The 132,546-nt window shown below is 39.1% G+C and overlaps 3 protein-coding genes, 7 non-coding genes and 1 pseudogene across 11 annotated transcripts; 3 read left to right on the plus strand and 8 right to left on the minus strand.

The window, feature by feature from the left end:
- Positions 1 to 6,061: 6,061 nt before the first annotated feature.
- Positions 6,062 to 6,135, minus strand: TRNAT-UGU (transfer RNA threonine (anticodon UGU)). Its single transcript has one exon. It is a non-coding gene; the product is annotated as a tRNA-Thr (tRNA).
- A 3,255-nt stretch (positions 6,136 to 9,390) lies between these two features.
- On the minus strand, positions 9,391 to 9,472 carry TRNAL-AAG (transfer RNA leucine (anticodon AAG)). Its single transcript has one exon. It is a non-coding gene; the product is annotated as a tRNA-Leu (tRNA).
- A 995-nt stretch (positions 9,473 to 10,467) lies between these two features.
- TRNAM-CAU (transfer RNA methionine (anticodon CAU)) lies at positions 10,468 to 10,540 on the plus strand. Its single transcript has one exon. It is a non-coding gene; the product is annotated as a tRNA-Met (tRNA).
- Positions 10,541 to 18,164: 7,624 nt separating this feature from the next.
- Positions 18,165 to 18,238, minus strand: TRNAT-CGU (transfer RNA threonine (anticodon CGU)). Its single transcript has one exon. It is a non-coding gene; the product is annotated as a tRNA-Thr (tRNA).
- Positions 18,239 to 29,723: 11,485 nt separating this feature from the next.
- On the minus strand, positions 29,724 to 39,072 carry GPX6 (glutathione peroxidase 6). Its single transcript, XM_012741982.2, has 5 exons — positions 38,986 to 39,072; positions 36,000 to 36,150; positions 31,743 to 31,860; positions 31,132 to 31,231; positions 29,724 to 29,930 (listed from the first exon to the last, which is right to left on the minus strand). Exons 1-5 carry the CDS (start codon positions 39,070 to 39,072, stop codon positions 29,724 to 29,726), a joined length of 663 nt encoding a protein of 220 aa, XP_012597436.1.
- LOC142876750 (U6 spliceosomal RNA) lies at positions 35,348 to 35,454 on the minus strand. The gene has a single exon (XR_012923570.1). It is a non-coding gene; the product is annotated as a U6 spliceosomal RNA (small nuclear RNA).
- Positions 39,073 to 61,502: 22,430 nt separating the features above from the next.
- Positions 61,503 to 61,934, minus strand: LOC142876383 (enhancer of rudimentary homolog pseudogene; annotated as a pseudogene).
- Positions 61,935 to 65,987: 4,053 nt separating this feature from the next.
- On the plus strand, positions 65,988 to 74,211 carry GPX5 (glutathione peroxidase 5). 2 transcript variants are annotated; one of them, XM_012741979.3, is made up of 5 exons: positions 65,988 to 66,128; positions 69,224 to 69,377; positions 72,237 to 72,354; positions 72,746 to 72,845; positions 73,958 to 74,211. In XM_012741979.3, the coding sequence occupies exons 1-5, from the start codon at positions 65,997 to 65,999 to the stop codon at positions 74,162 to 74,164; spliced, it is 711 nt and encodes a 236-aa protein (XP_012597433.2). In that variant the 5' UTR covers positions 65,988 to 65,996; the 3' UTR covers positions 74,165 to 74,211. The 2 variants fall into 2 exon arrangements, with proteins under 2 accessions (XP_012597433.2, XP_020135866.2); XM_020280277.2 differs by lacking the exons at positions 72,237 to 72,354; positions 73,958 to 74,211 and having other exon boundaries at positions 72,746 to 72,807.
- Positions 74,212 to 86,157: 11,946 nt separating this feature from the next.
- On the minus strand, positions 86,158 to 86,230 carry TRNAR-UCG (transfer RNA arginine (anticodon UCG)). Its single transcript has one exon. It is a non-coding gene; the product is annotated as a tRNA-Arg (tRNA).
- Positions 86,231 to 98,130: 11,900 nt separating this feature from the next.
- Positions 98,131 to 124,353, minus strand: SCAND3 (SCAN domain containing 3). Its single transcript, XM_012742087.3, has 4 exons — positions 122,538 to 124,353; positions 108,184 to 108,331; positions 104,661 to 106,156; positions 98,131 to 103,496 (listed from the first exon to the last, which is right to left on the minus strand). Exons 1-4 carry the CDS (start codon positions 122,955 to 122,957, stop codon positions 101,580 to 101,582), a joined length of 3,981 nt encoding a protein of 1,326 aa, XP_012597541.1. The 5' UTR covers positions 122,958 to 124,353; the 3' UTR covers positions 98,131 to 101,579.
- Positions 124,354 to 126,725: 2,372 nt separating this feature from the next.
- Positions 126,726 to 126,797, plus strand: TRNAQ-UUG (transfer RNA glutamine (anticodon UUG)). Its single transcript has one exon. It is a non-coding gene; the product is annotated as a tRNA-Gln (tRNA).
- The last annotated feature ends 5,749 nt before the right edge of the window (positions 126,798 to 132,546 follow it).

The following is a 132,546-nucleotide window of genomic DNA, read 5'->3' on the forward strand; positions in this document are numbered from 1 at the left end:
GAAGAACCATTTTGAGGGACATAAAGCTAAGAAAACTATCTTAGCTAACTCCCTTGCTCATACATAGGAGCCATCTTATAAAAATATAGAAAAATCATGCCAGTCAAATATGAGAAATAAGAAAGATTGAGATTGGCTCCTACATAAAGTCATGAGAAAAAAGCAAAGAGTGAACATAGAATTATCATTCCAGACAATGAAATAATTCTAGAAATATATACCTACAAAATATATATAAACTGTCACATAACATTTCAAAAAGACCTAAAGAATTTAAGAAGATGATAGAAACTATGAAAGGTCAGCATAAATAAGAATTATTAAAATGCAGAAATGAGATGGTTGGACAAAATGAAGATTTAAAAATAAAATTGGCAGAGCTCAGGAGAGAATTATAAGTAAAATAAAAAAATGTTTTAGATATAAAGACTGAACTAGAAGAAACACTGGAATGATTAGCCACTACAGATAAAACCCCTATGGAAACAAATATTAGAATGGAAGAAAGAAAAGAAAATTCGACATAAATGGAGAGAGAGACAGAGAAAGACAGAGAGAGATTTTTCAAAAAAACACACATATTACAACAATATATGTGATTTTCAAATAAATACTGAAGGAATTTACCATGACCAGACCTGCCCTGTAGGAAATACTCATGGAACAGCACAATAGATACTCACCAGTGTAAAATCACCCAAAAGCTAAAGCTCACAGATCATATAAAACAATATTATAAGAGGGCAAACAAAGCAATAAGGTACTACTCAATATGATGAACAGAACAGGAGCCCACATATCAATATTATCACAAAATGTTAATGGTTTGAATGCTCCCCTCAAAAGACATAGGGTGGCTGAATGGATGAAAAAACACAACCCAAGTGTCTGCATCTCCAGGAAACATCTACTCCACAAGGACTCACACAGACTCAAGGTGAAGGGATGGGAAAAAAATATTCCATGCAAACAGAAACCAAAAGAGAGTAGATATAGCCATTCTTATGTTATTAATAGATAAAATTCACTGTAAATCAACAATGGTAAAGAAAGACAAGATAGTCATTATATAATGGTAAAGACAGCAATTCAACAAGAAGACATAATGATCCTAAATATATATGTGCCTAACACAGGAGCTCCCAGATTCATAAAGCAAATTCTATTAGATCTAAGCAAAGAGATAAATAATAGTATCATAATTGCTGGCGATGTCAACACACCACTGACAGAGCTGGACAGATCATAGAATCAGAAAATAAATAAACACTGGACTTAAATGGGATTCTAGAACAAATGGAACTAACAGACAGTTACAAAATGTTCTACCCCAAACTACTGACTATACATTTTTCTCATCAGTGTATGGGACATTCGCTAAGACTGATCATACCTTAGGCCACAAAACATATTCAAAAAAATGGAAATCGTACCATATATCTTCTCAGACCACAGTGGAATAAAACTAGAAATCAATTCCAAGAGGAACTCTTGAAACTACACAAATACATGGAAATTAAACAACCTGCTATTGAATAATCTTTGGGCCAATGACAAAATCAAGATGGAAATTAAAAAAAAATTTTAATTGAATGACAATGGCAACACAAGCTCCCAAAATCTCTGGCATAGGAAAAAAAGCAATACTCAGAGGGACGTTTATAGCACTAAATACCTACATCAAAAAGATAGAAAGTTCACAAATTAACTACCTAGTGTCACACTTCAGGGAAATAGAAAAAGAAGAACAAACCAAACAAAAAGCTAGCAGAAGGCATGAAATAACAAAGATCAAAGGAGAACTAAATTTAATTGAAACAAAAAAATACAAAGGATCAATGAAACAAATATTTGGTTCTTTGAAAGAATAAGCAAAATTAACAGACCACTGGCTAGACTAACCACAAAAAGAAGAAAGAGCATTTAAATATGTTTAATTAGGCCGGGCGCGGTGGCTCACACCTGTAATCCTAGCACTTTGGGAGGCCGAGGCAGGTGGATTGCTCGAGGTCAGGAGTCCGAAACCAGCCTGAGCAAGAGCGAGACCTGTCTCTACTATAAATAGAAAGAAATTAATTGGCCAACTAATATATATAGAAAAAATTAGCCGGGCATGGTGGCTCGTGCCTGTAGTCCCAGCTACTCAGGAGGCTAAGGCAGTAGGATCATTTGAGCCAGAAATTTGAGGTTGCTGTGAGCTAGGCTGACATCATGGCACTCACCCTAGCCTGGGCAACAAAGCGAGACTCTGTCTCAAACAAACAAACAAAAATATATAAATATGTTCAATGAGAAATGAAAAAGGAGACATTACAACTGATACCACAGAAATAAGAAAGATCGTCTAAGACTACTACAAACACCTCTATGCACAAAAACTAGCAAATCTAGAGGAAATGGATATATTTATGGAAATACACAACTTCCCAAGCTTGAATCAGGAAGAAATAGATATCCTGAAGAGACCAATAGTGAGTAGTAAGATTGAATCAGTAATAATAATAAAAAAATTCCTCCCCACCTCCAGAAAATCCCAGGACCAAATGGATTCACAGCCAAATTCTGCCAGACCTTCAAAGAAGCACTGGTACCTACCCTACTGAAACTATTCCATAACATTGAGAAGGAGAGAATCCTCAATAACTCATTTCATGAAGCCAGTATCACCCTGATACCAAAGACAGAAAAGAATACAACAACAACAACAAAAAAACCACAGGAAAATTAATTCCTCATGAAAATAGATGCAAAAATCCTTTTAAAAAAATGCTAGCAAACTGAATCCGACAGCACATCAAAAAAATAATTCACAATGATTGAGTGGGTTTCATCCCAGGGATGCAAGAATATGCAAACCAATAAATGTGATTCACTACATAGAATTAAAACAAAAAAGATATGATCGTCTCAACAGAGGCAAAAACAAAGCATTTGATAAAATCCAGTACCACTTCATGATAAAAATCCTTACAAAACTAGGCATAGAAGGAATATATCTTAAAAGCCATGCATGACAAACCCACAGACAACATCATTCTGAATAGGGTAAAGTTGACAGCATTCCCTCTAAGAATTGGAGGATGCCCACTTTGACCACTTTTATTCAACACAGTACTGGAAGTCATAGCCATAGAAATTAGGCAAGAGAAATAAAGGGCATCCAAATCAGAAAAGAGGAGATCAAACTATCCCTATTTGCCTGAGATATGATCTTATATCTGGAAAACCCTAAAATTCCTCCAAAAGACTCCTATTTTTGATAAATAAATTCAAAAAATTCTCACGTTATAAAATGTGCATCTATCAGTAACATTTCCATATGCTAATAACAACCAACTTGAGAACCAAATCAAGAACTCAATATCATCTATTTACAACAGATGCTCCCCCCAAAAAATACCTAGGAATATATTTAACTAATGAGGTGAAAGATCTCTACCAGGAGCACTACAAAATAGTAACAAAAGAAATAATTAATCACACAAATAAATGGAAAACATCCCATGCTCATGGATTGTTAGAATCAATATCGTTAAACTGTTCATACTACCCAAAGTAATTTTCAGATTCAATGCCATTCCCATCAAAAGAAAAAATAACCCTAAATTTCATATGGAATTTAAAAAGAGCCCAAACAGCCAAAATATCCTAAACAAAAAGCCCCCCAAAAAACAAAAGCAAAAAACAAAATTTGGAGGCATTACATTCCCTGACTTCAGATTATACTACAAAGCTATAGTGATCAAAACAACATGGTACTGTTATAAATGTAGACACATAGCTCACAGGAACAGAATAGAGAACCCAGAAATAAAATCGTACACCTACAACTAATTTGATCTTCAACAAAGCAGAGAAGAACATACACTGAGAAAAAGGATGCCCTATTCAATAAATGGCGCTGGGAAAATTAGAGAGGCACATGCAGAAGAATGAAACTGGATCCCTATCTCTCACCATACACAAAAATCAAGTCAAAATGGATTAAAGTCTTAAATGTAAGACCTGACACCATAAAAATTCTGGAAAAGAAAATAGGAGAAACTTTTCTGGACATTGACCTAGGGAAAGAATTTATGACTAAGACACCAAAAGCAAATACAACAAAAACAAAAATAAGTAAATGGGACTTAATTAAGCTAAAAAGTTTCTGCACAGCAAAAGAAATAACCAACAGAGTAAATAGACAATCTACAGAATGGGAGAAAATATTTGCAAGCTATACATCTGATAAAGGACTAATATCTAGAATCTACAAGGAACTCAGACAAATCAGCAAGAAAAAAAATCAAATAACCCCATTAAAAAGTGGGCAAAAGACATGAACATTTTTCAAAAGAAGATATACAAATGGACAACAAACATGAAAATATGCCCAACATCACTAATCATCAAGAAATACAAATTAAAACCACAGTGAGGTATCACTTTACCCCTGTCAGAATGGCCACTATTAAAAACTCAAGAAACAATAGATATCAGTGTGGATATGGTGAAAAATTATCTTCCATGAAACCGGTCTGGTGCTAAATAGACTAGGGACTGCTGGCATAGTAGACTTTGGAGACTCCTAAGGGGAGATGGTGGTAGAGGAGATAAAGGATAAAAAATTATTTGGTACAATGTATAGTAGTCAGGTGACAGGTACAGTTAAAAGGCCTGACTTCACCAATATATACAATTTATCCATCTATCAAAAAACCAATTGAATCCCCTAAATCTATTGCAATAAAAACAAAACAAAACAAACAAAAAAATAAATAAATACTGTTGGTCTTTTGGTAAAAACCAATGAAAAGGATTAGCTGTCTGTAATAATCATTTCAATGAGGGTTTCATTTAAAATTAGCATCTACATATTCAAAATGGCAATAAACTGACATTTACGATCATTTTTATGAAGTCTGTTTAATTCACACTCATAATTCCAAAGTAGAACATTTTCTTGAAGGACTCAAGCTTTATTAGGAAATGAAATAAATGAAATTTCTAAATGGAAATAAATGATCTAAATGGAATGAAATAACCAAAAATAAAATATTGTACTTAAAAGTTCATATTCTTGATATTATGACACAAGGAGTAGAATGATTATGTAATTAAATAATTATCATCCTGCCTTTTATTATTTTATAAATGTCTATAAACAATTTATTAGCTCAAATAGAATATGAGCCTAAAATTTTCATGAACTCTCATACACACGCTTCACATCTTCCTTCTTTGCTTTATTTGTCTCCATAGAATTTATCATAATCTGACAAACTATTTATTTTATGTTTTTATTTGTTACTTTTCTTCCTCACTCTCATAGATTGTGTGCTCCATGAGGGTAAGGATTTTTAAGGGGTAGGGGGTTGGCTTTTGTTAAACTGCTCAACCCCCTGGCACTTGGAACAATACCTTGCACATAGAAAGCAGTCAATAAATCTGTGTTGAATTAATGGTCAAAATAATGAGAGATGCAAATACATATAAAGGAAACTAATCAAGTAAGGTTGGCACTTATTAGCTTTAGACATTTGAACAATTTTCCTCAATTTGCTGTATTCCCTCAGCACCTTTGTTTCAGTCCCAAGATTCAGCAGCCTGTGGCAAACACAACTTCTGACTATCCTTATAAGGTGTCCCTAATTCATTTTGTAAGAGGATTAACAGGGGTTTCTAATTACTTTCCTTCTGTTCTCTTCAAAAGGCAAGTAGGATCCTGCAAATATCCAAATTTGTCTCCTATTTTATGGTGGATTAACTATTTGTTAATTAATACGACCCTTTTGAAATAAGTTACAGAATTGGACATTATTGGACCCTAGAGATGACGTAATCTACGTCTATATAGGTTTTGAATCTGTGCATAACACATAGAAGTTCAATAAATATATGTTGGAGAAAAAGAACTGCAAACAGCCTAATTTCCCATTGAGCATAGGAATTCCCCATTCACGCAGTTTGTAAGTGATTAGATCAGAATTCACAGTAGAGTAAATACAGTGGAGAATTTAGATGTTTAGATGTATTAATAATAGAGGTTGATGAGAACCTGGTGAGAGGGAAAAAGCTAAGGCCCCACTGGGATTCGAACCCAGGATCTCCTGTTTACAAGACAGGCGCTTTAACCAACTAAGCCATGGAGCCCACTAGCTGATTAGGCCTCGATATTTAATCTGTCCTTGCTATTAAATTAATTGCTGGCTCAAAGTTTCTAAGTTCTAGAACAGTTTACCATGAGAAAATTAACGAATTCCAATAGTACGTTTTGCTTACTTAGGTGCATCTGAATAAACAAAACAAGCTGAAAAATTCCGGGCAGCTAGGATGTTAGGATCAATAATGCTTCAATTAGTCCAAGCACAGTGACCAGTAAAAGTCGAGGGTATCTACTTTTTCCAAATGGGATAAAATCTTCTTAAAGCAAACTTTGCTGTTATTTCACCTTGTCTTTTTAAACAGATTCTTCATTTGAATGTCCTAACTGGGGATCTCTAACAAAGGAACTCCACTGAAAGACTCTTAAACCGCCGGGTTAGGGCACAAGGTGTCCTTGACGTCACTGCCACTCAGCAAGCACAGATTTGGAGGGGAGAGATCAGAAACGTCAGCCCTTTCTCAAAGTGAACATCACTCCAGCAGCTAGCGCCGTCTAGGCTTATTTCTCTTTAGACCTGATCTCAGCTCACTCTCAGAACTAGGTTTCTGTTTTATTTTATTTCATTGGGCTACAACCTGGCAAGACCTGGGGGATCTGTTGGAATGTGCCTGTGGGTTGAGAAAGGTTAGGGAATACATTTAGGGCTGATTAAAATAAACTTCTGAGAGTTCGCTGAAATCTCAACCTTGTTTCTAAAATGAACTATTTGAGCAATTAATGCTGAAGTTTCAACAAAGATTTATAACTACAGAGCTCAAGGGTGAAAATCAGAAGTCACTTTCATTTTTTTCCCACAAAATCAAGAAGGAAAATTCTGCGGGATTTAGATTGGGAGTCCGTCGGATCTATAGATAAATTTTAAGGAGAATTGATATCTTTACAATATTGAAACTTTTAAACCCTAAACATGGCATAACATTCCATTTATTCTTTTATTAAATTTATTCCCAGAAATTTGATTTTTATGTTATTATAAATTGTACTTTAAAAATTTCATTTCTATTTGTTCTCAACTGGTATGTAAAAATACAATTCATTTGTATATTTATGCTGTACATGGAGACCTTACCAAATTTAATTATTAATTTTATTAGTTTATAGATAATTTTGAATTTTCCACAGACACAAATTTAATAAAGGATTAAATTTATCTTACAGATAAAAAATAAAGTCATCTTCCATTTCTATCTGTTGCTTGAGATGGGCAGACAGTGGTCCATGTAACTAAGTTCTTTTGAAAGTAGACACAACAAAATCTGTTGTCAACAGTCAGTGCAACTAGTTTAACAATAAAAGCTTAAATTGGCTACAACTTAAGAAATTTTAAAATAAATACTTATATATTATAAAAACATTAATAGGGATTAGTAACATTTGAAGCTAATTCTGCTGCTTCAATAGAATTGTAAACTCAACAGACACACTGGATTCTCAAACTTGAATCTTATATTTATTAATACAGGCCTTGGGTAAATGATACATTCAGATATTATCATAGAGTGAACAACCCATTTTTAGGCCATCCAAATAGTATTTGTTCCAATGGAGACACCCAGAAATTGGAAAACAAATGGTTATGGTTCCATCCGTAATTGATATAGCAAAAAGAAAAGTCCAAATAAGAGGGGAAATAAATATATAAATGTGAGAATATGATAAATGTGGCAACTCAAATCAATAGAAATAGATGAATTATTCAAAACAGTGTTGGGCTTACTGGATAGCCATCTAGGAAAACAAAAGCTTAAATCAACATGCCACCAGTGATACCAAAATGAATTCCAAATAGATATAAATTGTAAAAGCAAGAAATGAAAAAAAGCCCACAAGTATAATTACTATAAATACTGAAACATATATTTTGTATACTTTGGTATTTTTTTATTTACTTTTTATTTTTTTGAGTCTCACTCTGTTTGCCCCCGCTAGAGTGCAGCGGCGTCAGCCTAGCTCACAGCAACCTCAAACTCCTGGGCTCAAGCGATCCTTCTGCCTCAGCCTCCTGAGTGGCTGGGACTACAGGCATGTGCCACCATGCCCGGCTAATTTTTTCTATATATATATTAGTTGGCCAATTAATTTCTTTCTATTTATAGTAGAGACGAGGTCTCGCTATTGCTCAGGGTGGTTTCCGACTCCTGACTTCGAGCAATGCAATCCGCCGATTAAAGGCGTGAGCCACCGAGCGGGCCAGGCATTGACATCTCTATTCTTCCACCAACAATCTCTGTGATTTAGGCAAGGGATTAACTTGTCACAACTTCAATTTCCTTTTCTGTAAAATGTGGAAAATATGAACTTCTGTATATTATTGAGAATATTTGATGACTTAATATTTCTAAAGACCTTATGATAATATCTGGGCCTTAGTAGGAGCTAGATGACTCATAATTGTCATTATTAAAGTGTTCTATGCTGGTCAGGGTGTTGAGAAAACAGGTGCTCTAGAAGGATGGGGGACATTAGTAATATTTAGGGAAGGAAACTAAGACAAGAGCTACCAATATTGCTATCACACATATGATTTGATTTGCCAATTGCACTTTTAGAAAGCTCTCTAATACCACACATTTATGAAATGTGGATATGAGTTAATTTATTCCAACATTATTTATATTGTCAAAAGTGGCTGGCGAAATAAATCAAGATATATCCATAAAATGAAATACTATGGAGAGAAAACAGAGAAGAAACTTTCTGTATTGATATGAAAATAACTTCAACATACATGAAGTGAAAAAGGCAAGGTGCAATAGAATGGGTTTGGAAAGTGTGTGTGTGCATATACACATATATACACATAAGTGTAAGAACAATAGTAAGTTTCTATTAGCTTATATATGCAAAAAATATGTCTTGAATGTAATACAGACTCTAATACGGTTGTGCAAGGGGCCAGAATGGGGTGTCTGGGCCAGAACGGGGTGGAGCTGGGGGTAGACTCTGTGTATGTACTTACATTTCCGTAAATTTGAACAGGTGAGTTGCACTTATTTCTGAATAAACTCTTTGAAAACATTTGAGTTGCACTTATTTCTGAATAAACACTTTTAAAACATTAAAGGAAAGCCACTCCCTAAGAAAGGGAGGGTTAGATTATTATTTTGCCTTTTTTTCTTTTCTTTTGTAGGGATCAGTTAGTTGCTTTAAAGTCTGTTGTTATGGAATCAAACACCTTAAGAGGTCCCGCCTGTTGTCAATATTAAGATTTAGACATATCCCAAATCGTTTTCAAATAAGCTTGGCAGCGGTGGGATTCGAACCCACGCCTCCGAAGAGACTGGAGCCTTAATCCAGCACCTTAGACCGCTCGGCCACACTACCACATGGGCTATTGCTTGGGAATTATCTTAATGGTTTCTGAATGTTTTTCTTTTTTTTCTACAGTATTTGTAGACAAATGATTCTGTAGCCATCTTAACTACTGATAAAATCTGTAAACAGTGCCTAGTTCTGGAGGTCTTACAAGGGAGAGACTCGCTTTTGCCTCCTGAACTGTTTCTGATAACCAAGAGTAAAGGAAAGAGGAAGCCAATTCTTAGCATCCATCCAACTCAAGAGAATCAGTCCTTGAGAAAATGATTACAAGTCACCAAGGCCGACGCAGCACCAGGACTCTGAGGACGCTGAGATCAACAGTCAGCAATTTGTCAGCTGCGTTTGTGGGTTCACAACGAGAAGTTGTTTTTAATATTTGCGACCAGAAAACAGAGGAGCTCCCATCCCCACCCACCTGGACCTCAAGTCTTGGTTTGTGTATCTGTGTGTGTGATTTCTTCTTGTGAAAGGCATAAAAAGAAACAACTGTGCAAAAAGACCTTATGCTTTTTTTGCTGAATGTGTTCATGGCCTTCATTCCCAAAGTTCAAGGGGGGATCAGCTTGCATTTGGTGCTGGGCATCACGTCCTCTCCGTTCCCTGAATGCACATGTCCTGCCCGCTCCAAAACCACAAACGTGATCTGGGTGAGTCTCCGGAGCTCTTCATTCCGTGGACCCAGCTCAGTCCCCTTATGTCTCTATGTTATCTTCTAGTTATCTCTTTCACATTTTGTGGTGGGGCAGTGTGTAATCTAATAAACTCATGTCTCCCAGCAGCTGTAAGTGGTGTTTAAGGCATAGTGGGAAAATCCACTGTATTGCATATTGATTTAATCAATGGTAAAATCCCGAAATGATTTTGATAAATCTTATGCTCGGAACAATGGTAAACATGTATTCATATTTCGTACCCCATTTTGAAAATCTAAATTTTTATAATGTTCACATAAATTTTTAGAGTTAGAATCAATTATTTTCCCGAAAAAAACAGCCCCAAGTGCCTTCTTAGCGCAGCAGGCAGCGCGTCAGTCTCATAATCTGAAGGTCCTGAGTTCGAACCTCAGAGAAGGCATGTAGTTTTTGCCACTTCTACATACTCCTGCTTGAGAAAGCAGCTTAGTAGCAAAGAAAAATCCAACTCATTAAGCTTTCCAATTTGAAATCTGGATTCCTGGATGACTCACAGAGGATGTAATTATAAATAAGGCTGTAGTTCTTTAAGAATTTTACCAGTTTCATTTGTCACCAACTTTTCTTTGTTAACTACACAAAGAATGTAGTATTTTTTAAATACACCAACTACAGTGCATTACATGATATCATAATCTGTTCTTAATGCTACAAATTTATATTAGTTGCCATTGCTGCTGTAGAAAATTATCACAAATTTAGTTGCTTAAAATAACACACATGCATTATCTTCAATTTCTGGATGTCAGAAGTCTAAAATAGGTCTTAGGAGGCTAAAATCAAGGTGTGGCAGAGCTGCCTTCTTTCGGGAGGTTCTAGGGAAAAATCCATTCCTTGCCTTTTCCAGCTTCTAGAGGCTGCCACATTCCTTGACTCATGGCTGCATTCCTGATCTCTGCTTCTGTTGTCACATCTGACTCTGGGGAATCTCATGCAGTCCGGTTGAGGAGTCCCCTTTGGTGATGAGATTGCAAACTCAGATATCCCCCGCTGGGTGGCGCAGTTTGAGAAAACGCACCTCAGCCCTGCTGTTGCAACCTGTTTGCCAGCATCCAAGGACAGAACCAGGAGGAGGAGACTGAGATAAACCTATGCCACTCTTACTTTGGGTTGATAGGATCATGTGAACTGTATTCCCAACTGTGGGAGACTTCTCCAAGAGGAAGACCCCCTAGAAAACTGTCCATGAGGTCATAACTGCCTTGCATGTGAAGGCAATAGACACTTGGAAGTATGATCCCGCTCCTGGACAACTAGGTCCTGTTCCAATGGGCCTTGAAGTCTTTCAAGTGACAAGGCTCTCCTCAAAGAAAGACCTTCCTACCCCTCCTACTATCTCCAGGAATGACTGTGGAGGAAGTGGTGGAGAATTCTACCACAACATCCAGCTTTGGGGTGGCCATTGCTACCCAGGCAGGCTTAGATGGTGAATATGGGGTAACAGGAAGCTGTGCCTGAAAGGCCCAAAAAGAGAACTTGAAGGACAATTCAAGGAAGAGAAGGGAGGGGCCAGAGCCCACCCTTTGAGCACTATGGCCTTGGCTAATGAAACAGGGAATAGACAAAGCAGAAGTTGATGGGATTCCCACAGATCTCTGCCAATGCTATATGGTGGAAGGAGATTTCTCGAAGTTAGAAAGTAACTGATTCTAGGTAGATTTCTGACATCCAGAAATTTAAGATACTGCATTTTGTGTTATTGCTAACACCCCTTGTGTGTATATCAACAATCCCACTCTCAGGCAGGGTGGTTATAAGCTATATACCTGAAGTCCCCCTTGGACTCATTTTTTTAACTCTTTAGTTGGGTTAGTCCAGGCACATGGCATTTCTAGTTGGAGACTCCTCCTCCAGGGATGAAGTGCTGTCTCAAAACCTCTGGGGGGATCCATAAGCAAACCACATCCATGCTGGCAGTTCAGGGGCCCCATAGAACCCAGCTGTGCTCCCATATTGGGGATGGGCAGCAGTCCTACCAGATTTGATGTGCTTTATCTGTTATTTCATCAACCTATCAAGGCTATGGGAAAAGCAGTCATGCCTTGCACAGTTGCATAAGGGCATACCTTGGGCCTGAACTTCTTGCATGGAGAAAAGCAGCTTCTTCAGCCTGTGCTGGTCTTATCCTTTGGGAATATCTTTCCCTATTCTGGGCTTGATGTGTGCTTCTCTGTTCTGCGTATGTGTGTCATATGGCACTTGGTCAAATCCACTACTGTATCTGTTCCTGGTTAGGAAGGAACTGGGTCCATTGCCTGCAGCACAAGAGAGGTGTGTGCATACTACCTCCCTGCACTGCCTTCAAGGCAAGACCTATGGCCCTTGGCGGCCCTGAGCTTACTACTGAAGCTGATCTTGCTGTGTCTCTTCTCTAGGTGAATAAAGTGTTATTTCATCCAGTGCTTATGGGAGTCTGGTCTTTACTTGGCAATCTCAACACCTGCAAACCATGCAATGGGTTGATATCCTGGTGGTAGGCTCTGTTACCCTCTTTGCTATCCTCCACACAGAGGGACTACTCCCCTTGGAGGTGGTAATAGTGTGAGTCGCTTAATTTTCACCTGTAGCTATATCTTGTAGAACTTAGGCTTCTATCAAAGCTTTAACTTCTTGGTTTCAATTGATTATATAAGAATGCTTTCAGAAAAGTTGTTTTTCTTTCAAGTGGTAAAAATATGTGTAATAGAGTAAGGAGGTGATAACACCTGCTGTGGCCCCAGTAGGACCCGAAACCCAGTGGCTGAGATAATGGAAATGAGCACACCTGTAGAGATTCATAAAAACAGCAAAAAGCTGCAATGTCCAAAGTGCTTTCAGAATCTCAGCTCTTGAGAACTCTGAAAGTCTCCTCCCAACTTTGGCAGCTGCTGTCCAGAAATATCTCTTCAAGAGGAGCAGCCACTACCCCATTGATCAGCACTAAGAAAGGCTTTCAGACCTACCTACGTTCTTCTGTCAGTGGGCTGGCCTTCTAAGTCTCCACTGTGGTTCATTAGCCCCTAATTACTATTTTTAATAATTATATTGTATTTGTTTGATTGTATGTATCAATCTTTCTCAGTAAACCCTGAATTTGAACATTGCTGATTGGCCACTTAGTCCAGGGAAAGAATCTCATTAACATAATAATTAAAATTAACATGAGAGATTTGTTTTTCTGATTCAAAGTAAAAAAGATACTGAAAGTAAATAGAATTATAATAGTTCAACAATAAAGGACACCCAGCTGGACGTGGTTTAGACGATCCCAATTTTGTTGGCAACATCCAAAGCATCGTAATTGGGAACCAGTAGAACATACGCCTTCTTCTCTCCTTCAGGCCTGATCAGGATGTTGACCTTGGCCACATCAATGTCACAGAGCTTCTTCACAACCTGTTTGATCTGGTGCTTGTTGGCTTTGACATCCACAATGAACACAAGTGTGTTGTTGTCTTCTATCTTCATGGCAGACTCAGTGGTCAGGGGGATCTTGATGATGGCATAGTGATCAAGCTTGTTTCTCCTGGGGGATGCTCTTTTGAGGATGTTTGGGCTGCCTCCGGAGCCTCTGGAAGGTGAGTGATATATGGATATTCTTTTTTCTTTCTTTCTTTTTTTGTGGCTGTGGACGCCTTAGCACTGCCTTCTTGGCCTTGAAGCCTTTGCTTTGGCTTTGGCTTTGGGAGGGGCAGGAGCTTCCTTCTTTGCCTTCAGTGCCACCTTGTGAAAAGCCCACTTTTCCTTTTTTTTTTTTTTTTTTTTTTAAAGACAACCTCTCTATTTCTCACTTAGGCTGGAGTACAGCAGCAAAATCATACCTCACTGCAGCATTGAACTCCTGGGCTCAAGTTATCTCCTAACTCAGCCTCCCAAATGGCTGGAAATATAAGCCCAAACCACTGTGTCTGGCAAAATTTTTACTTATTTTTTGTAGAGATGTGGTGGGGGTTACTATGTTGCCAGGCTGGTCTTGAACTCCTGGCCTCAAGTGATCCTCCCCCTTCAGCCTCCCAAAGTGCTGTACAGGCATGAACTGCCATTCCTGTCCCAGCCAATAATTTTTTGATACCCCTCACATTCTCCATCTTGGATTCTAAAAAGGTTTTGTTACCATAAGTTTGGTACTTGTACCCACGGCTGAATCAGGGAAAACAAAGAATGAGAACAAGTGGTTTGAGGAAAAGGAAAAAGAAGTTTATTAATATGCTGGCAAATGAGGAGGGCAGTGGACTAGCATCTCAAAGACTGTCATCCCACCTTTAAGCAGAAATACAGGGCTTTTTTAAAGGGGGTGTTTTCAGTAGATGGGCTCAAGTCTATTTGAGCAGTGTCACGTGTTGTGGCTTTAGGGCTCTTCAGAGCACCCTGTGGAGCCCCTCTTTTTCTGATTGCTTGTACGTCAAGCACAGAAATGGGAGTTTAAAAGAATTACTGGAGAGGACAATAGAAAACAAGGAGTGCTTTTAGGTATTTAAGTGAACAGTTTTAAGATTACAGTTGGAAAATGAGAGCTGGACAGTTCAAATATAGCTTACTGCATGAACTGTTGTTTGCTGGGGGCTGGCAGGTAGTACCAGTCTTCACAAATGGCTCAGACTAAATGAGCAGGGACCGTCCTAGAAAATGCAAATGCTTCTCAGGTCATTCACTGGGAACTTGCTACTGCTAACACACATGCAGGGTCTTCTGCAGCTATAACTGGTGATTTTAGCGGGCCTTATCTCCTGTGATGACAATCTTGTTACTCTTGTCTGGACGATTCTGTTTAGCCATCTCCTGTGGTTTAAGATACTAGAAAACGAATAGCAAAGAACATTTTCTGTGCCTTTGATTACTAGACTCAGGCAGGAATACAGATTTTAATTCCCAAAAAGGGTGGGAGATTTTAAAGAGACAATTTGTAAAACACTTCGTTGCTCTTTTTCAGACCTTTACCTCTATTAAAGTTTCATTATCTGAAGCACAATGTAAATGCCTTCCTCAGATCTAAAACTCTTGGGTTAAACTTTTCCATGTGAAAACCTTAATTGATTGAGTATGGAGAATTACTAAAAATACTTCCAAAGTAAGTTTTTTAGGTCCCTAAAGCATACCCTAAGACAAAGGATGTGACTTATTGAAAAAATGGTTCTCAGATGGGGAAAGAGAAGTAACAAAACAAAGACATGGTCTCCTGTAAAAGTCTTTCTTGGCCTGACCATGAGACAGAAACTCTGGAATACATATTGCAGAGGACTATGTATTGCATGACTCATCAATGGTCATTGAGTCAAGGGACTTGTACTTTTGGACCCCGTTTCCCACCAGTCAGTTATTGGCTGCTGCTAGGAATGGAATGGTGGTATAATCTACTAGGTGTCTCCAGACAGCCAAGGGCAATTCAGTGGAGAAAGTCACAGAGTTATATCATTGGGGGACAGGGAATAAACAAATATTGTTGAAACCACAGGAGGTTTCAATCTAGGTCCAGTTACTCATCCCTCAAAGATCCAATTTCTGAGACAACAAAGATTGCCAAGGAAGAAAGGACTTTTTAGAAAAGAATTTTTAGATGTATTGTTGGGAGAATGGGAGAAGCTGCCTCAAATCCTGCCTCAAATCTGTCTCTCTGACAAATGAAGATCATGGGATTTAAAGGAGGGACCAGGTGCCTTGGGGCAGGTGGTGGTAAAACAAGGGGCTATTGTGCATTGGCAACAGGTTGTGAGGGATGGTGAATGTTGGCATCAGGGTGTTTGTCCAGGGGACTTCAGAATCTCAGCTCATTTGTCTTGCATAAAATCCAACATTTCCATGGAATAACTCAAAAGTTCAAGTAGTTAGCTAAGGGACAGGATTGCAAAAAAACCATAGGGGGTTATTGAAATTTGTTCACAGAGCTGGTTACAACATGCTTGAAATTTTACCTGTAAATTTAGAATAATACCTGAGAAAAGAAATATAGCTCAGAGTAGTCTGAACTATGTGAGATATGTAAAATCAGGCCCACAGAGACTAGAGTATGGGACTTCAGTCACAGCCTTCACAAGCATGGTGGGGGGAATTGCTTAAAGACATTTTTTCTTGACTTGCTGCCTTACCCATTATCTTTAAGATCCTGGAATTTGTGGTACTAAAGAACAAGGCATAGCCAATCAGTAGCTTATGTTATTTTAATGTAAATTCTTGGTAAGCAACTCAGGAACTGCCTCTTCTTTTTCTTTAAAATCCACTTGTTGCCTGAGCAAGAGTGAGACTGTCTCTATAAAAAATAGAAAAAATTAGCTGGCCGTGGTGGCTCTTGCCTGTAGTCCCAGCTACTAGATAGGCTGAAGCAAGAGGATCCCTTGAGCCCAGGAGTTTCATGTTGCTGTGAGCTATATGAAAACACTGCCCTCTAGCTGGGGCAATAGAATGAGACGGTGTCTCAAAAAAAAAAAAAAAAAAAAAAAAAAAAAAAAAAAAAAAGCACTTGTAACTGCTGCTAATTGACTTGCCCTAAATAGGACAACTTGAATCTATGCAGTCCTCGAACTTGGCCCAAATAAACTCTACTTATATTAATTTTTCTTCACTTTCGTTTTAGGTTGACATATCACATAGCAAAACAAATAAATAGAGTAAAAGGATTAAATGCTTGGTCCCAAAAAGTTGTTCAATAAATAAGAATAATGATAAAAAATAACAATATAGTGAACTTTATTGCTTATTTATGTGCTGAATATCCTTCTAAAATATCTTATGTATATTTATTCAAGAAGTCCTCCCATCACCTATATTAGGCTTATTATGAGGTAGGTTTACTACTATTTCCATTTCACAGATGAGGAAAGTGATGCTCATGGATCTAAAGTAATTTGCCAGAGGTTTCTTAGCTGTTAAGAGGAGCACTAAAGTTTGAACACAGGCAGTGTGACCTAGTTCAACAAAGTCTCAATTAAAATGAACAGAAGTGAGGTCCAGACATAGGGGACATTTTTCAATTATTTTATCTTGCTACTTATGATGTTTAGAGTAATACAGTAGCTACATTATGAATATTTTTCATTAAAAATTTTAAAAATAATGCATTTAAAACAGTGTTGCATAAAACAAAAATTTAAGAATAATTTTAAAAACTTGTCAGTGATTTTACCCAAGAGATGACACTCTCTGGTTACCCTGCTCTCACCTACACTCACCCCATACTTTTTCCTTGCTTTATTTTTCTCCATAACTCTTAACAGTATCTGATACACTTATTTATTTTACAAGTTCATTTCGTTATTTTTTGTGTCACTCCCACCAGAATGCAAGATCCATGAGAAAGTGATTTTTGTTAGCTTTGTTCACTGCTGTATTTCTTGCTCTTAGAAAAATACCTGGCACATAAATGTTAGTGTTTGTTGAGTGAATGGATGAATGAATAGGAGACAAAAAGGCATAGAACTTCCTAGGACTGAAGCTAAGTAGCTTCAGATATTTGTCAGAATTCTCCAACCTATTTTTTTTTCCCACAGCAACTTTGTCCTAGCTTTCTTAAATCTAGAGATTTTAGCTTCCAGTTGATCATCATAAGGTTTTCCAGTTCTTTCCTTAAGAGGATTAACATGTGCATTAAACTATTCTTCCTCAGGTCCTCTTTAAAGAGGTAAGCATGCTCCTGAAAACATACTAATTTTCTTTTAATTTATCTCATTTTATGAAATCAATTATAGAGCCAGAGATTGTTGGAATCTAAAGAGACTATATATATCTATATGTCTGGGTGCTTTAGTGCTCAAAAATATTTAACCACAGTTTAACAGAAAACATGAAAATTGATTGATGTGAGTGAGGTCCCATGCTTTATTCTTTGGCAGTGTTTTGCATTTAAATTGTCATCTCCGTAAGAATTTGCTTTTCAAAAGCAAGGAACAGGTTGCAGTTGAACAACTTGTAACGTATCTAATTGTATTCTACCGCTGTAAGTTTGGTGAGAATTTGGGGGGATTAATGGGAAGACGCAGTAACTTGCCAACATAAAATAATTTTCGGCAAGACTCGATTTCCCCTGTAAAACACAGAGGCCCTACTGGGAGTCGAACCCAGGATCTCCTGTTTACGAGACAGGCGCTTTAACCAACTAAGCCATAGAGCCACGCGAAAGCAGCTTTTTGAACCGAATCTATCTCATTTTACTCCGACAAAAAATGAGTTTACACCCGAGCGTTTACATGTTTCTTTTGAAAATAAGCAACTCCGGGGATACGCTTCACTTATTTCCTCAGTCTCTTGAGGCAACCTACGCATACACAGGGAAAAGTATTAGGCAGTTGCAGAGTTAGACAAAGGATTTTCCTATTTCCAAGGAAGAGCATTACAGAAAGTCGAGGCTATGCAGTATGTGGTAAAGACCATTAAAAGAAAAAGCATATACACATATGTAAATATACATATATTATTAACATATAATTTTTGAAAATCTTTTAATCTTCAAAAATTTGTATAAAATAATGAAACAAAGTAACTCGCTTGCGGGACAGAGACTGCGGGACGTGTCAGAGGAGGAACACAGGTGTCCGGAGACGCTGGGCGTTGAGACCACCTTCGGCCGCAGGTGTCAGCCCGTCCGGCTCCGCTTCAAGCCTGTCCCGCGTGGAGCCCTCCGGAGGGGCGCGGAGGTGGCGAAGGGGCAGGGAGACAGGACCCTGCGCAGCGTCGACCTTAAAGACATTCATTTGGGACATGCTTGAAGCTCTTACTCAAGGGGGGAGGGGGGCATGGGCAATATAAGTAACCTTAACATTTGTACCCCCATAATATGCTGAAAATAATAATAATGATAAAATAAAAAATAAAGCAAAAAAAAAAAAGAAAAGAAAAGGAAGAAGAAATTCTGGAAGAGGAAAAAAGTAATGTAAACAAAGTCAGGAACAAAGTTTTTCTGAAATACAGTGACTTGTGCAGAAGTTAGAAGTAAGTTATAGTGTATGAGTTGACTTGATGAATAAACTTGTAAGTGTATATTAGAAACAGAGTATAAAGGCCTTTGAATATCATCTGAAGACTTTCAAATCACCTTGTAGGAAATTAAGCACCACTGAATTTTGATAAAGGATAATATGTCAAATATACTATTTTAGAAAGGTAAACATAAAAATAGTTGATATTTTCTGAGAGCTTGCCCTGGATCAATTATTTTGCTAAGAACTTTCCATAAATATTTCATTTTAAAAGTAATTTTTTTGAAATAAAGTGCAAAGTAAGAAAAAAAAAAGAAATTTATTTGGTGGACACTTGAAAAATTCGACCAAGAAAGAGACATTTGGTTTGGCTCGGTTTTCTCCAACACTTTGTCTTCTGTTCCTCCCCGGCTTTTTTCTTTTTCTTTAAACTCAGGCGGTGCTGAAAATCAGAAGAGATAATGCGTTCCTGTCTCCAACCCGATCCTTGCGTCCCATCCCCTCGCCCCCAACCCCAAGTCCCGCCGCTCCAAGGACGTGCAGGGAGCCCGGGCCAGCGGGCAGCGAACCTGATCGGGACTCGGCGCCCTGGAGGAGGCCCCCGGTGGGGCCGGGGAGGGGGGCACCAAGCTAGAGCATTATAGGCAGTAGATCATTTAATTTTTAGTGTCATTATCTCTCAACAGACGAAGACACTGAGAATCGGAGACTTTATATGATACACTCAAGTTACACATCTTCATGGAATAATAACCACAGAAGTAAATGAAGGGGCTGTCAAATGGCTTTCCATTGAAAAATCTTGGTGATTTGCAATCACCAAGAAAAGTCCTCATTTCCTTAGGTAAGTGCTGTCAAATCGTCAAGGATCAGATAATTCTTGTGGCTTGAGCAGTTCCAAGGTATAAGTGGAAAACTGCCCAATTCACTCATTAGCATCACCGAAACCTGATGTAAATAGCACCCAAAGTAAAAACAAAACAAATCAAATGAGAACAATTCGATTCATACATCTAAATATCAACATCTTCAATAAAATATTAATAAGTACAATCCAGTCAGTGTGCATAAAAATAATTAATTCAACAGAAACAAACAAAATTCATCCCAGGAATTCAGGGATTTTTTTTTAAGGGGCAAAACTCACCACTTAACAAGTGCTACACAGTTGTTTCATGACTTCTGTGGTTAAGTAGAGAGGGAGAACCTCTCCACAATCTCTATAAACACTTCAGACTCCTATTTGATGAGTAGTCCCTGTTTATGCTCAATAATGACAAGGCAGGCCTGGCGCGGTGGCTCCCGCCTGTAATCCTAGCACTCTGGGAGGCCGAAGGGGGAGGATTGCTTGAGGTCAGGAGTTGGAGATAACCTGAGCAAGAGGAGACCCCATCTCTACTAAAAATAGAAAGAAATTAGAGGACAACTAAAAAAATATATAGAAAAAATTAGCCAGGCATGGTGGCGCATGCCTGTAGTCCCAGCTACTCGGGAGGCTGAGGCAGCAGGATTGCTTGAGCCCAGGAGTCTGAGGTTGCTGTGAGCTAGGCTGATGCTATGGCACTCTAGCTCAGGCAACAGAGTGAGACTCTCTCTCTCTCTCTCTCAAAAAAAAAAAAAAAAAAAAAAAAAAAGTAATGGCAAGGCAGTTTTCAAAATTGTCTGGATTGAAAAAACACTCACAAGTGAAGTGAAAAGACAAATGAGTAGCTGACAAACAATAATAATAATATTCACAGCTCATTATACCCATACATTTTTAATATAGAGATAATATATATTAATGAAAAAAAATCAAACAATCCACCAGAAAAATGGAGAAAGATTACAACAGACACTTAATAGAAAGGAAAAGTAAAAAAAAAAAAAAAAAAGAAAAAAAAAAAAGAAAGGAAAAGTAAGTGGCTTTAAAAATTTCAAGATTTTTATCTCATAATATCAGGAAAATACAATACTATTTTTCATTTATGAAATTGGAAAAAATCCTTTATTATAGGCATAGGTATATAATCTTGATTGTTCTCTTTATTCTTTGTAGGCAGGCTATTTAAACTGAAAATTCAGGCCTGTTTTCTTACCCATTAAGTATGGGTAAACATGGTAATATCCTTACAGGATTTTTATGAAGATTAAATGTCATAATGAGTGTAAAGGTAGTAGATACTCAGCACCTAGTGAGCCCTACATGAATGCTAAAAGTTATTGTTTAATAAACTGCAGACTATAGTATGGCAAAGGGGTACTCAAAAGTTTCTGGTGGGCATAAAAATGCAAGATCTATCAAAATTACCATTACTTAATTTTGACTTATCCATTCCACTGACAGAAACTTTCCACAAACATACGAAATGTTCAATATATAAAGTTGTTCACATCAGTGTTGCTTGAATGGGAAAGAGTAGCTGAATGGATGAATTCAATGGAATATTAGCCACTAGAGGTAAAGGAGAAGGGGGCTCTTGATAATTTTCTATGTGAATCACTCCAGGATGTTTGAAGTAATTAAGGTGCCTAAGAGTGTATTTGGTACATTATCGTTTGAGTGAAAAGTAAGGATAATGATATACAGATGGGACCTTGATTTAAGATGGCTAAAATTGTGATGGTTCAACTTAAGAGTATGACTTATGATTTTTCAACTTTATAAAGAGTTTATCGGGGTATTAAGTGCATTTTTGACTTAAGATTTTTTTTTCTTTTTGAGACAGAGTCTCACTTTGTTGCCTGGGCTAGAGTGCCATGGCATCAGCCTAGCTCACAGCAACCTCAAACTCCTGGGCTCAAGTGATCCTCCTGCCTCAGCCTCCCAAGTAGCTGGGACTACAGGGACACACCACCACAGCAGGCTAACTTTTCTATTTTTAGTAGAGATGGGGGTGGAGTGGGTCTCCCTCTTGCTCAGGCTGGTCTCAAACTCCTGACCTCAATGTTATCATTATTATCATTGCATCAATATTGGTAATTTATATTGTCCTAAATTCTGTGTCATGCACTATGCTTAGATTAGCAGATACAGAGATATAAAATTATAATATTTGATTTTTACTTAAAATATATACCTCTCCTCCATTTGTGAATCTATCTCCTTTGAATTCTGATTTTGTATTTTACCTTGATTAGACATTCCACAGGTTTGTATTTTGGTTTTATTTACCAAGAATACTTTCTTAGCTCTCATAGTATGTAAGCAATTTTACTCTATTAATTGCTTTCTTCTACTTCCATTTGGTAGGTGTTTTTTGGTCTTTTATTTGCTTCAAAAGTGAAATACTCACCAGTAATTCAATCATTTTAAATCTGCTCATTTTCTTTTTAAAAAAAGCATCTAAAGTTATAAATTTTCTCCTCTGATGTGCTGTAGTAGCATCCCACAGTAATAATATATGTTGTCTTATTGCCATTGTATTCTACATAGCTTGTAATTTCAGTTTTTATTTTCCCTTAGAGCCAAGATATTTCAGAAGCATTTGATTTTTGTTAAGTATAAAATTTTATATTCTTTTGATTATATTTTGATTCTGATTTCTATCGTTCTTTTCTAGTACATTATTAATTTTCTAAAGGAAAGATATTTTGACATTTTTTACTGTACTGATTTATAGTCAATTCATGGAATTTATGGACAATTTAAAAATTGTATATTCTCTGTTTTTTAGGAAATAACTTGATTGTATTTATCAGATCAATTTCATTGATTATTATTTAAGTATTTTATAATATTATTTATTTCTTTGTCGACTGAGAGCAGTGAATTAAAGCCAATTATTAATTTGTATCTGTACTTATACTTGGCGTCTCTGCTGAATTTCTGCTGAATGAAGGTTGCTGCTTTATTTTATTGAGCATGAATATTTAAAAAACCTAAAATCCTTATGTACACTTAAATTGTAATTTTTAGCATTTAAAGGTGCCCTTCTTTGTCTCTTTTAATGGGTTTTGTCCTAAATTTCACTAAACATGATATTAAGTCCTTGAGTTCCTACTTTTTGTATAATTTGCCCGATTTTTTTGTCTGTCCTTTATTTTCAATTTTCCTGGTTGTTTCAAACTTGTGGGTAAGTGGCAAGCTGGGGAAAGGCTCTGTGACACAGAGTATGCAGGAAACAAAGAGCTCAGAAGACTGGTTGCTGATCTTCACAACATTTTAAAAGCCAATGACTCTTACAGATACTGTCTTCCGCTGGTTTATCTGACCAGATAACAAAATTGCAATTGAGATATTGAGTAGAACAAATGTGTGACTTCATAGAGAAATTCCTGGGGGAATGGAATCTGATTCAAGCCAAGAACTTTCCAGAGACTTGAATAAAACATGTTTCTAACCTCAAAATCTAGTACAAGTGGAAGAATCAGCCTTTTAATGTTGATCCTTTCTAGGTTCCATCTTTGGTTATCCTAATATTTGCAAAAATATTCTATAGTTTCATATGTTTGAACCCTCCAAAGTAGGCTGATGGCTTCTAAATATCTTTCTCCCATAGACCTCTTTAGAACTCCATGGTTATAAGCAACTGCCTACAAGACGTTTCTACCTTCTTATCTCACAGACACTGTGGACTCATCAAATCCCTCCTACTGTTGTTCTTCTCCTTGAATAGCATCAAATCTATTCTGTTAAACTGAAAACTGTAATTACAGTAGATGGCTGTCCTTCATTTATCCTCTCCTCCTGCATTTATTCAAGTGACTATGATGACACTGCTGCTTAGGCTAAAACAGGGATCCTTCCCTAACTAGTCATGGCAATTAGTACTGACATTCTAAGCAGAACCTACTTTTGTGAAATCATAATTTGATGGAATTGAGAGGTTTTGCTATTAATTCAGTTAACCTATTAGTGAGTCAGCTATTCCAAATAAAAAGTCCTAGTTTTACTTTTTTGTTTTGTCTCTAGAGAAACTTTTATTCTAAGTAGACCAAAACCTGAGAGATTTTGTTTGTTTGTTTGTTGGCTTGTTTGTTTTGTTTTAAGAGACAGAGTATTGCTATGTTGTCCAGGCTGGTCTCAAACTCCTGAGCTCAAGTGACCTTCTTGTCTCAGCCATACCAGTATGCCAGCCAAACCTAAGTTTTTGAATAAACAAAAAATAATCTGGATCAAGTTTGTCATAAAGGGATAGTCCAGGGCTGGGTGCTGTAGCTCACTCCTATAGTCCTAGGCCTCTGGGAGGCCAAGGCGGGAGGATTGCTTGAGCTCAGGAGTTCAAGACAAGTCTGGGCAAGAACAAGAACCCTAAAAAATAAAAAATTAGCTGGGCATCATGGCATGCACCTGTAGTCCCAGCTACTTGGAAGGCTGAGGCAGGAGGATCCCTTGAGCCCAGGAGTTTAATTAAGGTTGCAGTGAGCTACAATGATGCCCCTGCATTCTAGCCTGACCCTGTCTCAAAAAATAAAAATAAAATAAAAAATTTCAATGATCCCTATGTAATCCTGTCTCTTAATTTAGTACTTGACCTTTTTGATAACCTTTTGAGTTGTTTCTCAGAAATGGTGGATTTTTTGCAAGATAAAGGAACTGAGATACTGAAGGCTCTTCGGCAGAATTCCTAACAAGATTCCCCATTCCCCATAATCTGCCCCTATGCATCTAGTCCACCATTTGTTACACCACAGCCTGCCCCAAGTCACGTGGCCCTTCCTTTAAATGCCCGTGATCTCCATTACTCAGAGAAATGAATATGAGGCAGCTTCTCCCACAAGAGATCTAGTTTTGTCTTATGGGGGCTTGTCTGGGATGGTGTTGCTCATGGTTTGGTGGCTGTGGAGTGAGAAGAAACCAAAAACTTCCCTTAGCACCTGCCTGGCCATGTTTGCTGGTGGGCAGCTTTGGGCTCTCCTGCCTCCATGTCATTGGTGATTGCCTCCAAAAAAAGGAACTCTGGATTTGGATTTTGAAAGTTGTACTCTGGTGCGTGAGTGTTATTTGAAGGTACCACACAGTAGGGGATGTCCCTCTCGGTTTGGGGAATTCTGAGGAATTCCCATTTGTTTTGGATTGGCTAAATCCCCAATCATTTATGAGGTTGTGGGCACTCCCAGGGCTTGTTAGTTGAAACTGCAGTTTATATATTTGGAACCTCTTAAGCTTCTCTTTATGTTGAGTGTTTATCTGTATTGGTGTATGCTTATAAATGTGGAGTCTGCTAAGCTCTTTTTCTCTATTTTCTTTTTGCTGTTGATGATATTATTAGTGCAGTCCAAGGTCTTGGAGGTTGAAAGACATCTCTGATGGTAGTTTGTCTTGTGGCAGGTTCTTATGTCTCAGCAATTGGACCTAGACCAAAACTCCTTTGTGGTTTCAAGAACAGGATCTTACATTCAGGAATGGGCTGCTTGTCAAATCTGGGAATAATGTGATCAGAGAGAATCCAGACTTTCCCCAAAAGGTTTTTGTTTTTTGTTTTGTTTTGTTTTGTTTTGTTTTGTTTTGTTTGGGACAGGATCTTGTTCTGTTGCCCAGGCTGGAGTGTAGTGGTATCACCAGAGCTCGCTGCAACCTCAAACTCCTGGGCTTGAACAATTCTCCTGCCTCAGCCTCCCTCGTAGCTGGGGCTACAGGCATGTGCCACTACACTCGGCTAATCCCCCAAAGTTTTGTGATCAACAGAGCCTTAGTGATTCTAGATGCCTCGTAGAGTATTTATAGGGTAGTGGGTTTATGGATCCAATTAGCTCCAGTTTACCTGGCTTACATGACAGGTTGCGGGAACTTCTGGTTTGAAGAAAATGTTCTGTACTAGTGCCTGTGATGGTAATGATGATAATCGCCATGATAATAATAGTAAACTTCTAACTACTACAACAGACTGGAACTCTTTAGACATTCCTGGGCAGTCTGCCCTCTCCTAGAAGTTTCTCTGTGTAGCTTTTCTTGGGGACTGAGCTCTGTCATAGAGCTAGCTTGACAAGGAGAGAAGTGGACATTTTTATCTCTTGATCCTCTCTTTAAAAAGGATTTTATATTATTATCATCATCATCATCGTTATCGTCATTGTAGGAGTGAGGGGAAATTTGTCCTTTCCCCTGAAAGTTTGCTGAAAGATCAACTCACAGTTAAGGCAGATTAATAAGAGATAAGTTTATTTATCATGCTCCTGGAGAGAATCACACAGTGATTACCCAGTATCCCAATGAAGTTCACATATTTTTGTATCTGTCTTTTTGGAGGGGAGGGGAAATGAGGACTGCAAATAATTCTGTTTAGGAGTGACAAATGGTGTTAGGGAAGACAAATTGATGGGGGAAACAGATTGACTTATAAATTAACCTGAGACACTGGTATTATGTTTCAAATAATTTGGGCTAGGTCTAGTGCCTTCTTGATCTTTTTTCCTGCAATATACTGAGATAACAGGGAGAGGAAGGGAAGTCACTTGCCCACTTTGATCTTTTGATCAGGTCAGTCCAGTTTATGTAGATAGAGGGAAAGCCTCTTCCAAGGGTCTGTTAATCTCTAAGAGCCTTTAATTCAAAATACTCTATACCAAGGAGTCATATTTTTGGGTGAAATTTACTGAGCTCCTTTATCATCATCTATAACATCCTGATCTGAACTGCCGCCCCTCTGCCCCCGACACCTGCCCCTCATCTATGCTCACCACCCACTGCAAGGAAATTTGTTTCTCATTTCCCTGGTTTTGGCTCTTTCCAGAGCAACCTTTGTTTTCTCTTCAGGGACAGCCACAGGAGGGCATCAGGAGTAGAAAATCTGGATTTTTCCAAGCAGGGGCAGGTGGAGACCTCTTCCAGATACTCAGGCACAGTGCACTCAGGCTGGAGGCTGCAGTCTTTTTCCTTCATTACTTTAGGAATGTCACTCCCTTGAGTGTTCACTTCTGTACAGTGACTATAGATTCCTGGGTTAGGCAAAACCAGTACCTGGAGAGAATTTTATACATTGTGCCATCTCATCTTCCTCCACCCACTTCCTGGTCCTTGGTTATCCTTATCTAAAAATAGTGCCAGACCTGGAACCCTTCTAAGGACTGTTAAGATCCCTGGAGGGTTTTAAAAATTTTTTGTTTGTTTGTTTTGTTTTTTTGAGACAGCGTCTCACTCTGTTCCCCAGGCCAGAGTGCTGTGGCATCAGCCTAGCTCACAGCAACCTCAAACTCCTGGGCTCAAGCAATCCTTCTGCCTCAGCCTCCCGAGTAGCTGGGACTACATGCATGCGCAGCCATGCCCGACTAATTTTTTCTATATATATTAGTTGGCCAATTAATTTCTTTCTATTTAGTAGAGATGCTCAGGCTGGTTTCAAACTCCTGACCTTGAGCAATCCTCATGCCTTGGCCTCCCAGAGTGCTAGGATTACAGGCATGAGCCACCATGCCTGGCCTCCTTGGAGGTTCTTAACAACTTCAGACATTTAGAAGAAACTCAAAATGAAACACACATTTCTCAACACCACTGGTTCTGTAATCTCCTCACTGTGCTCACAACTGCCATAGTGGTTAGTAAAAGATTTGTGAAAGTCTCAGGTGGGGTGCAGTGGCTTATGCCCATAATCTCAACACTTCAGGATTCCAAGGCTGGAGGAACACTTGGTCCCAGGAGTTTGAGACCAGCCTGGCAACATAGCAAGACTCCATCCCTACAAAAAATAGAAAAATCATCTGGACGTGATGGCACTTGCCTATAGTCTCAGCTACTCAGGCGGCTGAGGCAGAGGATCACTTGAGCTTAGGGATTTGAGGTTGCAATGAGCTATGACGATGCCACTGCTCTATAGTGGGCACTGAAACATAGGCAACAGAGTGAGACCTTGTTTCAAAAAAAAAGAAGAAAGTCTCAGATCCTGTGGTTTATGGCCAAGGACAGCCAGATTTTCTTAAAGAGTGCATCCTTACTAGATTTTGAGTTCAAGACAAAGCATACAAATATTTTGAAAATATTTTCTGTTTCTCATGTGTGTCTACCATGTATGACTTTTAAGGTCTTACAGATCATTTTCCTTGTTGTTTCTGGGTTAGTTTGTCAATTTTCATGTTGCTATATAAAGACTAAGTCAGGAGCCACATTTCTATTTAGGTACACAGCAAGATCATAATCCCCATAATGTTGGACATTGTCCACTGATATGTAAATTCCCTGTACCTTTTAAGTGCAAGTACTTATGTTTCATATAATTTGTGAAAGGAAGAGAAAAACAGCTATTTTATTTCACTTCTTCATATAATCTTCACTTTCCTTAATATATGATTTTCTGTATCCATTATAAAAGACTGAATTGCAATTATGAAACAGCATGGACCAGAAAGAACTTCCCAGCAGGTCCTTTGCTCCTTTGAGTAGGAATACTTTTTGTTATATGTTTTTTGTTTTGTTATGCTTTTTTCCTTTTATGTGTTTTCAGATTTATTTTTTTTTAAGACAAGGTCTCACTCTGCCACCGAGGCTAGAGTACAGTGGCGTGATCATAGTTCATTGTAACCTCAAACCCCCAAGCTCCAGTGATCCTCTCATTGTGGCCTCCCAAAGTGCTGGGATTACAGGTATGAGCCACTACACTCAACTTGTCTTCAGATTTTAATAGTGAGGATGAATTAACTTTAAAACAGAAATATATGTCTATTCATTGTAGAGAGAGAAAGAAGATTCTTTGAGAAGCAAAGTTTCCTATCATGTAGAGGCCTGGCCAGGAGACCAGAAGGGGAGGGTGAAGAAAGACCCAACACCAAGAGAACACACAGTCCACAGCAGTTCTGAGCAGCCAGTTCCACCAAGTGCTTTTGGATACAACCAAGGAAAGTTCTAGAGTGCTTTTGAGAAAAACAAAGCACTGAAGAACCAAGTAAGAGGTCAAGGAAACAGGGACAAAGTGAGAGATGAAGAAGAGTTATGACTCCAGACATAGTATGGGACTGGGAAAATACCACACAGAGCCAGGTTTCTGCAGAGTTTTTTTAATTTGAGAGTGAAAAGAATGAGCTTAAAGTTGGGTGAGAAGAAAGCCCATCATCCAGAATAAAGGGACATCCCTGCCCAGGTGCCATGACCTGAATGCACTAAGGGCCAGGCACCAAGGAAGGCTCTGGTAGGGTCTGACCCAGAGGGGTTTGGGGACCCACCATCATAAAGATGCCCCTCTCTTCATGTGAGGTGAAGTTTCTGCTCTCACTCTATCTTCAGAGTTTCTACAAGAGAACTACTTGGTGTCAGAAATATAAAGGAGGACTAATTAGGGATAGGACAAGTTTAACAATGCATGCCTATATTAGAGGAGAGAGGAGGCTATAAGTGGACCTAGAGGGTCTTACTGACAGTTCCTGCTTTTTAAAAAACCTTCAGGATGGGGAAAGGATAGATGTCCAAACTTCTGGGGTTTGCTTTTTTAGGGGTATGGGTAGTCTTAACCATCTACCCTAAAGTATGATTTTCCTCTGGAATAGATTTGAAAAAGTCTGATATTTCAGGATCACAGAGTTGGGGAGATATGTTTTCTTTCCTTTAATTTTCAAACACACACACACATACACACAAGTACACTCCCACATATCTATTCACACACACACACAGACACACACACCTGCACAAGCAGCTGCTTGGGTAGTACTGGATGGTTTGGTGATATGGAGGTTGGATAGAAAGAAGTGTGGCGCAAAGATGGATCCTTTGTTAAACATGTCTTTCAGGTAATAAGCAGGGTGGTGATTTCTCCCCATCACTAGCCCTTCCTACTGGGTATTAGTGTGCTTTATGTACTCTAGGATGTCTGATTTGACTGTGCTGATGGGAGCCTTGTGGAACCAGCGCATGACAGGGACTCCACTGGGCCCCACTAGGAACTTCTCAAAGTTCCAACGGATGTCATGGACCTTCATGGGCTCCCAGAAGAGTTGGCTTGATGAGCCCAAAAGTTCAGAGGTTGGAGGGCAGGAGTTCTGGGCCACAGACATGAAAAATAGAAAGGTAAGTTTATTGTTACTTCCGTGGTGGTCCAGTCTTATCCCCACTCTTAGAGAATCTACTTACCATTATATATCTTAATATATTAACTACTAACATGCTTCCAATCAACCACAGACATTGCAATGTATTATCACCAATACACCAACTACCAGTCAAACCACCAAAAGTTATAGAGAGTACAATAGTGAACAGAAAGCATTCCTCCTTTCCCTCCATCCAAGATTTTATCATGGTGCTTCAATAAAATAATATCTTTTATTTCCTTGGGCAAGTCATATCATTTTTATGGGTTTCAGTTTTCCTAGCTGAAAAATAATAGGTTGACTTAGAGTAGTGGTTCTCAGAGTTTGGGGCTTCATAGGCCAGGAAAAGTTCAATAACGAAGTTTTGGAGATTAATGTAGAATAACTAACATTCATTTTGAACAATAAGAATAATTAAAAGCTTACTATAACCATAAATTCAAAAAGTTTTAGTTAGGTTGAACCACATAAGATTGATGATAACACCATTTTTGAGCAACTAAAAAGGCAATATATATGGTTAAACCTAATAGTAGTTTAATTATCAGAATAAATGCTGGTCTTATATTCAATAAGTTGAGCTTTATGAAACCTTCCCACATTTTTTTTTCCAGTTTGCTGTGGAAGGGTGAAAATTTGAGCAATGGCCAGTCTTGTTCTGCAGATCAGCATTTGGGGATGGGTGGACTAAGAAATCCTTGGGTGGGGGGCTTCCATCGTGGTATTCTGTGTTTCTAACATCATGACTCTAAAGGCACTTACCACATGGCACTCTATATTATCCATGTCTATGTATGTCTCCTGATTACATGGGAGTTCCTTCAGGGAAGAGACTGTGCTCTACTGATGTTCGTTAGGTCATTGTATATATAGCACAGTTGCCTGCACATACCAGAGACTTGAAAAATGATTGTTGAATGAATGAATCATTACTATTCATTAGGAGTGGTTAGTCCATGTCTGAGCTATCATCCATTATGTGTGTCCTCTACTTAAGGCCAAAGCATCACAAAAGATATTGCCATGATCCTTGAATTTATCTGAGCATAAATCCCTTTTCAAGGAGTCCAACCCCAATCCTAGACATGATCCCCACTGCTTTCAGGGCATCTTTATCTGACCAATCCATGCTGGATTTATGTTCACTCACCTTAAGGAAAGTAAAGACCTTCTGTTCATTTTCTCCATTCACATCCCCTTTTTCAAAGAGCAGGAAATTGGGGACAAAGCCTCCACCTGGACGCACGTACCTTCAATGAATCAGAGTATTTACAAGAGGATCCAAATTAAGACCAAGATGCACCACCAATTCACCACAACAGCTAATCAGAGATAGAGAGTGTAGACAGGGAAAGTGAGGAAAGACAGGTGTGAGGGAATCAGGACTTCATGCAATAGGCTTTATGGAGCCAATATAAAATAACAATAAAATTTAAAGGCAATATTTTGAGCTTGGGCTTCCTGGTTCATTTCCATTTCCTAAATTCCGTTCTTCCCTTGTAGCTCCTTTTCCATTATGTCTTCCCTTAGTCTTTTTTTTTTTCTTCCCTTAGTCTTATCATCAAAGAATCCAAAAGTAAAGAGGATGTTTGAGCACTGCCAACAGGACCACACTGAATTCAAAGCATCATGGTGATATTCTTCAACCCATCAATCTGTCGCCACCACCCCAGAAATTTCCACAATGGGAAGAAGGCTTTTAGGCGAATGAGGAATAGAAATCCTGACAGGGCTTCTGCAGGGTCCCACACAGGCACTCACTTGAGCCCAGAAAGGATCTCTGAGTTCGTTCCTGGTTCTTGTTTTCCAAACTGGTTGCAGGGAAAGCCCAACACAATAACACCCAAATCTCTCAGCTCCTCCTGTAGTGCATTCAATTCTGTAAGTAGAGAATGAATAGCATGGGCAGCCTGGTCAGAAGCTCTAGCTCAAGCAGTGAAAGACCATTTATCACACGAATAAACTGAGGACTATGAAGGGAAAGATTATAGAGATTGAGGAGGTAGAGCAAAAACTAGAAGACTGGTTTCCAGAAACTCATCCAAATGGCTGCTGTTTTTCGTGTGCAGTAATTCCCATAACTAGCTGCACCTTAGCACCCAGCGAGAATTCTTATTAAAACACACACACACACACACACACACACACACACACACACAGATTGGTTAGTCTTGTGTGTGAGTCCTGATTGATTCTGAAGAATCCTTCCTTAATTGGTGGATTGACTGACCAAATGTACTGTCAAGGAAAAGGCAAACAAAATGGACATACTACCTTCCCCTTCCCTCCAATGTCCCATGATGACACAACTTGACACTGTAGTCACATTCCCAGGAGCACTGTTTGGTGCTCTACCCTAGGAGTGGTAGACGAAATCAGAAAAATTCCAAGCCTAGCTCCAGAGCATTCTCTACCCTCTCATCAATTCCAGGGACCTAACTGATGCCATTTCTCTGGAACACTCCCTGGGACCTCAGGCTACAAGCTCCAGAGTGCTCTTTACCACTACCAGGAAGCCTTCTGACTTGTGTATCTAGACTCATACCGTTATTTTCATCTCTAGCTTTTTTTAGTTCAGATTTATTCAGTCCCCAAAAGCAGCATCAGCCAGTCTCAGTGAGACTTGGCTCTGCCTACTGGCGTCTCTTCCCTCTTCTCTTTGGCCATCAAGAATATTTCCTTCCTATAAGAGAAACACTTAGCAAACCTTGCTTGACTCTAGTCCTTTGGCAATTTTTTTTTTAACTCTCTAAATTTTCTTATCTGGAGTAAAATTTGAATGAGATGCTCTTTAAAATTCTCATAACCTAGTTTAATATATTATATGACAGCAACATAATGGAAAACTATGCCTTAGGAATGAATGAGGAAGCTCATCACATACTTTTACAGATTAATGTCCAAGATATTTTATTATGCAAAAAAGCAAGGTGCAGAATCATTTGTGTGTGTGTATTTGTGCTTGACAGAGAGAGAAAGAGAGAGAGAAAAATAGAGGAATATTTGCTTGTATATGCATAAAAGATTTTTGGAATTTTACACCATAAGCTGATGACATTGGTCACCTAAAGGAAAGGATACATGGAAGGTGCCACTGTTAAACCCTTTCGTATGTTTTGAATTCTGAATGTTGAAAACATATTACTTACTGAACACATAACAAATTTAACTTAAAAGCAGATCACATCTCATGGAACTGCTATTTACATATCACAACTTTTAAAATTTACTATATTTTTCAATTTTAATTTTCTGAAGGGAGGAAAATCCCTCTTTGCTAAATGATACTAAAGTGTTGTTTGGGCTATTATAATTATTAGGTTGTGAGGTTTTATAAAAATTTAGTCTATAGCTTTTCAGGTTTTCCCTAGAGTTGATTACACATAAAAATGAAAACTATAAAGTGACCCCCAAATTCTTTTAAATGTGTGGATATTACCCCAATCTGTACTTTGAAGAGTATTTTTTTTTTTATACATAAGTTCACCATTAAATTGAAAAAAATCTTTGGCTTCTCTTGGTAATCTGAACAATTTGTCTTTTGTTGTGCTTTGGAGGAGTGATTATTTTAACATAATTTTTGCCTAAATTAAGAAGCACCTTCTGAATGCTAATTTTAAAATGTCAAAATTTGGTGAACCATATATCTTAGATGCTAGCTTATGATATGCTTAAATTTAAGTGGTATTTAAAAAGGAGAAAATTCTGAGATTTGCTATTATTGAAGTTCCATTAAGATAAATGATAGGACTTTATATTTTTGATCAGTTGAATTGATAGCAATGTCAATATGTGGAAAATTTTTCTTAAAGCTTGTTTATATATTACTTTGATCTATTTTTCTGTGACATTTAGTGTAATAAACCTTTTGAATTTATCTTGAACAGTGCTTAAAAGTGTAAAATAAAGCTTTTGGCCTGTCAAAAACTACATCTACCTCTAGTATAACTGATCTAGAACTTTAGCTTTTCTGGATCAACAAGAATACCAAACTCTTCCTCAACGAGTGCACAGAAACAATGGAAAACACACCTCAGCCACCATAGAAGGTTAGGCCACGTTTGTAGAGATGGAGCATTCTCTCATATTGCCAGTCACCCTAAAAAGCCCTCACACCAATCAAACAGAAAACTCCATTTTTTCTCCTCTGTCATTTGGAGGTGCCTTTAGAACCCAAGAGCATTTTCCAAAAGATCAAAGATCAATCCTCTCTCCTGTTGTTATCAGAAGTCACCAGGGAGAAAGATAAAATCAACCCCTGAAAGCTAGGTTCTGGTCTGGGAGAGGCTAGGTTCTGGTCTGGAAGCTAGGCTTTGGCATTCTCCTGGAAACAGTTTCACAGAACAGTATCACACAACATGAGACTATGATGAATCAAGACCAAAATAAGACCGCTCCATAATTATGGCTGAACACTGACAAACCATGAACATTGTCCAAATCACAAAAATGATGAAACACCATCCTATTCTTTTTCTTTTTTGATCATTTTTAATTTCATTTATTTAAAATGTCAAATATCTATAATTTTAATATAGTCTATTTCTTATATTTAAAAATAAAGAATACAATGTTGAAAACAAATCATTTCAGTGAGCTCAATGAAGACTCAAAATCTTATAGTATCATCCAAAAACATGTAGAACAGATTTAAAAATACACACTATTGAAATTGGCAAGTTGAAAAGGCAATGCATATGAAGGGTAAACTTTGAAAAGAAGCAGCTATATAGAGTCCTTAAGAGTGAAATTTCTCATTAATACATCTGAAATATTTCTACTTTCTATTCCAAACCTTATTCTGTTTCTAGCTCTATACCAAATCTTAAGAAAGTTGGCTTGAATCAGTTTTTACAGTGTTATTTGAATCTAAAAATAACTAAAACTTGAGAGCTGGGAAAAATTTTGATATTTTTCATCATTCATGGTTTAACATTTAATGAACAAATTCTTCACTGAGTTTATGTGGTAAGGGTCTTGTGGTGAAAAGTACTTTTTCAACTGGACAGATGAAAATATGAACAGCAAAGCAAGAATCTAGGAATCGGCCAGGCTTGCTGGCTCACACCTGTAATCCTAGCACTCTGGGAGGCCAAGGTGGGAGGATCGTTCTAGCTGAGGAGTTCTATACCAGCCTGAGCAAGAGTGAGACCCCATCTCTACTATAAATAGAAAGATTAGCTGGGCATGGTGGTGTGTGCCTGTAGTCCCAGCTACTTGGGAAGCTGAGGCAGGAGGACTGCTTGAGCTCAGGAGTTTGAGATTGCAGTGAGCTACACCGCCACCATGGCATTCCACTCAGGGCAACAGAGAGAGACTCTGTCTTAAAAAAAAAAAAAAAAAAGAATCTGGTAGGGACATGTAAAAAAAATATGGAATGCTTCACAAATTTGTGTGCCATCCTTGCATAGGGGCCATGCTAATCTTCTCTGTATTGTTCCAATTTTAATATATGTGCTGCCGAAGCAAGCACCCTTATTCTTGCCAATATGAGTGACTACTGCTTCTTTACCAGTTATAGCTTTAGCTTAGCTTCTCCCACCATGTAGATATGATTTATAATATTAAGATACCCAATCACATAATTTTCTTTATTTCCTGATGGCATCTAATCCAGAACAAAGCTTCCATTTCTTAAACCCTTTCCCAAATCACTAATACAGGCTCAGATCCTATTAATACAATACATCTTTTCTAACCTTCTTATTGAGAAGCTGCAGCATATGTTCCCTACACTATCTGTTCTCCTTCAAGGCACTGAGTAACAATTCAACGAGCAACTATTGGTGTGTTGCTGCTAGTCTTTGTGACTAAATCTTTGGGAAAGTCTTAGTTCTCAAATCCAGAGATAATCTGCCTGGCATTCTAAGGAGCAGAGAAGAAGCAAGATGTAGGAAAGTAGAGTTACCTGATCCCTTCACTCCCCCCCCCCAATAATGCATTAGTAAAACCTTCTGGAATTAGAACATGGCTATCTGGTAAAGCTAATTCCATAAGAGTTGAAACATGAGTTCTTACCACGATACTGAACTGTCAAGCCTCAGTAGGTGGCCACATTGACAAAGAGGACGTGCTTGCCTGCATACTGCTTGAACTGGATGTACTCGCCATCAAGGGTGAGGGCTCCATACTCATAGATGGTGCCTGTCACCCCTTTGTTGCAATCCATCTGGAATGTAATAAAAATAACTGTAATGATATAAGATAAACAATAATTCCCAATATCTGTGGACTTTTCCAAAGCACTCAAAGACCCATCATGTAATATCTTGAAATTCTTAGAAATGGGGAGACCTTTTTAAGTATAAGTTTTTGTTAGAGCTGAGGCCACAGTGAGCATTTATATCTTCTAACTTAAAATTCATTTTGTGTGTGTATGTGTGTGTGTGGCAGGGCATGTACACTTCATAATATTCTTTCCATTAATATAATTTACCTCCATTCTCTGACATTCTACTCTCCCTATCATAATAACTCATTCCAGTCATCCCATCCTTTCCCTGATATTATTAATAGATTTTTGCAAGATTTCTCATAACATGAATAAGTGTTCCATAAATTCCTCATCTGCCCATAATTTGCTTCTCCTCTGGATCCCATCGAAGGGCCTTTCCCAGTTTGCCAATGGGGTGCTCACTGGTACCTACAAAACTCATCCTCGATAGCCACTTCTTCTTAGGCCTGTACTGTAGAGAAACAGCCTAGAGGAAAAATTTTCTATCCACAAACATGCTAAGAAAAAAAGGTAGACAAAAACCTAGAACTAAAGACCAAGATGTAATCTGGTGAGAGATGTCAGATTCCTAGCATAGAATTTTAGAGTAAATTGGACTTCAAGGAGTCTTACTCCATAAAGGCTTGCCCCAAACAGTGAAGGAGTTGCCTGTGGGTGAACTTCCATGGGGATAGCGGGGCGAGAAGCTCTTTATCATCTTATAAGTCTATAAGTTCTGTCACCAGGCAATAGCTTCTTCTTCACTATCCTGCAGAGAAGGAGGCTTGCCCTAGGGCAGGTCCTTTCCCTATGTGTCCATACATCTGTACACATCTGTGCATACACATTTGTCCAAATTATTGGGAATATTAGTCTAAGAAACACACTATGATAGGTTGTCATCTATGCACCTGCATTCTCTTTGCCTTCATGCCACCTTACCTCTGTGCAAAATAATTTCTAGCCTTTGCCTTTCTTGCTACTGTAATAAAAAGTCAGATGGAAATCATTGTGTGGACTACCATTTGTGTGCTTTCATTTTTCTTGCCTTAACTCTGGGCTCAATACCTTCCAAAGTTGGCTTCTCACATGGATATCACCCTATGAACTGGGATGCAGATGCTTTAAAAAATTGCAGACTTGAAGAGCTCAATCCTTCCTATCCGACTTTCAGTTCTGTTTCCATTTGCTTAGGTCTGTTTGAAGAGGTCAGGACACCATAGAACACAGCTTTTCATTCACAAGATAATTTTCTACATCAGGAATTCCATACCCAACCGGGAAGCATAGACCCGGATGCTGCTCAGAGGTTGTCCTTTCAAGTGAGCTGTGACTTCGAACATTTTATGTCATCTTATACTTCACATGAAGCCAGTGACAGAGGTTAAAGCACAAAGCTCAGGTTTGGGGACCTGCATGAGTGTGTACTGGGAGCATGTTAGAAATATAAATTCCTGACCTCCCCCTAAGACCTACTGAATCAGAAACTCTAGGGGTGGGGCCCAGCAATCTCTGCTCTAACAAGCTCTCCAGGTGATTCTTATGCAAGTCAAGGGAATAACTGCATTATATGATAGCCATTGCTCTCCACCTTTTATAGAAGAGAGAAAGGGACCAAGCAAAGATATATAACTGGCTTACTGCCACCACTGAGGCCGAGTTCTTGAATGAGTTTGTTGGATTTTAAAGTTAAAATTTGTTAGTGCCTCAGGTGATCTACTCAGTCCCTACCTTGCATCCTAAGACAAATCTTTTACAGGGGTGCCTAACAACATCCACTGTGGGAGCTTTTCTGAATAGCATCAGATGATTTGGAGCAGTACCAAGATCCGGGAACAAATCCTCTGATCTGAGCTTTGTCTCCATCTCACCACATCACCCTCCCTAAAATTAATCTTGGAGCACAACCAACCTGGCCTGGGGGGAAAGCTCCTCTTTCCCTGACCTTGAAAATACTAGAGCACATTCCAGCACCAGTTTCTCTACTTTCTCCCTCTGGGTTTCTGGCTGAGCAGCCTTTCCAAGAGCAACCTTCAATCCATTTGCTACATTATGCCTCATTTCCCAGGATCCACAGTGCTGCTTCAAGCTACAGACCACCATGGAGAGGACAGGCTCTGAGCCATCAAGGGGCCACCAGGGGTAAGTGGCAAAAAAGAATGCGCCAAAGCTGTCACCCCAAACACACACTCAGTTTAAGAACCACTAAGAGCAGAGGAGAAGATGGAACTGAGAGACGGTTGGCCAGGTGTGGTGGCTCACATCTATAATCCTAGAACTCTGGGTAGGCTGAGGCAGGTGGATTGTTTGAGCTCAGCAGTTTGAGACCAGCCTGAGCAAGAGTGAGACCCCATCTCTACTAAAAAAAAAAATAGAAAGAAATTATCTGGACAACTGAAAAATGTATAGAAAAACTTAGCTGGGCATGGTGGCACGTGCCTGTAGTCCCAGCTACTTGGGAGGCTGAGGCAGGAGGATTGCTTGAGCCCAGGAGTTTGAGGTTGCTGTGAGCTAGGCTGACACCATGGCATTCTAGCCCAGGCAACAGAGTGAGACTCTGTCAAGAGAGAAAGAGAGAGAGAGTGAGAGAGAGAGAGAGAGAGAGAGAGAAAGGGGGGGGCAGTTGGTTTAAGGAGAGTCTCTGCTGCAAATGACAGCAGTGTCAGAATTTCTGAAGCAGGGCAGGAACGGCAGATCTTGTCCTTTGAGAAGAGGAGAGAACTCGTGGCATCTCTGGCAGCCGGCAGTCAGGTTAGTTAAATCAGCCTGGATCCCCCTCGGGACACTCACCTTCATATTTTCTGGCTTCAGAGTCTGCTGAGTGAAGCCAACCAGGAATAGGGAGAAAAGACAAGAGGCCCAGAACTGTGGGATCATGGTTCTGCTAGGAGGTCTAGGCAAGCCTGAGGTCCTCAGTGATCTCGGTCCCTTTTGAGTCCCTGGCAGGGGCCAGTTTGAAGATGTGCCCTCCAATCGCAAAGCAGCATTCAACCACCCCATGGGCTCCCCAACCCCACCCCTGCATCCACACTTGGGACTGGCACGTGTTCTGGCAGGAAGGTGGAGACTTCCGTCTTTGGAACCTGAGGTACCCACCCTGCCCTCGCCAAGTGATTGGCAGTTCCTAGGTGCTGGCTCCATATCCAGGAAGTAAAGCCACCACCACTCAAATCAGAATCTGCTTTTTTAAAACAAAACTATCACGTGACATATATATATAAACTAAAGTTTGAGAAGCATTGCCCTAGATGACTATCCTTTGTCCTTTCCCCTCACACGTTCATCACTCAGTCAGTAGAACACTGCACTGTCTAATCAGCTGTGGGAGGTCTAGTGTCTCAGACACTTTGCCTGGCATTCTGTCCCCTGGCCTGCAAGCAGCAGTAGCACAAATGATGTATGCATATTCACAGTGGAAACTAATCAGGGATAAAACTCTAAACTGTGAGTCAGGAAACAGCCCTGGGCTTGAGTTTCATCCTCTGTAAAGGACTGTAATCGTCCTTGCCCTGATTATTCTATAATCCTATTTCTTGTGAGGCCCTAAGAAGACAAAGATAAAAACCAGAAAGATGTTGGGAAGTATTTAGATTAATAAAGAGATACACAGCTGTTTTCCCTGGCTACTGGCTCTCCCATTCTGCTACCATCCATCCAGCTTTTCATGGTCAGCTTAGCTTTCCTAAACTCCCTTGTTAATTGAAGTGAAAAATTCTTCCTCTTCAGTTCTAAGCCCCTGGTCATCCAGCCCCTTCCACCTGCCATGCCTCTTCCAGGTTCATACAAAAGGCCTTCTCTGCCTCTTGGAACTGAAGCCTGGGTGGGATAGAATTTGTGTGAACTTTCATGGAAGACAAGCTTTTTGTTATCTCAGATTTCTGAGTTCTCAGAAGCCTATAATCTGTGACCTAATCACTGATACCTGATCCAGTCATACAGGTCCCCAAGGCTTTTAGGGTAGTCATGTAGAAACTTTCCTCTTACACACATTCCTAAGCTCTTTAGCCTTTTCTTGTTCTCAGTTCACAAATGGCCGAATCTTTCACTATGAGGCTTTAGAGACCAATGCCTGTCTGTGCTGCTGACTATTCCTTGACTCTGAAAAAGTTAATGTCTATGTCCCCAGATTTCTCATCTGTGAAATCAGGGTAATATTATCTACCTTATAGGGCTGCTGTGAGAATTAAATGTGATAATAACGCTAAAGCACATACCCCAGGACCTGACTCAGGCATGCAACTAGAAGTATATTCACACAGCTTCAGGAATGAGAAAACTGTAGCTCAGGGAGAGATAATACAGCAAAAGTCACGGGGTTAGAAATAGTGAAATGAAGGTAAACTCCTGATGCCTACTCCAGAGCCCTTGCTCTGATTCCATATGGATCATAATCCTGACTAAATCTTTACTGTCTGAGACAATTTACATCTATTAACCTTGTAATAATGAGCCCTCCAGAGGTGAGGAGACACTTTATTATAGCCCGTATCAGTAGGTCAAACAGCCCCACCTTCCTAGGTTCCAGTGTTCCTATATTCCTGATAAGCTTTTGAGCACCTCAGTTCCTGGCCTCCAACGATGAGAAGTGAATGTTCGGGAGCACCTCAACATTCTTCCAGCCTCTATCCATTATCCAATTCCAAAGTTACTTTGACATTTTTACGTATTTGTTATAGTAGTATCTCATTCCCAGGTACCAAAATCTGTATTACTTTTCTGTAACTGCTGTAACAAATTACCACACATTTGGTGTCTTTAAGATAATAAACAAAAATTTATTCTCTCTGTAAGGTTGGTGGCAGGCCCTCCTCCCCTCCCTAGATAAAAAATGGAGCTCACAAGACCAGAACCTGCCACAAACAACTGCCAGGCCCTGAGAACAACCACACCCAGATGTCCACCTGGATAAGAAAGTTTCAGTTCCTGGATTCTGCAAATACCACCAGCCCTTCCCATTTCTCAATAGCCACCGAAGGCCACAGTGGAAAATCCCCAGATCTTCCCACCAAAAGTCCCCAGCCCAACTCAGGCAGCATAAAAGCCTTCATACCTTTCAAACGGGCGTGACTTCTCTGGCCCCATTCCTTTGGGACCCATGAACCTCGCCCAGGAGGACTCAATAAAGCCACGTTGCTTCCCATATTTCTCTGTCTCTCACCTTTTTTCTGCCATCGCCATCTTTACACTCTCATAGTTTGGGAGGCCAGAAATTCAAAATCACTTTTACTGGACTGAAGCAAGGTCAAGACTGTAGGGGAGAATCAATTTCTTGCCTCTTCCGACTTCTGGTGTTGCTGGATTTCCTTGGCTTATGGCTGCATCACTCTAGTCACTGCCTCCATAGTCACATTGCCTTCTCCTCTTCTGTCTTGAAGTCTAATCTCCCTTGTCAGTTCTTAAATGCTTCAGGGAGATGGAAGTATCTCTTCAGGTAGAGTCCAACTTGTGAGTTCAAAGCCTCCTATGGCTAACAGGGAGTGTGATTCTCCAACTTGATGTCCAAAATTTCAGTTTAATTCTGACACCAAATACAAGACTTAGCACAGATCACCTTAGACCTAGGTTAAAAGCTTGGTCCCAAAACACTGCCCCAAATTCAGGGTATATTTGCAAACCCAGGGGAATTGCAAATATATGCTGTCTTAGACTATAGGCATAGTTATTGATATGTGATATATCATAGTGGAAATAGCTAGGATATATCACATATCAATAACTTTATTAGTAAAAGAATTTTTACTTTATTAGTAAAACACTACATGTGAGTAAAAAGTGTGCAGTGGGAGTGATAAACTAGTGACACTTACTCACTAATGAGCTACAAAAGGGTAGCCTTTTCACCCTTCTTTCAAGAATTCTTTGTTGGAGCAGGCCCTTGTGAGAGGTGGTAAATGTGGGTCCTGTGTCAGTCCTTCATTCTAGCTGATTATCCTGAGAGATGAGAAGAGCGCATGTGCAAGACAGGTGAAAAGTGCGGATTCTGTCTCAGTTTTGGTCCCAAACTGAAACAGGATCCGCACTTGCCACCTTAGTCTTCAGACTGATTTGATGACTCAGCTCGGAATGGAAGGCCCAGTCACCTGGGTTTTTCGAGGAGTATGTAGCAGACCTTTTGAAACAATCATTATTTTAAGACTTATTTCACCATCTTTAAGGGACTGCAGCACATTTACCAGCATTTTTAGCGCATTGCTTTCATGAGCTCAGAGCCTAACATGCTTCTGGCAGACCAATCTATGCTGAGGCCCAGCTAAGTGGACATTTCCAAGAAGTCGGTCCTAGAAACTTTAAAATAACCATTCATTAAAGAATTATCTCACTATACATTCATGACTATTTAAAGAAGGGTAGTCCTTTTCAAACTTCTTACAAGAATTCTTTGTTGGAGCAGGCCCTTGTGAGAGGTGTTAAGTGTGGGTCCAATGTCAGTCCTTCATTCTAGCTGGTTATCCTCAGGGATGAGAAGAGCTTATGTGTGACACAGGTGAAAAGTGCAGATCCTGTTTCAGTCTTTAGAGATAATTTCAGTCTTTAGACTGAAACAGGATCCACATTTTTCACCCTTGTCTTCAGACTGATTTGATGACTCAGCTCGGAATGGAAAACAGTTCTGACAAAGTAATGCTCAGCCCCGGGGAACCTGGGTTTTTCGATGAGTATGTAGCAGACGTTTTGAAATATTCACTATTTTAAGACTTATTTCACCATCTTTAAAGGACTGCAGCACTTTTACCAGCATTTTTACCACATTGGTTTCATGAGCTCAGAGCCAAAGATGATTCTGGCAAACCAATCTATGTTGAGGACCAGCTAAGTGGATATTTCCAAGAAGTCGATCCTAGAGCCTTTAATTTCTTTTTCTTTCTTTCTTTCTTTCTTTCTTTCTTTCTTTCTTTCTTTCTTTCTTTCTTTCTTTCTTTCTTTCTTTCTTTCTTTCTTTCCTTCCTTCCTTCCTTCCTTCCTTCCTTCCTTCCTTCCTTCCTTCCTTCCTTCCTTCCTTCCTTCCTCCTTCCTTCCTTCCTTCCTTCCTTCCTTCCTTCCTTCCTTCCTTCCTTCCTTCCTTCCTTCCTTCCTTTCTTCCTTTCTTTCTTCCTTTCTTTCTTTCTTGACAGAGTCTCACTTTGTTGCCCAGGCTAGAGTGAGTGCTATGGCATCAGCCTAGCTCACAGCAACCTCAAACTCCTGGGCTCAAGCAATCCCTCTGCCTCTGCATCCCAAGTAGCTGGGACTACAGGCATGCACCACCATGCCCAGCTAATTTTTTCTATATATTTTAGTTGGCCAATTAATTTCTTTCTATTTATAGTAGAGACGGGGTCTCACTCTTGCTCAGGCTGGTTTTGAGCTCCTGACCTCAAGCAATCCGCCTGACTAGGCCTCCCAGAGTGCTGGGATTATAGGCATGAGGCACCACGCCTGGCCTAGAGCCTTTAAAAAAGCATTCTGTAAAGAATTTTCTCACCATCCACTCACCACTATTTCAGGAAAGGTAGCCTTTTACACCCTTCTTTAAAGAATCATTTTTTGGAGCTGGCCCTTGTGAGAAGTGTTAAGTGTGGGTCCTGTGTCACTCCTTCCTTCTAGCTGATTATCCTCAGAGGTAAGAAGTGCTTATGTGCGAGGCTGGTGAAAAGTGCAGATCAAAGACTGAAACAGGATCCCCACTTTTCACTCTCATCTTCAGACTGATTTGATGACTCAGCTTAGAAGGGAAAACGGTCCTGGCAGACAAATCTATGCACGGGCCCAGGCACCTGGGTTTTTCGAGGAGCAGCTAGCACCAGTGTTGAAAAAATCATTATTTCAAGTGTTATTGCAACATTATTTCACCATCTTCAAAGACTCCCGGCATTTCACCAGCATTTTTAAAGGAGTGGTTTCATGAGCTCACAGCCTAAGGCAATTCTCACAGAGATTTCTACGAGGAGGCCTAGCTAAGGGGATATTTCGGAGAAGTTGGTCCTAGAGCATGTAAAATAAACTTTCTTTAAATAATTATCTCCCCATTCATCAAAATCACTTCAAGAATGGTAGCAACTTTCACAATCCTTTCACGAAAATTTCTTTGGAGCTGGCCGTTGGTGAGAGGTGTAGAGTGCGGGTCCTGTGTCCGTCCTTCCCTCAGATAATGTGCCTCAGAGATGAGAAGTCTGAATGCGTGAGACAGGTGAAAAGTGCAGATGGTGTTTCAGTCTAAAGTAGAATGAAACAGGATCCCCACCTTTCACCATCCTCATCAGACTGGTTTGATGACTCGGCTTGGAAGGGAAAACGGTCCTGGCAGGCAAATCTATGCTTGGGCCTGGGCACCTGGATTTTCCGAGGAGCAGCTAGCACCAGTGTTGACAAAATCATTATTTCAAGTGTTATTTCACCATCTTCGAGGACACCGGGCATTTCACCAGCATTTGTAGAGGAGTGGTTTCATGAGCTCACAGCCTAAGACGATTCTCGCAGAGATTTCTACATCGAGGACTAGCCAAAGGGATATTTCAGAGAAGTCGGTCCTACAGCCTTTAAAATAACTATTCTTTAAAGAATTATCTCCCCTTGATCACCATTACTTCAAGTTGGTGGCCCTTTCACCATCCTTTCACGAATAATTTTTCTGGAGCTGGCCTCCGGGAGAGGTGATATTGCGGGTCCTGTGTCAGTCCTTCCCTCTACCTGATGATCCTCAGAGATAAGAAGTGTGCATGCGTGAGACAGGTGAAATTGCGGATATTGTTTCAGTCTAAAGTAGACTTACTGTAATCCTAGCACTTTGGGAGGCCAAGGCAGGCGGATTGCTCAAGGTCAGGAGTTCGAAACCAGCCTGAGCGAGACCCCGTCTCTACCAAAAATAGAAATAAATTAATTGACCAACTAAAAATATATATACAAAAAAAAAAAATTAGCCGGGCATGGTGGCACATGCCTGTAGTCCCAGCTACTTGGGAGGCTGAGGCAGGAGGATCGTTGAGCCCAGGAGTTTGAGGTTGCTGTGAGCTAGGCTGACGCCATAGCACTCACTCTAGCCTGGGCAACAAAGTGAGACTCTGTCTCAAAAAAAAAAAAAAAAAAGCTAGAATGATGAACAGATGAACAGACAGATCAGTGAAATATAACTGGAATTCAGATATAGATTCAAACACATAATGGGTACTCAGAATATGATAAACATAATATTTGAAAAATGTTCTGAGTAAAATAAAAGAACTCAGGAGCAATAAAAAATAAATAAATAAATAAATAAATAAATAAATAAATAAATAAATAAAGTAGACTTAAACAGGATCCGCACATTTCTCTCTTCTCTTCAGACTGGTTTGGTGACTCGGCTAGAAAGGCAAGAGGGTCCTGGCAGGCAAATCTTGCCTGCTTGCATTTTTTGAAGCATGGTTTCATGAGCTCACAGCCTCAGGTGATTCTCCCAGAGATTTCTATGCCGAGGCCTAGGTAAGGGATGTTTCCCAGAAGTCGGTCCTAGAGCCTTTTAAAATAACCGTTCTTTAAAGAATTATCTCCCCATCGATCACCATTATTTCAAGAATGGTAGTCCCTTTCACCACGCTTACAGGAATAATTTTTGGAGCTGGCCTCCGTGAGAGGTGTAAAGTGCGGGTCCTCTTTATACCTCTTCCCTCAGGCCGCTTATTCTCAGAGATGGGAAGAGCCCATGCGTGAACCGGGTGAAAAGTGCGGATCCTGTTTCAGTCTATTTTATTTTAGTTTAGTTAGTTTAGTGACAAAGTCTTGATATTTTAGACTGAAACAGGATCCGCACTGTTCACCCTCTTCTTCAGACTGATACCATGGCTCAGCTCAGAAGGGAAAACAGTTCCAGCACAGGAATCCATGTTTCGCCTGGTCACTTGGGTTTTTCAAGCAGTAGCTACAGCAGTGTGGAGAAAATCATTATTTTAAGTATTATTTCACAATTATTTCAACATCCTCAAGGACACCGGGCATTTCACCTGCATTTTTAGAGCCCTGGTTTCATGAGCTCACAGCCTCAGGTGATTCTCGCAGAGATTTCTATGGGGAGGCCTTGAGCATAAGTGGAATAATTGAAAACTACCCTCCCTTCATCCTCAGGATGTGGTGACGGTGACTGATATTGAAATGGAGGTGGCATCCATTTTGAATCATCAGTATAGATGAGGGCGTTAGGGTCTCCCCAAGACACTGCCTTAAAAAGGGGAGGATAGGGAACATAAGCCCAATATACATGCTGAGCATTAATAGAATCAACCTGGCCAATTACAGAGGAGTATAAGATTAGCAAAGAGGCAGGTAGGCTAAGGGGCAGCCACACTGCCAGCATTAACGTCTGCTTTCTCTTCTTTTGTTTGGGGCACCTCGGTCCCATCTTGCGTGGTTTCTTGGTGTGGATACCTGAGTCATTGTACAGGAACCCACTCACAACCTTGTCCTGTGGAAACATAAGCATATCCTCGACCCCATTGAAGAACTTCTCCCTCAATCCATCCCCTAGTAGGAATGGCAACATACACAGGATCACAGGCCTTTTGCAGAGGGGAAGAAGTGAAATGATGCTCTGCTGTCAAAGCATGTAGGTACTGCCAAAAATTAAGGGTATAGAGGGCACAGAGTAAATGTCGGTGAGGAGATTCCTTGACTCCCCCTTTTGTTTTTGTAGCTTGAGAGTATGATTTTGAAGCTTGAGAGTATGATTAGCACACTCAATGATGGCTTATCCTTGGCTATTAAAAGGAATTCTAGCAATATATTGAATGGAATATAGTGTTAAAAAGTTACCAAGTTTTTGAGAGGTATAAGCTGGAGCATTATCTGTTTTTAATGTCGCCGGAAGTCTCATGACAGCAAAACAGAAATAAAGATGAGTAATAACCACGTCAGCCTTTTTAGAGCTATGAGCCGTAGCGCACTGAAAATGAGAATAAGTGTTAATTGTATGATGAACATAAAGTTTTTTAAATGAGGTGACATGGGTAACACCTATTTGCTAAATATGATTACTACACAACCCTCGTGGGTTGCACCCAGGGGGGAGAGATGGAAAAGTGAGAGGGGCACAGGCGGAACATGAGCGAGCCTGTTTTCTGGATACCTGGGAACTCCAATAACCAGTTTTGTGAGTGCTGGAAGCATCGGTAAAACAAAGTAAAAACATAGTAGGTCAGATAATTACATTATGGCCATTTTACATAGAATAATTTTAGGTTTTATGCTAGCTTTAGGGAAGAATTTGCACAAGAGGCAGGCAAGGTCAGAAAATTTTTCTTTTGAAGCCTTTAAGTTAGTTATTTGAATCCCATCAACATAAGATCACCTGGCTGTAGACTGAAGAAAAAAAATTTTAGCACCAATTGTTAGCACCTCAAACAATGATACAAAGTGGTAACATGCTTTTTATAAGAGGATCAAGATTAAGCTGTTTTTTAAAAAAACAATCTAAATAGTATCATAACAATTTTTTAGTGTATAAACTTGAGCACAGGCCAGGTGTGGTGGCTCATGCCTGTAATCCTAGCACTCTGGAAGGCTGAGGTGGGCGAATTGCTGGAGGTCAGGAGTTCGAAACCAGCCTGAGCAAGACCCCGTCTCTACTATAAATAGAAAGAAATTAATTGGCCAACTAATATGTATAGAAAAAATTAGCCGGGCATGGTGGCACATGCCTGTAGTCCCAGCTACTCGGGAGGCTGAGGCAGGAGGATCGCTTGAGCCCAGGAGTTTGAGGTTACTGTGAGCTAGGCTAACGCCATGGCACTCACTCTAGCCTGGGCAACAAAGCGAGACTCTGTCTCAAAAAAAAAAAAAAAAAATGTGTAAACGAACACATTTATAGAGTAAGACTGTTTTGAGATTCTCATGGATTTTAACCATCATTCGCTTTTTATCTTAAAATAAATTACTATACAAAAATTAATAATTTAAATTTTTTTTTCTAGGCAAAAACTCTGTTATAGTAACATAATGTACACACCACCAGCTAGCTTGTAAAGAGTAGGACAAAAATGGGCAAGACCAAGGGAAAACTAAAGCTTCTGATTTAAGTTCTTTAACTACAACTTTTAGGACAACTTTGAATTTTTAACAGTACTGTTAATATTAGATCATAGTGAGTTAGACACACCTGTGTACCTCTCTATAGGCATTGAATCAGTGGAAGTAAACTATATCTGCAGTTAGGATTAAAAGACCAAAACCAAAATGTTTTTTATAAACCTTTGATGATTAAATTTGGTTTTTCACTCTACTTGGTGTTTTATTTATTCTAATTTGCTGACACTTAGGCACATTTGTATTACATGAGTATTTTTATTGGTAACCCAGATTTAGTGATTATCATTTGACCAAATATTAAATTTACTTTACTTATTAAAAATCACACATTACTTTGTCTTTGGCTGAGTTTACATTTTTTATAACCTTTATATCAAATCTTTACACCTCAAGAACTTAAAAATATCCAGTAAAACCCAGGCAAAAACAAATGTATGCTGACAATTTGAAAGCATTTTTACTATTACTTTACTAATAACACTATTTTTTTATTTTATTTTATTTTATAATAACACAGCTTATTTACCAAAGATTACTAAATTCACGTGAAGCATTTGGGTTTAATTTATTAGCGCTCTCTTAATTTTAAACCAGTCCGGAACTATATAAGCACAAACACATAATACATGGACAGACATAAAACATACCCAAACATATACACTCTCTCACACACATACAAACACAAAGTTTTAATAAATTTTACCCTAGAACTCTAGCCATAGTTGTAATGCAAATTCACCAGTCTGTAATGCAAATAGTAATGCAAATTCACCAGTCTGTAAAAGAAAGCTGGATCTAAATTTCTTTTGATGAGACTGGAAATTATTCACATGGCAAACTTTAGTTGTTTTCCCTGATAGGTAACCTAATTAGGCCCGTGGCTCAAAGTTTTGGGTAAAGCAGTTTCTATAGCAATTTGATTTTTTAAAAAACCTTTACCCTTTTTTTTAATATTTATTTATTTATTTTAGTTTAAAATGAGTTTTTAGTGTTAGCATTTTAGCTAGAACTGGCTGCAAGGTTTTTAGGTAGCCTTTCAATTGTAAATATCGTAAACAATGAGTTATCTTAACATCAATAGAAAAAGTTAGCAGGTTTCAGAGTAGCCAGAAAAGAAGAGACAGAAATAAGCTTGAGATATTTTAATAAGTGTAAGTGGACCATTTCAGCTCTGAATTTTCTTTGATGTAATTTTGCTTTTTTGTAAAAACTTGTGCACAAGAATTAGTTATGACCAGCTGGAGCCCTAGAAAACCTGGCATGCCTTTGAATCTGTCATTTACAAAAATACTTGCAAGTAAAGGCACTGCAAACCAACTGGGGTGCCCAACAGTCATTTTCTTTGTTTCTCCTCGTTTTTAAAGGATTTCTTATTTTTCTTACAGAAAAGCCAATTGAGATTAATTTTAGGATAAAAAAGGCAATGGAGAAGACCTTTTAGAATGCACTTTTAAACTTAAATTAGGATCCCAAACAACAATTCCTAGGAAAAGAACTAGCTCAGAATAAACCAAGACCATTAACTAAAAATGGAGGTTCGGCTCTCAGAATGACTTATCAGTTCCCGCCAAAGGAGAAGCTAGGAATTGGAGGGCCTAAAAGGGCCATGCCGGTACCTGGCGCTGAGTTCGCACTGCTCCTTAGGTGGTCCTGAGTCTTTTCTGAGATCTTGCTAACTATGCTGCACACCAAGATGCTAGAGAAGCCGCGGCAGCCATTTTTATTTATTTTTTTATTTTGTGACATGACCAAATCTTTAAATTAATAATATCCCCTTGCTGATGAACTACATGCAAGGCTTTAACAACTTGCTGCCAGCTATGTAAATTTAGCTGAACTTGCCATTGAGATTGAAACCAGTAACAATGTTTCTGCACTAAAGCAAACAACCGCTTTAGGGTTCTTTCTTTTACTTCAACTCCCACTGAATTTAATAATCCTTGAATTAACTTTCGATGTTCATGCTCAGCAGCTGAGGGGGTATTTCCATTTTTTCCAAGAGTCCCTTGTTGGATGCTTACCAATAGCCAAAAGGGGTGCCTTCTTGGTTCCCTTCCCCCCCATCCCCTGAGAGTCCCCTGTTGGATGCCACTTACTGATAGCCAAAGGGGTTGCCTGCCCAGTCCGGTCCTCTCGTCCTGAAATGATGTATGTCCTGCTGACTAAGCCAGTTGTCGTGGCCCGTTTACAGGACAGAGGATGAACACAGAACCTAAAACACAAATGCGCAGAACACAAAGAAAAACGCAGACACACGTACAAACGGTTGACTCGAGTAATAATACACTGGGTCCATTTTATTTTTATACTCTAAAAGATTAAAGTTAGTTCCTTGTCCGTAACCACCCAGGTGTGGCAGTGATAGCCATAAATTCTGGAATAGCCTTAGGGAAGCAGGTATCCCCTGACTCAGAATTTCAAGGTGGTTGTTCTAGGCACTAGGCATAGATAAAGGACCGAAATTAGCAAGGATGGGCAAGGTGAGCCACAGGGGGCATTTCTCATCCCCAGCTTCTCTTAGGGTGACCCCCTCAGATCTTCGGCTGAACCCCTGCGGCTGTGCCTGGCTTAGGTTGCCCCTCCCTTGAGGAGTCTTACCCGTCATTGACTAACCAGCCATCTTGTGGAGTGTACCAGCAATCACAGGAACAATGTTTATCATGTGGCTTCTAGACCCCCAATGCTGTGGGGCGGGGCTGTTCTTGCTAGTTGTAGCTCAGGTCCTTTCTTATGCCTCTAGGCAACACCTTTGTTTATCACAGGGAGCCTGTCCGGGACAGATTACTTTCAAACACACTGGGTGGAACATGTACATTACTCACTAACTTTAATTCTTAAACTAGGAAAATATATGTCAGTCCCCTACAAACCATTCTTTCTTTATTTATTTTTTTAAAAATTTTTTATACCATATTTATTTTTCCAATATTATTTCAATATAATTGTTTTTATTTTTTTGTAACCTGGTGTGTTTATTTTATGCATATAAAAACATTGTTCTGAGTAGGGGTCCGCAGGCTTCATGGGGTAGCCTGAAGGGTCTGTGGCACCAAACATTGTACTCGCTAGCAACCTTCCTGAGTTGCATGCATATGGGCTTCCTAGCAGCCTTGGGCCTGGTTCAGATGTTTCACTATGTGTTTCCTTCCGTGGAGGGCCTTATCCCTCCCTCATCTGAGCTGTTATAATACCTTGCCTTATGCTCATCCATGTCTGTCTACCCTACTAGTCTGTTAGCTATTATAGAGTAGGGACTCTCATTTTTTTTATTTTTGGCACCTAAGAATGTGCCTTATTTGTAGCGAGCACTTAATAACTGCTTATTTTTTATTTTTTATTTTAGCATATTATGGGGGTACAAGTGTCAAGGTTACTTATATTGCCCATACCCCCTTCTACCCTCGAGTAAGAGCCTCAAGCATGTCCATCCCCCAAACGTTGCACATCTTACTCATTGTGGTTGTATATACCCCTCCCCTCCCTCCCTCCTGACACCCGATAAATGTTACTCCTATATGTCTACTTAAGTATTGATCCATTAATACCAATTTGCTGGTGTGTACATGTGGTGCTGGTTTTTCCATTCTTGAGATACTTCACTTACTAGAAAGGGTTCCAGCTGTATCCAGGAATATACAAGAGGTGCTATATCACCATTGTTTCTTAAAGCTGAGTAGTATTCCATGGTATACATATACCACATTTTATTAATCCACTCATGAATTGATGGGCACTTGGGTTGTTTCCATAGCTTTGCAATTGTGAATTGTGCCGCTATAAACATTTAAGTGCAGGTGTCTTTTTCATAAAGTGACTTTTGATCTTTTGGGTAGATGCCCAGTAGTGGAATTGCTGGATCAAATGGTAGATCTACTCGTATCGCTTTGAGGTATCACCATATTTGTTTCCACAGAGGTTGAACTAGTTTGCAGTTCCACCAGCAGTGTAGGAGTGTTCCTCTCTCTCCCAATCCACGCCAGCATTTGTTGTTTGGGGACTTTTTAGTCCTTTTTAGTCCTTTTTATAAAGGCCATTCTCACTGGAGTAAGTGATATCTCTTTGTAAAATAACCATTCTTTAAAGAATTATCTCCCCATCCATCACCGTTACTTCAAGAAAGGTAGCCCCATTCACCATCCTTTCAGGAATAATTATTCGAGCTATCCTTTTTGAGAGGTGGAAAGTGTGAGTCCTGTGTCCCCTCTTCCCTCAGGCCACTTATTCTCAGAAAAGGGAAGTGCCCATGAGCCAGCAGGGTGAAAAGTGCAGATCCTGTTACAGTCTATTTTAGACTGAAAGAGTATCTGCACTTTTCACCCTCTTCTTCAGACAGATTCCATGACTCAGTTTGGTAGGAAAAAGGTTTCTGGCAGAGGAATCCATGTTTGGGCCCGGTCACGGGGGTTTTTCAAGTAGTAGCTAGCATCAGTGTGGAGAAAATCATTATTTTAATTGTTTTTTCACCATTATTTCACCATCTCCGAGGACATTGGGCATTTCACTTGTGTTTTTAGAGCACTGGTTTCTTTAGCAGACAGACTCAGGTGATTCTCGCAGAGTTTTCTATGCGGAGGCCTGGTTAAGGGTATTTTTCCCTGAAGTCGGTCGTAGAGCCTTTTAAAATAACTATTCTTTAAAGAATTATCTCTCCATCCATCACCCTTACTTCAGGTAAGGTAGCCCCATTCACCGTCCTTTCAGGAATAATTTTTAGGAGCTAGCCTTTGTGAGAGGTGGAAAGTGCGGGTCCTGTGTCCCCTCTTCCCTCAGGCCGCTTATTCTCAGAAAAGGGAAGTGCCCATGCACCAGCAGGGTGAAAAGTGCAGATCCTGTTTCAGGCTATTTTAGACTGAAAGAGTATCCGCACTTTTCACCCTCTTCTTCGGACAGATTCCATAGCTGGAATATACGGATGTACGGATTCGGCAGAGGAATCCATGTTTGGACCCAGTCACCTCTGTTTTTCAAGCAGTAGCTAGCAGCAGTGTGGAGAAAATCATTATTTTAAGTGTTATTTCACCATTATTTCACCATGTTCGAGGACACCGGGCATTTCTCCTGCATTTTTAGAGGCGTGGATGCATGAGCTCACAGCCTCAGGTGATTCTCGCAGAGATTTCTATGCGGAGGCCTAGTTAAGGGAATTTTTCCCAGAAGTGGGTCCTAGAGCCTTTTAAAATAACCATTCTTTAAAGAATTATCTCCCCATCCATCACTGGTACTGCAAGAAGTTAGCCCCATTCACCATCCTTTCAGGAATAGTTTTTTGGAGCTTGCCTTTGTTAGAGGTGGAAAGTGTGGGTCCTGTGTCCCCCTTTCCCTCAGGCCGCGTATTCTCAGAGATGAGAAGTTCCCATGCGCCAGCAGGGTGAAAAGTGGGGATCCTGTTTCGGTCAAAACAGGATCCCCACTTTTCACCCTCCTCTTCAGACTGATTCTATGGCTCATCTCAGAAGGGAAAATGATTCCGGCAGGTGAATCCATGCTTGGGCCCAGTCCCCTGGGTTTTTCAAGCAGTAGCTAGCCCCAGTGTTGAGAAAATCATTATTTTAAGTGTTATTTCACCATCCTGCAGGACACCGGGCATTTCTCCAGCATTTTTTGAGGCGTGGTTTCATAAACTTACAGCCACATGTCATTTTCGCAGATTTCTATGCCGAGGCCTAGCTAAGGGGATGTTTCCCAGAAGTCGGTCCTAGAGCCTTTTAAAATAACCATTCTTTAAATAATTATCTCCCCATCGGTCACTGTTACTTCAAGAACAGTAGTGCCTTTCACCATCCTTACAGGAATAATTTTTTGGAGTTGGCCTTTATGAGAGGTGGAAAGTGGGGGTCCTGTGTCCATCCTTCCCTCTAGCAGGTTATCCCCAGAGATGAGAAGTGCCCATTCTCGAGAGGGGTGAAAAGTGCGGGTCCTGTTTCAGTCTGCTTTAGACTGAAATAGGATCCACACCTTTCACCCTCCTCATCAGACTGGTTTAATGACTGGGCTTGGAAGGGAAAATGGTCCTGGCAGGCAAATCTATGAAACGGCCCAGGCACCTGGGTTTTTCCATTAGTATGTAGCAGACATTTTGAAATAATCATTATTTTAAGACTTATTTCACCATCTTTAAAGGACTGCAACACTTTTACCAGCATTTTCATCGCATTGATTTCATTAGCTCAGAGCCAAAGATAATTCTGGCAGTCCAATGTATGTTTAGGCCCAGCTAAGTGGATATTTCCAAGAAGTCGGCCCTAGAGCCTTTAAAATGACCATTCTGTAAAGAATTATCTCACCATCCATTCACCATTATTTCAAGAAGGGTAGCCCTTTTCCCCCTTCTTTCAAGAAAGCTTTGTTGGATCTTGCCCTTGTGAGATGTGTTAAGTGCAGGTCCTTTGTCATTCCTTCATTCTGGCTGATTATCCTCAGAGATGAGAAGTGCACATGGGCGAGATAAGTGAAAAATGCGGATCCTGTTTCAGTCTGTAGACTGAAATTGTCTGTTTTAATCTTTAGACTTTACAGATAATTTCAGTCTTTAGACTGAAATAGGATCCACAATTTTCACCCTTGTCTTCAGACTGATTTGATGCCTCAGCTTGGAATGGAAAATGGTTCCTGCAGACAAATCTATGCTCGGGCCTGGGCACATGGGTTTTTCAAGGAGTATATAGCAGAAGTATTGATATAATCATTATTTTAAGACTTTAATCTTTATTTCACCATCTTTTAAGGACTGCAGCACTTTTACCAGAACTTTTAGCGCAATGGTTTCATGAGCTCAGAGCCAATGATGATTCTGGCAGACCAATCTATTTTGTGGCCCAGCTAAGTGGATATTTCAGAGAAGTCCATCCTAGAGCCTTGAAAATAACCATTCATTAAAGAATTATCTCATTCTCCATTATCCATTCTCCATTATTTCAAGAAGGGTAGCCCTTTACACCCTTCTTTCAAGAAACCTTTGTTGGAACTGGCCCTTATCAGAGGTGTTAAGTGCGGGTCCAGGTCAGTCCTTCCTTCTAGCTGATTTGCCTCAGAGATGAGTAGTGCACATGTGCGAGATAGGAGAAAAGTGAAAAGTGACAGGTGAGCTCTTTCAATCTCATATAGAAGTTCCTTCTATATGAACTCAGGAAAACACTTTACTAATGTTCTTAGGTTTATTATAAAGGATACAACTTATGAACAGCCAAATGAATAAATTCAATAGAAAGATATGGCGGAAAGAGGATGCAGAGCTTCCATGCCCTGTTTGGGTACACTACTCTCTCAGCACTTTATTTACCAACTGGGAAGTTGTCCAAACTCTGCTGTTTAGTTTTTTGTGTTTTCTTTTATGGAGGTGAAAGAGCTCAGATAATTTCATGTGATAATATGATTCCTTGGTTTAAAGAGTATTTTTCATTAAAGGTCCTTAGAAACAACAGGCATTGGGAAGGGGCTTTGTCTGACAAGGAAAGGGGCTTTCCCTGTGACTGCATAAACTAGATGGGCCCATCAAAAGAACAATTGACTTCCTTTTCCTTCCTGTTATCTCACTATATTGGAGGAAAGAAGATCAAGAATGCAACCAGATCTGGCCCAAATCATTTTAAACATAATACCTGTCTCTCAGGCTAATTTACAAGTCAATCTGTTGCCACCCATCTACTCATACTTCCTAACAACCATTTATTACCCCTAAATAGAATTACCGATCTTCAGGTTGGGCATGGCAGCTCATGCCTGTAATCTTAGCACTCTGGGAGGCCGACATGGGAAGATTACTTGAGATCAGGAGTTCGAGACCAGCCTGAGCAAGAGTGAGACCCCCCCCATCTCTACTAAAAATAGAAAAAAATTAGCCAACCGTGGTGGTGTGTGCCTGTAGTCCTAGCTACTTTGGAGGCTGAGGCAGGAGGATCGCTTGAGCCCAAGAGTTTGAGGTTGCAGTGATCTATGATGACACCCCTGCACTCTACCCAGGGCAACAAAGTGGGACTTTGTCATAAAATAAAATAATGAAATCAGAGTTCAGTCCTCAATGGATTATCAGAGGAGTGGAACTGTTGCCTTTATAAGAAGAGGAAGAGAGATTGGAGTTGGCACACTCAGCCCCATTACCATGTGATGCCTCATGCCACCTTGGGACTCTGCGGAGAGTCCCCACCAACAAGAAGGCCCTCACCAGATATAACTTCTTAAGCTTGGACTTCGCAGATGCAAAACTGTAAGAAATAAATTTTGTTTCTTTATAAATTACTCAATTTCAGGCTGGCTTGGTGGCTCACACCTGTAATCCTAGCACTTTGGGAGGTCAAGGGGTGAGGATCTCTTGAGGCCAGGAGTTCCAGATCAGCCTGAGAGAGGCCCTGTCTCTACAAAAAATAGAAAAATTAGCTGGGCATGGTGGTAGACACCTGTAGTCAGCTACTCAGGAAGCTGAGGGAGAAGGATAGCTTGAGCCTAGGAGTTTAAGATTGCAGTGAGCTATGATGACACCACTGCTCTCTAGCCCAGGACAACAGAGTGAGACCCCTTCTCAAAAATAAACACATAAATAAATAAAATTAAAAAAATATAAATTTCCCAATATCAGGTACTCTATTATAAGCAACAAACATTAGCTATTTATCTATCTAGACAATGAGCTCTATTATAAGCAATTGGCTCATGTGATTATGGAGGCTGAGAAGTCCCAAGATCTGCAATCAGCAAGCTGGAAACCCAGGAGAGCCGATGGTATAGTCCCAGCCCAGGGTGGCCAAATATACATATTTAACGAGCTATAAGAGGAGTCATGAATATTTATGAAAGAGAAACATGTTCACGTGCAATGGAGCTTTATGCCCCTTTATGGGGTCTGTGTTCAGAAAACGGCAGCCCTCTGATGTAAAAGGTAAAGCAGAGGACGTGAAAACCCTCTCTGTGCATACTTCATAGACTGGTTAAAACCACTTGATGGTTGGCAGTCTCTTATCAGGAAGGAATGCTAGTTAGTTGCAGAGCTGAAACCACAAATAGGAAGCAGTAAATCACAAGATTAGTTTCCATTTACCCCTTAAGGAAAAAAGCCTGACGGCCAATGATTAGAAAAAAGAGGGTATAATGAGGTAGTGGCTGACCTCCCAATCCATCATGACAGGGAACTCAGTTTTAAGGTTCCTCTGGGATCCTCTCGGCTGAGAAGGAGTCTGTTCAGTTGGCAGGCACCTTAGAGTTTTGTTTTAATTCACACTGGTCACAGTGGAGGCACATATTTCTGGGAGATCATGCATCCTCTTGTGGAAGGCATGGACTATGCTGTGCAGCAAGCTCAGCATCCATGGCATGCAGTAGATTTTCTATTAACTTACCCTGAATGAAAGATTAATCATTCCTTAGAAGAGACAAGTTTTGAGCAATACCAGCCCTTGCTACCTGCTATTCCAGTGATAACTTTAGAAGGTTTTCTTATCAACAGAGTCTCTGATTCTGAAGTCACTGAGTCTCATTCTTTATCCTATATTTGTTCCCATTTCTGTACTTTCTACCTCTTGCTATCTCCCATTACTCTCTCCTTTTCACACACCCCACTGTGTACAAGGAAAAAAGTTTGGATTTAGAATTTAAACAGATCTGGCTTTGAGTTCTTTCTAGTTATGCAATTTTGGGCAAGTTATTTAATTTTTCTGTGTATCACTGTCTTTTTTATAAAAGAACACAATGATAATAACTTTTAAAATAAATATTAACTAAGAATTTATATCTGGAAATGCCTGGTACATAGTAAGGGGTCAATGAATGCTAACATAAGTCCCCATTTTTTCTTTTTCCTTTTTGTTCATTTCCCTTCCTGCTCCATTTATCCCTCTCTTGTTTATCCTCTAATCTGTTCTATTCCTTTTCTACTCATTGGTTTTAAGAACCCCCCACCCTTGTTATCTGCAGGTTGTTCCTTTTTATTATGGAAAATTTCAAACATATACAAAAAGTAGGAAGGCACATACATAATCAACCTCACATACCTATTACTTACTACAACAATGGTCAGCACAACTCACGGTTGATCATGAACAATTTCACTTTATCTACATTTGTGAAAGCTTCTCACCACAGATCCCACCCCTGCTCACATGCCGTACACACTGAATTACTTTGAAGTAAATTCCAAACATCTTATCACGTCACCTGTAAATATTTCCTGTCCTTTCTGATCTTAGCCGGAAAGAAATCCAACCTTGTCCCTGGAATATCCCTAGGATGTCTGCAGGGAGTTCGTAGATCATGACCTGGCATTTTTCCACTGGCTTTGATGTTTTTCATAAGTTGCAACAGGCTGAGGGGTTGCAGAGTAGGAACGAGAAGCCAAGCTGTCTCCTCCTTTAATATGTTGTTCTAAATCTGATTCTGATTGCAGCACAAATAGAGACTACCATGACGCACAGCTATGGATTTGTCTGGCTCAGGCTTTGTGACTTGGATGAGGTAGTCTCTCCACCTTACTGAGCATCTGCTTCTCATGTATATAGCTGTAGCCTAGAAAACAAGATCTATAAGATATATTTGAGCTAAAATTGGGAAACTCTTGTTTCCCAATCATCTAGGGATAACAACTAGTCAGATCGATTCCAAAGGTGATCAGGATCTCTCAGAAACTGAGAATATAAACTCTCAGCCTTAGAAGGGACTTTGGTGGTTTTCTGATACAGCTCCCTCTTTTTGTAAATGGGTAAATTGAGGTCCATAATGGAGTCATATTTTCCCCATGTTCTGCAGTTCTACTGAGTTGGTGGGGATGGCTTTGCAGTGTGTGTTGGTAATAATGAGGCATATTAAAATATTTCTACTTTCCCTGGGAGAAGTAAGGGTTTGAGTCATAGACTGAAGAGTTTCCAGGCAAGAGGGTGCCTGGTTTTGAATGGTGTGGGTTTCTCAAATTCCTGTACTTGGGCATGAATACAACTCTCTCTCCCCCACACCCTCCCCCGGACAATTCAGGCAGGAGCAGTAGACAAGAACACTGCCTAGGGGAGCTCACATTATTCCTCTCACCGCCTCGCCTCCCCAACCTCCAAGAAGCAGAGTTCTTCCTGGAGCAGGTTGGAGGAGGAAAGCTTGGCATTAGTGACAGATCCTTCAGGAAGTCTGTGTATCAGGGCCAGCTGCCTCAGTGGAGGCTCAGGTTTAGGGCCACAGCAAGCCTAGACCAGAGGCAATCCCCAAACTTCATCATGTTTGGGTAAGGAGATTGGAAAGCTAAGAGCACACAATGATGAAAATTAAATATAAAAAAAAACAGTCAGTGATATCTCTAGAACTTTCTTCTATTTCCAAACATATATATTATGGGGATTTGAGCCTAGAGGGTAGAGAGACAAGTGGATTTGAAATAAAAACTCAAGTTTATGGTCTAGGTCTGCAGTATTATGAAACTTTGGTCAAGTCACTTTCCCTTTTTGAACCCACTTTTCCATTGCAAATTCAAGCTAATGATGCCTGTCCTACCTTTGTAACTGGTGGATTACGAAGACTAAATGAAATTATTGATGTAAAAAAGGCTTGTGGCCAGGCATGGTGGGTCATACCTGTAATCCTAGTACTCTGGGAGGCTGAGGTGGGAGGATCGCTTGAGGTCAGAAATTCAAGACCAGCCTGAGCAACAGGAGACGCCCATCTCTGCTAAAAATAGAAAAATTAGCCAGTCATGGTGGCAAATGCCTGTAGTCTCAGCTACTTGAGAGGATGAGAGTCTGAGGCAGGAGGATTGCTTGAGGCCAGGAGTTTGAGGTTGCTGTGAGCTATCACAACACAACTGCACTCTAGCCTGGATGACAGAGTGAGACTCTGTCTCAAAAAAAAAAAAGCTTATAATTTTATATAAATACAAATAATATTACCTTAAAATGGCAGAGTGGGGAGTAAATCCTATGCTTCGAATTCATGACCCAGAGTAAGGAAAATCCTGGAGGCCTGACGGGGCATTCCAAATGCCCAGGGAAATTGTATAATTCAAGGAAAATAGCCAAGTGAAATCAAACGGTGGACAAAAATCTTTAAGTCAGATTTGGGTGGGTGTAGAGGCTGTGGTTTGAATCCGGGATGAGGAGGTATACTGCATGTCAGAAAGAATCAAAGTTGTTTCCTTTATAATCAAAACAACTAAAAACAAGAAATCTGGAGTTGAATTTCAGGTAGAACTAAGTCATTAACCGAGAGTAGAATAAGGAGTCTGAAAGATTTCAATCTCTGAACTGCCACTCACTAGCTACGTGACCTTGAACAAGAAATTTATTCTCCTAGGAATACTACCTCAAGGAAAGATTGGCGTCTGATTGGGAAAAATAGGCAGTGGTTGAGACATATTTTTCCCACCTAGTCTCCCACCACGTTTAAGATCATGAACTGTTTATAATAATAGGAGTTTTAAAGTCAGGAAGTGACAGATCTTATGGCCTAATTTAGGCCTGGACTGGCTCGTCAGCCTTGATCTAGCCACAAACATTTCCACCCGAAATCTTGTTTGGTAAAATTTGATAAAATTGCATTTTCTGTCTTTCAGTGGGAGTGGGAATTCCTTGTCCTTTCAAATTTTATATCTCTATATATGCATTATGCAAATTATGTGTGTGTGCACTTGAACCAGGGGAGCTGGATTCTCAAAGTTCTCACACAATTGACCTCCAAGATCAAGAATCTAAACCCAAAAAGGAGTGTTTTGAGGAATGGAAATAATTTAGCTGTCTGAGAGATTCACAGGGGGACCTATTGGTAGTAAAGACTGGGAAGGAGATTAACTTGAGCACATCAGGAGAGCCTTTTTTTAAAGGCAAGCACAAAAATAAGGTTTATTGAGGAAAGATAGCATTAGCATTACAGAGCAAGAGAAAGATATAGGTTTAGAGAGCATGATTTTTTAAAATAACTGAAGAACACTAATTTATTTTTCACTAAGACTTTATATTGAGGACATAACTGTGCTACAACCCCTCACCCCATCCTGAAGGGTTAGTACAGTGAATGTTATAAAGCAGATATGAAGTTTGAAGGATTGGAACCAACATTAACTGACAAAGAATAACTTCCATCTAAATCATCACTAAAAGGTTTAAGTAAAAAAAAGGAAAAGGGGGGCAATGGAGGTTTCAGATTGAACAAGATCCTCACATTTCATCTAATATATTCAACCTTGGCTAGAGTGTAACCAAATGGAAACAGGATTACTATATTACAAAACTTCTACTGCAGCAGGCTGTACACGCCTGTGTTCCAAGCCCACCTCCAACCCCCTGATGCTTCCAACTCAATTATTTCCTGGCCTATTAGGCCTGCCTACAAAGGTGCATGCAGATCTTCTCTTTAATCCAGTCTTTGTTACAAGGCTGGTATGTCTGGGTAGCAGCTTGGTAAACCAGGCTGCTGAGATCTGCCTGATCATCTATAAAATCAAACAACTGACTGATACCATATGTGCTCGAGGGACTGTTGGGATTCATTCTCTTCAGATGTTGTTCTTCATACATTTTACAGACACCTTCCATGCACTCATTCACAGATTCATAGTCAGTGTACGTTCCGCCTTCTGGCCTCTCAGTAGGCTGTACCAACCAGTGGTGTGAGACATCACGCCAATTCTCTTCGCTGCAGCTGCTACAGACACCGCCGCCACTGCACGTGTTTAGCCACAGCACCGTCAACAGCCAATCCCAGAGCATGATATTAATGCATATGCTACAGATGATGACCCGACCCATTGTCACAGCAAGGGGAGAGCCAAAGGAAAGGCAAAGAGGGCACCAGGAGAGCCTTGAATACCTTGCTGGAGATTCTGGATTTGATGCTATAATAAGTTGGTTAGCATCACTGGTTGTTTGGAACTGGAGAGATATTATACTATCAGATATGCATTTAGATTTTCCAGTGGCAGTAGGATAGGGGGAAAAAAGGATTGAAAAGGAAGAGTCTGGAAGAGAGGAGACAAGGAGACAATCTCGGCATTCCAGGAAAGAAACGACGGGGATCTGACATGCGGCTCTGGTGTAAGCTGTGAAGAGGATGAGGCAGCAACTGTGTGATACCTCCAGCGGGATGAGAATCTAAAGCATCCTCCATGGGCCTCCTGCTGAGCCTGAGCTCCCTGGACAGAGTTGCTGCCTTCAGGGAAACTGACAATGGAACACAGAAACTTGGGAAGGCCATTCGATCTGACCATTGAGGTGGAGCTTATGATGGAAGTTTCATTTCTACTCTAGGAGTTGGTTATTGTGCGATTGATAAGGGAAACCCCCATCTATTACTTGGCGGCGCAGCAGCCACTGAGTCCCCCACCCCTCACAGAAGACCCACATCAGCATAATACTAACCTATTACCTGGCCCAGCAACTAGTCTATTGCCTGGTGCATCAGCATAATACTAACCTGTTACCTGGCGGGCATTAGTCACCTGATATCTCAGCCCTTGGACTACCTCAACTTAATAAAAGTGTGAAAAATTGGGTAGATGGGGTTCAGAATTTGGTAGTGAGATCCCTCTAAGCTGCCGGTGAATACATTTTGATTCTCCGACTCTCTGCACGCTGCTCAGTTTGTCCTCGGGACCACTGGCTGTAACATGATGAGCAAAGATAAAGTGGTGAAGAAAGTAAGGAATGTATAATAGGAAGAAAGGAGCAGTGTGTAATAATTCTACCATCACCACACACATAACTTTGGGTAAGTCAGTTTTTCCATTGAGCATCAGTTTATTTATCTGTTGAACTAACATGGTATGTTTTCTCCCAATGTTACAGATGAGGACCTGAAGCACAGAGAGAAACTTGCCCAAAGTTATACAACCTGGGAAGAATTGATATTTTAGGCTTGATGTCTTAATTTCCACAGTTCTTTGAACTGTGATATAGGAGAGGAGGGCAGGAGATTGAGTGTCTCAGGGTAGGAGGTGCCACAAAGAGAGAAACCTGCAGAGCTTTTCAAGCTTGGGCAGCTGGCTCAGGCAGCATTGTTTGGGTTCCTCCTCCTAGATTAGAGGCCTCTGAGAAGAAGAGATTAGAAATCTGTGATAACAAAAAGCTGCTCTTTTTGCCACCAAATTCTGAACCCCATCTACCCAATTTTTCACACTTTTATTAAGTTTGGGTAGTCCAAGGGCTGAGATATCAGGTGACTAATGCCCACCAGGTAACAGGTTAGTATTATGCTGATACATAATACTCATCAATGCCCAGACTCCAACAGCAAGAATTAAACCCTATTCAGACTCCAGTTTTAAGGAGGTGTAGACAGGTATTTGTGTGAAATTGGAAGAGGTAAGGGTGGGGGTGGGGTTGGAAAGAAACTTAAAACTGGAGAGGAAGAATTTATCATTTCAATAAATAAGGAAGTTCAGCAAAACTGGGTTGACAGCACAAAGTGCAAATCATACGGAAGAAGGGAAAGGAGTGTGAGAAGAGTGGTAAAAGAAACAACTCTGAGCCTCTTTACTAATCCAACTAGTTTTCAGCATCTCTTTGTTAGTTATCTCATTAAAGCCCAGTTAGTTGCTGAATCCATCCTTTTCTTGTAGTTCCAATATACCAGGAACAACAATGCACCAACATTCACCTTCGTTTCTACCATTTTGCTGTCTCAGTCATCATAGGTAATAGTTTTACCAAATGTTTTGTTGCAGCATAACAAAGGTTGCCAACTTTCTCCTCTGTAAAATCTTTTTCCTTGTCACTCCTCCTTTCTAACAAGTAGGAAAATAGAAGTAGGTTGGGAACAAAAATTTTTTTTATTAATTAAGGGAATACTTGCATAGCTTAAGGATGACAAATGCCATAAATATAAGAGTTTAACTCAAGCCTTTGAAACTGAGGTCCAAATAGAGGGAAAATGAGCAATTAAGTTTTTGAACTTCAAGGAGCTAATAATCTGATGAGGAATAAACAAATTTTTCAAGAATACAAACAACTAACATATGCAGTGAAGGGAAGGAGAGTAGAGTTTGGGAATCAATGAGTATAAATAATAAATAAAACAAGAGAGGGGCCTTGCAAGTACAAATGATCATGTAACCACAGGACCAGCCCAAACTGGCCCTACTCCATTAGTAACAGAATATCAAGTTACCGTGTAGGTATAACAGAACCAAAACTATTAATATAAGTCATATAGCCCTGGCATGTACAACAGAAGATGCTTTGATCCCTAACAACATCTGGAACCTCTCCCACCCCTCTACCCCCAGAAGCTAAGAAAATGGGAAGACCAGTCCATTAGCAGAACCTGACTGCCAGAACTCTTTCAGAAGTGAGGGGTTGATTGGCCAGAAAGATCCAGGGCTAAAATCTACCTAGACAAACCTTACTGTAAATGGTCACATTTGAAGCCCTCCAATCAGACCCTAAATATTAGCAAACCAACATTCCTAAATCTTTCCCTTGCCCTCTGACCCCTTATAACTTGCCCCAGACCCCAAGTGGGGAGACAGGTTTGAGCTGTATCTCCTGTCTCCTTGCTAGCCAGCCTCACAATGAAGCCTTTCTTTCTGCAAAAGCTAGTGCCATGGTATTGGCTTCTATGTGCTTTGGACAGTGAGCCCATTTGCTCAGTAACAGTCATGAACTTAAGAGTATAATTAATTCACACATTAGCACTGAGTTCCAAAAAATAAAACTGTACTGTAAACAAGAGGAAAAAAGTTCTTGGTCAGCTTCCTGTGAGGTCAATAGGGATTAAATATGCTATTTGTGTGAGAAAGCCAGCAATTCCTAGGGCTCCAGTTTTCCATTCATCAATTCATCTATTCCAAAATTTTAGCCAGGACTATTGAGCAGTTGTTGGAAACTGTTGCTGAATGGATGGAGGTTTGTATGCTGGTTGAGAAGCAAAATATCTTTATTTTTAGAGGAACTTTTATCTCATTTCCATGATTCTTCTTGGGCCCTGGGGCTTCCATAAGATTAAGAGGGGCAACTTCCTTGTAAATTTATAATTATTTCAAAAAAAGTTACTTAGTTTAAAAACAAGCATTCAGAGTAGCAGATATCATCCAGAAAGTTGGCAACATTAAGTATTCCCCACCCCCCGCCTTGTGTGCAAGAGCCTCCTATACCAGCCTGCACCCAGCCTTGGTACCACCATTCCTTAAACTTTGTCGATCTGCCAATATCCAGCCTGAAAGCAGACTGCTAATCACCATTCCTTTAAACTTTTGCCAATCTTATAAAGGCACAATGTGTCTTTTCTCATTTATACTTTGATTATTGGTGAGGAAGAACATTGTAGCCTACCACAGATGCCATTTGATTTCCTGTCTGTGCGCATTTTTCTATTGGTCTGGTAGTGTCTTGTTACTGATTTATAAGCACTTGAAAGCATTTGTAAGCATTCAGATAATGAATATATTAGTGTGCTGTCCTGCACATATATTGTGAATATATCCCCCACTCGGGCCAGTTTCCTCCCAAAGATCTTTAAGAGATCTTAGGTATTCCATCCTTTGACTTTTTAAAGATTCAAATAACATTAGAAATAGTATTTGGTATGTGTAGGTCCTTTTGTGATGACTTTACTGCAAATGTCTGAGAGGCTGCATCAGTATCCATTCAGGAAAAATGGACAATAGTCTTCAAGGACCTAAGAGGGTTTGTCATCACCTTTTTATAATTCTGCCAGAATTTGTACGAGTCTCAGGTCCTCATTGCACTGGTGAGCACTGAGTGCTTATGGGGGTGTGTGTAGGCGAGGACATGGTTTGGATTCCGTGGTTCTCACGCCCCACTGATGCAGCTTATGATAGTCCTTGCCAAGGTATCAAAAGACTGCAGAGGTGCATGAGGACCTCAGGCCCGCAGACTGGTGATTTGCAAACACTAGTCATGACTGCACAGTTGAGAGTCAGCTATCTTTTCCCTCTTCTCCTAGCTAGCTTCATGCAAACAAATCCCATGGCGGAGAAGGTGAAGGTGAGTGAGCTCCAGAGAGGGCATGGTAGGGATCAACTGTTACTTCTTTTGCCCTGCATCTAGATCCTGCCCTGCAGTCTTCTTTTAAGACTCTGACCTCTGCTTTCTTCTTCTTAGCAGATTCCCCTAAACTTTTCTCTTTGAATCATCTTTACTCCCATGAATGGGTGGTGCTTGAGTTGAATACGGTTGGGGAAGAGAGTCTTCTTGCTATAGCCCTTTCTCCTCTCCTTCTCCAGGTGGAAGCCCCCTGGGAACCCCTACAGCTGCATCAGTATTTGCATCAGAGCTGGGTCTGAGGCATGGGACAGCAATAGGCATCAGAGTAGGTGGGAACTGACAGGTTTCGGAGGAGAGGCTGAGTTGAGCCATTTCAGATGCAACTCAGCAAGAACCCCATGCAGAGGAGAAAAAAATTAATGTGGAAGTTTTAGGGATGGATAAAGTCATAAAGTTATCAGAAAAACATAAAACACATGGAAAAAATAATTGGAGGCCTAAAACAACTGGATTTAGAGTCAGGTGTCTTGGATTCTGGCCTCACTTCTATTCTTAGTTCATGGCTCTGTTGTCTTATTGATAAAATATATATATGGCAATAGAAGGGGAAACTCAGGAAAGGACTGTAATGAAGGAGATGACTTGGAGGCAAAAAGGAATCATGACATTAGGGACAAGCAAACTTTCATTCACATAGTTGGTTACCACTTTTGGCCTTGGACAAGTCACTTCACTTCTGTTAGCCTCTGCTTTCTAATTATAAGTTTATGGGTGACAATATCTTCCTTATGAATGGGTGAGCAACAATTATTAGCATATAATGTGTTCTACAAAAGGCAGCTCTAGTGAGATCTCCCCTCCCCTCTCTAAAATTAACTATTTAACCTTCTGGGTGACTTTCTATTTTGAGAACTGATATGGTTTTAATGTTACCCAGTGCTGCCTAATTGGGTGTGGATACTTAGGACTGTAGAATTTGCTTAATAAAAGCTGAGTCTGAGATACATCATGCAGACTTGAATAAATTTAGAACAGCAGTCAACATCAGGAGTTAACTGGACTGAAAGGAGTCTTCAAAGTTCAGTCTGTCTGTGCTCCTGTACTCTAGTACCCCACACAATGTCACTAATTTGTAGGAACAGATGTTTTCATATAATATTCTTTATATACATGCCTTGGTTTTGCTGGTTCATGTATGTGCATATAAATTTAGGGAAAGTTGTAAAAACCTGCATAGGGAAAACATCTTTCTTTCCAAGAGTAGGGAGTGAGTAGCTATGACCTGGTATGCTAGTGATAGAATCAGTGGACTTGTAGAATTGGAAAAAGTTGGATTTTGTTTTGTTTTGAGACAGAGTCTCACTTTGTTGTCTGGACTACAGTGCCGTGGGGTCAGCCTACCTCACAGCAACCTCAAACTCCTGGGCTCAAGCAATCCTTCTGCCTCAGCCTCTCAAGTAGCTGAGACTACAGCCACTTTGCCTGGCTAATTATTTTTTCCCATATATTTTAAGTTGGCCAATTAATTTCTTTCTATTTTTAGTAGAGAGAGGGTCTTACTCTTGCTTAGGCTGGTTTCGAACTCCTGACCTTGAGCGATCCGGCCACCTTGGCTTCCCAGAGTGTTAGGATTATAGATGAGCCACTGAGCCCAGCTAGATTTTGTTTTATTTTGCATTATACCTTCTCTGGACATGGGGCAGATGGTGTTTGACCAGAATCTTCTAGGCCACTGCATTTCTAGGAGTCTAGTTTAATCCCAGTTTAAGTCTGGACCATTTTTATCAGATAATGCCCTTGTCTCCTTTCTCTAGACAGTTTCTTCTTTTTTCTCACTGGATGGTTTAGACATATAGCTTCCTTTTCACACTCCCTGCATTCCATGAGCAATTTGTAGCACCTTCCTCAAAATAGGAGAAATATAGGATCAGGATATGCCAGTGAGTACTTGTGGTACCAGTACATGTTGGGTACTGCATGGACCCTACAAGGATAGGGACAGAGGAGGAATAAGAAGAGTCCTCCCTTGCAGAGGGATTTAACATAAGAACACACAATGAAATTTTCAGGTAGGACTTATTTCTGTTATGTAGAACTTAACAAATGTTAGGTGGAAGTCTACTCAGATATGTTCAGGAGATTTGAGAAGGAATGGGAGAGAAGATGGAGCTGATGATGAAGGTGGATATTACACACCTGGAGTACAAAAGGGTGAGGTGTGGGATGTGTGATAGGTCAGATGATGCCAGACAGATTTCAGTGACCGACTTTCATCTGCACTTTAGGGCTCTCCATCTCCTTTCTTGTAAAAGGAGATCTGTTCTCTTTCTTGTAGATCTCCTTTCTACAAAACAACTGTAGTTTTACAGTATTGGTTTACGAGACCATCATATGAGTGAGTGATAGGAGAAAGAAAATTATTCAAGGTTGGGATAATATTAGATTATAGAATGTTAAACCTAGAAGGCCCCTTGATCTTCTAATAGTGACCTAGATGAATGTCTTCACTTTATTCCTGGGGAAACTGAGGGCCAGCGATAAGAATTGCCCAGTTTCACAAAGGAATTTAACAATAGAGCTCTCTTCTGATTCCCAGGTCAGAGTTCTTTCCACTCTACCATACTGATGAGTGGGGTTAAGAAGTCAGAAGACCTGGGGAAAGGAAAGTAACTAGGCCATCCTTAGATAGTTGAACAATTTAAAACCTTCCCTTATCTGAGAGAGTCTAGGCAGGATGCTTTCAATCCAGGAGCCAAGGAGTAGTCTTTCACAGAAGCATGAAAGGCAGTGTGTTTTCCTCTTTGGCCCCACTTACTTCCAGCTTCTCCCATCCCAGCTCATGAATCTCTGCTCTTTTCCATTCATCCAAGTATTTCCTGGTATCTTGCCTCTGCCAGGGTAATAGGAAAAGAGACTTAACTCTTAATTTCCAAGCCACAAGACCCAATTTCAGTCTTGTCTCTGATAGCTTAGACAACTCTTGTTTGTTTTCTGGGTCTCAGTTAACCCGTCTTATCTTTTGAGTGCTTTGAAAGATTAAACAGATGCTAGGAATTGTTATTATACTAATATTATCATTTAATAAAATCTTCCAGATGGATTGCTACAAAGATGTGAAAGGCACCATCTTTGACTATGAGGCCATTACTATTAATGGAAGTGAAAACATTCAGTTCACGCGGTATATGGGCAAGCATGTCCTATTTGTCAACGTGGCCACCTATTGTGGTCTGACAGCTCAATATCCTGGTAAGAATTCTTAGCCACATCTCCTTGGGACTCAATTTTCCATTTTATTATATTCTATATCACTTGGAATTATGTTCTAATTCTAATTATGCACCAAAATAAATGCTCATAGTTAAGTGACTTCATCCTCCAATGTTATTAATAGAAGTCCGCAAATTATGGCCCAAATAAATACTCATAATCAAGTGACTTCATCCTCCATTGTCAGACTCAGCAAACTATGTCCTACAGGCCAAATCTGGCCAGCCTGTTTTTGTAAACAGAGTTTGTTTTATTAGAATGCAACCATACCCATTCATTTACATATTATCTAGGGCTGCTTTTATGCTCCAAGGCAGAATTAAGTAATTGTAGGAATAGAGGTGACAGAGGCCACATGGCTCACTAAGTCTGAAATATTTACTATCTGGCCCTTTACAGATAAAAACTTGCTCACCCTTTTCCCATGCCTTGTTTCTGCTTTGCCCTGAGATTTTCAGGAGATCAATATATAGCTGAGAACTAGGAGCCTCTCAGAAGATTCCAAAAGTCTTCTTGGTAAATATAGGAAAGAGAATCCATGTTTTTGAGACTTTTCCAGGATTTTACAGGTAACTTACAATGACAGGGAGAAGGAGGAAAGGGGGTTTATACCCAGAGCTGCATTTGACTGGAGTGAGAGCTGGGAAAGGAGGTGATTAACAGAGGCAAATACTCCCTCTCCTACAACTCATCCTTTGGGTGTAGTTTTCTCCCTCTCTCACATTTTAGGCAGTGTAGTTTAAAAAACAATGAACAATGAACAGGATGAATTATACCAGAGACAGATGTACTTCTTATGTTTGAAGTAATAAGAACTTCATTTTTTGTTTCTATTAATAATTATATTTAGAAGAGGTAATATTTTCACAAGTTTCAAAATTCAAAAGGAACAAAAAATTTAGAATGAAAAGTCTCTATCTCCTTCCTCTCCCTACAGATGACCAACATTATCATGTTTACAAAATATATACTTTCTTTTTTCTATTTTTCATACAATTTGCTGCCTTGCTTTTTTAATTAATAAAATATACTTTTGAGTTCAGACCATTTCCTTATTTTTTTAAGACTGAATAATATTTGTTAGACCATAATTTATTTTATCAGTTTTAGGAACTTTAAAAATCAAGTTATTCACTTTGTGCTCTGCAAATAACAGATGAGGAAACCGAGGAATAGTTATTCAAGGATTGGAAAACAGGCTTCCTAATTTCTTGTCTCTTCCCTAAAGGAAGTGATTATCTGCAGTACTGAAGACAAGAGGGAAGGCTAGGGAGAGAGGTACTGAGTACCTGTGAAAACAGGAAAGCAATCTCTTTCTTTTTTTACAAAGGACTAAGAGGAGATATCAGTTGGCTGAGCTGAATCAGCAGCACTGGCTAGCGTCTGTGAAGAGACTGAAGGCAACTACCTCAGAAAGGGCTAACGAAGAAGTTGATTATAAAAGTCTGAGTAGACAAGTTGGAAAATTTCCTGGCAGTGGAAAAAGGCAATTGAAGCTTGCTTTTTGGCATATCACTGAGGGATTTTAGGTAGAATGTTTCCTTTACATCTCAAGGATTGTTGAAGAGCAGCAAGAAGCATGTCTTGATATTTCTCTGGTTCTCTTTGCCTCTGTCAGGTTTACTTCTAGTTCACTCAGGGCAAGCCAGCCCACACAGGGAAGAAAAGCTCAGTTCTCATTGTCTGTTTTTTTTTTTTTTTTTACAAAAGAAAGATTCAATCTATGAATTAACCAACCAGAGAAGGCCAACTGATGAGCAATGATCCTCAAATCTGGCTTTGTTTAAAAATCACCCTTTGAATAGTAAAGATAACGAAACCCTATCTCAGAGGAAGAGAAGAGTTTCTTGAATGGGACCTGGGCATCTCTATTTTTTTTTTTTTTTTTTTTGAGACAGAGTCTCGCTTTGTTGCCTAGGCTAGAGTGAGTGCCGTGGCGTCAGCCTATCTCACAGCAACCTCAAACTCCTGGGCTCAAGCTATCCTTCTGTCTCAGCCTCCCAAGTAGCTGGGACTACAGGCATGAGCCACCATGCCCGGCTAATTTTTTCTTTATATATTAGTTGGCCAATTAGTTTCTTTCTATTTATAGTAGAGACGGGGTCTCGCTCTTGCTCAGGCTGGTTTCGAACTCCCGACCTCGAGCAATCCGCCCGCCTCGGCCTCCCAGAGAGCTAGGATTACAGGCGTGAGCCACCACGCCCGGCCTGGGCATCTCTATTTTTTTTTTTTTTTTTTTTTTTTTTTTTTTTTTTTTGAGACAGAGTCTCGCTTTGTTGCCCAGGCTAGAGTGAGTGCCGTGGCGTCAGCCTAGCTCACAGCAACCTCAAACTCCTGGGCTCAAGTGATCCTTCTGCCTCAGCCTCCCGGGTAGCTGGGACTACAGGCATGCGCCACCATGCCCGGCTAATTTTTTATATATATCAGTTGGCCAATTAATTTCTTTCTATTTATAGTAGAGACGAGGTCTCGCTCTTGCTCAGGCTGGTTTTGAACTCCTGACCTTGAGCAATCCGCCCGCCTCGGCCTCCCAAGAGCTAGGATTACAGGCGTGAGCCACAGCGCCCGGCCTGGGCATCTCTATTTTTAAGGAAGCTTTCCGCTGCTTCTGATGTGCTGCAGGTTTGGGAAACCCTGTACTACAATAAAGGGCTTTTGAGTGCATGTCTGAAGATCTGGTGTCTAACTTCAGCCATGCCATGGACAGTCTCTCTGATCTAGAGATCAGAGAGACTGCCTCTGTTTCCTTCTCTGTAAAATGGGAAACCCCAGGGAAAGATCCCCATACAAAGCAGAATCTCTAGCCAGGCCAATATGTTGTTCCTTCTGTAACCACAGAACTAAATGCACTCCAGGAGGAGCTGAAGCCCTCTGGTCTAGTTGTGTTGGGCTTTCCCTGCAACCAGTTTGGAAAGCAAGAACCGGGAGACAACAAAGAAATTCTTCCCGGAATCAAGTAAGTGCCTACTTGAAACACAATGGGAGGCCCCCGTCCACCTTCCCTCGGTCTCCAGAGGCCCTTCCAGCTCAGGACTTTCCTGAGAAGGCAGTGGATTGATAGGCTCAGGAGCATCTGCAAGCCAATTTTAACACTGGCCTACCCTGACAAGAGCCTGGTAGTTTCCAGAGATGCTACAGAAGGGAGCACAGAAATGATGAGGGAACAGTGATGGGCTGTAGGATAAAGAGAAATAAAACGAACCAGGGAGACTAAAGTCAAAAAAATGACCTTATTTCCCAACCAACCCCCTCTTTCTGCCCTTTCTTGTGACCTCAAATCCTAGTGTCCTATCATAACCTTTTCGCCATATTCTGAAGCTTCCTGGGAACATTATGGCTTGTTGCAGGTATGTCCGCCCAGGGGGAGGATTTGTACCTAATTTCCAGCTTTTTGAGAAAGGGGATGTGAATGGCGACAAAGAACAGAGCATTTTTACCTTCTTGAAGGTGAGTGAATTCTTGGTCTAAGTCTCCTCCTATCCCCTAATATTCCTAGGATAGAAATGGTGTAGCAGAACCCAAGGGCTTATGCTTGAAGATGGATTGGTCTTTTTGGAGGAAATCTTCAGATCAGCATGGGATGGGGGTCTAATCTCTTAGTATGTATGGGTGGGCTCTGGCTTTGTGGAGAGAGTTGTGTGGAATGACAGCTTCTACTGCAATCACCCTCTTTTGCTCATTGATATTGATTGATTCATTCATTCATTCAAGGTACATGTAATGAATGTCTACTATCTATAAGACAGGCTAAATAATAAGGATATAAAGATGAATACGCCACAGTCTCTACCTTTGATGAGCTTGTACTGAAGAAGGAGTTAGAAATCAACAGATGTGATTTACGATGTAGTAGTACCTTTTATGAAACACTGATTTTTAGACACAGAGAATTGAAAGGACCCTGAAAACCACCAGAGTGATTTGTTCCTATATGCTGGACTATGGACCAAGAGTAGGCCAAATTAAGATTTTTAAATATCTTCAGTAAATTGAAGATAGTAGAACTGTGTAAGAAGGATTTTACAAACTCAACTCATCTAATTCATAAGGCTGTCCTTTGTTCAAAGATTATGACCCGTATGCAATTTATTTCTCCAATGGTCTTTTTGAATTAAGTGATGAAATGATGGTATTTAAAAATTTTTTTCTTATTTGACAAAATATTAGTAACTCAATATTGGTCCCCCAAAATAATTGTTGACATGTTACTGGCTCATGGAACCCTAAAACTTGGGAAACCACATTCTAATCCAAGTCATTTACTCTGAAGAAAAGGAAACTAAAAGCTTGAGAGGTAACATATCTTGCCTATGGCAGCGTAAGTTAGTGATGGAGTCATGAGGAGAAACTGAAAGAAGGAGTAGCCTTTTGCTACAACATCTACAACATTGTTGGTAGTTGGCATGGTGATTTAAAAAATTTATGGGATTTATTGGGAATAACAAAAAAAATTAAAATATGTAGGTATAGAAGGAAGTAGATTACCTGTGGGTAAAAATCGCCTGGATCATTCAGGAGCAGAAATAATGTTATTTCCCTTTTTTATCTCTTTGCTTCAGCAATCCTGTCCTCACCCCTCTGAGATTTTGGCCTCATTCCGATATATCTCCTGGGAACCCATAAAAGTCCATGATGTCCGCTGGAACTTTGAGAAGTTCCTGGTGGGGCCCAATGGAGTCCCCGTCATGCGCTGGTCCCACCGGGCTACAGTCAGCACAGTCAAGTCAGACATCCTGGAATACTTGAAGCAATTCAAAACTAAATAGGAAGGCAGAGTTAGGGGCAGGAGCCATCTTGCTTCTCACCTAAAGACTTGCTGCAAAAAAAAAAAAAAAAAAATCTATCTTCTTGCCATACTCTCTTCCCAAATGGCCTCCACTTCATTAAATCACCTTCATACTGCCAAATTTCCCACTCTCCACCAAGTAGATTTATATTTGGAAGGCTACTGCTATTTCTCTTTGTAAGAGTATGTGGGTGAAGAATAAAAATGGAAATCCTAAGTCTCCAGGCCTCTGCTACAAATTGAATCATTCATGTCCATCAAAGGAAAATCCTTCCACGAGAATTGTTCAGTCTGCTGTGGTATCCTGAATATCAATGTCCCTAGACAGCCCAACTGGGTTATACTCATATAATCTAGCTTCTACTTTATAACATTTTTTTGTCCCCTAGGACAAACATGTCTTGTCAGTTTCCAGCTCTTTACAGATCAGTCTTCATCCATGACATGTCCCCTCACCTGCCATTATTCTGTGGGAACCCCAAGGTAGAGTGAGAGCAGGACCATTTCCTCACAAGAAAAGAGGGCAATGCTAGTGGGACCCAGAGCCTCTCTGTGTTTGGCCATACAAAAGCTTCCCTTATTGTCTGATCTTTAGCACATTCAGGTTTGGGCACCTGAGCAGAAATGCTCTTTATCTTTCCAAGGATGGGATTTCCCCTCTCAATCCTGAGTTCTCAGCTTCAGAACCAGCCCTTCCTCTATGTCCAATAAAATGTTTTCTGCAGCATCTCTGTGGTGATTTTTTAATCTCATACTTTCCTTGAACTCATTTTATCTCTCTCCTCCTTCTCAGTCTATCACAGATGGTGTAGTACCCAGATTACCCGAGCCCCTCTGACAAAAATTTATCCTCCCAGATGTTTGTCACATGATGGTTCTCAGTTGTCATCCCTCTTCAGGAATTGCCTCAAGCCAAGTTTATCCTCTTTCCAGTTTGTATCAAATTACTGGTCTATGAGGGTTATAAAGGCCAAGTCCTGACTGCTCAACTTAGGAAAACTTTGAAGGGCCATCCCACGTCCAGAGACCCCCATGGGGTAGGCCGATGGCCATTCTTGCTTGCACTACAGCCCAATTTTTCCCTGTGACAAATTTTGCTCCTCTTCTTTGCTCCCCTCAACCCACCAGATATTGATTCTGAATGCAAATCTTTACCTCAGAGTCTGCTTTCCAGGGAACCCAAACTACATTTGTTGGTATCAAAAATGTTCTGAGAAAGAAGATGCTAAGATGAGATTTCAGAAGGGGAATCATTCACCATCTGGTTGATAAAGAAGGGATGGGTGGAGCATAAACAGCCACTGGCACAAAGTAGCAGTGCAGTTGTTAAAACTTTCACCAAAGTCGAACTGGTATGGTGTATACTTTTTGAAGGATATGTACTAGCAGATGTGATGTATCATGAGCTTGAGAAGCATGGAGGAAATGGCAATTATAAGGTAATAGAAGTGGATAATCATCCATAGAGGAAATTGATGTTTTGGAGAGAAACAATGAAAGGCTGAGAATGATATATCATTAAATAAAAGCTGACTGTAAAAATGTGCCTTTATTGGCCAAGCGCGGTGGCTCACGCCTATAATCCTAGCTCCCTGGGAGGCCAAGGCGGGCGGATTGCTCAAGGTCAGGAGTTCGAGACCAGCCTGAGCAAGAGTGAGACCCTGTCTCTACTATAAATAGAAATAAATTAATTGGTCAACTAATATATATATAGAAAAAATTAGCCAGGCATGGTGGTGCATGCCTGTAGTCCCAGCTACTTGGGAGGCTGAGGCAGGAGGATTGCTTGAGCCCAGGAGTTTGAGGTTGCTGTGAGCTAGGCTGATGCCATGGCACTCACTCTAGACTGGGCAATAAAGTGAGACTCTGTCTCAAAAAAAAAAAAAAAAAAGTGCCTTTATGGAATCGTATAAAGAACTTCTCATGCCCTACAACTTAAGGATACAAAAAGCAATGGTTCAGGCCCAAGACTTAATCATAGGAATATTATGCAGAACTCCAAAGAAAGTTAAATTCCCAACCTACATAATTTTCTATGCCAAGGTCACAGCCTTGACTGGAAAAGAATAGACCCATGAGACCTTGGATGGAGACATTAGGAGAATGTGTCAGAACATTCAATTCTCCAGATTTTCTAGGACCCTCGAAACTTTTAGAAGTAGTCTACCCCTCCTTATTAAAGGTTGGGATGTCCTTCTTGCTTGAAAACAGTACAGATGACACTGTCCTGTGAAACATTATGTGCTTCTGCCACCCACTTCTGCCCTGTACAGAACTAGATTGTAAGTGTTCCTAAACAAGGAGAGTGGAACATAAAGTTAGATAAGGAGAGTTCATTGATATGGATGCACACTCCCTGAATACAGACTTTTTACACGTTGGCAAGAACCCAACACACTGTTAGGATGGCTACTGGTTAGAAAAACAAGTGGCTCTCACTAAATGTAGTAGAAATGCCAAAACTGTTGTGACACATGGCAGAAATAAGAGATCAAAAGTTCAGAAAAGGGGGCATATTACCAGTAGTGCATTTACCAGGTAATGCTGGGAAATCCACTAGAAGACTGAGTCACAGGAGGACCATAGGACATTCTGTTTGAAAAAATAAATAGGAATATGCTAGTGAGAGGCTCCATTTTTTTCATATTGTTTAATAACTGGAAGAAAGATTTTAAAATTTTTCTCTGTAAACCTTCATAGAAAAAGCCTGAAATGAAATATAACATATGTGAACAATGGATTTCTCAAGATTTGAGACTTGAGAAGATTTTCAAATAATTGTCTTATTGTTTTTCTGCATTTACCTTAGCCTGTGTTGCATTTATACATTTAAAACAGTGATTTTTCTAAGGGAAATATTAGCTTTATGAATGTTTCAGGGTAACAAATTATTTTAACATTCTTAGATTAAAAATTAGTGAGTTCCTGGGTGAGAGTAGGAGGGTGGCACTTAATTTAAAGCAGCAGGGGTGGGGGTGGAGAAAGGCCAGCTGAATGTGGGGAGTGGAGGTTCAGGAAAATTGAATGGTGGAGGCCAGGTGCGGTGGCTCACTCCTATAATCCTAGCTCTCTCTCTGGGAGGCCGAGGCAGGCGGATTGCTCTGCTCGAGGTCAGGAGTTCGAAACCAGCCTGAGCAAGAGCGAGACCCCGTCTTTACTATAAATAGAAAGAAATTAATTGGCCAACTAATATATATAGAAAAAAATTAGCCGGGCATGGTGGTGCATGCCTGTAGTCCCAGCCACTCGGGAGGCTGAGGCAGGAGGATTGCTTGAGCCCAGGAGTTTGAGGTTGCTGTGAGCTAGGCTGACGCCATGACACTCACTCTAGCCTGGACAACAAAGTGAGACTCAGTCTCAAAAAAAAAAAAATTGAATGGTGGAGATGGAAAGCCCATGTGAATCCAAAGCATTGGAAAATGCAGTGGTTTCATAGAGGCAAAATACACACTCCTAAATGGAAATTAGACATTGTTTTACATGCAGCCAGGCATCTCTTAGCTTCCTGCCTTTGATGAGTCAATGTGACTTTCCTTCATCCAAATGCTTTTAAATAACAGTCTGATTTTAGAGAGGCATGGGAAAATCTGAGCAGAAAATCAAGGTACAGCTGACTGCAACTCTTAGCCCCTAGGGCATCTCTGCTTTGTGAGGGAGAAGGCTCCAGATTGGCTAATTCCAGGGTGCCCTTGACTGCTGCTTTTAATCCTGTTCGTGGAAGTCCCACATCAGCAGTTGCCTTTTGTTCATATTATTTAATACTGTAAACAACAATGTTTAAAAATATTTAATCTTTATCTGTATAAGCATCTTCACTTATACCTCCCCTAATCCTCACTTTGACTTGTGGCTCCAGTGGAGCAGTTGGTTAGCAAGAGGTACTTACAAGAAGTATACCTATGAACAGTGATGAGGTTGTGAGTTTGAGCCTCATCTGGAGCATTTTTACTACTTGGGCCAGTACATCAAAAAATGGGGAAAGCTTATTAAGTTTAATGTCACCTTCAGGAGATATATGTACTGTTGTGATTTACACCATATTCAGAACTTTCTTGTAATGTGTCTTAAAATTCCCTGCTCAAGATCATTTATAACAAATACCTTTCCACTGTTCTTTTTGATGCCTGCCTTTTTCCAACACTTTGCAACAAGCGTTTGACAGTTGCTAAAACAACTGTTCACAGTATGCAATTAAGTTAAGAAACTGACCATTATAGTCTCAGGCCTAGAATTCAGGTACATATAAAAATTAGTGAAAATCCTACCTCAGTTTCTTCACTTCTCTGGGCGTCCTCTGGGATTCATTCTCCCTCTCCCTCTCCCTCCTGTCTTTTGAGACAGGGTGTCACTCTGTCGCCCAGGCTGGAGTTCAGTGGCACAATCATACCTCACTGCAACTTCCAACTCCAGGGCTCAAGCAATTCTCCAGCCTCAGTCTACAGAGTAGCTAGGGGTACAAATATGAGCCACCATGCCTAGCTGTATTATCGTTCTTTTTTTTTTTTTTTTTTTTTTTTTTTTTGAGACAGAGTCTCACTTTGTTGCCCAGGCTAGAGTGAGTGCTGTGGCATCAGCCTAGCTCACAGCAACCTCAAACTCCTGGGCTCAAGTGATACTCCTGCCTCAGCCTCCCGAGTAGCTGGGACTATAGGCATGTGCCACCATGCCTGGCTAATTTTTTCTATATATATTAGTTGACCAATTAATTTGTTTCTATTTATAGTAGAGATGGGTGTCTCACTCTTGCTCAGGCTGGTTTCGAACTCCTGACCTTGAGCAATCCACCTGCCTCAGCCTCCCAGAGAGCTAGGATTACAGGCGTGAGCTATCGTGTCTGGCCTGTATTATCATTCTTAATAAGCCCATGATGCCTGTAGCTATGATAGAGACACAGGTATTGAGTCTCAAAAAAACAAACTGACGCATTATAGTCTTGGAACTGAGCAGGAAGCCTGTGTGTGGGCCACTAATCTCACCCTATGGATCTTAAACATTAACTGAGACATCTTAGAGACACATATAAAACCCTCTGGCTTTACAGAAGATTTATGATTGCCCATGTGTAAATGCTTAGCATTCCCAGTTCTTTTCCAGCTGCTGCTACATTTTGGAGTGTTTACATTATCCCTGGTCTGTGAGCTTCCCATCAAGTAAATGTGGGTTCAAATCACTCACAAACCATCTTGAATTAAGACCATCTTGGCAAAGAAGTGATAGCAGATAATTTACTTACCAAGATGTACAGTAGACATATCAATAGGGGCCATTCACACTGTTATTTGATAATAAATCATCAATTGGTCAATGGACACAAATTCTTCCCATCCCTGTATACATGCCCCTTTGTAACATGATTTTGCAGCAGCTTCCATCAAGAGGTGGCATCTATTTTCCTCCCCATTGTGTGTGAGCTGACTTTGTGATTTGCTTTGACTAATAGAATATTGTGGAATGGTAGTGTGGAAGTGACATAGGACTTCAAAGATTACGCCTCAAGAAATCTTATAATGTACCTCTTAAAACCTCAAGACCACTATGTAAGGAAACCTCATTTAGCATCTTAGAGGATGGAAGAGCACCTGGAGAATGAGTCCCAGCCATCCCAGTCATCATCCCAGCCAGTCCAGCTGACACCCCATACATGTTAGTCAGACCATCTTGAATCATCTAATCCCAGTTAAAATGCTAGGTGACCACAAAAACATATGTGACCCCAGACAAAGCCAGCGAAAGAACTGCCCAACTAAGCACAGCTCAAATTGCTGACCTGCAGAAATGTAAACAAGAGAAACAAATGTTTTAAGTTACTAAATTTGAGCCTCCCAGAGTGCTAGGATTACAGGCATGAGCCACCACACCGGGCTTATTGCTCTTTTGAATATCTTTTTCTGTGTGTGTGAAGTGCCTACTCAAAAATTTTCCCCATTTTTCACTTGGTTTGTTTGATTCTTTATTTATATGTAGGAATACTTTACATATTAGGAATATAAATCATTTGTCAGGCCGGGCGCGGTGGCTCACGCCTGTAATCCTAGCACTCTGGGAGGCCAAGGCAGGCGGATTGCTCGGGGTCAGGAGTTCGAAACCAGCCTGAGCAAGAGCGAGACCCTGTCTCTACTATAAATAGAAAGTAACTAATTGGCCAACTAATATATATATATAAAAAAAAATATTAGCCGGGCATGGTGGTGCATGCCTGTAGTCCCAGCTACTCGGGAGGCTGAGGCAGGAGGATTGCTTGAGCCCAGGAGTTTGAGGTTGCTGTGAGCTAGGCTGACGCCACGGCATTCACTCTAACCTGGGCAACAAAGCGAGACTCTGTCTCTGTCTCAAAAATAAATAAATAAATAAATCATTTGTCAAAGATTTTTTCTTTGGGGCATTATTTAAAAATAAGTGTGGCATATGATCAACTAAAACATATGAACCTTGTATTTAAAAGTTGCTGTCATTCTTCAATATTGTGCTGGGGCAATTAATTACTTCCAAGTTTAAGATTCCTCCTGGTTAATGGCAATTTAGGGAACTCAAATCTGTCATTGATCATAACCAATTTCAATCATATGCAAGTTTAATCAGAATGCATATTATATTCCCCACCAAATCAGTTCAAATGTAGTAACACTTGTCCAAATATAGAGCCTAGATCCCAGATCTAGAATTCTACTTTGGCTGCACAGTGTTTGTCTTATGAGTTGTTTTTTGTAAACTCAGGCCTTCACCTAGTAAACACCACACTACACAGACCTTCACAGTGCATTCTACTAATAACTAAGTAGTACAAAATCACAGAACCTCTATATTAAGCTTGCTTTTTAGATTTTTTTAAATTTCAGTTACCTTTTATGAATTCGGGATATTTTTTACATCTCTAGGACTTCTTGAAGATATAATTATAGAATTACAACTGATTAATGATATTTTTCATATGCTAAGATGCTATTTCTATGGCTGTATATCTTTAAATTCACTATGGTGAATACTCTCCTTTTATCTTCTTATAGTTTTAGTCTCATATTCCTTGTTAATCCTTTTCTTTTTCCACGTTAAATATTATTTTCCTTATTGGAAAGACAGAAATGAAAGGAATGTTAACTAATATTGCTTTCTTCCTGCTGAAGTGGATTGATCTTTTCCTTGTTCCTTTCTGCTGTAAACTTATTTTAAAGAGCACAAACACAAACATAGTTAGTAGTAGAGACAGTCACAGGGAATCACACCTACTAGCCAGGCCAGACATTCTCCTGTTTGCTGACATCACTGCAATTAAACTTCTCAAGGCAGAGACTACTGAAATTGTTATAAATTTCAATAACAAGAGGAATAAACAGGAGGAATGCCTGGAATTTGAATATGTCAATATTTGTTTAATTGATAAGTGATTACTTATCAATTAAATTGATTACTCAGACTCAGAAGAGTCTGAGATCTAAACAGGATCAACCCGAGCTCAACTGCCATCCCAGTAAAGGATAGTGAATACTTTATCATAAACTGGGTCCCTGCTTCTCAATTCTCTGCACCTCCTTCTTCTCTTTTCCGTCCCCTATATATTGCCTCTACTCTTCACTTTCACTCATTACTCTTTTCATTTATTCTATAACATAGCCTTTTAATTTTGGACAGAGAAAATATATTTAATTTTAGAGCATTTGAATTGATTCCCAGTTTATCTTCTTATTAGGTAAACAAATTTAGGCATGTTGTTTATTTTCTCTCTGTATTGACTTTTGTATATTTATATATATATGTATATATATATATGAGATAATAATAGCCACCCGATTATTGGTTTAAATGAAACGGATTAAATGAAACGTATTTAAAGATGCTTGGCACATCGTAGGCAGTTTGTGAATGTTAGTATTCCTCCCTTCTTTTCTTCCTTCATGCTTTTTACTCTTTTTCCCACCCTCCTTTCCTTTTCATCGTTTTGTTTCTCACCTTCTCTCCTCCTGTTTCTACCTTCCATTCCTAAACTCCTGCAATACTGCCTACACTTCTCACTCTGCTTTGACCAGGATGTGAGCTAGAATGGAAGCCTTGGCTCTGAGATGGCTGAGAGCTATAGGATCTGATGTTTCACTACTGGCCTTGATATCTTTCAGTGGTAGCTTGCAGGCTACCCTATCCCTATCCCTGCAGGGGAAGTAGGGATCCAGTGGGTAGGCAAAGCCCTATCAGTCTGTACCCTTTGCTCTTAACCTGATTGCTACATGGATATGTGATGCTTTCTTGACGGACAATATGATATTATAGATGAGAGCCCTAAAGTAGGAATATGGAAATTGAATTCCTTCTATGATTGTCAACTACATGACCTTGGTATATCACTTTACTGCCTCTAAGCTATAAATTCATAATTTAAATAATAAATCCCATTTATTGAATGCATGCCAAATGTCATGCCTCATCCTAAATATACATGTGTATTAATCACATATTATACTTTCTGTTTCAGGTGGCTCACACCTGTAATCTTAGCACTCTGGGAGGCCAAGGAAGAGGATTACTTGACATCTTGGGGCCTTGCTGAGCTTGGAGAGAACACATGCACCCCTCCACCAGAGCTAGCCAATTCCTTCAGAGAGTAAACAACTCCCCTGTGACTACATCTTTCTTATGCAAATCAACTTATCCAAAGCCCAAGTCCAACCCACTTCTATATCAAGCTCTTAGACTCCTGACCACAATTTCCCTGACCTAATCACCTAGAACAAGGTACCAACCAACCAGAGATAGCTCCTATGACCCAGAGCTTGCTGAAATTACTCAAACTAGCCAATTCTAAGCCTATGTACCCTGCATCACCTGTTCCCACAAAAACTACAATGAGGACTCTTGTCCACATTTTCCCTTCACCCCCTCTGCCTCCTGACCACCCTGGTGCTTCCCTGTGTGTCCTTGCATGATGTCCTGTGCTTCTTGTTTCTCGGGATCTGTGAGTATAAAACCTTCTTCTTTCATGACAGCCATTTCCATGTCTGTGTTTTATCATATCTAATTAAAACAAATCCCAGTACATTTTAAAATATATGTTAACTCATTTAGTCCTGTGAGGTAGTATTATTATTACCTGGTAGTGTGAGAATGAAGTCAGTAATCTCCACAGCCATGGTAGAAAAGGACTTTCACATAGTTGCCCTAAAGAGCTTTGAGTATTTTGAGTCACAATTCAGTACCCTTGCTTAGAACTATTATATGCAGATTAGAAACCCTTCAGAAGACTTCAAAAGTCTAGAGAAACAAATGGGTTTCTAGCTTCAAAAAAGTTCACAAAGCCTTATAATCCTCCAGCCCTATCTAATCCACATGGAGTTCAGTTTCAGGAAGGACCTGGAAGACAAAGGATGGATGGAAGGGAACAGGTTGGAAAGGCACTCAGAACATGGGAAGGAGAATTTCAGCAACGTGGAGCTGTGTTTGGTTTTGGATTATATTACGTTTGTCAGAACCCCTGAAGGAAGCTTGTCAGTGATTAATTAAAATTTTAAAAGAAAACTGTTTAATAGATAAAGTTTATTTGCCTGTCACATTCTTGGGCTTATATGAAGTAAAAAGTAAAATAACTCATTGTATGTAAAAATAGTGGAGAGTTTATCCTTTAATTCCTTTATTTTCTCATTGTATGTAACATATGCTATATGGTTTATCTTGTCATTTAAATCCAATATAAGATATTAGATTTTATAATCTATTAGATTATAATACATCTGTCATAATCTAATATCTTATCTTTGTATACAATCATACTATCTGAGAATAAACAGTTTTGTTTTTTCCTTTCCAATCATACTTTTTATTTCTTTTTTTAAATATGACTTCAAAACTCAATGAATGAGGCACACAGAGTTTGTAAGTAATGGTAGCTGGGATCCTTGATTTATTACTAATCTCAAACAGCATGCTTTCAATATTTTGCATATAAATAAAGATTAAATATTTTGCATTTAAGATCGACATTTACTATAATTTTTCAAAGATGTCATTTACCAGGTTAAAGAAATTATCTTCTATTGCTAGATGGCTTAGAGTTTTGGACTGAATGATAAATTTTCACAAATACTTTTCTATCTCTATTGAGGTGATCATGTAATTTTTTTCAGCCCTAATGTGCCGAATTATTTTCTCATAGTAAACTAATCTTGCATTCTTGGTATAAACTCAAGACCAAAATGACTTATAATTCATTTTAAACATGACTGTGACTTAGAATTCATTTTAAACATCCTTAACTTTCAGGATAATTTGTGTCTGTGTTCAAGAGTGAGATTGACCTATGATCTTCCTTTCTCATAATGTCCTTATTAGTTCATGTATGGGGACAGCGGCCTCAGTTTGGCAGTTTCTTTTTTAAAAATTAAATATATACCTACATGCGACCTAGCCATTTGACTCCTAGGTATTTACCCAAGAGAAATGAAAGCATATATCTATACAAAGTATTATACACAAATGTTCATAGCAGCTTTATTTATAATAGCCAAAACCAAACATTTGGAAATAATCCACATGTTCATCAATAGATGAATGGATAAACAAATTATAATATATCCATACAACCTGATACTATCCAGCAAGAAAAAGAAATGAATTTGTGATATAACCGATAACATCAATGAACCTCAAAATAATGATGAGTGAAATAATTTTTTAAAAGAGTTCATACTGTATGATCCCATTCACATAAAATTCTAAAAACTATAAACATATAATGTTTCATAAAACTACAAACATACAACAACAGAAAGCAGATCAGTGGTTGTGGGAGAAGGACAGGAATTACAAAAGGGTACGAGGAAACTTTGGGGTGTGATGTCTATGTTCATTATCTTTATTGTTGTGATGGTTTCATGATTATATATATTATATGTCAAATGTGCATACGTTAAAAGGATGCGAGTACAGAATTGTACAACAATTATTCCTCAACAAAACTGTTTAAAGGATACATTAACTGGAAAAATATTATTATGGCATTTTGCAAGAGTAGTAGTGGGTCTTCCTCACCGCCCCCCCCATACTGTGGAAGCGTTTGTGTCTCATTAGACTATTTCCTCTTTGAATCTTTGAATGTTTTGAAGAAGTCCCCGATAAGCAACGGGACATGAAATTTTCTCAGTAGGAAGATGTTTGACAACTAATTCAATTTATTTCATTATTTAAGACTATTCGTAGTTGCTATTAATTCTTGAATCTAATTTGATACGTCCTATGGTTCTATTAATAATAATTTGTCTGCTTTATCTAAATATTCAAATGTGTTTTGCCAGATTCTTTCCGCTTTTGGAGAAGCTGCTTCCTCTTCGTCCTGATCTTTGCCTGGTTCGCCTTTTCTCCTGTTTTCAAGTCTGGGTTTAGGACTTAGTTCCTCAGATACTGCGGACAGATTCATGCTCCGCGGGACCTGCGGGAGAACCGGGAGCGGCGTGGGCAGCGGCGGGGAGGAAGCCCGCGTCCCCGCAGGCGGCACCCGCCGGACTCTGGAGCGGAGTTTACGGGGTATGTTCCCCCAGCTCCTCTGAAGTGTGGGTTTTCCTTTCGAAAGGGGGCGACGTTTAAACTGACTTCAAGACAAAGCTCTCGAGATACAGACTCTCCAGTGTCTGCGAATCAAATCTTTAACCGACCGTCTTCTGTGGACCAATGGAAGAGCGAGGGTCGCCGGCTACGGGACCAGGGGAGTGGACTCGTTAGCGCGCACCCTGCCGCTCCTGCAGCCCACCCAGGCCCCTAGAAGAGGGCAAGCAAGAGCCAGGGCTCCGTTTCTCCCATCCCCTCCTCTGTGCTTGCCTGGCCGAGTCCGGATCGTGGGAGAGATCTACTGTGACGCATCATCCAGCTTCCTATGGGAAAGTACTGCAGAGAATTCAGGTTCTATTTCTGAACGAGATCCGATGCTATCGATCTGGGGTCTCGGCGACGTGCAGTGGTACTTGGTAAATGTGAGTGGGAGGGTGAAAAAGCGAAGTGCAACCACGAAGGGATTCGAACCCTCAATCTTCTGATCCGAAGTCAGACGCCTTATCCATTAGGCCACGTGGTCCCACAACTTCATCGTTGTGAAAAAATATAACAAGTGTTAAGACTCTGGGCCATTTATCCAGATTATTTAAAATGACCTGATTTTGCCTATTAAGGAATGTCTCCAATGTCACAAGGTAACTCAAAATGGGTCTTCTGATTTTCTCTAAACTCCTCCCCTTAACTTGACACCACAACTTACACAAAATTTTAAATATGTGCCTCGGTGCCTCTCTCAGCCGATAACCTTAAAGTAAAGAAAAAGAAAGAGATTGAACGTCTCTCTGTAATCACGGCTACACGTGATCAGTTTGCGGCCAGAATGAGACGCTCTCGGAGTAGATGAAAATCACCATGAGGTGGACAAGAAAGACCCCCCATGCGACCCTCTCAGCTCTGCGTCCAATTCTGCCGCAAGGGAGGATTAAATCCAGGCGTCTTCCTGGGCTGTCCCCCTAGGAAACCAAGAAGAATAGACCCCGCTAATAACGCTCCAATGAGGCGTTTGTAAAAAGCCCAAGAATGTACCACTTAGAGAGTAATTATTAATAGAAAATGTCTGTTATTTTGTGCAACCACCGGATTGTGGTGTTGAGTTGTTGGGCTGACTTAGGACCATCGTTTGAGAACCATGGGCCCATATAGCTTACAGCATATTTGTGACCCTCTCCACCCCATTCCTTGGTCTTTACCCATTTCCACATAGATGTTTGAATTCTTGTTAACATCTTGAGGACTGAACTCTGATCTTTTTCTTTTTTTTTTTTTTTTTTTTGAGACAGAGTCTCACTTTGTTGTCCAGGCTAGAGTGAGTGCCGTGGCGTTAGCCTAGCTCACAGCAACCTCAAACTCCTGGGCTCGAGCGATCCTTCTGCCTCAGCCTCCCAAGTAGCTGGGACTACAGGCATGCGCCACCATGCCCGGCTAATTTTTTTTTTTATATATATATATCAGTTGGCCAATTAATTTCTTTCTATTTATAGTAGAGACGGGGTCTCGCTCTTGCTCAGGCTGGTTTTGAACTCCTGACCTTGAGCAATCCGCCCGCCTCGGCCTCCCAAGAGCTAGGATTACAGGCGTGAGCCACCGCGCCCGGCTGATCTTTTTCTTTTGCTAAAAACTCCTTCCTAAAGAGGCCAGCTGGGTCAGGCTGACAAATTCCCACTAAGCCGGGTGGTTTACTTCCCAACCTGATTCTGGTATGGCATTAACATCACCTAAAAGATAAGAAGCCCCTGTCTTAACTCAAGCATCCTAGCAGATGCCTATCATAAATTTAAAATATCTTAAAGCATCCTAGCAGGCACCTATTGTAAATTTAAAACAGCCTTCTGTCTGGACCTCCCAGAGTGCTCACGCCCTTATCTTAAAATAAGCATATCCTTTCTGGTCTTCTAGATAAAGTCTAACTCTCTCAGCCAATTGCCAGCCAAAGAATCTCTAAACCTACCTATAACCTGTAAGCCCAGGCTTGGAGATGTCCCACCTTTTTGGGCCAAACCAATGTATGCCTCTCATGTATTGATTTGTGACTTTGCCTGTAACCCCTGTCTCTCTGAAAATGTATAAAACTGAACTGTAACCCAGCCACAGCGAGCCCACTTGCTCAAGGCCTCTTGGCAGTGGCTCTGGGTCATGGTCCTCAAATTTGGCTCAGAATAAATCTCTTTAAAATTATTTTACAGGGTTTGGCTTTTTTCCGTTGACAATTTGAATAGAAAGTTGGCAGAAAAGATAGGGATTTCTGAAAAGGGGGCACTCAATTCAATAAATATTATTTAAATTTCTGTGGAGAGCTTACTGAATGGTGTTGTTACAAAAATGAGGGAGTGGAAGGAAGTACAAGAGGCTGCTCTTACTGAGAATGTACCTTCATATGAATAAGAAAAAGGTATATTCCTTATTTTCCGTACTGGAATATTAGGAAATACTTGTTTCCTGCTCTCTCCTTTCCTTTGCATATAAGCAGGCAAGCTACATAAATAGAAGTGCTCACAGGAATGAGGACAGTTTGACTATTTCGGAAGAGGAACAGCCATTTTGTAAGACATAAAAGAAGGATTAATTCCCCCAGCAACTGTATGCAGAGAACTTGGTCTTTAAAGAGATTCCTGATGGATTCCAAATATCCCTGCTTTCCTCCTCTTTTGAAAAAATGTCCTTCTTCACCATCTAGGTAAACCTGTTCATTGCTATTTTGACTATTTTCCTAATCGCCTCCTTGAAATCTATCTCCATAAACAATCCTCACCTTTGTTTCCAATCTCTTCCTCTGTCATTCTCTCTTCCCTTCCTTTTTAAGCTACATTTTACCTATTGCATTGAAAATACCTTCTTGTTAGCTTCCTCCAAAAGGCTTAGAGTTTCCTGAATAGAAGACTATATCTTAGTCATCTTTTTATTCTGAATTCCTGGTAGTGTCATATAGTTAGCACTCAATAAACATTTATTAAGGAAATGCATGAAGGTAAAATCTGTCTACACCAGCTGTTGCCTCTTTCTCACTTCTTAATAACTCAACTCCTTGTAATGTTTTCATTTCTACCATTCCACTGAAACCACTCTAAATTGAACAAAGTAATCAATGACTTCTGTTTTTATCAAATTAAAAAATGGACTATATTAATTAGGACTTGGGGGGGCAAATGGCAGAATTTCTAATTAAACTAGCTTAAGCAAAAAAGAGAATTTACTAGCTCCCATTAATAGAAAATCCAAGGAGAATCGGAACAATTGAATTTTGGAAAGGAAAAGAATATAGTTGATTCTTGGTAACAACTGAAACTTGGAACTCTAGCATTGTCAAGGGCTATTATTGTATCAGCTTCCTTCTGTCAGTAGGCTTTATTCTCTCTATTCTGTACTCCTTACAGAATAGCTGTCTTTTAATTTAAAACATTAAATCAATTCTGGTCAGATCAGTGGATTTGTGTAATATCAAGGTATTTGCCACAGTATCCAAGTGGATATGGGTGGTGTAGGTAGGAGAGAAAAAGGGTTTCCAGGAAAAGAGCAGAAGAATTGCTACACAGACTGTCCATATGTCCACTTCAGACTCTCATTTTACCAAGACTTTATCATACCAAGGATTTTTTATGGTCGACACTCTCATGCATATCTTTCATCCCTTGCTACCATTAAATGATTATTTCCCAGTTCTCTTCCTACTTCTTACCATCTTCTTCTCCATGTCTTTTGTTGAGTCCTTTTTTTTTCTGTCTGACCCTTATATGTGGTGTTACCAAGTGTTTGGTCATAGGAATATTTCTCTTATCACTTCATACATTCTCCTTTAGGTTATTTTATTCAGTTTCATGCTATCCAAAAAATTTCATCCTAGCTCCAAACTTACGGTGTAGCCTTCTGTTGGAGACCTGAATTTCCCAACTAACACCTCAAACTAGGTAAAAAAAAAAAAAAAAAAATGTTATGTTCTTTTGCCTCTATTTCTCCCTGTGCCCTGACACCAAATCAGTAAAACGGCAACTGTAACTTCCCTGAGGTAAAATATAGATCATAATGGGGATTAGGGAAAATTTTATGCTGGTATTATGGAAGTATCCTTGTTAAAAAATCAGATATTTTGAAGATTTTTTTTTTTTTTTTTTTTTTTTGAGACAGTCTCACTCTGTTACCCTGGCTAGAGTGCCATGGTGTCAGCCTAGCTCACAGCAACCTCTAACTCCTGGGCTCAAGCAATCCTCCTGCCTTAGCCTCCCCAGTAGCTGGGATTACAGGCATGTGCCACCGTGCCCGGCTAATTTTTTCTATATATTTTTAGTTGGCCAATTAATTTCTTTCTATTTTTAGTAGAGACGGAGTCTCACTCTTGCTCAGGCTGGTTTCAAACTCCTGACCTTGAGCGATCCGCCCACCTCGGCTTCCCAGAGAGCTAGGATTACTAGCGTGAGCCACCGCGCCCAACCTATTTTGAAGTTTTTAAAAGAAACCACTGATACATGTATAATTGCAGATAGTTTCCTTGTGAAATAAGATTTCATCTCTGTGACAACTGATTCTCTTTCAACACAAAGAAAACTTTGTTCTCCTTTTAAAAAAGTAAAATCTGTATTTCTTTCAAGGGTTTGGACAATATACTTTTCCTAACTCACAAGATAATTTTGGGTTTTATTTTTTATATCAGTAAAGTTATATAACAAGATCGGTAAGTAGGTTAATTAACAAGGATTATCATGGAAAAAAACATAATTTATAACTTTAAGGAAAAATTTCAATTTTCTTTAACATATATCCTTAACAAATATAGTCTCCTATGACAAAATATTTTATTAAAAAGTCCTAAAGGCAATGATTATTAAAACTGTTAAATTTTATAGGACAGCAGCTTGCTCCTCTCAGCAAATAAACTAGCCAGAAATTCAATTTCAAGTAAACTACATATATAAAACTTAAATATTACTTTAATCTCACCTGGTAAATGCACTATACTTTTGTGGCAATTAAGACATAAACATTTTCTAATCTTTTCCTGTTTCTTTATAAGAAAACGTAATGACTTTGTTTTTTCAAAAGCACTTGAATCAATCATCGCCTTTTCAAGATTTTTAAATTAAACTCATTGTAATTATAGTTTTATAAAATAAACTTTATTTTAACGAAGTTGAATTAGAGTAATTTAGGCTTATAAATGTATTTTCATAGATCCATTATATTTGTTGACTCTTTGTACTTATTTTTCTGGAAGGGTGTGTCTATTTTTACCTGTATCAGATATTATTTTTCATGGTTTGTCTTTCTCTTTCTGTCCTTGCTATGTCTCTCTGTGGGTAAAGTATACTTCCTTACTTTACTGACATTGGTCTTAGTAATGTAAGTTGATTTGACCAATTGAATGTAGGGGGAAGGGAGAGTGTGTGAAGCTCTAAAAGTCATGACCAAGTTTTCCATCCCACCTGCCTCCTGCATTACAGAATGAGAAGAACATACCAGGCAGATGCTGGTCTGGAATGAGGAGACATATAGCGACATATAGATAACACAACAAAAGTCCAGACAATCCCAGCTGAGCCTATCTAAGCCTAACCAAACAAGGGACTTGTGAGAAAGAAACGTTTGTTACAAAAGCCACTGAGAGCCTTGGCTCATGTTTTGTTTTTTTTTTGTTTTTATGGCTATTCACAAATTTCTTATTTATTTGAAAGATCACTGCTGAATTTATATTATATACATATGATATATCAATTATGTTTATTATGTATTCAAAAATTTCCCCCAAAACCGATTTTATTCTTATATTCAATAATAATTTTTTCAACATAGAATTATAAAATTTCAATGGAGTTAATTTGCTTCTTAATGTTAACTTTCCTAGGAGTTAAGCTTTGATGTTTTTTCCCACTCTATTTATATAACTATGCATCTAAATTTATCCTAACATTTAAAAAATATATTTGAAAAATAATATCGTGTTTCCCCAAAAATAAGACAGGATCTTATATTTATTTTTCCTCAAGAAGACATCCTAGGGCTTATTTTCAGGGGATGTGTTATTTTCGCCTCAAAGCCTCAGCACGTACAGGATGGCCAGGACCTGACTGACAGGGGGAGCCAACCTTGTTGGTGGGGCTGCCCGCACCTTTCTGGTCACTTCTGGGATAGTAGCTGTCACCATGGGGCAGATGAGAAGGGCCGCTTATATTCTTTACCGCTCCACATCGAAATGCATGGGTTGTGCAGATACACTGCATAGCCACACCCACAACTAGATCTTATTTTTGGGTTAGGGTTTATATTGTGTAAATGCTTAGAAATCCTGCCAGCGCTTATTTTATGGGTAGATCTTATTTTGGGGGAAACACAGTATGTCCAAGATATATTTTGGAGAAAGTGAGATGAGGACCTTAATTTGTTCCAAACAGTTAGCCTCCTATTCTACAGGAATTTTTTACTTAGCTTTTTGAAATAATCGTCTTTATGATACAATCTTTCCTTGACTTATGAAGGCAGTTTGCACATGAAAAATATAAGGCAAATTATCATAAGTGGTATAAGTGGAATTGATGTTACCATTTGTTACAATAAAAAAATATGAATATACTCCTGAGCCCACAAATTGACACCTATTTATCCATTTATTCACCCAATATTTATTGAGCATAATCATGTGCCAGACACTTTTCTAGGCCATGGGGATACAATAAACAAAATAGATTAAAAACTCAACCTTTCATGGATACTATAGTCTGGGAAAACAGAAAATTTTGTAAGATATTTTGATGGAGAAAAAATAAAGCAGAAAAGAAGAAAAAGAAACCAGGGAAGGAAGAGATGGCTAGTATAAGCATTCTAAGCTATTGTAAGGTCTTTGGTTTTACTTGGAATGAGATGGGAAGCCACTACAGGGTTTTTTAGCAGTGGAGTATTTAGCAGAGACTTATTTTAATGTATATTTTAAGAGGGTATCTCTGGCTGCTGGGTTGTGACTACAGAGAAGGGGAGTGCCTGAGTCTGTTCCAGCTGCTATAACAAAATGCCATCGACTGTGTAGCTTATAAACAACAGAAACTTATTTCCCATAATGCTGAAGATGAGGAAGTCCAAGATCAAGGCACTGACTGGTTTGGTCTCTGGTAAGGGCCTGCCTCCTGGTTCACAGATGGCACCTTCTCATGGTTACCTCACATGGTGGAAGGGAGTTAAGGAAGCTTTCTGGGGCTAATCCCATTCATAAGAGCTATGCCCTCACGCCCTAATCATCCCCGCAAAGGCCCCAGTTCCGAATATCATCACCTTAGGGGTTAGGTTTCAACATATAATTTTGAAGGAGACACAAACATTCAGACCATAGCAGGGAGCAAGGGCAAATGTAGTGAGATCATTTAGGGGCTTGTAATGAAACAAATCTTAAAAAGAAAAGATGAGGGTCGACTCAGTGCTTTTGATAAATATAACATCATTATTCTTTGATGTGAAGAAAGGGGAGAAAATTGGAATATATATTAATGTACCAGTTACTATACATAAGTACAAAATGCGCTTACCAGATGAGATTAGTTGTGTCTATGTTAAATATATGTACAATGTACATCTTGTCATCATGAATTTGAGTTTTCGGTAGGTTTATTTGCTGAGATGAGCAAGAAACTGTCCTATCAAATCCAAAGATTTTAATAGTGATTACCATTAGAACTTGTCATAGGAAACTGTATTTGTTGGATACATGTTAAAGAAAATTGGGTTTGCTTCTTTTAGTTTAAATTATGTGGGGGTTTTTTGTTTGGTTGGTTGGTTGGGTTTTTTGGTGGTTTTTTTTTTTTTTTTTTTTTGAGGAAGGCAGAGGCGTTTTTTCCTCCCTGCCTCCCCTGTAGGAAGCCTTCACCTAGAGGCCCATGGGCCTACCACCACTGGGTGCTCAGTTCCTGCCAACATCTGCCAGCAAGTCCTCGAGGTGCCATTGGGGCAGCCTGTAGTAGACTCAGGTCTTGTCCATGGCCCTGGCTGCTAGCAACGATGCCATCACAGAGGCATAGTTGCCTCGCAGCAGGGCTGTACTCCATTATGACCGTGGCCTAGTTAGAGGGTGCCAGCAGTCTGGCCACGGTTCCAGCTGTGCTCTGGTCCAGCGGCCTGGCCTGCAGCTGGAAGGACACAGGCTGCCAGAGCCCCCGGCACAGTTCCAGAATCTCTGTAAGCAGTAAATTATGTTGTTTTAAAAAATTCTCATCACCCTATTCTGCGTAGCTTACTGATTGTTTAGTGTTTTAAGTTTCTTCTTGGTATTTTACCCCAATAATTATACATTATTATTAATATTGTTTTAAGTAAATATTTGTTTGCATTCTCTACGTTTATTGCTTTCTTTGTCTATCATTCCTTTTTAAGTTCAGTTTCTCCTTCATGGTTTAATTTTATACTTTCTTAATTATGTCCCTTAATGAATCTTTTAGAGAAAGTTTGTTGATGGTCAAGTCTGAGATTTCTGAAAATATTTTTATTCCATTGTCATTCTTGAACACTGCAGTGATTAGTGGGTGATCACCTATATTAGTTATAGTTAAAATAGCAGATAGTTATTTTTTCTTAGTGCTTTCAAAATATTTTCCCACTTCAGGCTTTTATTGTAGCTGTTGAAAAACCTGCTATAAGTCACTTTTTATTTGCTATTTCTTTTATCTCTTTAGTTGATTTCATATATTCTTTCCCACTATGACAGGTGTGTGTATAAATTTAGTTTTATTTCTCTTGCTTTGGAATGGTTTTACTGCTTGAATTTGAGGTCTCAGACTTTTGTCAATTCTCAAATATTCTTTTTTTTTTTTTTGAGACAGAGTCTCACTTTGTTGCTCAAGCTAGAGTGAGTGCCGTGGCATCAGCCTAGCTCACAGCAACCTCAATCTCCTGGGCTCAAGCGATCCTACTGCCTCAGCCTCCCGAGTAGCAGGGACTACAGGCATGTGCCACCATGCCCGGCTAATTTTTTTTTGTATATATATTTTTAGTTGGTCAATTAATTTCTTTCTATTTTTAGTAGAGACGGGGTCTCGCTCAGGCTGGTTTTGAACTCCCAACCTTGAGCAATCCGCCTGCCTCAGCCTCCCAGAGTGCTAGGATTACAGGCGTGAGCCACCACGCCCGGCCTCAAATATTCTTATATTTTATCTTGATGGTTACTTCTCCCTATTCTCTCCTTATAAATTGATATTGGAACTCCTCAGGCTCTCTTTCATAACTTCCATCTTTCATAATTTTCTTTTTATCTTTCTATTCTTCTTTCAGAATAATTTTTATCAGATTTATATTGTATTTAACTAATTCTTTTATATTTTAAACTTTGAAAACATGTAAAAGAATACTTATATCATACGTACAAGACTATTTTTTTAAAAAATAAGCTGAACACCCTTGTACCTAGCACCCATGTTACAAAATAGAATACCTTAGTGACTCTATAAAAATCACAATCCTGCCCTCCTTCTCTCATCCAACAAAGGTAATCCCTGTCCAGAATTCTGTATTTATATTTTGTGGGCTTTCTCTTTTCATATATTTTTACTATATAGTACCTCTAATTCATACTGTTTGGTTTTTCACACTTTAAAAATTTTTATAAAAATTTTTATATAAATGCAATAATATTTATGTATTCTTCTGCAACTTAGCTTTCTCTTTATTGTTAAATTTAACCCATGTTGATGTGTGTAACTGTAGGTCACTCATTTTTAAAGTCAACTTTATTAAGGTATAATTTACATACAATAAATGTACCCATTTTAACTATATAGTTTGATGATTTCTGACATACATATGTGTAAATTATATGTATATATACCCCCACTACCACGATCAAGATATAGAACATTTCATTCCCCCCCAAAATTATCTTGGTGATCACTCATTTTTACTACTGTATTCCAGTTGTTGAATAAATATGGTACAAATTATTCACTAACTCTTATGAATAGACATTTGAGTTGTTTCCAGTTTGGGTTTTTATAAGCATTGTTGTCATTCAAAGACAGGCTCCTCAAGATAATTGGCATGTAAATAAGAGTAGGTTTGTAAAACTGCAGAGCATGCGCATCTTCAACTTTACTAGATAATGTCATATTGTTTCCCAAAATTGTTGTACCAACATGTACATAAAATTCATAGTGTGGAAGCTCTAGTTGATCCACGTTCTTGCCAAAACTTGAAACTTTAATTTGGGCCAGTCTGGTGGATGTAAAACTGTACTTCATTATAATTTTAAAATGTATGTCTATGATTTCAAATGATTTTGAAATATCTTTTTATATGTCTGTTGGCCATTCAGATTTTTTCTTCTTTGAAGTGCCTATTTTGTTAATTTTTCTATTTAGTTGCTTATCTTTTTCTCACTGATTTAAAGTAATTCTTTATATTCTGGATAATAATCTTTTATTTAGATAATAATCCTTTGTCATGTATGTTGCAGATATATACTCCAGTTTTGCTTAGTGTTTTCATATTTTATGGTGTCTTATGGTAAACAGAAGTTAATTTAAATTAGGTAGATTTATTTCTTTTTTATGGTTTGTATTTTTGCATTGTAAGATATCATTTCCTGGGGGGAGATGGGGCATGGGCAATATACCTAACTTTAACACTTGTACCCCCATAATATGCTAAAATAAATTAAAAAAAACATATCATTTCCTTCTTCAGGTTAAAAAATGTATTCTCCCATTTTTTTCTCCAAAAAGTTGTGTAACTATGCTTTTCACATTTAAGTCTTTAAAATATTTAGAATGCAGGAATCCAATTTCATTTTCTTCCAAATGGGATAATCAGTTTTTTCTTTTCCAGCCAAGCGCGGTGGCTCACGCGCCTGTAATCCTAGCACTCTGGGAGGCCCAGGCGAGCGGATTGCTCAAGGTCAGGAGTTCGAAACCAGCCTGAGCAAGAGCGAGACCCGTCTCTACTATAAATAGAAAGAAATTAATTGGCCAACTAATATATATAGAAAAAATTAGCCGGGCATGGTGGCGCATGCCTGTAGTCACAGCTACTCGGGAGGCTGAGGCAGGAGGATCGCTTGAGCCCAAGAGTTTGCATTGCTATGAGCTAGGCTGATGCCACAGCACTCACTCTAGCCTGGGCAATAAAACGAGACTCTGTCTCAAAAAAAAATTTTTTTTTCATTTCCCCCCTGAACAGCAAATTTCTGTTATATACCAAGTTTCCTGGGCTCCCTATTGTGACCCAATGGTTTGTCTATTGCTGTCTTAACACCACTGAATCTTAAATACTGTAGCCTTATAATAAATACTGATGTCCAATACAAGTTTTCTCACCTGTTCTTTCCTTTTTTTTTTTTTTTTTTTTTTGAGACAGGATCTTACTCTGTCATCCAGAATGGAGTGCAGTAACAGGAACATAGTTCATTGCAGCCTCCAACTCCTGGGCTCAAGGAATGCTCCTGCCTCAGTCACCCAAGTAGCTGGGACAATAGGTGCATACCACCATGCCTAGCTAATTTTTTCATTTTTTGTAGACTGGATCTTGCTTTGTTGCCCAAGCTGGTTTTGAACTCTTGGCCTCAAGGAATCCTCCCACCTCAGCCTCCCAAAGTGCTGGGATTACAGGTATAAGCCAATGTGCACATTCATGTTTTTCTTTTTAAATGTCGCTTAGTAAATATTAACCCTTTGCTTTTATTTTAGACATAGATATAACAGTGTATGAAACCTCTATTAGCATTTCCAACAAAATTGCAAACTGGAACCTTTATAATATGAAGCTTTCAAAACTGTACATTCTATTTAATCTCTACTAACATTTCCCTAGTTCATACCATTACCGTTAATCTGTTTCATTACAAAATTCTTCTTGGGGTCCTTGCCACCAACACTCCAATCTATTTTTCACATTGTAGCCACAAAAATTTTGCTAAAATGTAATTCAAGCCACCTTCTACTTATCAATCCTTTAGCCAGTGCCTCCAGGATTAAGGCTGAACTGCTCAACTTGGTTTATTTTTAGGAACTACCTTCTGTTCACCTGTGATCCTCACTTCTAGCCATCTTTTCCCATCATATATCACCCTGCCTTCTTCTGTGCTCCTGTTTCTGAGTTCACTTTTGGTTCCTCAAGTTAACTGAGAGAGGTTTTTTTAAATAGGTAAATGGCAATTTGAAAAATTTGAACTCTCAGGATTTCAAACAGAAATTAATTTGCAAATTTATTTTATTTATTTATTTATTTTAAGAGACAAGGTCTCACTCTGTCTCCCAGGATGGAGTGCAGTAGCACAATCATAGCTCATTGCAGCTTCCAATTCCTGGGCTCAAGAGATCCTCTGGCCTTGGTCTCTCAAGTAGTGAGGACTATGGGCATGCACTACCACTTCTGGCTATTTTTTTAAAACATTTTTTGTAGAGACTGGGTCTCACTATGTTGCCCAGGTTGATCTTGAACTCCTAGCCTCAAGCAATCTTCCTGTCTCCACCTCCCGAAATGCTGGAATTACAAGCATGAGCCTCCACACCCAGCCTAAATTGCATTTAAATCCTTAAAAAAAAACACCCAAAATATTCTTTCAGCATAATCACAAACTCTTAAAAGTCATATAGTCCAAAACAACCTCATGCTCTTTCCCTTTTTATGTTTTTAATGCGCTCAGGGTTTGATTAATTAAAACAAGTATAACTCTATCAATCATAATAACAAATTGATTATAAACTCAATTTAATACAAACATTTCAGAATACAAAGCACATAGTACATTCTTTGAACCGGTAAATAAATGTCTCATTTCCTGATCATGATAATTTCTAGTTGTATAATGTTTGGAACTTTCACAATCTTTCTATCTTGGTGAACACTGGAAAAGAAATTCTGGAAGTTATTATGCAGGAGAGATTCACTGCAGAAAGTACACAACCACATAAGAGAAGGAGACTCTAACAGGGATCCTCTTTAGCACCTGACCCAAGATTCTTTTCAGTGTCTGAAATACCTAAGGAGCCAGCCAATCCAGAATGGGGGTCTCCAAAGGCCCAGTTTGTACCACTAACATCATTCAAGTAATCTCTATCCACCTTCCTTTGCTATAAAAGCACCACTCTGCCTTTTCTTCTCACTTTGGTTCTTTCTCAAGCTTTTCACCACCAGAGCTGAAGGAGAAAAGGTCTTCAACCCAGGTGACTTAGGCAGTATAGAGGATCTGGGTATAAAGTTGCACAGGCCACCTGGTCCCACAACTGCAACTTCTTCTATCCTGCTTCCCCCAACGCAGACATATTCATGACAATAAGCCTTGCTAGAAGGTCAAGTTTAGCCCCCAAATTTCAAAATATGTACACACACAAATTGGAAGTGTAAATTGGTAACTTGTCCTCTGACTAAGCCCTAAAATTCTACCTTTGTCAAGGGGAACGTGTGAGAATTCTTCAAGACATTTGTGGGAGCCTTACCCACAGATATATGGATAGGTAGTTTAACCTCTTTTACCTCCTTCAGCTGCCCAAAGGTATACATGCCCACATCCTTTGTTGGGCAGTTCTCCTGGATGGTGGACAGTTTTCCTACGTGACACACTAGCTAAGGGCTCAGACTTAATTACATCCCTTGGTGTCACCTACCCACAGGAACTTACATATCTTTGCCACACCAAATTGTGGGACTGCAAACTGAGCTACTGCAAGTCTAACTTCTCCCTTTCACCCCTACCTCAACGCAATCAGATAGGCAGAGAGCAGATGATTAAGTTTGTTGCCTAAATTAACACCTAATCTGAAAATAAAATTTGAGTCTCTCCTTCCTGAAGGCAACTCTAATCACTATCAGTGATTCTCTGGGTAGAAAGCACAATGTTGGGAACCAATTCTACCACTTCTTAATCATCCTTCAAGTTATGTCTGGGTGCTATGCTTGGGGGTGGTGGATGGTGGGGTTCTGGTTCTAGCCATTATCAGCTTTCTTTAGAATATGAAGTACTTAGCATTTCCTTGACCCATCTTTGACCCCTCCCTAGTTGCCATTTGGGTAATAGAAAAAGTTCAGCACAACTTCTTGTTATACATAAATACAATTTCTTAAAAAAATACACATGTACACGATAGATGGAAACAAACAGTATTGCATACAGTAGTCGTAAGTACAACAAATACACCTTTGCAGTATATTCATACACATGTTTATAGACATGTGAACTCACTGCAAAACAAGCAGAAAATAGGAAGAGAAAAATCAGTTATCTACAAAATCACTAGCATCAAATTCATGTTAAGAATATACAATGAGATTTCATGATCTCAATAAAGATCTCAATAAAGCTGTTTCATTAAAAAAAGAATGTTCAGTAAGACAATAAAACAAACAGGGAGGGAAAGGAGGAAAGACAAATATTCATACATCTTCAAAAGGTAAAGGATTTAGCCTGATGGCACTGAATCATTTGCAGAAAAAATAGGCAGGCATCCAAATCAAGTATCAGAGAAAGCTTTGAACCAACCTCAGACATCCAAGACTTTTATCTCAGATAGAAAATAAGGGAATTTAGTTCTCTTGTAAAATGCATTCTTAATTCCTTTCAGTTTATTTTCTTCCAGAGCACTTTAGGAATTTACAGAAATAAATATAGAGTCACTACATGTTATATTTTAAAATTAAAAAATTGGAAACACAATACTTTATTCAATCAATAAAATAAATGGTAAAATAAACATTTTTAAATCCCTTAGTTCCACAATATGTTCAGATAGGAGAGAGGGCACATAAGTTTTGGGTGGGAAGAATTAAACTACTTTCTACTAAATCTATCTACAACTACTAGTTTTTTTTTAAAAAAAAAAAGGTGTAAGATTTTATTAAAACAAATACACAGTAAAACATAACTGAGATTTCAGAACTAAATATGAATGTTTCTTCTACTTTAAAAGGTTTTTGGGATCTTTGGAACTTTTTTACCAATAGGCTAAATTATTAGTGCTATTTTGTGTCACTAAATATTTTTCCTTTCTTCAACTTTGAATGTTACATTTCTTTGAAAAGAAGCACTTGCTGTAATGTTGCTACCCTGTGTAGGAAAAGACTGTCCTTTTCCTCAAGGATTCTGTGTGTTTGTACCCTAAAGAACCTGCCCTGTGCTAATAGTTTGTTTTCAGTCATTCTAAGTGAGCACACAGACACAAGAAGAGGTATGTGTGGCATTTTTCTGAATCACCTCCAAACAACAATAAAGGTTGTTAAGTCTGCTTGAGATGCCAGTAATACCTGATTTTGTTCCAGAGCACCTTAAAGGCAAGCAGCTCTAGCAAGGTCTAAAAACCTTCTATCATAAACTTGTCATTATGGCCCAATCCCCAACCCTTATGACATCAGGATTTATCAATGTGAATCCAAAACACTAACACCATGACAAGATAAGTGTCACTCTCCACTTCACCCACTTACACACTCTGTCTGAACATGCATCTACCAAACAAACTTAACATCAACTTCCAATCTAACCATCCTAGATCAGCTTAACAAATTTAATATCTTACTGACCTTAGTGATTCCCTTCCCTTCCTAGATTTGCTGACCTAGTCTGCATTTCAGAGAAATTGTTCTCCCTCCTGAAGTTGTCCTACAATCTTAACATGCTAATGAAATATAAAAATTTAAAAAAAGACAAACAAAATACAAGGCCAAATTTTTTAATATTAGAATCAACAGATTTAAGATATTTTAATAAATATAACAAGAAAAATAAAAGAATTATAAAAACTATACACATTCTTCATTGAAAGTGTACATATAGGCAATTTAGAAAATTGCTATTTTACTCATAACTTTTCATACTTCCATAAGTGTAACTAAACAGAAAGTTTAAAGTGAAATAATAAATTGTCACATTAAATGTCTATATGTATACTTTGAATGAACTTATATATCAATATTCAAAATTTTTAGTGTGATAAGTGAGCTTGCTTCTTGCTTGTCAATTTGTCTAATCTAGGTTGGATTGATGATAATGCTACTCTCAGGGGATAATGTATATTTAAACTGTTTCGATGTTTCGTTTTAATAACACTTAACGTAGAGAACCCAGTCTCACACAGGCATGTTGAGGGGAATGGAAGAAGAGATTTTAAAGCAATCTCTGAAAGCTCAGGATATTCATGTTTAACTTTTATCCAAAACGAAGGAAGTGATGCTGTATTTTCAAAATTTATTTTCAATCCTTCATCAGAAGCCAGCTTCAACAACTTATCCTGTAGAGTTACAGTTAAATTTAAATTACCTTTTGATGAAAGAAATGGATTTTGGATCCATGAATTTCCTATGCGTGGATCTTCTTTTGATGGAAAATAAAATTCAAAACATTCTAGCAAATTTGTAAGATGTTCACTGATAACTTTTCTCAGATATGCAATATCAAGATCATTCCCTACTTCACTGATAATTGTTGTTAAATTATGGAACATGTCATAACAATCTGCAGAAATTCTATTTTTCCAAGTTTCTAACTTCTGTTTTTGTCCTTCAATCTTATCAGCCATTGAAAAACATGTTGCATTCTTTCCTTGCATAGAAGCATTGAGATCATTAAAAATACTGAAGATATCAGACAAATAAGCAAGTCTGGCTGTCCAATTTACATCTTTAAAAAGTTGGGACCAAGCAGGTCTCTTGCCTCGCAGAAACACTAAGAGTTCATTTCGTATTTCAAACATCCTTGACAGAATTTTCCCCCGTGATAACCACCGTATCTCTGCATGCATTAACAGTTGCTTATGATCAGCTTCCATATTATCACATAGCAAAGAGAATAATCTTGAATTTAATGCATTAGATTTTACATAATTCACAATTTTTACTATGTCAGTAAGCACACTATTTAGTTCAACTGATATTTTTTTCATAGCAAGACTTTCTCGATGAATGAAGCAGTGTGTTGTTTTACATTCTGGTGCAAGTTCCTTAATCTGGGTAACCACTTCAGAATGTTTTCCTGTCATTGAAGCTGCACCATCAGAACATACTCCTACACAAAACTTAAATTCCAAACCACATTTGTTAACAATATAATTCTTCACAGCTTCATATAGTTCTGAGCTAGTTGTGTTTGTGGGCAAAGAGGCTGAAAAAAAGAATTCTTCCTTTATATCATCGTCGTGTTCAAACCTCACATAGACTAAAAGAATTATCATGTTAGCAATATCTCGGCATTCATCAAGTTGCAATGAAAAATACCTTGCTAACTTTATTTGTTCTATGAGTTGGTCTTCCATATCATTAGCTAGTTCCTGAATACGTCGAGCTATGGTGTCATTGGAAAGTGGTACTTGAGCTACCTTCTTTGCTGCAGATTCACCCAACATTTCCAAGCAAACTTCTTTGATGCAATCTTTCACTAGTGTCTCAGCAATTGTGTAAGGTGTTTTAGATTTAGCAACTGGAAGTGCTACTTTATATGAAGCCCGCAAAGCACTAATATTTATATGAGAAACATTGAATACCTGTTTTGGTTGACTTTTTAACTCACTACTCTTTCTTTCAAAGAATTCTTTTGGTTGTGAACTTATTTCTTTATGTTTTGAATATAAATGTCGCTTAAGTTTTGATGGTTTCATTGCTTCATTAGCCAGTACATCTCCACAGATAATACACTGTGGTTTCAGTGTTTCACCATCAATTACAGCTACAAAACCAAACTCAATATATGAAGGGTCATATTTCCGAGTAAAACTAGCATGAACTCTTTTGGTTTTCCCTTCTTCAAGATGTCTTCTATTATTATCATTTCTTCTATTACTACTTCTGTATTCAGAAAAGGTGTGTCTTTTCTTGACAAAAAAGTCCAGTGAAGTTTGTTTCGTCCTCTGCAAATAAGGATTAAAAATAAATAGTACAAATTTTACTTTTCTTAGTTAATAATGTTAAACCACAAATTAAAAACTAGATTTGATTAAAAATAAAGATTACTTTAAAATTGAGTTATAAAAATAAACAAATGCTTACATTTTCTCAGTTTTATATATCTTTGGATTATAGCTGATAAACCAAACATAAAATATCACACACTGAAATGTGAATCTATTGTATTTACAACTGCTACCACATGTGACTTACCTTGAGAATTTAATAACACCCAAATGGGTCTATTAATATATTCAGTAAGATGAGTCCATTAATCATATGCTTAGATGTTACACCAATGTCAAATCATTGTTACAAATGTATCTAAATACTTCTCCCAATTTTTATACTTAACTCATTATGGAATGATAAAAAATCATTTTCAGGCTAGCACTGGTCTACAGATCACACTTTGAGTACTGCTGGCCTAACCCATGTGTAACCTCCATATTTCAAAACATTAACCATTACCTCATAAAGCCTACTGGTTTAAAATCTTTTTTGGCCTTATCTCAGGCTTTCCATTAGAATTCTAAAACTGAACTCTTTCTCAACACTAACCCATTATTTTCCAACTAAATTTATCACCCCCACCCCTCCTAAATACTTCTTCACTTGATTCGAAATATCCTTTCTTAGCTAGCCTCCCCACTCAAGCTCACATACAGTTGAAACAAAGTGACATTAAATTCGTCTGTTCTCAAATTCATACTTCTGTAGAAACATACCATCATACATACTATTTATCACCTCAATCTTGGCTCTCTCAGTTCCCTAATAAACGCCTGACATCAGAAAAGAGTAAAAGAGATACTGTTCATCACCCTGGAACAATAAATAAAGCAGCCTTCAAAGTTATAACTTCCAACTTAAAAAAAAAAAAAAAGAGGGGGAGGCATTGAAAGTAATTACCCATTTTGCTATATCTCAAAACAGTAGAACATAAAAAAAATAAAATAAACAAACCAACAAAAAGTAATTACCCTTTCTTTGGGAAAAATATATCCAAGGTGATCAAAATGTGCTTTTGTATACCTTGTTAAATAATTCTTATTCATAATGATCACAGTAAAATGTAGTGAGGCCCTTTCCCTGCATTAATCTAGAGCAGATACTCAAACTCTTACCCAATTCCCTACTTTGTCTCGTGAAAAGGGTGTCTCTGATGGCTTTATCATTTTGGAAGGTTGAACAGGCAAACTTCTTTGAATCCCATCATGTTTCCTTTTCATTGTGCTGGTTTTGTAACAAAGACTACAAGTTATCTGGTGACCACAGCCTTTAGTCTCATGTTGAGAAGGCACTCCACATACTGCATGGACATTTCCGTCACATGATATACAACTATTAGCACCTGTGCATTCTTTTTCACAAACTACACAGGATAAAAATCTCAATCTCCTCTCAGGAGAGTTTTTTTCAGCCACTTTAGGAATAATAGAAAGGTTCTCTTCAATATCACTACTCTCTGTTCCTGTCTCAATGTTTTCTTCATACTGGGTTCTGAGACTATTTTCTAACTCTTTGTCAACTTGATCTAATTCATTTTCTGAGTGCAGGCTGGCAACAAGTTCCTCAGTTAATTCAGAGTGGGACAGACCCAGTTTAGCTTCAGAGCTAAATGTACTTTCACATGGAGTTTGCTGCATGCCTCTGTGATACGGCTGGTTTTGGGTCATCTGAATGAGCCACAAAAATTCAGCCCAGTGTGAAGAGTTATTAGTTTGCATCCAGGAAAAAATCCTCTTTTTTATATCCTCATTAGTTTGTTCTGTAGAACTTTGGCTTTGGCAGGTTCGGGGCTTCCCATGGACAATTTTCAATTCTGGCCAAATATTACTGAGTTCACTGACAATCTGACTTGAAAATTCCCTTCCATTGTCAGATTGTAGGACACTAGGGGCTCCAATAATTGTAAAAATATCTAAAAGAGCATGTGCAACTTCCTTAGGCCTTTTAGATTTTAATGACCGCAAAAAACTTAATTTTGTATGAAGGTCTTGATAATGCATAATAAATTTATACTCCCCATCAGGATTCAATTGCATGTCTATAAGATCTACTTGGCATCTTGAATTAACTTCCTTAATTGGTTTTGATGTTAGAACTTTCTTGAGTTTTGAATTTTTCTGTTGGCATGGTTTACAGAGTGTCAGGTATAGCATTATAACTTCTTTTGTGATGTTCTTATATTTTGCCTGTAACTCTTTTTCCATGCGGGTACGTCCGCCATGTCCAATGCTGAGATGTGTATCATGCAGAATGTCAAATAAGTCCTCACTGTGTAAGTAATACCGTATTTTATCTGTTTCTCCATTTATAGCCTCAATCAGCTTCTCATTTCCTTGCACAAGAATCACATCAAATCTAGCCAAGCGACGGTAGTCAACTGATTCCTTTTTTGCCTTAGCTTTAGCCTCTTTCACTTCCCTTATCAATTGGCAGTATTTTGCTTTAGAAAATATCTTAGTATTATTACTTTTGTTTTCCAGTAATACTGCTAAGCTTCTGAAGAACTTTTCTCTCATGTCTTCTGGTTCAATTTCTGTTTCATTAGTATCTAAGTTACTGAGGTTATCATCACCCATGTTTTGAGACATCATGGAAAGCCACAAAAATGACCCTAAAATATAAAAGAAAAAATCAATTAAGGATATTTGGAAATATACTTTAAAATACATACATTGACCAAGTAACCAATGGAACTTAAGGTAGAAGTAGGAGCTATGGACACACAAAAGGGGGATGCCATTTTGGTCAGGGAGTCCAATGTTGGTAGAATAAACAAAGGGTAAATGAAGAACTCCAATGAGGAACAAAAAATTCTGACACATTAAAAGTAGAAAGCCAGCTATATGACTTTTCAGGGCAGTATCCAGGATTAGCCTTAAAGTAAAGCACTGTTTTACCTAAAACAGGATGCAAATTAATGCTTGTATTTATTTATTACACAAGAACTTTTTTTGGCTAGAGAAGCCTCAGCAATACAGAAATAGATTTTTTTTTTTTTAATCTGCAGACTATACCACATTTTCTGTTTTATTCAGTCAGGTTAGCTGTTATATCAACATTTGGGGCTTAATTTCCAACACAATATATTTATATCAGCTCCCTTTTGGGGTTTGTAAAACTACAAACTCAATACAAATATCTTCATCACCAATTTTGATGAAGTAAGAATAGTAGATGAGTCTGAACTAGTGAAAAATATCTGACTTAAGCATATTGAAAAATGTTTAGAATATTCATAATAACAAAAACCTTAGAATGCTTCAAACTTAGCTTACTAAGTCTTAAGAAAACATTTTAAAAAAATCAAATTAGCATAGGACACAGACCAGGTGGCAGTGAAAAAAAGAAAAAGAAGAAGAAGAAAAGAAAAAGATAAAATTTTTATAATATAAAAATAAAAATCAAATTAGCTTGTCACCTCCATACCATCTCATAGCTGTTTGGAAAAAAATTCTTTCTCTCAAGTCAACATTGTTTATACTACTAATTTGCATTCCAAATACTGACCTAGAACATTTAAATCATCCCTAATATTCATAATTTCTAAAACTAGGTTAAAATTAATGATATGTTACTGTTTTGGCCTCACTTAACTCTCAAGTGTTCCAGTAAGACTTCCTTGATGATTAAATTTAAATGCACAGTGAGTTCTCCTTTCCTGAAAAACATAATCTATTTATAGTACAAGTTAGCACTATAACACTTTTTTCTTTAACTGTTTCAAAAGCAGATCTAATAAGATTGTAAGTCTTTAAAGAAACATATATCACTTATTTTTCTAGTATCTTTCATGTTATCTAACATATTCCTATATTTAAAAGTGTACAATACCAATTTGTTGATTAACTTTATAAGAAAATGACAATACATCATGGTAAATGCTATCTCAAAATGTAATAGAACAATTTCTTTCCATGCTGATCTATTTTGTGCCATGCTATGGCGCTATATGCAGAAAAGGAAGGTAAACAAGGATGAATTTGGAAGAGAAAAGGAATACAGGTCAATGTAAATGAGAACCAGAAGAATATGAGCCACAGAAGTTAGTAGAATCAACATTAGTAAGTCTATAATGAGCACAGAATAGGAAATATAGTGCTATAAGAGGAGAAAAACGTTGTATTCATTACACTTAACCTTTTTTGGAAGACAGTTACTCCACAATTAGGCCACTCTGTGCTTCCACCCCCACTATTCATTATAGCATTAACAGACCTTAGAACACTAATGGATGTAGACTTTAGAAATTCCATATTCTTCGGTGTAATTTCTAAATAGTATTTCAAAGTTTTAGACAGCCATTATGTGACAAAAATTGGAGGCAGTGGCTATAGTAATGGGACCTATGGCTAACCTGACAAGTGCTCAATATTTACATACAAAAGTATCCCTGATTTATCCACAATTATTTATTTACTCCATTGCAAAGTATCCATTGGAAATATTATAGTCAACTAATTTTGACATTATTATCTGTTTAATTTAGCTCCTTTAATAACATTATGCTATACTGGTTGACTTTTCCTTCAGCTACATTCACTAGAAGCTGAAATAGAATGAGGTTTGATGACTTTTAAAAGACTAGATCCCTTCCTCTCCCAAGTCTCAAACTCTTTGCCAGAATTAAATTATTCTCACCATTATCTTGAAGTGAGTGTGGCTCTGGAGATTCACATTCCATTCTGTCTTCCATAGACTGGAGCTGGGTGCCTAAGGATTCCTTTGCAGAATCTAGAGGGGTCATTTCTTCCATAGGAACTCCCTGCCCATATGTGTCTTGTGGGACCTGAAGACAAACAGATACATTTGGTAATCAATATAAATAATTATGGTTTGTCATAGCTAAACCTCAAAACATTTTTCCACTACAGTAGAATGTAAGAAGAAGGACAAAAAAAATCAGTCTTCACTGAATTCTTTTTTTTTGAGACAGAGTCTCACACTGTTCCCCAGGCTAGAGTGCCGTGGTGTCAGCTTAGCTCACAGCAACCTCAAACTCCTGGGCTCAAGCAATCCTTCTGCCTCAGCCTCTGGAGTAGCTGGGACTACAGGCATGCGCCACCATACCCGGCTAATTTTTTTATATACATTTTTTAGTTGGCCAATTAATTTATTTCTATTTATAGTAGAGACGGGAGTTGCTCTTGCTCAGGCTGGTCTATAATTCCTGAGCTCAAACGATCCGCCCGCCTCAGCCTCCCAGAGTGCTAGGATTACAGGCATGAGCCACCGCACTGGGCCTAGATTTTCTAAAATATCATGAACAATTCAATTTCACCACCATATGGTTTCCTCACTTTTCCACATACCATATTTGTATCTCCTTCTCCCACAGTGGAAAAGAAAAGTTCAAAACAATATAAATATATTTATTCATTTGCTTTATCCTACAATAAAAACAAAATAGTTTCAGAATTACAACACTAACTTTGTGCTGTAGAACACTTCCAATGACATACCTAGTAGGTAAAATTCAGTATGTCTTTGCAAATGTATATATCCTTCTCTAGACAGAATCCCACTAAGAGTATAGTCAGAATACCATGTTCAAGTTACCTGAATTTTTTATTATTTGATTAATTTGATATACAGTTGGGTTCACTTGTTTCTGCCTGTTTTTAATCATTTTCAATCTAATATATATTTATAAATACTGAAACCATTTACATGGTATCAAAAAAATCAAAATATTCAGAGAAGTCTTCCTCATATTCTTATAGCCTGCATTCTACTCTTACCCCTGCCCCAAAGAAACTTTTAGTTGCTGCTTTATTTTTGTAAAATATATGTATACACATATATACATTAGCATGTAAATGTATGTATATTTACTTATAAGTGTGTGCATATACTGTATACAAATTGAATACAAGGGTGTGTATACTTATTTCTTTTTTCTTTCTTATTATGTATACTAGTTCACACCTTCATTTACTTAATATAAAATTATCTGGAAATCATTTGATACCAGTTCACAGATATCCTCTTTTTTTTTTTTTTAAAGATAGCGTCTCACTCTGTTGCCCAAGCTAGAGTCCAGTGGTGTCATCATAGCTCACTGCAACCTCAAGCTCTCAGGCTGAAGCAATCCTCCTGCCTCAGCCTTCTAAGCAGCTGGGACTACTGACACATGCCACCATGCTTGGCTGATGTTTTTATTTTTTATAAAGACAAGCTCTTGGTATTGCCTAGGCTGGTGTAGAACTTCTGGCCTCAAGTGATCCTCCTGCCTCGGCCTCCCAAGGTGCTAGGATTACAGGTGTGAGTCACACGCTTGGCCCCTCGTTTTTTTAATGTTTGCATAGGGCCACATTATGTTAGTATACCATAGTTTATTCAATCACTCTTATATGGATGGACATTTAGGTTGTTTACAGCATTTTGCTTTTATAAATAATGCTGTAATGAGAAACTATATCTATATTGTTTCTTATTTGTAGACATATATTTTCAAAGTAACTTCCCAGAAGTGATATTGCTAAGTCAAAGAGTAATTCATACATAGATTTGTTAGATGATGCCAAAAACTCATGTGTAGGGGTTATATCATTTTGTACTCCATCAGCAATATATGAGAAGACCTGTGTTCCCAGTTAGGCCAACAGACTGTGCTGTTGAGCTTTTGAATTTTTGCCAATCTGTTAAGTGATAAATGGTACCTCAGTGTAGTTGTTATTGGCTTTTATGATTGAAGTTAAGCATCTTATCATATATTTAAAAGCCTTTTTGTCTGTGAAAACTACTTGTGTCTCAAACTTTTTGTTGCATTTCTATAAGGAGATTAGCTTCTACCCATGATATGTTTTGTAAGTATTTTCACCAATTTATTATTTAGACTTTGCTTGTAGGTTTTTGTTTTTTCTGTCATGCATTTTAAAATAGTTTACATGGAAAAATTTATCATACTTTTCTTGATATGGCTTTTGGATTTTGAGTATCTACACATCCAAGATATAGAAGAAGTCACTCATGTCTTCCGGGTGATTTCAATATTGTTCTTTTTTTTCTTTTTTAATTTACATTTTTCCCCTAAATTTATTAAAAAATTTTGCAAGCCTACAGCACCCAGTATTCCCAGGCAGTCTCCCATCCAAGTACTAACCAGGTCTGACCCTGCTCAGCTTCAGCTTCTGAGATCAGATGAAATCAGGCGCATTCAGGGTGTTATAGTCACAGACTCAAGATTATCCTTTTATAAGCACCAAAGAAGGCAAGAAGAGCTTCATCTTTCTCTGCTGTACTGCTTTTTTTTTTTTTAGAGACAGAGTCTCACTTTCTTGCCCAGGCTAGAGTGAGTGCCGTGGCATCAGCCTGGCTCACAGCAACCTCAATCTCCTGGGCTCAGCGATACTACTGCCTCAGCCTCCCGAGTAGCTGGGACTACAGGCATGCACCACCATGCCAGGCTAATTTTTTGTATATATATTTTTAGTTGGTCAATTAATTTCTTTCTATTTTTGGTAGAGACGGGGTCTCGCTCAGGCTGGTTTTGGACTCCTGACCTCAAGCAATCTGCCCGCCTCGGCCTTCCAGAGTGCTAGGATTACAGGCGTGAGCCACCGCGCCCGGCCTTTAAAAGGATTTGTTCTGTAAAATTGGAGTCAGTCAAAACGCCACACTTAAGGATCTAGAATGCCACATGTGGTCTTAAGGCCACAGGTTCCCTACCCCATATTGTTTTATTGATCCATCTATCCATATGATAGTCCCACAGTTTTACCTAAAGAGGTTTCATGGTATATTAGTATCTAGGTTAGGTGATTTCCCTTCTTTACTCTTCAAGTTTTTCCTAGCAATTCTTTCATTCTTATTTACACATTGAATGGAGTTCACATGCTTTTTAATCCTTTTATTTTCATACCTAAATAATTACTTTTATTTTTTTCTAAGACAGGAAATAGAAATTCATTTTCTATTGTCTTTAAGTTTTGAGTTCCAGGCAGCACAGATATCTGCTCTGGCTATATCTCATTAAGTTATTACCTAATGCAGTGATCCCCTTAGAATTCACTTCAAAAGGCAATAGCTGGTTGGCTGTTCCTCAGCTTCCCTGAGTTTTGCCGACTTACTTTTTTTCTGTAGAGACAGGGTCTCACTCTTACTCAGGCTGGTCTCAAGCTCCTGAGCTCAAGCAATCCTCCCACCTTGGCCTCCTAGAGTGCTAGGATTACAGCCATGAGCCACCGCGCCTGGCCAACTTACTTCTTTATGTTACTTAATAACTGACAGGTGATCTCTCTTGGAATTTTATTTCACTAACGATGTCGTTAAGTAAGGAAGAGAATGAAAAGGAGAAGAAATTAATGGTCACAAGTTAATTTGGCAGGAATATTCAGAAGAAAAGTTATTACAACTGACTTTTAAAGTACTGTAATTAAAATATTCAATGTGAACTTTCTATTTAAAATGAAAAACACGAGTCAGATACTAGACATTGAACTGAACCAATTAATTAGTGTGTAAGAGAATGCTTTAAAATAAACACTGCCTTTAATATAAAAGGATGTTTATCTAGAAATTACTCATATGGCACCATTTGTGACACTGGTGTTTGATTAGGTTTCACTTTTTTGGAAAATCAGAACCTATTTAAACCTCTAGTATATTCCTTCTTTCAGCATTTGTGTAATTTACTAAATCTTTATAATATAGGCCTATAAATTCAATTGTTATGCTATCCAGTATTTGTTATGCTATCCAGTTGTTATGCAAGCCTAGAAATGATAGTTACAATAAGGGAATCTTGTGGTAGTCCAGGAAGGTGACTAATAGCTCACTGCTTGGCAGAGTTTGCTAGATACCAGAATGTTTCTATCTGGCATTTCTATCCTTATAACACTGTATTTGTGTTACTAACTTACTGTAACTTTTTCCACTGAAACAGTGTCTGCCTGTAACCTTTCAGATGAAGTCTGAAACATCAATGCCACACACACACACACACACACACACACACACACACACACACACACACACACAAAATGCTAGGGTGTTATACTACCCTAATTTAGGGAGGCTTTCATTGACCTAACAAACCTGCTGCTTATTTCTACATGTGGATCTTTGTTAGTTAATTAAGCAACAAGTAAACTGGGAGTGAACATATGTTAGGTAGAATCTATTCCAAATTTCCACCATTGTGGAGTCTATTGGGCACTTAATGAAAGTAAGTACAGACAGTTCCCAATTTACAATGGTTAGATGTAACAATTTTTCCACTTTACAATGGTGCAAAAGTCATACACATTTAGTAGAAGCTATATTTCAAGTACTCATACAACCATTCTGTTTTTCAATTTCAGTACAGTATTCAATAAATTACATGAGTTTATGTATTCAATAAAACATTCCATAAAAACACTTTACTATAAAATAGGCTTTGTGTTAAATGATTTTGCCCAACTGTAGGCTAATGTAAGTGTTCTGTTCTGAGCACATGTAAGGTAAACTAGGCTAAACTATGATGTTCAGGAGGCTAGGGGTATTAAATGCATTGTCAATCTGTAACATTTGCAACTTATGATGGGACACAACCCCATCAAAAGTCAAAGAGCATCTGTAATCAATAGCTAAGAACCTCCTAAACCTGCCTTATGAAAACAGCAACTGCTAGGAGTAATGACATCTCCATAATTAAGTCTAATATTGTATGCAAAAGTTCTTCAAAAAGAGGAGAAAGAGAAAGGAAGGTATAATCTTCCTGATAACAGAAACTCTGATTTATGTTTATTTAATCTATCTTATAGTATTTGCTATTTTTTAGCAGAAATGTGGTTTTGCTCCTGCTCAGGCTGGTCTTGAACTCCTGAGTTCAAGAGATCCTCAAAAAACAAAACAAAACAAAACAAAACCATATTGCACTCAAATTTACCATTTGAATAATCTGTCTTGCCAAATGTTCTTAAGCAAAGGAAAACAATTTGGTCTGCCAGTGCATAAAATCCTAGTGTAGAAAACTAATCAACTCATGCTCTGCATCTAACTTGCAAAATCCAACTGAAAATTTAGCTTGTCCTCTGACGACATTTGTGAATTTGGTTAATCCTGAAAACTTTCCTCACTAGGCCCTAACTTTATAAAAATAATTTCATTCACGTGACATAAAAAATTTTAAAATGTGCCCTGGGTATCATATACCCTTGCTAATATGCAGGAGATTATCACGACCAGATAGAAATCTTTTTCTTAATTTTTTTTTTTTTTTTTGAGACAAGAGTCTGACTCTGTTGCCTGGGACAGAGTGCCATGGCATGAGCCTAGCTCACAGCAACCTCAAACTCCTGGGCTGAAGCAATCCTCCTGCCTGAACCTCCTGAGTAGCTGGGACTACAGGCATGCGCCACCATGCCCAGCTAATTATTTTTTTAGTTGTCCATATAATTTCTATTTTTCGTAGAGATGGGTTCGCTCTTGTTCAGGCTGGTCTTGAACTCCTGAGCTCAAACGATCTACCTGCCTCGGCCTCCCAGAGTGCTAGGATTACAAGCATGAGCTACCACACCGGCCCTTAATATAATTTTTATTGAAGTATTATAAACTTAGAGAAAAGTATACAACTCACAATTGTAGAGCTTGATGACTTAGCACAAAGTGGACCACCCAGGTCAAGAAATAGAACATTACCAGCATCTCAGAAGGCCACTTCTTCCACAAAAGTAATTATTACTTTGACAGCTATCACCATGGATTTACTTTGCTCTTCGGAAAAAAAATTTTTTTTGAGACAGAGTATGACTCTGTCACCCGGGCCAGAGTGCAGTGGCATCATCATAGCTCACTGCAACCTCAAACTCCTGGGCTCAAGAAATCATCCTGCCTCAGCCTCCCAAGTAGCTGGGATTACAGGCCCACACCACCAAACTCTGCTAATTTTTCTATTTTTTGTAGACAGGTCTCACTCTTGGTCAGGCTAGTCTTGAACGCCTAAGCTCAAGTGATCCTCCCCCTTCAGCATCCTAAAGTATTAGGATTACAGATTACATGCATGAGCCACCACACCCAGCTTGCTTATTTTTGCATAAACAGAATCATACAACATGTATTCAATTCTGTCTGGCTTCTTTGGTTAACATTATGTTTGTAAAATTCATCTACATTGCTGCATGTAGCAACTGTTTGTTAATTTTCATTGTGTAGTATTCAATTGTAAATACCACAATATATTCATCCTTGCTACTCTTAATGGATATTTATTTGAATTGCTTAGAGTTTTCTGGCAATTATGATAATGCTGCTATGAATATTCCTTAACATGTTTTGGGGAATGTTTCTGTTAGATATATACCTTGTAGTATGTTTGCAAGATCATGGAGTATCATGGAATATGGTTATACATGGTAGATATTTCCAAAGAGGTCATAAGAATTTACTATTAGTAGTGCATAAGCATTCCAGTAGTTCAACATCTTTACCAAAATTTGATCATGTCAGCATTTTTAATTTAATACAGTCTAGTTGGAATAAAATGGTACTTTTTGTGATTACTAATAAGATTGAGTAATTATTTTACAATTTTATTGGCTAATTAGTTATCCTTTACAAAGTAGGTGTTCAAGTCTTTTGTTCAGTTTTCTATTAGGGAATCTGTCTTTTTTCTTGATTTATAGTACTTCATATATTCATATATGAGCTTTTTGTATGTAGTTTATCTGGATCAGGCACAAAGAAAAATAAATCCATCTGTAAGCTATTATTATTTGAAAGTGATGCTTTTAATATCCAGGCTGGTGTTGAGATTTTCAATGCCAAACAGCAACAAACTGGAATGGATATGGAAAGCAATGGAAAACAATTATTATGTCAAATTCAAACAAGTCAAACCTGTTTTTAAAAAAAGCTTTGTGTCCATATGATGCTATAAAGGAGATGCTGCCATGAAATGAGTACAAAAGTCAATTCCAATGCACATATAAGTTCTTAAGACTGTCTTAGAAATGTTATTCATTAATCAATCTAAACTGCAAGTCATGCAATGAAATTTTAACACAACTTAAATTACCATAAAACGCAGTTGATCTGATGCCCTGATTTATTTAAGATACTTAGCTAAAGTTTCTCAACTCCTATTTGTATACATTGAGAATAATCAAAGGTTAGCCTACATTTGAATAAATGTAAATAAAATGTAGAATTAACTAATTTTTGCCGGATTAGGAAAGGTAATATATGTATTAACTTGCATATTAGTAACATCCCATCATTTCTGATGCTAAATGCTGTAATGATTTTTTCTCTCATCCAAGTACTAATCAGGCCCAAACTTGCGTAGCTTCCGAAATCAGATGAGATCGGGCATGTTTTTTTCTCTTTAAAAGGAAAAAAGAAAAATAGAGGCCATAATGTTAGTATTCAGGTATTAGAGCTAGTGAAAATGTTCTGCTTTAAAATGTATAATAGATTAAAGATAATTTTATATTCATCAGCAATATCAATGGAGAGAAATTATTTTGTTTCTAGTATTGTCATCCTAATCTCCCCAGATTTATGCTCAACTGAATAAAGACGTTTCTAAAATGATTTAGTATGCACAGTGATTAGTATTAAAAATATAAGACACTGTGGAGAAAACTTTCCTGGCTCATCTAATATTAAACTGGGATATTTTAGATTATACGACAACAATGTTGATTCCTCCCCCCAATTCTACAGACCAGTTAATCAGTGGAGAACAAATACTGTCAGAACCATAAATTCCAATAATGCAGATTCGTCAGGCAGTATGAGATATTCAAATTGTTAAAGGACTATAAAGGTGTTAGTGGTTGAACTTACTCTACTGCATAGTCAGAAAATGTCCACGGATATTGAACCCAAAATTGCACATAAACCAGAATATTTCAAAAGGGAATATTCAATGACATACGAGGAAATGAAAATCTACATGTATAATGAAATCATGGTAGGATTTAAAGCATTTGTGTCATGTTCCTTTCCCCCCAGTTGGACACCATGTTATAAATTTACTCTTCTTAGACTGTTTAAAATATGTAAGAAACCAAATTAATGTTCTTTTAAAATAAAATTTATAGCCGGGCATGGTGGCTCACGCCTGTAATCCTAGCTCTCTGGGAGGCCGAGGCGGGCGGATTGCTCGAGGTCAGGAGTTCGAAACCAGCCTGAGCAAGAGCGAGACCCCGTCTCTACTATAAAAAGAAAGAAATTAATTGGCCATATATATATATATACATATATATATACATATATATATATAAAATTAGCCATGCATGGTGGCGCATGCCTGTAGTCCCAGCTACTTGGGAGGCTGAGGCAGAAGGATTGCTTGAGCCAGGAGATTGAGGTTGCTGTGAGCTAGGCTGACGCCATGGCACTCACTCTAGCCTAGGCAACAAAGCGAGACTCTGTCTCAAAAAAAAAAATAAAAAATAAAAAATAAAATAAAATTTATAAAGTGCCTGAACCAGTTCCCTTTGGTAAGCTTTTCTCTTCTCTGATCTTAATTAATATCTTATATACACTGCTCTATATAATAGGAAGCTTTTCAGTTTGCCCATATCTTTCCATAATTGTGGGAAAATAGCATGTGGGAAAGAGGGCCATGACTGTTTATAATTAAACAATTGTATCAATTCTGTAAAGTTAGTATAAGCATCCTCAGCTCTTAGAGCAACTAAGAAACAAAATGTGGCTATGGTTCACTATGATGCATTCCCCACTGACGCCTCCTCCACCTTCCACATACATATACACACACAAACACAAATCTAGCCTCTTCATTCCTCTACTTTGCCACTAGAGGGACTGGACCAAGATAGGTGGGCCTGGTCTTAGAAGGAACAAGAGGAACTCAACTTCTGGCTCTACCACAGAAGTTTGAAGGGTGCCCTGGGGTATAGCAATAACAAATTACAAAACGGAAGTTACTTCAAATTGGTTATGACAGTCATTTGTCTTTCACTATATAATACCTGGGTTTGATTTTTAAAACGCTGGAAATAAATGTTTAGTTAAAAAATGGTAAATATTGCTGTATTCATTAGAAATGCATATATTTTAAATAAGTTAAAACGCTTAACTTATAGTGGCTTAAACAAATAGGGTTTTATTTCTGTTACATAACAAGAAGTCCAGAAGAAGGTAGTTGCTGGCACAACTCACTTACCTAGAAGGTTTGTCAGGCACACTAGCTGTCTTTATATTTCTGCTCTGCCATTCTTAACATAATAGTATTTATCCTCATACTCATCATCACTTAATGGTCATAAGATGGCTACCAGAGCTCCAGATATCACATGCATGTTCAAGACAGGAAATGGGAAAAGGTGGAACTAAACTCATCTGTCCCATTTTATCAGGAAAGTAAAAGTTTCCCTAGGGACCCCCCCAGAAAATATGCTTATTTCTCTCTGGCTACAACTATATTGCATGGCCAACTCCAGTACAAGTAAGGCTGAAAAAGAATTTAGTTAGGTACGCTGTCAGTATGAACAAAACCAACATTTTGTAATGTTGGGAGAAAGAAGGGGAGAATAGATATATATTGGGCTGGCAGTCAAAAGTATCTGCCACAGAAGTATTTCCCCTTTCTCTCAGAAATCACACAAAAATGAGAAAAATAAGAAACACTTATGCAAACTTGATCTCCAACAAGACTAAGATATATCCATAACCCTGAGCCACATGAAAGACTATCAGATATGATCAGGGTATAACCCCAAACATTACCCAGGGAACTGACTTAACACCCGGTCCTACCAGTATCTGCATTTTTCAACAAAGCTAGAAGAGAAAATTCTAAAAGAAAGGCACATATTAAGGGAAAATATATATACATATGTGTGTATGTATATATAGTTTATTTGAAACAAAGGAAAAAAGGTGCGTTGATTAGAAGAGGGAATCTGCCTGTATAGGAATTTGTGCTATAATGTACAATATGAATGTATTAAAAAATATGCTTCCTGCAAAACTGCACAAAAACTAACAGGATTTATGGAGAAAATAAGGTGAAAGGGTAAACTATTTAAAACCTACAGAACTTTGTCACCAGAGCACTAATAAAACTGTAACAATTCTAGTAAAGATACAAGTATAGTCAAAAAGACATTCAATAAGTAAATATTGTTAAGTATAGGATTTTACCTTAGAAAGGTGATGGTATCTTGTTAGAAAGATGTGTAAGAAAGGGTGATGCAAGGGTAGAAGAACATCATCATGAGAGGTTCAAGTGAAGAAGCACTTGCACACTTTCCAAGAAATATAGTGATACTACCAGAAACATGAGATGGTCTGCCACTGGCTCATCAGCTTGTTTTTATTTCTTTGACACTGGCTTATAAAAACATATCCAGTTTTTGCTGTTTGAACATTTTCCTTCATTCATAAAGAAGCTGTTTATATGGCTCCAAATAAGACCTTATGCCAAGAAATGCAGTCCTGCTGTGTTCTGCATTGTAGTCATTATTTTCTATCCACTGCCACTGCTTCTCTATAATACTTAAAGCAGATAACTGAGCAATGAAAAACTCTTGTAAGGCAGCTTATTTAACTGCATCATCTTCCTCTACACCTTCCATTTGTGCCTCAGCAACTAACTGTTGCAGCTCTTGTGTAGAAAGATCCTCTGTGTGAAACTGCAGCAGCTCTTCAATATCCTCACTCTCAATTTCTTTAAACCTAACCTCCTTTGGAAGAACAACACAGCTTACTTTGATTTTGGGGAGCTCTTTGGAAGGCTCAAGGCCTTTGGAATCATGAAATGAATCAGGGAGAATTTTGTGCCACACCCCATACAAGTAGGCTTTTGTGACATTCTTCAGCACCCCTATAATCATGTCAACAAGTTTAATGCTGAATGGATTCCAGAATTCAAAAACTGGGCATTGTTACTCCCTGTAGGTGCAATCAAAATGTTGAATGTTCACCTTAAATAATAATCTCTAAAGACTGAAATCACACCCTGATCAAGGAGCTAAAGAAGTTGTATTAGGAGGTAAAAAGAGAATTTTGATATTTGAAGAAAGCTCAGTGATTGTTGGGAGGGTGGCTTTGAGTATTCCTGAGGATTATAAGAATTTTAAAAGACAATTTTTTTCTCTTGCAATGTTTTTTATGACATCTACAAAAACATCATCTAAAAGATCAGTAAATATCTGTACTGTCATCCAGGCCTCTCTTCAGACCTATAGGAGACATTGTGGCTAGTCTTTACAATTCCTTTTAAAGCTCACTGATTGGCAGAGTAATACAACAGGCTTTAACTTTTAATCTCCACTGGCATTTGCACCTAGCATCATAGTCAGTTGATGCTTTGTAGCTTTAAATCCTGTATCTAGTGTTCTCTCCTTAAATGTACAGGCCAGGGGTCCTCAAACTTTTTAAACAGGGGGCCAGTTCACTGTCCCTCAGACCATTGGAGAGTGCCCACTGTGCACCTGGGATGAGTCAGCGGCTAAGCAGGACAGGCAGCAGCGGCAAAAACACCAGGAGGGCCAGATAAATGTGCTAGGCAGCCCGCATGTGGCCCGTAGGCCATAGTTTGAGGACACCTGGTATAGACCCTTGAGGGCATTTGCTTCTAACAGAGACTGGTTTCATCAAAAGTGAAAATCTGGGCCGGGCCCAGTGGCTCACGCCTGTAATCCTAGCTCTCTGGGAGGCCGAGGCGGGCGGATTGCTCCAGGTCAGGAGTTCGAAACCAGCCTGAGCAAGAGCGAGACCCCGTCTCTACTATAAATAGAAAGAAATTAATTGGCCAACTAATATATACAAAAAATTAGCCGGGCATGGTGGCGAATGCCTGTAGTCCCAGCTACTTGGGAGGCTGAGGCAGGAGGATCCCTTGAGCCCAGGAGTTTGAGGTTGCTGTGAGCTAGGCTGACACCATGGCACTCACTCTAGCCTGGGCAACAAAGCGAGACTCTGTCTCAAAAGAAAAAAAAAAAAAAAAAAAGTGAAAATCTGATCCAGCCTTCTTCATCAATCAAATTTCTTAACACTGACTTAACTGAAATGTCTGCAGCTTCTTCATCTGCACATGTAGCTTCACCAGACAGCTTAATACTGTGGAAAGCATAACGGTTCTTGAAGAAACGAAACCAGCTACTATTTGCACTAAATAAAGGCATCCCTGCAGAATTATCAGCATTTTCCTTAAGGTCTCCATATATTGCTAAGGCCTTCTCTTTATTTTTTATTTTTTTTTTTTTTTTTTTTGAGACAGAGTCTCACTTTGTTGTCCAGGCTAGAGTGAGTGCCATGGCGTCAGCCTAGCTCACAGCAACCTCAAACTCCTGGGCTTGAGTGATCCTTCTGCCTCAGCCTCCCGAGTAGCTGGGACTACAGGCATGCGCCACCATGCCCGGCTAATTTTTTATATATATATCAGTTGGCCAATTAATTTCTTTCTATTTATAGTAGAGACGGGGTCTCGCTCTTGCTCAGGCTGGTTTCGAACTCCTGACCCTGAGCAATCCGCCCGCCTCGGCCTCCCAAGAGCTAGGATTACAGGCGTGAGCCACCGCGCCCGGCCAGGCCTTCTCTTTAATTTTGAGAAAGGTTGCACCTAATTGTTTCTTTGTTTGGTATTCAACCCACATATTTAACAAATGTTCCATTTCTTTGTGCCTTGTTCTAACAGATTTTTGTAGCAGCGGCAGTTGTTCCAGCTACATAACTTTCTTTTATTTTCCCAGCCTCGCTCTAATCGTACACAACATTGACTCCTTTATGCTGGTTGCCCAACCAATGTCACAGTTTCTTCCATTTTTTTCGAAACACTTTATGATTTTGAGCTTTTCTTCAATTGTTAAAGCTTTTCTTCTTTTGCACTCACTAGCAGAATTTTATCACCAGCACGCTTCTGTGGCACTTGCAAACCCCTTTCTTGCTCATTTTCTGGAATACAAAAAGGTTTAGCAAAAAATGCACAAAGATGGGAGGGAACCATGCAAATAAGCACATCCAAGACGGAGACTGTGGCCAAAAAAGACAGAGGAAGGATGTGGCAGCAAATGGGCATTATGTACAGTATTGCATATCGTCATGACTTCTGGCATTCAGCAGTAATCAGATACTTTGAATTCAGTGGCTTCTACTTGGTGGCCCAACACATTAACTTCCTGGGAAAACTCATACATAAATGAGCCAGCAGAATTTCAGCATTATACTGACCAATTTCCAGCATACTGATCTCATATTAAAAGATTTTGCATTCCAGAAATACATATTTAACAGATCAGACTGTGTACATAAAGTATTCATTTTCAAAAAAGTTCAGATAAATGTATGGATAGTATCACTACAGAAATGGAAAAGTATTTGGCAATATCCATAATGTTCTAAAATTACTGTCATAGAAAGTAAATATACTCTCTTCTTCTGAAAAGAATATTGGGCACAAAACACTTTACATATTAACAACTCTAGGTACTGAAAAGAACCAAGGAAATCATGCAATCAATCCTTTCATTGTACAGATAAAGACATTAAAGCACTAGAGGTGTGATATGCCCAAGGTTACATAGCTAATAAGTGTAACAAAACCTATCATAAACCCAGCCAGATCTTATGATTCAGTGTTTCCTGATAATTCTACTAAATTAGGCCACTTCTCTATTTGTCTCTCCTAGAGGGTATTCCATATTTTCTTACACTAATTTATTTTCATATATGGTAAAAGTAGGGGGCATCATAAGAAGAGATATCTATACAAGACATTAGTAATTTGTTGTACATTTTTATCTATTACTGCATATTTCTTTAATCTCATAGTCGCTAAATAAAACATATTCTCTACTGGTAAGGAATAGATCAAGGTTTTCTATTTGTTTAAATTCTTTACTTATTTGGATCATCTATCACACAGAGATTGTTATCTCATAAGCATGAATCTATTCATCTACACCAGTGATCAAATAAGAAATAATGGCCCAAACCAGAATTTGCAGCCACCAGAGTGAAACTACTCCCACTTACTCCATTCTGGACCCATGCACCCAAGTTCTCCACAGATGATGGCACCGCCAGTTTCTCACCTGCAGTCTAGGTTCATCAAGCTCCTTCTCCAAATCTTCCAGCACAGTTACTGCCTCCTCCCCACTCTCAGGATTACGTTCCCGCACCCAAGCCTGGAGCTCCTCAGGCAAGATAGTCAGGAACTGTTCCAGCACCAACAATTCCAGGATCTGCTCCTTGGTATGTATCTCTGGACTCAGCCACTGACAGCAAAGTTCCCGCAGTTGACTCAGAGCCTCCCTGGGCCCAGGTGTCTCTTGATAGCAAAACTGTCTGAAGCGCTGACGAGAGATTTCCCTGGTATGAGACAAATTCCTACGTAGGCAGGATTCCTGATCCCAAAAATGGTCTTCTTCTTTAACCTTTACTTTGATAATCTCTTCTTGTTCTTCTGAAACCTGACCAGCCAAGGCTGGAAGCGCCCTAGAGGCTGCCTCCATCCCGAGCTTAGATAGCTCAGGGAAAAGATCTCTTTAGTTGGGATTTAAGCAGATGGGTGATTCTATTTGAGCTTTTTTTTTTTTCCTTCCTAGGTCAGGAAAGTTTTTGATATAAGGAAACACTTTTAACAAAGGATAACTACAGGTACACTTGAAAAGGACTTGTTTACAGGACAACACAGGGCAGTTACTCCAGCAATTCCACCGAAAGTGAAGCCATCCTCTGACAAGATCAGGAATAGCGAGCACAGAACTATTCACTAAAACTGCAGGGCCGCAAACTGAGCTGCAGGATACTTGCAAGACAGAAAAATGAGGGTATCAAGGACACGTTGGCCCTTAATAAAGCCTGAGTATACATACGAGCTCAGGCAAGGAAACCAGAAAGGAAGAGTCGCCCCTAAGACCGGAGCTCCCAGCAGCCTGGGCGGGGACGGACAGGGGCTCCTCGCACACCACGAGCTGCCTGAGGAGGAGGCCTGATTGTTGCTGCGTACACGCACCCCTCCCTCGGCCGCAACGTCCACCTCTCAGGAGCTCAGACCCTCTCGAATCTGGACTAGTAAACTGAGAGAAATACTCCCCGGCTGAGGCGGAGGCAGCAGCTCCACAACACACCAGCCGTTGGACCGACAGGTTCCGGCCGTGAGCGGCGCTCACTTCCGGTCCGCTCTAGGATTCCAGGTGGTGCAGCATTCTCAGTGGTTGTGCTAGGACGTACAGTACCGGTAATCTTGGGTAGACGAGGACCCAACAAACTACAGAGAATTAAATCCGAAGTTACCAAATTATCTGTCATTCGGTGAAAAGAGTTTCACTGTGTGAATAGTGCTCGTGTGGAGGCTACTGCTCTGTTTTCCCGTCACCGTGATAAACCCCTGCTTGGCACTCAGACCCGCGGTACTCACCTCTGCAACCTGAAACAAAACGTAAAAGAGCATCCGTTTGGCGACTACCTAATCAGCGATTCTGATTACTTTCTCGTTAATTTCAGCCACTCCTTTCCCAGTCACCGTAAGTCAGACTTGAAAAGAACTGTGAGATCTAGTCCATTCTTTCCATTTTACAGATGGGAAAGCCAAGACGCATAGAGAGTGAGCTTCCCCCTAATGTGCAGCAGTAGCCAGTTCTGCTACTTGACTCTGAGCCTTAACTAAACAATTGTGGTAAACTGGTCCCAGAAAACTAACAAAATCTGCACGGGTTTTCAGAGCTTAGCGAATCATTAGAGTGGAGTAACCAGAAAGTTCCTACCTGGCTACCTGGCTCATTCTCCTTCAAGCAGCAACCAAATTCCGCCAGAGATCTGGAAGCAAATCCTCCCACGTGCCAGCCTCGGATTCCTAACCACTCCTCACCCCAGCCTGCCCCAGGTCCGTAAGAGCGCTGAATAAATAAGAGATTCTCAAGGAATATTTGTTGAATTGCTGAATGGCTTCGCTTCCCCATCTTCTCATTCTGCTTTGGTCCCTATATTGGTTACTCACATTTTGGCATTTCTGACTCAAGAGGCTTTCAATAATCATAACCTTTCTTTCGTAAATCCCTAAATAAAAAAATATTACCCTTGGAGCCCGTGGTCTTGAGCGAATCGCTAAACCCAATGAAATTGTATATAAAATTTTTGTTTAGGCCGGGCGTGGTGGCTCAAGCCTGTAATCCTACCACTCTGGGAGGCCGAGGCGGGCGGATTGCTCGAAGTCAGGAGTTCGAAACCAGACTGAGCAAGACCCCATCTCTACTAAAAAAAAAATAGAAAGAAATTAATTGACCAACTAAAAATATATATATACAAAAAATTAGCCGGGCATGGTGGTGCATGCCTGTAGTCCCAGCTACTCGGGAGGCTGAAGCAGGAGGATCACTTGAGCCAGGAGATTGAGGTTGCTGTGAGCTAGGCTGACGCCACTGCACTCACTCTAGCCTGGGCAACAAAGTGAGACTCTGTCTCAAAAAATAAATTAATTAAAAAAAAAAAATTTGTTTGTATGCCCGTGTCATCAGATCCTCAAAGGGCCTAGATGGAACCTCCCCATTAATTTTCTTAGTCACTACTGATGTGCTGCCCTTATATTCTGTGTTTCCCTCCTAAATAGCTGTTGGTCCTTTGCAGTCAGGGATTCCACCCACTATTTCTCACATTCTGCAACGATCATGCCCGTGCTGAGCACAGTAGGCAGTCAACATGGGGTAAGCATGACCTCTTCGTCCTTTACTGAGGATTTTTTATAGATTTGAATTTTTAATTACTGAGGTGATATGTTTAAAAAAGTCAAGTATTACAAAAGTAAACACAACAAAAATTGAACATTGCCTTGATCCCCAATTTCATTTCTCAGAAAAATTCATGCCAAGAATTTGGTGTATATCCTTCCAACCTATTTAAAAATGTCTTTTGTATTTGGTCCCATGGTGTAATGGTTATATAAACTCACAAAGTATAACTTATTATAACTTACAAAAATCAAATCATGCTAGACATTACAATTCAGCAAGTTGCTGGATTTTGGTCAAGCCAACATGTGGATACAGACATCTATCACATTCTTTTTAGTGACTGTATATTATTTCAATTAAATACACTGGCATATTTTCAAATTTCTAACATATTTTCAAATTTCTAACATTCTAAAATATTATAATGAACATTCTTAGACAAATATTTTGATTTTTTAATATTTCTGTAGGAGGCTTTTAAGAAAAAAAATTGCTGCACTAGAGATTAATTTCATAGATGTTGCCTAAAGATCTCTACCCTAGAGGGATGTTTATCAAGAGTTTCACTAATCATATGCAGCGCTTTCCAAGGCCTTGGGAAGGGATCGCTCTGTATGAAACATTTGTTAGGTTTGTTCCAGGTGGGAACCCAAAAAGTATATATAGGACAGAATGGGGTTAATGCAAAACTTAGGCTTGTAAAACAATAGCTGCAGGAATCTGGAGAGTCCCCAGACTTTGTAAATATAACAGCTGCAGCCAGCATTCCTTCCCCCTCCTTCCCTGAGAGACAAAGTTTATCCCTCCCTAGCTTTCCTGATAGGAATGACGCCAGAGCTGAAGGATGGATGTGACTGGGGCAGGGGTCATAGGAGTTGGTTATTTGAGAAAGAATTTATTACAGGCAGCTGTTCTAACCCAGTTACTTACTCCCACCCCAAGCCCCTGGGAAAAAAACTCTCTATAAAACCCAAGGCTCTCCCCTTTTCTCTCGTGGACGCTTTTTCGTCTCTGCCCACTGCACCCAGATGCTCAAAATAAATAGCATTTTGCTATACATGAGGCTTTCTCTCTCTCTCTGTCTCTCTCTCTCCTGCAAACCCAACACATATGTCTTTGTATAATTTGCAAAAATGTCCTATTACAATGGAAATTATTTAACCCAACTGCCTCTCTTTACTCCACATTATCCTCAGATATAAGATATAGGCCTTAGAGTGGCCATATCTAGATAATTTTGTGTTGATTATGTCTATTCTTTTTCCTAAAGAGGTCCTCCTAAATTGTGTAAGCTTTACACCTAACAAAATCAGGGTCCACTGGTAAACTAATTTATGTCCCCAACAGAAGCACAAGAAAGAGTGCCCGATCTGATCTCCCTGAATTATGTCTTGCTCTTGGTCCCTTTTGCAGTAACAAAGCGTCAGTTTTCCTGATCCGCGCAGTCTTGCTGAAACCTGACCTAACTCTTCCGGGTCGAAGGTACAACAAGATTTATTATCCAGGATATATTTAACCACAGCTATGGATATATATTTCCTTTCCATGGTTGGTCCCATGGTGTAATGGTTAGCACTCTGGACTTTGAATCCAGCAATCCGAGTTCGAATCTCGGTGGGACCTTGCAAATCAGTACCTTTTACAGTTCCTGGATTGTCGTCTGAACATGGAAAAACGCCTTTCTCTGCTTACTAGCGAATTCCTTTCTAGGAACACCTTTGTAGCTGTAGAACCTACCACTTTCGCCTAGCTTTCAAAGAGCCCCAAGTTCATGGGCTTGGACACAAAGAAAAAGACACTGCTTCTACTGCAGTACCTCAGGAACTTCTCAGGGCCGGGATGGAAACCCAATTAATGGGATGGAAACAAACACCTCCTCAAAATTTCCTAGGTTCGAAGCCCTTTTCGCCGTCCTGCCGGCTTCTAACTGAACCTGGCGCGCAGAGTTGCGGGGCCTGGGTCCTGGGCGTGCTTGTTTTTTGCTGTGGATCTTATGTCCCAAGTCACTTCTCACCCCTTTTTCCCTTCCCCATCTCGCTGAGACAATTCACCCCGTCTGCGTTCTCTCATTCTCACCACTCCCCTCAGCTGCAACGCCGGTCTGCAAACTCCTCCGCAGCCTGCCGCCGCGGAGAGCGCGGGTCCCTGGCGTCCAAGCGCCCGGCCCCGGGGTGGGCGAGGAAAACTCACTTCCCCACCGCAGCCTGGTCTAGCCGCCCCCGGCGCGGGCTCTCAGTCCCAGTTCAAGACTACACGCGGTGAAGGGGCCCGGGGAGGAACCCTGCAACTTCTGTGCGGGAGGGGGTCGCTGGCGGTAGGACGCCCTCTGCCTTCAGCCGCTCGCGCCGCGTTTCGTCTCCTCAGCGCGTCGTATGCCAGGGCGATTCCGGCCACTCTGCGTCCTCCCCAGAAACTGCCAACCCCCCGCGTAGGGAGCACGGGGAAAGTTCTCCGAGAGGAGTCTCAGGGACTGGAAACGTCTCTCCAACCCCACCTGCTCCTCCGCCAACCCCAACTCTCAGTGTAGACCAGGAACCAATTGAAGATAGAGCTGATCAACCCCGGAAGGGCTGGGGAGTTCCGGATGGACACTCATTTAGCTCAGAATGAAGGCAGTAGTGTGGACAAGGAGGAGGAAATATTTTTCCCGGAGGACGGGGACTAAATTAGGAAGAAACAAGTATCCGGGTTTTGTACAAATTAATCTCTTCTAGATCGTATGAGACAACCTTTAAACATAGTGATTTATTTTCAGATTTCTTCTTACTTTGACATTTTGATTTTCTCATACGTAACAAAAAAGTAAGTCGAGTCCTACTCTTCGCCAAGTCCAGTAACCCATTTAACCGTAAATATTTCATTAGCTCATATTATGAATTACCAATGTCGCACAGAGACTCTGTAACGAATTGCGTTTACAGAGCTTATGAAAACATTCTTTTGGCTCCCACTATGAGCGCCTGGTTGTATATCCATATGGTCTGTGATTATGCTAATTGCAGAGGGAAATAACATTTTCTTCTTGTGGTGTTGCCTCAGCAGGTGTGGTCCTGACTTTTTTCCATCTTGTTGATGTTAGTGTCATGAGCTCGCATCCAAAATATTATCCCTTTTCTGAATGGGCCGAGAGCCTCTCCTGCCTATGTGGGGTACTTATAATTCTAATCATTCTTCCAGCCACCACCATATTGAGCCTGTGGTTCTCTCATGGATCCCCAACACTGATATGCTAGCCCTAACAAAGGTGACTTTTCAAATAGACCCTAGAATCCCAACCACCCTCCTGGAACTTTATGAAATGAGAGTAACAGAAGGGAGGGTGAGTTGTTCTCAAATAGTGAAAGAAGGCCAGGTGCGGTGGCTCACACCTGTAATCCTAGCACTCTGGCAGGCCAAGGTGGGTGGATTGCTTGAGGTCAGGAGTTTGAAACCAGCCTGAGCAAGAGAGAGACCCCTGTCTCTACTATACTTAGAAATTAATTGTCCAACTAATATATATAGAAAAAATTAGCCGGGCATGGTGGTGCATGCCTGTAGTCCCAGCTACTCGGGAGGCTGAGGCAGCAGAATCGTTTAAGCCCAGGAGTTTGAGGTTGCTGTGAGCTAGGCTGACGCCTCGGCACTCATTCTAGCCTGGGCAACAAAGTGAGGCTCTGTCTCAAAAAAAAAAAAAAAATAGCAAAAGAAAATTTAATGCTGAAATCACTATGATCACATTCATGATCAAGCATCCAGTTATTTGTAGCTCAAACCCAGTAATTCAGACTCTATTCCAAGCCTCCAAATTAACATAATGGAAAAGGCCAGACTGGAGATGGTGCCCACACCCAATGGACCTAGTACTGAAAAGAAGGCAAAGGGGCAGTTGCCATGGGGTGGCTGAACCAAACACAGCCACTGGGATAAGCTAGGAGTGCATGGAGATGCTTCCCCTGGTGCCTTACATGTTCTATGCGTCTCCTATTCCTTTAGGAAGCTGAGGGAATCCCTGTGAGTGTTTACAAGGAGTCAACTTAATTAAACTTGAGTTAGGCTTCTCTGAGCCCTCTTCTTGATTAGGTCCCATGCTTGGCCTATCTAGCGTAGTTTTATCAAAGAATCCAGTTGAGCCCAGTTTTACCAAGAATTCTACTAAGCCAATTTGTTGAGAATTCCCGACACCCTCAATATCTAATCAAATTCTTTTTAGTAATTTTCCATCCAATGACTCCCTTACTCTATTCACTAAAAACCTCCAGCTATCTCCCTTATACTTGGATTTGAGTTTACTTTCTCTCCCCTATTGCAATAGTCTTGAATAAAGTCTTCCTTGCTTGTTTAATTCCATTTCATACAACTTTTCTTTGACAGTTCCCCCAAAGAACTTATAGGCACATCCTGGGAAAACTTCTTTTCCAAGGAGAGATCCAGCTAAGAGTTGAGAATACAGTCAGCTGCCTAGAGAAGATGTGTCCAGAATAGAGGACTGAACAAATTAATGGTAGCTCATTTCCTGAGGAAATGAAAACAGACTTTAAAATCTGTCCAGATCAATAAATGTAATAGACCACATTAGCAAAATGAAGGATGAAAAACTATATGATTATCTCAATAGATGAAGAAAGAGCATTTGACAAAATTCAACACCCTTTCATGATGAAAACTCTCAACAGATTAGGTTTAGAGGGAATGTACTTCAACACAGTAAAGGCCATATATGACAAGCCCAGAGCTAGCATTATACTCAATGGTGAAAAGTTGAAACTTTTCCTTTAAAATCAGAAATAAGACTAAACTTTCTTGTTCCTACTATTCCTACTCTTATCACTTCTTTTCAACATACTGGAAGCCAGAGCAATTAGGCAAGAGGAAGAAATAAAAGGTATCCCAATAGGAAGGGAAGAAGTGAAATTGTATCTATTTGCTGACAATATGATCTCATATATAGAAAGCCTCAAAGACTCTAATAAAAATACTGTTAGAACTGATAAATTCAGTAAAGTTGAAGGATACAAAATCAACATAAAAATTTGTAGTATTTCTATAGAATAACAGTGAACTATCTGAAAAGGAAATTAAAGAAACAATCCTATTTATAATAACAACAAAATGAAATACCTAGGTGTAAATTTAACTAAGGAGATAAAAGACCTATGCATGTAAAACCATAAAACACTGATGAAAGAAAATGAAAAAAACACAAATAAATGGGAAAATATTCCATGTTCTTGGATAGGAAAAATTAATATTGTTAAAGTATCCATACTGCCCAAAGCAATCTACAGATTCAATGCAATCTCTATCAATATCCCAATGTCACTTTTTACACAAATGGAAAAAAATCCTTAGATTTGTATGAAACCACAAAAGACATCAAATAGCCAAAACAATCTTGAGCAAAACAAACAAAACTGGAGGCATCATACTCCCTGATTTCAAAATATATTATAAAGTGATTGTAATCAAAACAGCATGGTGTTGGCATAAAAACAGACACATTGACCAATGAAACAGGATATAAGCCTATGCATTTATGGTCAACTGATTTTTGACAAAGGTGCCAAGAACATCCAATGGGAAAGATTAATCTCTTCAATAAATGATGTTGGGAAAATTGATTATTCACATGCAGAAGAATGAAATTAGGCCCTTATCTTTTACCACATACAAAAATCAACTCAAAGTGGATTAAAGACTTAAATATAAGACCTGAAACTATAAAACTATGTACTAGGAGAAAACACAGGGGAAAAGTTTCCATGACATTGGTCTGAATAATGATTCTTTGGATATGACCCTAAAGCACAGGCAACAAAAGCAAAAATAGACAAATGAGATTGCATTAAATTAAAAAGTTTTTGCACAGCAAAGAAGACAATTAACAAGTGAAGAGATAAAGTGAAGCCCTCCCAAAATGGGAAAACATATTTGCAAACCATATATTTGATAAGGGGCTAATATCCAAAATATGTAAGGAATTCAAGTGACTCAATAGCAAGAAAACAAATAACCCAACTTAAAAAATGGGTAAAGGACCTGAACAGACATTTCTTAAAAGAAGATATACACATGGTGAACAAGAACATTAAAAAAATGCTCAGCATCAGTAAGCATTAGGGAAATGTAAAACCACAATGAGATATCACCTCATACCTGTTAGAAGGAGTTTTATCAAAACGATGAAAGATAACAAATATTGGCAAGAATTCAGAGAAAAGGCAACTTTTGTACATTGTTGGTGAAAATGTGAAGTAGTACAGCCATTATGGAAAATGGTATAAAATTTTCTCAAAAAACTAAAAATAAAATTACCATATGATCCTGCAAGCCCACTTCTGGATAGATACCAAAAAAAATTAAAGTCAATATGTCAAAGGGATATCTGTACTCCCAAGCTCATTGCACCATTACTCACAATAGCCAAGAGGTGGAAGCAACTTAAATGTCTATGAATAGATGAACGGATATAGAGAATGTGGTAAATATGCACAATATACCACATTCAGCCCTAAAAAAGAAGGAAATTCTGTCATTTGTCATGGTGTGGATAAATCTGGAAGACATTATGCTAAGTGAAATAAGCCAGACACAGAAAGACAAATACTTCATGCTCTCACTTTCGTGTAAAATCTAAAAAAGTTGAACTCACAGTCGTAGCAGGTAGAATGATGGTTATTAGAGAATGGGGATTGGGGGTGGGGTGGAGGGAATGGAGAGTTCTTGGTCCAAGGCTACAAAGTTTCAAACAGACAAGAGGGATTAGTTTTGATATCTATTGTGTAGCAGGGTGACTATGGTCAATAATTTAAAAAATGAAATAATAAAAAATAAAATCTGTCCAAGATATGAGAGGTGTGCCTAGGAATGCTGAAGGTAGGAACAGCTTTCCTGGGATGGATATTTGCAGAAATAAAGATAATTCTGGATGGTTAGATGTAACATGTAGATGCTTCAGCCAGGGAAAAGACTTAAGATCAACATAAGAAACATCTAAATACTTTATTAAATCATAGATTCAAGAATACATTCCCTGAGATCATCATGCAATAGATCAAGATTGAGGCCCAGAATTCTTCATTCATAACAAACACTTTGTGTATTTCCGATAATTCAACCCAGAGACTATATATCTTCAAATATATCTTCCAATATGAGCTTCCAAGAAAAAATTTAAATAATATAGATAATTTGTTGTACATATCAGTGTGGATGATTTTCTCATTTACTTTAAGTTTGTTAGGCAATATTTTTATTTGACCCTCAACTAATTATTTCATTGCTTTCTCAAAAAAGCTGGAGACTTGGCAGAGAATCTAAGTATTTCCTTCCCTTCAAGGGGATTACCATCTGGAGGCTAAAGCAAATAGTATCCAAATGATTCAACTGGTTAGTT

This window comes from Microcebus murinus, chromosome 15 (genome assembly GCF_040939455.1).
Source record: "Microcebus murinus isolate Inina chromosome 15, M.murinus_Inina_mat1.0, whole genome shotgun sequence".
Taxonomy (NCBI): domain Eukaryota; kingdom Metazoa; phylum Chordata; class Mammalia; order Primates; family Cheirogaleidae; genus Microcebus; species Microcebus murinus.

Excerpts from the sequence above, each read along its gene's own strand:
- GPX5 (XM_012741979.3), top strand. The coding sequence starts at position 65,997 with ATGAGGACCTCAGGCCCGCAGACTGGTGATTTGCAAACACTAGTCATG. Across the intron at positions 66,129-69,223 it reads CCATGGCGGAGAAGGTGAAG|ATGGATTGCTACAAAGATGT; the intron begins GTGAGTGAGCTC and ends AAAATCTTCCAG. Across the intron at positions 72,846-73,957 it reads GCATTTTTACCTTCTTGAAG|CAATCCTGTCCTCACCCCTC; the intron begins GTGAGTGAATTC and ends TCTTTGCTTCAG.
- SCAND3 (XM_012742087.3), bottom strand. The coding sequence starts at position 122,957 with ATGGAGGCAGCCTCTAGGGCGCTTCCAGCCTTGGCTGGTCAGGTTTCA. Across the intron at positions 108,332-122,537 it reads TTGATGAACCTAGACTGCAG|GTCCCACAAGACACATATGG; the intron begins GTGAGAAACTGG and ends GTTTGTCTTCAG. Across the intron at positions 106,157-108,183 it reads ACACTCACTTCAAGATAATG|GGTCATTTTTGTGGCTTTCC; the intron begins GTGAGAATAATT and ends TTTATATTTTAG.